This window comes from Protobothrops mucrosquamatus, unplaced genomic scaffold (genome assembly GCF_001527695.2).
Source record: "Protobothrops mucrosquamatus isolate PMUCROS unplaced genomic scaffold, P.Mucros_1.0 scaffold1828, whole genome shotgun sequence".
Classification (NCBI taxonomy): Eukaryota; Metazoa; Chordata; class Lepidosauria; order Squamata; family Viperidae; genus Protobothrops; species Protobothrops mucrosquamatus.
This window is the reverse complement of record NW_015387961.1, coordinates 36429-161411: the sequence shown is the minus strand read 5'-3', so window position 1 is coordinate 161411 and position 124983 is coordinate 36429. Positions and strand designations below refer to the sequence as shown.

The window sequence follows — 124983 nt, the reverse complement described above, 5'->3', positions numbered from 1 at the left end:
TGTATGTATGTATGTATGTATGTATGTATGTATGTATGTATGTATGTATTTCCATTTATAAATGTCCAGTCACCTCAAATTCATGATTGGATAACAACAATTGATAACTATATGAAAATATATGAAAACCATACATGTACATGGAAGTCTCTTTCTCTCTCTCCCTCCCCCTCCCTCCATCTCACAAAAACCTTCACACCTATGGTGGTATGTGTCTTCCTCAATCTTGGGTCCTCTACTGGACAGTTTGAAGATTCTGCCCTTTATCTTAGCTATTCCTAGCATTCCAGTCTTCTGGACAAAGAGCTCTGAAGTTTCTGGGATCTGCTAGAGTCACTTTCCCAAGGAGCCACTGTCCTGACTGCTCTTACCTCCACTGGGATCACTTTGGTCTTTACTTTCCGCATCCTCTCTAGTTCTTCCTTCAGGCCCTGGTAGCTTTTCAGCTTCCTGTACTCCTTCCTGATGTTGCTGTCGCTTGGCACCATTGCATGTATCACTGGTCCTTGTCTTCTATCACAATGGTTGATTGGCCAGCCTGCCTGTCTATCTGAATCTGAAGTCCCATAAGATCAAAGCCCTGTTATTCTCCATGACCTTCTGTGGAATCTCCCATCTGGACTTGGGAAAGTCTAGCTCATGCATTATTTGGATGTTAGCTAAAGATTTCCTGTGCACAATGCGTGCTACTTGGCTGTACCGTTCCATGTATGCTGTTCCTGCCTGCATCTTACACCCTGCCACTAGGTGTTGGATTGTCTTTGAGAGCTCTCTGCACAATTTGCACTCAGGTCCTCTCTAATGTGGTAGACCCCTGCTTCTATGGATCTGACGCTCGGTGCCTGTTCTTGTGCTGCTATGATCAGTGCCTCAGTGCTGTCTTCTAGTCCAGCTCTTTCCAGCAATTGGTAGAATTTCCCAGTGTCAGCCACCTCAGCTCTCTGTCAATGGCACATCCCATGCAGGCATTGTCTTGCCATGGAACTTCCCTTGCTTGATCTTACTTTCATGTCTGCTGCTGCCTCAGGCATTTCCTCAGCAGCTTATCTTTGGGTGCCATCTTATTGAGGTACTCCTGGATGCTCTGAGTTTCATCCAGACAGTGGCTTTGACACAAATATACAACAATCATATACATACAGACTTATACCTACCTACCAACCTCAGGTTAATAGGAATTAATGAGGATGTCCAACCTAGAAATGTTTTACAGTTTGAGGGAAAAGGTCTCAGGTGACCTGCTCATACATTTCTGTGGAACATATTGCACAAAATATTAAATAAGTAATATAATGGAGCATAAAATAAGAATTGATGCTGAAGCCATTTTAGCTACCCAAAGTGAGAAAGTCAGGTACTTCTAATTTACTAGTGTATCAGTCAAATAAACGTAATCAATTAAATTTAAAGGTTTTGGTGCAGAAAACGTGAGTGACTATTCAAGTTTCTTTTTTTTTCTATATTAGACTGTTTTAACCTATAGTAGCTGTTTATTTAGTAAGAAGAATGAAAAATACATTTAGTCCTGGATAAAGATTTGAAGACTCCAAAATGTCTCATGGGAAGCCTGGCAGCACACTTCATAGGTGATAAATGCTCCTGGTTAACTGTCTTAGCTAAAGATTTCTGAATATACAACAATCACAAAAGGGTAGACACTAGCCTATAATCTATAATTGCCTACAATTGAGAGATCCAATAAAGATATCTTTAGACAAGGAGACATTTGTGTCGTCTCCCCAAGAGAGATTAATTATGATAATTGAGGTATCTATAATAATCTCCTAGCCAGAGGTTACAAGTAAGATAAAAACCCATGCATCTATATATACTGTATGTATGTATGTATGTAAGTGTCTGTGTATGATACTTCCAGCAAGTTGTCCACACCTGGGTGTCATAAATTGAAATTCATCCAATCTAACCGTACAAGCCTCTTGAGAGATCTATAATACTTGGAAAGTTGGAAAGAAAGCAGACAACCAACAGCAAGTTGAATGGATGCAAGTATAACAATGATAAATGCCTGATTGGAAGACCTGAAGAACCAGGTTGGGAACAGATCATCTTGAGAAGAATTATCTATGTAGCTTCTAAGAGTAGATACCAACCTAATGACAGGTGATCATCAGTATCAATCAACTATACAAGCAAAGTCATTAGACACATAACTGACTATGCATTGATCGCGTCTCCCAGAGTGCCCAAATGATCTATTTTATCCACAAAACCTACTTAAAGCAAGCAGGCCTCTAAGAATTGTCTAATAAAAGAAAAGAGGGAGAACCAGCTCCAGCTGGAAATTTTCAAGAAGAGACTGGACAATCACCTGTCTGAAATGGTATGGGTTCTCCTGCTTGAGCAGAGGGATGGACTAGAAGGCCTCCAAGGTCTTCTATTCTATTCTATTCTATTCTATTCTATATTCCAACCCCAAAAAGCCAGGGTGACAATGACTTTATACATGTAATACATGCAGGAAAGAAACTGGCTTTTGGGGTCATTTTGAGGGTGAGGAAGTTCCAGATATTGTCACACCCTACAGTATTTGGCCTTGAAACATTCTTTTTACCAGGCATGTCAAACCTGTGACATCACGTGACATCATGTGACATATCGTGACTTTTTCTCCATTGCCGGCAATGGGGTGGGCGCGGTTTCGGTGTGACACATCCGGCCTGTGGGCCGACAGTTTGACATGCCTGCTTTACACTATATCTAGCAAGTCTTTCTCTACCTCTACTCTAGCCAACAAATGTGTTGTTACCATGGAGCTAAATGATGATGAGGAATATTTGATCCCTGGAATATAATTGCTGGCAGCTGATGTGAAGACAATGATTTATTACTTATAGACATAATGCGATCAAAAAAGTGCAAATGGCAATCCTAATTAACAAATGAGCATAAAGTAGATATATTGCTATACCATGTCTTATGGAATCTGAACAAATTGATCTGTTGATTGACGATATCAGGCAAAAGATCAGTTGCCTTCCTTCAAACACCTGGATTCTCAGTATGAAGACCGCTCAAGAGAAAAAAAATAATCCACTTGTTTCTTTTTTCTCTACCTTTCCCTCCTATGAAGCCCCTTGTCAAAATCTGGATAATTATCATTCCATGATTCATATTTGATTTGTGTATTGTCTTAATCTCTCACACACACTTCAACAATTCCCTGTTCCAGATTGAAGAAGTTAATAGATAGTAATCTGATCAGTGATTGGGCCACTTGAATAAGCAATTAGTGCTTCAGCTCTTCTTGCCATTCAATTTGCTATGTCCTATTAGAAGCTTGCAAATCTCTGGCACCCTGGTATTTTGCACTGTTATACAAAACCTTGCTGCATTCATTACTGATGACCTAAAAAAATCAAGAACACTCTTCCAACTACATTTAACAATGCATTGTTTAAACACTGTCCTTGGGAAGAGCAGAGGAAACAATACCAGTTAGGTTTATGCAAGGAAGCAGCACACATAATCATTCAATTTCAAACTCTATCCAAACCTCTTAAAACCTCATTTTTGTTCCTTTATATTGTGACTCATTTTTGTTTCTTTGGCTATATGAAATCTTTTCTCTAGAAATATGTGCTTTAGCATTGACCCACTTTAGCACTGACTCACCAAGAAATAAATGTTGGAGATGTGGAAAAGGCATGTTTTCCAAATATATGGAGGATATGGATTTTAAATTTTCAAGTTTGATCTAATGATAAGATAAAACAGAAGCAGCAACTGTGTTTTTGGTAGCTGGTAATTATCTTTTTTATCTTTATCTTTTTTTAAAAAAAAAACATGAAATCCAAAACTCATTGTTTTAACTGTTATTTGGGCATGGTTGTGTAAACAGAAGCATAGAATCAAAATCACATGAAGTATTAATACCACTTTATAAAACCTTAGTAAGACCACACCTGGAATACTGCAGCCAGTTTTGGTTACCACTTTACAAAAAAGAGAAGAGAGAGAAGAGAGAAGAGAGAAGAGAGAAGAAGAGAGAAGAGCAACTAAGATGATTAAGGGCCTAGACTAGAGACTAAAACATATGAAAAACCGTTGCAGGATTTGGGTATGGCTAATTTAGAGAAAAGAAGTGACATGATAGCAGGGTAACATGATAGCAGTATTCCAGTATTTGAGGGGCTGCCAAAAAGAAGAGGGGGGTTAACTTAATTTTCAAACCACCAGAAAGCAAGACAAGAAACAATGGACAGAAACTAATCAAGGAGAGAAGCAACCTGGAACTAAGGAGAAATTTCCCAACAATTAAGAGAACAATTAACCAGTGGAACTGCTTGCCTTCAGAAGTTGCAGGTGCTCCATCACTGGAGGCTTTTAAGAAGAGACTGGATAGCCACTTGTCTGAAATGATATACGTAGAGTCTCTTGCTTGAGCTGGGTGCGGGGTGGTGGTGTTGGACTAGAAAACCTCCAAGGTCTCTTCCAGTTCTATTTGAATTGAATTGGTTAAAGGACTTCAGTGAGATCTAACATCTTCACTGAAAATTACCATGTTGGAATCTAGAAAAATCTTGTTGTATCTTCTGTGAAGCACAATCAGAAACTTCACTGTTGGGTGGAGGCAGCTGTCTTAAATATTTCACTTTATTATTAAGGTTGTTTTTCTTAGAGCTCCACCCAAAAGAATTAGTCAGTAAATCTCATTTACATTTTTAACATCTCAAAATTCTTCAGTTTCTGCATTCAAGTTGAATGTGTAAAGAAGACTCATGAGCAGGCTATAAAAATAAATTAGTCCTGCAGCATGAGCACTATTTAGCATAATCTTTATTTTATTTTATTTTTTGTGGTGAAGGGACAAAGAATTCTTTGTATGGATAATAAGCTGCATTTCTGAATAGAAGTGACACGGCTTCTTGAAAAGGCTAGTGAAAAGGAAACTTCCAACTTCTTCCACAACTGAGCATCACACAGAGAAATTATTGGATTACCAGATTATTAAAACAAAATCCTAAAGAAGGAAATGAGGTGTATCATTGGCTGAATTAATCAAAGTATTTGTCCTTGTGAAGACTTGCCTTTCCAGAAATTGAGCCTGGTATTGCATTTTGTATGCAATCAACTACTTATCTGATATTCCTGTTCTTTTCCATGAAACCTGTCATAGAATAAATGAAGCTTTTTGAATTATTATGTATATATAAACAAAGACTACCCTATACACTAGAGACTATGAAGAGAAGTATATGAAGTGTATGAAGAGAAGGACGACAGGTGACATGATAGCAGTGTTCCAATATCTCAGGGGCTGCCACAAAGAAGAGGGAGTCAAGCTATTCTCCAAAGCACCTGAAGGCAGGACAAGAAGCAATGGATGGAAACTAACCAAGGAGAGAAGCAACCTAGAACTAAGGAGAAACTTCCTTAGACAGAACAATTAATCAGTGGAACAACCTGCCTCCAGAAGCGGTGAATGCTCCAACACTGGAAGTTTTTAAGAAGAGACTGGACAGCCATTTGTCTGAAATGGTACAGGGTTTCCTGCCTGAGCAGGGGATTGGACTAGATGACCTCCAAAGTCTCTTCCAACATTATTATTATTACTATTACTATTACTATTACTATTACTGTTGTTGTTGTTGTTACTACTACTTTAAAAATGGACTTTTGCTAGAAGTACAGGGACAGGGCTATTTGCAACAATGAGTCAGCAAAAACAGTAGCTTGCATAATTAACATAAGGGAAAATTCCTTCTCAATCTGTCCTATTCATAAATTTAGAACAACCACGTTCAATGGATCTTATTCTCTGGAATCTCTCTCACTCTCCATCTCCCTCCTTCTCTTCCCCCCATCTCATCTTAATTGCTTCTAAAATTTATTCTTAAACTGAAAAGAGTTCATGGATTAAGCAGAATCTAGAATCATGCTGTCTGAGAACTCATAGATATTCTTATCATGAATGGGGATTTTGCATCATTGCTTCTGCAGTCAGAATCAGAGTGTTGTTGACACAAGGGCAGGAACGCTAGCAGTACAAGCAACCCTAGTCATCTAGAAACAAATGATTTTTATTATTACATTATGAATGACTAGAATCAAAGATGTGCAGATGATGCCTCTCAGTGATATCTGTTGTCTTCTCCTCTTCCTCTCCCAATGAATAAGGAGCATCGGTTTATTTATAGTAACTTGTAAAACAATGTCCTAAATGTTTCAGTATTAAATAAATAATAAAAGAGGGTTTAGAGAGAATAATCCAAGATATAAAATATATAGGAGGATTGTATGAATAGTTAATCAACTAAATTGACTTAATTTTAGGAATCAAGGTACCTCAAATGGGCTTCTTACAGAAAGTGTCCAAAGTCCAGTGCCCATAACTCCCAAGGGAATGAAATTTGGGGAATTGTAGTTGCTTCAGTGCTACTGACTCTGTTGTGCTGCTGCTGCTCCTTCATATGATCTTCATTTTCAACTGTCTGTGACAGTTTCTCAGTCAGTCCCACGATCCCTTGCTCCTCCCTCACCCAGCAACAAGGAATTTACTCAACATGTGACTCTTAAAGAAGCAACAACTTTAAGTGTTCAAAGAAAAGTCTTGCTATTTCTATTGCCCTTCTCTGGAACATAAACATGCACACATACCTGTATTCCATCTTTGTTCAGGAATTCAAGACGTACACATACTAGCCCATCTTCCAATATTTCTTCATAATCCTGGGAGCTACGCTGAGCTGAAAGTCACCAAGTGAGCTGCTGTGGCTATAGATGAAATTGGATCTCTTTGATGTCAGTCAAATACAATAGCCACTGTAATTTAGTCCTTGCCCAGCCTATTTCATTTTTCACATGAGGGAGCAACTTGGATGACCGCTGGTGAAATAGGATTGGCTACAATAGGGGTCCTCAACCTTGGCAACTTTAAAACTTGTGGACTTCAACTCCCAGAATTCCTCAGCCAGTTTTGCTGGCTGAGGAATTCTGGGAGTTAAAGTCCACAAGTCTTAAAGTTGCCAAGGTTGAGGACCCCTGGGCTAGAAGATGCCAGCAGTCAACATATGAGTTCTCTTTCTCCCTGGAGAGAGAGGGTACCTTTGGGAACATGGCAGAATGGGGAATGGAGGTGTACTTTTTCTTGTGGTCCATGGTTCTCTTGTTTCCCTTCCCATAACAAAGTGGCAGACAGTTCCGCAGGCCAGCCAAGGAGGAGGAGGAGGAAGAAGTAATGGTGGAAGCTTATAATATGTGGAAAGAGGAAGAATGAGGGAGCATCTGGGATGCCTGGTGACAAAATAGGGCTGGCTGGGGGTGCCAGCAGTGCACAGATGATAAACATTTGTGTATTCGGAGATTTGTTTGTTTACAGGTTTGAGAAAAGGGCCCCAAATTCAGGCACTTAAGGACAAATTAAGTAAGGGAAATGGAAATACAAATTAAGGAAATATCGAAAGCAGCAAACATCTGATAATAACTAAGATTAAACAAATCGCTTGCTTGGAAACTATAATGCATAAAACTTTAAAGCTTTTCCCATTGTTTTTAATTAAACAGTTCCCATTTCAATGTAATTGTGTATGCCATTTTAGAAAGACGGGGCAAAATTGTCAGAATCAATGGCATCATTGTAAATTAATGAGAGAGAATGTTGCCAAACATCATTGTCCTTCCACCAGAGGGCATCTTTAGTAAAATCTTTCTGTCACAGAAAAAAAAATACCAACGTTTTGTATTTTCAAACTGATAGGCCTAATCCCAATGTTATAATATCACTGTTATAAGAAAACATTAGAGAAATCCATTGTTGCATGAATAAGAAATAAGCTTGAGCCTTCGGGAGTATAACCGTCACTGTGAGTAGATTTTTATTCTACCCATATTTGAATTCAACAAATGAAGAGGAATGTCAACTTATATTTGAATAAAAGAAAACAAATTTGAAGATAAGAGTGGAAGATGCTTTATATAAACCTGCATGCTATTCAAGCTGATCAGCTATGTGATAAAAGAAACAGGTGTCACATTTCATAATTTTTAGATTGTATTCCATGTGTTTGCCAGCCAAACTGCATTAATAAAATGTAAGTTTTTATTTTCTATTTGACACACCACCATTCTCTTCAAAGCTTCCCCAGATTATATTCCTCTCCTAGCCCTCTGAAATAGATCTGGCACAGCTTTGGACTCTGTATCTCCAGCAATAAGTAGATACCATTTAACATCTTTTTGTATAATATAATGTCTATATTGTGACATTTTCCAGTTATACAAAGAAATTATATGCAGCCCCATTTGTGAGACTTTAGTTGATTTGGTGATTTGTTTGCCTAGATGTCCAGCTTCATAACTTAAAAGGGCATATTCTCTTGGCCAGAAGTGTTCTGTCAGTTTTGTTTTACTGCAGCAAAAACTATGGGAATGCTAGGTGGTGTTTGCACTGCGCAACTGGGTCAGTCTATGCGTCAAAAAAATGGAGTCAGACATGGAAATCCTAAAATTAATTGCCAGCAAACCCCTATTTTCTTTACAAAGTGTGTTGCTCTTGGAAAACCTGGAGAGGGCGAATCTTGACTGCCTCCTTTTGGTTTCCATGGCACCCACTCTTCATTGACTTCACTGTAATGAGTCCGCCCAATTCCCCTAGAACGTTGATGGTGGAGGAAAGCTTCCGATTGCGCTCTCCGTGGTGCTGAAAACAATCTAGAGGACACTGTATTGACACGGCGCTGTTGATGGTACTGAAACCTCTGGGGGCAGGGGGGAAACATTGAAGAGGAGGTGCAGTGGAGAAGAGTCACCCATTTGTGCTATGTGCGATCCTCCCACATTTACTTTAATTTACTCTTTCCAGCCCTGGATGAAGTAGCTGATGTATTGGCACACAAATAATGAAATGCTAGTGCTGCCTCTTTGCCAGAGTACGTAGCACAGTTATCAGGGATTCACCCAAACTGGTGTGAGCACTGGTAAGGATTCTATGCATATGGGATTTATTGTCTTTGACGACTCTCTACCTCTATATACACAACCACAGCAAAATAATCCACACCAGATAAGGATTATATTTACATTAGACTTTCAATCAAGTCTCCTTCGAAGTACCAATGGTTTTGCTCGTCATTTTGCTAATGGATTCTTCATCTCTAAGAGGACCTTTTAGTTCAGTCTCACAACTTCTGTTCTTTTAAGAAACCCATGGGCTTCAGGTAGACACTCAATCATCTCTCTTTTTTTCTGGCTCTGTTTCTTTCCGCCTCACCCACAGATATACATCTACAGTGTCTCTCTTCTCTCTCACAGACACACTTTCTCTTACACACATTCACACACACACACAAACACACACACCAAGATTTTGACTCGTCCTTTTATCTGGATGAACAACATTATTTTATGGAAAAAAGTTTGAAATGGAACCAATATGATCCACCTTCAAGGCTTGTAAGGGCATCCTTGTTAACCTGGTGAAAGACACTTGAAATCTTTACAGGAATGGAGTCGGTAAAACAAAGGATTCTAAATCCTGGGAAGGAGAAACTGAAAAATCTTGCTGGGAAATCACTCGGTCAGATCTATAGGTAAGGAAAGAAATTATTTTTATGTTTTCTTAATCAATGAGAATGACATGATGCTTCCATAGTGAGTTCTTATTTCCACTTCATATTATAGAGGATAATTATTGTATTCATGATCTATAGCTAAAGCTATGTGTTTACTTTCATTGTGCTGCTTGGATATTGTTAACAAGGACTCTAAATTCAGAAGAAGGAAGGAAGGAAGGAAGGAAGGAAGGAAGGAAGGAAGGAAGGAAGGGAGGGAGGGAGGGAGGAAGGGAGGGAGGATGTTTTGTATATTAGATTTAAATATGTAACACCTTCTAAACAAACTTGTTTGTAAGAGGACAAATTTGGTTTCAGTAAGAGATGTGTCCTTAGAACCCCAATTTTAAAAATCAGGTAATTCAATTCTGAGATGTCAGAATGTTATTCAGACAAACGTATATGGGGGAAGGGTAATTTATGCTTTGAAACGGAAAATGCCTTCGTATGAAAAAGAGCACAACTCAGCACTAACAGGAAATCCTTTCCCCCATTTTTTCTTTTACATTTCCCCCCAAAAGGATGAATAAATAAGAGTTTTGATCTGCACTGCTGAGTCCCCCATGAATGATCTTTTTTATATGAGAAAAAACATGGAGATTATAAATAATTGATAAATGAATGCCTTTTCTCTAGTTAATTTAAACACCCTCCAAAGAGAGACTAGGGAAAAAAATCACATCAAACATCTGTGTATCCTTTTTTGAGAAATCATATATATATATATACATATATATATATATATATGGAAAATAATGATGCATATATGTAAATCTATCTGCAGAAGAGGCCAGTCTTTTGTAGCACAATTAATGATATCTATGATTATTAAACAAATGAATGTAATTTCAACAGAATTTCCTATAGCTATGAAATATAGTTATGTGTGTGAATATACCTTATTATGATCTTAAATCTTTACAGAGAAAAATATCTTTTTAAAAAAAACTTCTCTATGGTCAAAATGGCGGGGTAGACCTGCAGAGAAAGGTCAGCTGTAGCATTTAATCAACAAAGCTTCCATTGCGGCAATTCTAACCCTGGTTACAACACTGAAAATGTTCCTATTGTCTATCCAGAGTTTCAATTGTATAAATATCTAGGAGGCATGTTACAATTTCTGTGTGGGAGTTGAATCTACTATTGGTCCAGGAAGGAAGGAAGGAAGGACTACACCACCCATTTATCACATCTGTCACAAATCATTTAAGTTGCTTTAAATAACAAACGAAGAATAAGTTTTATTAATATTAATTATTATTATTCAATTTTAATATTCTGCTGTCATGTTTAACATATATGAACTGTATATTTACACATTTTTTAAATGGCACACCCACACAAACGTGACGGTTTTTTTGAAATTTATATACTACCTTTCTGATTACCCAGCAGTCAATCGTATGAAACTATCCTGGGATATTTAATTTCATATTTGGAATAGAAACTATTCGTCCTTGGAAAAGGAGGTTCTTTCTTTCCTTAATTCTAATAAGGCTATCTGGGTTTTTTTTAAAACAGATTTTTCTTTGCTTTCTCCCACCAAACTCAACTGGGAAAGGTTTTATTTGCCATGGGGAGAGCAGGGGAAGACAATTCAAATACTGAATATTGTCCAATGCTTGTGCTTACCAGGATAAATTAGAATGGTTTATTTGCTTGTTGCGTTCTGCTACTGTAATCCAGAGCAGAACACTTTGTGAAATTCGATTTTTATCATAGATTCAGGATGGGGAGAGTTTTGTGCTAACTATCGGACAGTGAATCTTAGCTGATAGAAAAGCTGTAAAGAAAAACTCACAACTTCTGCTCTGTCCACGGTAACTCCACCTTCAGTATCCTAATTCTCCCAGGAATTGTTGTTACTCTCTTATTCTGAATTATTAAAATACACTGATGTCAGCCATAGGAGGTCAGTTGCACAAAACAAAAGAAGGGTCTGGAGAAATACTTTCATCTGATATCCATGGTTTTTCTCTTCTTGAAAAGGTATTGTTTGCCTCTGATGGGAAAATAACAAAAATTTAAAAGGCAGGGGTGACTCAAAAGGATGTCAACTGTATGTTTGGGTCACTGCCATGTACACAGTGTAATAAACTGTGCATGTCAAAGCCAGATAAATTTAAAAGCATCAATTTATTTTTATTTTAGCTGTAATATGGAGGGAAGACCAAATCAAACCGGCTTAAAGCTGCAATCCTCTAAATACACCCTCACCTGGAGGAAGTCTCATTCAACTCAAATGGGCTTAGTGCCTAGTAGACTCATCACGGGATGAAGCTTTTCTTATTAATAGACAGGATAGCTTTCTTATTCTAATGGCAGACAGACTTATTTGCAGGAAATGCCTGGATGCAAGGTTTTCTCCAATGGAAAAGTGGCAGACAGCCATTTTGAGCTCTGAAAGACTACCACACACCTGCCAATTGTGTAGATTAGCTCCCTCACAAGTAAGATTCCCCACTGGGAATACCTAGACTTGCATGCTTCCCCTTCATGTTTGCCATGCTATTTATAGAATGATTAAAGCTAGAAGACCAAGTCTCCATGGGGCTTGCTAACAAAGAGCACCTCTGTAGCTGTGGAAGAAGTTGCGTCTTAGCACCTCCCCTAAAATTTGGCAGGTGTGAAGTAGTAAATTAAAATTAAATTAATTTTTTAAAAGGCTATTTGGCTGGTTTTCTTTGATGTATATACAGTTGGGTATGATTTTGGACTTCTTAATCTGATGGGAAAACTATCCAGTTAGCCTATCTTCTGAGGAGGGGGAAAGTGACTGTCCTGCTTTTCTAAGACTCTTAATTTCTCCCTTGGAAATACTACCAATTATTTGGGAAATCTTAGCCAGAATTAATATTTTCATCTCATCCACTTCCATGCCCTTCAAGAAGTAGGACAAAAAATCGGACTTATTTTAATCCCACCTCATACATTTCTGGGATGTAGGGACTGATCGTTTATACATCAAGTAGGAAAATACTCTTTGTACATATTTGGGAGCCCCCCCTTTTTTTTTAACCTAGAGTTACCAATAGTTATCAGGAATATTTTGTTTTGCATCAAGCTCTAAGTCCACATCACATCGCATCACTCTTTTCAGGGCAACATATCCACACTCACGATTCAAACAGAGTATTATTACAAGCCCTCCCTCCCCCCATCGCCCTTCCCAAGTAAGCAAGTAGATCCCTTGACTGAGCTCTCTTCTTTGATTTGACAGAACCCTAGAGAGAAAGCAGAGGCCCGAGGACAATATCGAGTTGACGGAAGATGGCAAACCCTTGGAAGTGCCCGGGAAGAAAGCACCTTTGTGCGACTGCACCTGCTTCGGGTTGCCTCGGCGATACATCATCGCCATCATGAGCGGACTGGGTTTCTGCATTTCCTTTGGAATCCGCTGTAACCTTGGAGTAGCCATCGTGGACATGGTCAACAACAGCACCATCCACCGAGGGGGAAAAATCATCAAAGAGGTGAGCGAGTTCCAGGAAGATTTCTCCTCCTCTGCGCACAGATAGCCGGGGAATGAGTCCCAAATGCCTTTCCCGACACCCATGTTGGGAAGCCAAGGCTCTACATATCACCCTTTAGGTTGTGGTTTGAATTATTCCCATGTTGGAGGAAAAGAGGCGGGTCTTTAGAACAAGGTGCAAAGCATCACAAAGTAGAGGTCAAACAAGGGTGCTTTCGGAGTTCCCTCTTCACCTTTCTTGCTTTTTGCTCCCACCCCCCCCTTTTTTTCCCCCTCTGCCTTTTCCCATAGCAGCGAGTGAGTTTTCCTCACGTTGGTTGTCTTCTGTTGTTGTTCCTGTTAATGACAGCCTGGTCCCTGGTCCGAATTAAATAAACACACCCCACCTTTCATCACCTCACCCTTCTTTCTCCTCTCAAGAAGCTCCCTATGTAGGAGTCCTCCCCTATTTCCCTATTCTTTTCACAAAGCCTCCCAGGAGACTGTTTGGACTTCAGCCCAGATCACCCCCAGCTGCTAAGACACCCGTCTTCGCTCACTGCCACTCAACTGAACCTCCAAATTCTACTGCAGAAGACCAAAATAAAATGTTTTTTTTAAAAAAAGCGAAAACACCTTCGAACTCAGCTCGGCTTCTGTTGACCTCGTGGCAAGAGTGCAAAGAGGTTTCACCCCTTCCCTTCTTCAAGGCTAGCGATCCATTTTCCCAACCTTGGACGGTATTGAAAAAAGGCTACCTGGAATAGCACGTGGCTAGCGAGAGGAGGGGGAAAGATCAGGAAATCCCAGGACTATAGGCTAGATTACAAAAGGCAACCCAACCCACCTGGAAGAAGGAAATAACAAATCGCGACTCTGCTGTTGCCATCCAGTCTGCATGGCCGGGTCCGTGAAGCCGTCAGGAGTCGAACGCGATCCAAAGGAGACCTCAGTCTGCCCCTAAAAGGAGACTTCAACTTCTTCCCCCATTCGCGGGTGTTGATTGAAGTTCCAGGGATTAAAATGGTACTTCTACCCGGGTTTATTGTCATTCGCAGGACTGCAGCGCCAGTGGATTGAAAGATAGACCGTACCCTTGTAAACGGGGCGGCCCAGCTAGCAAACCCCTCGCCCCGCGCTTACTTGAATTAGAGGCGTCCCAGGTGCTAAACCTGACACGGGAATGTCTTAGGGATAACTCCCCCCCCCCCTTTCAAAATCGACGTGGGACAAGGATGTAGCTATTATCTCGGCCCATCTACTCTTTTAGATCGATAATAAATAACGATTACGAAAACTCATTCACCTAAAAAAAACGAAACATCGAAAAAGCCTAGGAAAATGTTGGGAAGCCTTGGAGTTCTCGAGATACATACATACACACACACACACACACACACACACACACACACACACACACACACACACACACACACAGAGGAAAAGCGAATTGGGGAGAAAGGGACCTTGATTAAGATATGGGGAAATCCAGATAACCTACTACAGCAAGACGTCCCTAAACTCGGATCTTTGGGGTGATGGAAGAAGCCCAAGGGTTGGCGCGCACAATATCAAGGTAAAACCTTGATGCAAGCGAACATTTTCTCCAGGGAGAAAATGCAGGCATAACCATGTTGAGTAATAGCCGAGATTCACAAATTAGATCTCCCCATCCATCACGAATAGATCCGAGTCAATAAACGACGAAGACGAGTCTCCTCCCGTCATTTGGGTTTGACTCAGACCAAGCGATTTGGCTCAGACGAAGCAATTGCGCAGCTGGTGGAATCGCGCGCGATCTTCCTTTCAGCGGAGGATCACAGCCACTTTGGTATTGTTGTCTGTTTATCGGTCAGCCTAGTCAGGACGTGTGGATGTGTCATAAAGACCCCTCTATTCCCCGCCCAAGGCAGGTGACCAAATAAATAAATAAACAGACAAGAATCAATTATAATTACAATTGCAATCACTGGGCTCTTAATATCCTATCCTAATGACTCTACTTCTGGTACAAGCCGACCATTAATAAAAAGAGGCAAAACGACTTGGGATATTTGTTGAATGTAGCTAAATAAGCTTCCATGTGGTTACGACAGACATATCACGGTTACTGTAATCCCGTGGATTCCCCCCCCCCCCGCCTCAACCTCTCTTTAGAAATGCTTTGATTTAGCCCGGATTTTTATTTTTATTTTTAACCACCAACCCTCTCTCTCTCTCTTTCTCTCTTCCTTCTCTCTCTTTTATCGCTTTGGAAGAAAGCGAAGTTCAACTGGGACCCAGAAACGGTCGGCATGATCCATGGCTCCTTTTTCTGGGGGTATATAATCACGCAGATCCCCGGGGGCTACATTTCATCCAGGCTGGCAGCTAACAGGTAAGCGCAGCAGCCAACGTCTATCTCTTCTCCAGGTGCGGTATGGAAGTCAAGGTAGTCTTGCTCGCTCTACACTGTGTGGGTTTTTTTTGGTGGGGAGGGGGGGGGCTGGTGGGCAACCCCACGGGGCGCACATTTGGGCTTCTTCGCCGGTTCTGCTTTGCGAACGGGGGGCGGGGCAAAATGCCTGCCTTAGATGACAGCACTCCTTGCGAGAAGAGAGAAGCAGACAACCTGGGTCCCCCATTTCTTCTGAAGGCCCTTCGCTTCTCCCTTGCTGTTTGCTGCCAAGACAAGTCGGGAAGCCGGTACAAAACGAGGACAGGACTTCTGTCCTCTGAATAGTAATAATAATAATAATAATAATAATAATAATAATAATAATAATAATAATAATAATAATAATAATAATAATAATAATAATAATAATAATAATAAAAAATAATCGTATTTAAACTGCTCAGGCCAGTCGGCCGCTGTTTGAAATTCCCTCTTCTATTGAAACAATTCAAAGTGCAGGAGTCCCGATCTCTGGTCTCTAACGTCGGGTGACTTAAAGTACCATTTTATTTCAATGGGATTGCTCCCACGTAAGCCAAATACTGTACGTTTGCACTCCTGAGCCCGTTAGTTTGGACATTGGCCCTGCTTCAAGTCACCGGGGCTGCCTTTCGTTTTATTCTCGAAAGGTCATCATTACGGGGTTCTCACACTTTAATCCTGTGGGTTCTGTGTGCCACGTTCTCTAACCTAATCCACTCCACAGCAATGATGTATATTGTTGGGATTATTTTTGAGAGAGAGAGAGAGAGAGAGAGAGAGAGAGAGAGAAGGTGGGGCTTAAAATACCGCGGTATCGACCGTCTCTGGAGGCCAGCCCAGAATGCGTTGGCTTGCTTTTAGTTAACAAAGCCTTATTTTCAAACGATTATGATTGCTGCCTTCTTATAATGTTGCAACTATTACTATTATTCGACTACAGGTCTATAATCCCAATATAAAAATCTATTTCTATTTTTTTTCCTCCCGTTTGCTTCTAAAAGGCATATTATCGCTGCTTTTGCAGCTCTTATCGAATAGGGTTTATGTTTAACACGTCTTTGCTTGTCGGACCACTTCACCTGTCGCCTCTCTTCCTGGATTTTTCTCTCGATCATAGTTGCTCAGAGAGGGGGGGGGGAATTCTACTTTTTATTATTATTATTATCATCACAGGTTGCCCTAGTAGATCTTTATCGCTGATACTGGCTGAGTATTTTATTCTTCATTATCTCTGCTTTCAAAACAACAAGAACAAAAGAGACTCTCTCTCTCCCCCATTTAAAAAAAAAAAGCAGCTACCCTATTATTGATGGCCAAGCGAATAGAGTGCTTCTGTACGAGCCGGGAGGAAAAGAGAAAGTGACTTCCGAGGGCTTTTTGCAGAAAGAAAGGAAAGCGTGCAGATGGCGCGGGGTCTCAAGGCTTCGTTTCTATGGTGTCTGGCAAGAGGTTTCAGGCACCCAGGGAGCGAATCTACCTGTTAATTAGATCCTGCGAGGATTCCGGGAGCAAAACGTGCTTGGCCGCTGCTCATTAAAGAGGGAAACCAGAGGTCCTAGCGCCGCCCTTTTCCCAGCCTCAGTGGCTCTTGAGGAGGACAAGAGGGAGGCTCTAAAAGGCCCTGCCAGGCGCCTTAGGGCACCGGGCTTTTCCTAAAGAAAAAGAAAAAAAGTCTGCTCCCTTAAGGCTGCAGGCAGGCGGCCCTCTTGAGACCCCAGACAGTGTTTCTCAACTTTGACAATTTTAAGGCATGTGGACTTCAACTCCCAGAATTCCACAGCCAGCAAAGCTGGCTGTGGAATTCTGGGAGTTGAAGTCCACATGCCTTAAAATTATCAAGGTTGAGAAACACTGCGAGGGAGCTTCATCAACAAGGAAAGCACACCCACGGCAAAGCGAAACCCGCAATTGTCACCCGCAATTTCCCTGACACACCCACGCCTGCTTGTATATTACCACTTTCGTCTGTACGCGGACTAAGGCAACACACTCGGATGGAGGTTTCATCCGCGGTTGTTATCACGACCCGCTGAATCACGAACTTAAAACTCGTGATGAATTCACCGTTCGGTATCTTGCGCTAGCTAGCCATAGAAAATTGGGTAGGTGAGAAAACCGCAACCAAGCAAGCTATAGGCAAGCGTGTTGGGGAGAACACAGCGCACATTTTTAATTGGAAAAAAGGAAAACGCGACGTATTGATCTGGCATGGCGAAGGGTGCGGTGTAACAAGGCAGAAATGGATGCATTGCGACGTGCAGTAATAACCCAAAGGTATTTTTTTTTCTCCCCCCAAAAGACAATTTGGACTTTCTTGGTGTTTTCTTTGTAAACGTTTCACTTCTCACCCAAGAAGCTTCTCCAGTTCTTGGATGAGAAGCGAAACGTTTTCAAAGAAATCGTCAAGGAAGTCCAGTTGCCTTTTGGGGACAACCGTGATCTGGATGACTGAGAATCTCCACAGCCATGCAGTGATAACGTTTCCAGAACAAACCATCTGTAGTTTGTATCCGAAGTCGGATGTAAGTGTGAATCTCCAAGTAACGACCAGGGAATAAATTTTCAGATTTGCAGTGCTGACTTCCGAGGTTACATTTGTTCTTGCGACCTATTCAGAAATTACAGTGTAACTTATTTTGCTACGTGACCCAATGGTCTAACACAGACGAACTTAAACCTTGTAATTTCTTATGGTGGAGAGGCGTATTATCGAAAACTCATTGAACTCTTCCTAAGCGCGGGAGTGGCGGTGCTTCTATCTCCAACCCCTTGTTTTGGGAAGAAAACAGCGTGGTGGCCGGCCCAGCTTCTACACGGGATATCTTGATCTGAGGATAGAAGAATTGCCTCTTAATTTCCCCCTACGACACCCACCACTCAACAGTCGGTGCCTTCCATATTCTATATTCAAAAGACAGGCCTATGTCTGGTTAAATATCGATGGAGCTTCTCAGTCATCCAGCTCATGGTTGACCCAAAGGTGCGTTTTCCAAGAGGCAACTGGGCTTTCTGGTTTTTCTTTGAAGACGTTTCGCTTCTCATCCAAGAAGCTTCTTCAGCTCTGACTGGTTAACTTGCCTATAGTTTCATTAGGTGCACAGATCTGAGCTATGTTTCCCATAGCCTACTGTGCACAGATTGGGTTTACTGGGTATTCGCAGTTCAGGTACAATAGCATCGCCTGGCGCCGGAGGCTAAAAGCGTTCTCGGTTTAATCGTTGTGCGCCGCAGTCGAAATGAGCCCCCTCTCCCCACCCCGGCGTCTGTTTGCTTAGGACAGGGGCAGGCAACCTCGGCTCTTTTAGGACTCATGGACTTCAACTCCCAGAATTCCCGAGTCAGCTGTGCTGACTCGGGAATTCTGGGAGTTGAAGTCCATGAGTCATAAAAGAGCCGAGGTTGCCTAACCCTGGCTTGGGAGAAGCTTCATTTGCCGTCCTCACTCGGAGGCAAGTTGGGCGGGGGAAAAACGCTTTCCTTATTGGTGCTTCCTCCCGTTGGACGGCTGCCTTTGCTCTTAGGAGGAGGGACTGAAAACTTAAGAGGCGGAGGAGCCCTGGGTGGGTGCAAGCGATGAGTGATGGAGCGCTTGCTGGCTGCCGTTTGGTGGCGCAGTACGGACGTGGCGAGGGAAGGGAAGGGAAGGGGCTGCCGGCAGTCCTACTAAGACCGCCAGGGTTGCTGAGAGAACTGTACCCTATCGACCTTCCCCCTCCTCCTCGTCGCAGCAGTATAGGTGTTAGTTGCTAGGGAGGGCTTTTAATCGACCCGCCTTCTTGCCTGGTTCAGGAAACTTAAAGCGCTGGCGGGGGGGTGGGGTGTTCCCGGGGGCCTGGCTTTCCATGTGCGTTTCTCCTCTTTCGCCTAAATCAGGGGTAGGCAACCTTGGCTCTTTTATGACTCGTGGACTTCAATTCCCAGAATTCCTGAGCCAGCACAGCTGGCTCAGGAATTCTGGGAGTTGAAGTCCACGAGTCATAAAAGAGCCAAGGTTGCCTACCCCTGGCCTAAATCTTCAACGGGGGACAGAATAGCAGCAGTAATAACCGCGTATGCCGTCTGGGGAGGCAGCTGTAAAGCAGAGGTCGGTTGCGCTCTTAAGGTGGGAATCCTGCTTTTGCTTCTCTCTGCCGTTGGAGTGAATGGCTGTTTTCCCCGTAAAGGGAAAGAGCTGATGGTTGTAGAGAGGACCGCCCTTTTAAATAAGGGGAATTTTGTAGTCCTCGACTTACAACAGTCCACTCAAAGTTACAACGGCACTGAAGAAAAAAATGACTTAGGACCACTTTTCACACTTAACGACTGTTGCGGCATCCCCTTGGTCACCTGATCAGATTTCGGATGCTTGGCAACTGGTTCCTACTTGCGACGGTCGCAGCGTCCCGCAGTCATGTGATCCCCCTTTTGCGACCGTCTGACCAGCAAAGTCAGTGGGGGAAACCAGATTCCACTTCACAACAGCGTTACTAACTTAACAACCATAATGATTCACTGAGCAACTGTAACAAGAAAGGTTGTAAAATGGGGCACAACTCATCTAACAAGTGTCTCGCTTAACAAATGTTTCATTTAGCAACATATATTTTTGGGGGGGTCAGTTGTGGTCATAAGTTGAGGACTACTATACAGCAAAAATAGGGGAGTCACTGGGGCATAAAACGTCTGGTGTTGTTTTTTTCTGAGGACCACTTTAGGTAGATGTACAATAAACAAAGAACTGTAGCGACACCTTTGCTGCCTGTGTGCAATGTAAAATACCAGAGGCCTGCACTAGGCAAGGCAGATGAGGCTGAAGTAGAGAAATGGTATACTTGGGAGAGAGAGCAGCTTGGTGGCAGCTCCGTTACAGACAAAGCCAGACCGTGATGGGCTATTTTCTTCCTATGGCTGATTTCGAAAGAGCATTGCTAGAAAAACGCATCGAGAGGGTTTTTAATTCGACTCTAATTGCAGCCTTTTTGGATAATGCCATGTTATTTACCCAACACAATAGGGTAAAGTACATTCCGGAACCTGTCTGAGGACTTCTCTCTTACTAGCCCATTCAGTCTCGGGTTAATAGGAAAATAATGATAATTATGTGTTTGAGGCAACACAATCCTAGCAGAATCGGTAAAGGCACCTACAGCCTGACATTGTTGGCCAACGCTGCTCTTTCATTGGCTTGGGGAGAATCAAGAGCAGTTTTGTATCTTATATATGCTTTTTAATCCCCGCATCCAAGTGAAAAGTATTCATCATTTGGATTTTTTCCCCCTCACTGAACAGGAAAAAAAGACAACCCTTTTATTGGTAAGGAATGCAAAATATTTAAATCCAGTGTCACTGAAGATCTCAGCCTTAGCACCGTAATTCATAGATTTCACAACTTACCTTTTTTAAACAATGTAGTTGATAGAAATTCAGTAAAATGGATGCTACCCCCCAAAAAAGGTAATAGCAGCTAGATTTAAAAAGAAAATACTATGTAACAGGTGTGACGGAATGAAAAACAAAATAGAAATCTATTATAGAAAGCTGAAAGTTATATAAGCAGGTTTCTCTTACAATAATAAATGCTTTGGCACAATGGGCATCTTCAATTAAAACTTGATTAGAAATGCAAACATTTAATCTACGATGCATAAATACATCAGTGATTTCATTTGAAATCACTTATGCCATTAATGAGCTGTTGTCATGCACACACGGTGGTGCCCCTGTNGGGGGGGGGGGGCAGAATAGCAGCAGTAATAACCGTGCATGCCGTCTGGGGAGGCAGCTGTAAAGCAGAGGTCGGTTGCGCTCTTAAGGTGGGAATCCTGCTTTTGCTTCTCTCTGCCGTTGGAGTGAATGGCTGTTTTCCCCGTAAAGGGAAAGAGCTGATGGTTGTAGAGAGGGCCGCCCTTTTAAATAAGGGGAATTTTGTAGTCCTCGACTTACAACAGTCCACTCAAAGTTACAACGGCACTGAAGAAAAAAATGACTTAGGACCACTTTTCACACTTAACGACTGTTGCGGCATCCCCTTGGTCACCTGATCAGATTTCGGATGCTTGGCAACTGGTTCCTACTTGCGACGGTCGCAGCGTCCCGCGGTCATGTGATCCCCCTTTTGCGACCGTCTGACCAGCAAAGTCAGTGGGGGAAACCAGATTCCACTTCACAACAGCGTTACTAACTTAACAACCATAATGATTCACTGAGCAACTGTAACAAGAAAGGTTGTAAAATGGGGCACAACTCATCTAACAAGTGTCTCGCTTAACAAATGTTTCATTTAGCAACATATTTTTGGGGGAGGGGGTCAGTTGTGGTCATAAGTTGAGGACTACTATACAGTAAAAATAGGGGAGTCACTGGGGCATAAAACATCTGGTGTTGTTTTTTTTCTGAGGACCACTTTAGGTAGATGTACAATGAACAAAGAACTGTAGCGACACCTCTGCTGCCTGTGTGCAATGTAAAATACCAGAGGCCTACACTAGGCAAGGCAGATGAGGCTGAAGTAGAGAAACGGTATACTTGGGAGAGAGAGCAGCTTGGTGGCAGCTCCGTTACAGACAAAGGCAGACCGTGATGGGCTATTTTCTTCCTATGGCTGATTTCGAAAGAGGTCGTTTGCATTGCTAGAAAAACGCATCGAGAGGGTTTTTAATTCGACTCTAATTGCAGCCTTTTTGGATAATGCCATGTTATTTACCCAACACAATAGGGTAAAGTACATTCCGGAACCTGTCTGAGGACTTCTCTCTTACTAGCCCATTCAGTCTGGGGTTAATAGGAAAATAATGATAATTATGTGTTTGAGGCAACAAAATCCTAGCAGAATCGGTAAAGGCACCTACAGCCTGACATTGTTGGCCAACGCTGCTCTTTCATTGGCTTGGGGAGAATCAAGAGCAGTTTTGTATCTTATGTATGTTTTTTAATCCCCGCATCCAAGTGAAAAGTATTCAGCATTTGGATTTTTTTCCCCCTCACTGAACAGGAAAAAAAGACAACCCTTTTATTGGTAAGGAATGCAAAATATTTAAATCCAGTGTCACTGAAGATCTCAGCCTTAGCACCGTAATTCATAGATTTCACAACTTACCTTTTTTAAACAATGTAGTTGATAGAAATTCAGTAAAATGGATGCTACCCCCCAAAAAAGGTAATAGCAGCTAGATTTAAAAAGAAAATACTATGTAACAGGTGTGACGGAATGAAAAACAAAATAGAAACTATTATAGAAAGCTGAAAGTTATATAAGCAGGTTTCTCTTACAATAATAAATGCTTTGGCACAATGGGCATCTTCAATTAAAACTTGATTAGAAATGCAAACATTTAATCTACGATGCATAAATACATCAGTGATTTCATTTGAAATCACTTATGCCATTAATGAGCTGTTGTCATGCACACACGGTGGTGCCCCTGTGACTCAGTGTTAGTGAAAAGGGTTATATGGTGATTGTGATGGGAATTAAATGTTATTCATATATGAGTTATACATAGATTAATATTTATGCTAGAACTACAATTACAGAATATGTATTATGGTAAATGTAAATGCTCAGTTTAATTACTGACACTTATAGTAAACTTTAAATTTTATTAATAAATCCATTCTTATCCTCCCTAAAATACATTACTAGAAGCAAGTCATGACAATATAAACATCTTGTATTTTTATATTAATTTTGTGCAAGCAAAGACATGTTGGTATGCTCAAATACATTTCTGTGGATTTCTGTTCAGACGGCTGATGAGTAAATAAAGATATGAAAGCTACAGAACAAATCACTGCATAGTAATATAACCCTTAGTTATGATTACACGTAGATTTTAAATTTGTTCATCTAAGAATAAGGTTGACAGAAACTGCAGAGCTTCAAACTGGATGTATAGTCTTCCATGTTTTGCATTCAGATGCAGAGGAAATGCAATACTTACTTAAATATAATTACCAAAACAGCTTGTGACCCTAATGTGGGGCACTCACATCTGCAAATTCATCTTTGCTAGCTTAGTTTCATTGCAGCCAGCATGCTCGACCCCTGATCTAACAAGTGTTCATTGTTTCTTGTTTTTGTTTTTAAAAAGGGATAATAAAAACAAAATTCTTACAAAGGAAGACAGTAAACAATACGACCCCCTCACCCCCACCCCCCTCAATTCAGGATCAGCATCTGGACTGGGCTTTTATGCTTCTTCACAATAATATATACTTACGGATTGTCAGTGCAGTAAATATATTATCCAAAGACTCCATGATATTTAGTGACATTAACAATATAATAGCTACTTCCAAATTAAGGCAATGATTATCGAATAGAAAATGCAGTTCAATGTAAGTAATTGAAAAGTGAAGCATTCTCAAGTATTAAAAAAACTACAGCAAATATAAATTCATGTATCATATATGGGGTATGAACCAAGAGTCACCGATCAGGGAAAGGATCTTGCATCAACAGAAGTGATGAAGCTGGTAGGTCAGTTGGCCCAACCAGTAAACCCTATGAGGGTTAGATTTATCTCCAAATATCTCCAAGACAGATAATTAGATAGCAAAGTACTCAAGCTGAAATTTGCAGCAAAGATAATGTTCCATCTCTCCTCATATATGAATAAGGCAGGGCTTTTTTTCTCATAGAACGCCCAGAACAGAGTTCCGGCACCTGTTTTGGATGGAATCTTGTAGGGTAGGCAAGGCGGGTTGTATGACGTGTGTGAGTTCCGGCACCTTTTTTTTTTTTTTTTTTTTAAGAAAAAAAGCACTGGAGTAAGGTAAACATGAATGTGTGTGGGTGATGCTGCTTTCCACACCACAATGGACATTTTAAATTTGTTTTTCTTGTTCCATGGTCAAGGATGGGAAGTGCAAAACCAGCCTGTATTTCATGGGTGGGCTGTCTGAAAGAATGAATAAGTGATGATTGACCTGGGCATCCTAATGTGGATAGCTTTAAAAGAGACAAATCAATGAAGAATAAGGCTGCTAGAAAATATATATTACACCCAGCATTTGAAGCAAGATGCCTCTCAAGTCAGTTATTGGAACATATAAGCAGGAGAACAGAATGTCGTGCCCTGCTTGTAGACTTGCAAAGAGGAATTTGGTGAGAATAGAATAGTGGACTTGATAAGGCATTGATCCAATGCAACAGGATGGTTTTAAACCTGAAATTTCTTTAAGCTTCCTTAATTTAACACTGATTCTGAGCATATGGAATAGCTTCCATGTGGGAAATAGCAATATTTTTGAATATGTGGGTTTATTCTAAAAAGGTATTCAGCTCTTCCTATTTTGCTGATTCTAGTGCATATTTCTCAGTGATACATCTCTAGTAATATTGTGTCTGGCTAATATTTGCAACTGAATATGAAAATCGTATCAGATGTTTTGTAGTTCCTGTATGATAGTATTATGGGGAGTTTGTGCATCCAGACACACAGCTCATACACATCGTATTACTTTTCTATTCTATCATGGCTGAATTATAGTTTGTGGTAAACAGATGAAAAACCTTGGTTTGCTTGGTAGGTCCGATGCATAGCACTGCTGTTTTTGTGTTCTTTAAGCAACAGTTCCAAGGATGATACAATTTTCAAGGCATATTACATGCTTATTTGGAAGCATCATTCAGGCATTGACATAACTCATCCCTGTGATTGCACTGTACTCTCCCAGAGAGCTCACCATAGGCTTATAGCTGCCACATGTAAAATCAGACCATTGGCCAGACCACATTCTTGCTTGCTAGACTTTCCAACCATACTGATTCTTAATTCTAGTGAACATATTGGGAATCAATTTGCATGCCAAACATGCAGTCTGTTATTGAACTACAGGAAGGGGTTGATCCATGATGTACTAGGGATTGGGGAATCAATGAAAAGCAAGTAGCAGCTGCTCCACAAATATCCAGAAAATGAGAGGGAATACAGGGAACAATAAGTAATGTAGCTGATATCTAGAGTGGGAATTCACATGATTAAAGTTGGTCATTGCAACATTGCAACATGGATTTTAAATGATATATTTACATATTTAATACACATTTTCTTTGCTTTATTTTATAATCACATTGTTCTTTTGTACAGAAAATTATAATTCCCAGATTTTATACACACACACACACACACACACACCAGATTTAAAACCAGATATGAGACTGTATATAAAGGAATTACTATAGAACATCACTCTTCTTTATATAAAGATTTCCCTGGGGGTGTGTTCTATGGCCTTTCAGAAATAGGTCCTGCTTCTGTATTAATGGAGCTTGCTTTCAAATGTATGTGCTGCAAAATGGAGTAACACTAAATATGATACCTAAATATCAAAGCTCTTTCAATGCCCAATGGAGTCTGAAAGTAACAACCATTTCATGTACTAATATGACACAGTGTTGCCAGACTTAAATATCTTTCCTGGAAAGTAGATGTATTGATAATCATGACACATACTTTTAAGGACAAATTTAGGGTATAATATTCTCTTCTTAGAGAGCTTAGGATGCATAATCTATGGCAATCAATGTTTCAACTTCCAAGAGTGTTATTCTTAAAAGTTCACAGTTTTTCTCTTGTCCTGGACATTTTCATATTTTATCATTATGCTCCAAACCCTATATCCAGAAATGAAATGACCACAACATGCTCTTTGTGAGAGAAATTTTAATTGAGATAAGGGTCTTCTCACATGGCATCTAAAAAAGGCTTTCCTTTGTCTCCATACTCATCTAGAGACATTTATTACAAGGTGCAAAAATGCATATAATTGGAGGAGCATATTTATGACTTCTGTATAAATGCGTTAAAGGCAGATGAGAGATTTTTCATTGTGCAGTTGCAAGAATATAATTCAGTTCATTGCTGCTTTCTGAGCAAGTAAATTGTTGAAAAATGACAAGCTGGAGATCAACCTTCCACTGATGAAATACTCACCAACCCTGATATTTCATTTTTGTAGTTTTTCTTGGCAGTTATTTGACTCCTAAAAACCATAAGTTCTTTGCCTTCAAACATATATTTTCTGGGAATATTGTAAAGTTTCTTCCTTTTTCAGTCATTTCCTATATAAATTAAATTTTGATGGACTTTCTAGCTCTTCTGTATCATATAAGAAGACAAAATAGGAAGTATTTTAGTATGTAAGCTATATTTGTCCATGTGATGTGGATAAACGGAGTAGCAACAAGGCAATGGTGGAAGTCCACCAAATTTTCCTGGCAAAATCCCCAAGCATCCACATTTTAATATACATTTTAGATTACAGCATAAAATACTTTAAAAGAAAATAAGTATTTTTTTGCTCCTTGCTATTACAATCCCATATGAATGAATTTACCAGAATTTACAGTTTATGGAAAGAAAGGCTGCATTCCAGGTGAAAATTCTAATAATAAAAAGTCTTTTGTATTATATGTTATCTTAAGAGCCTTGCCAGGTCATACCTGGAAGTCTCTCTCCTAACATATATGTTATTTGGCACTGTGGACATTGCATGTATCCAATACTATGATTAGTTCCAGCCTCACCATTGTGTTGGACTAAATCAGCCTTATTCAGTTTCCAGTTATATGGCAAAATTCGTAACACAGATTACACAATTAGGGGAATTTTGAAAGTTGAGATCTGGATGGTGCCCAAACAACTGGGCTAGATGATTTTCAAGGCCATTCCAGTTCTATTATTTTGAATTATCTTGCAGTAATGCACTTACACTATGGAATGTAGGCACAATTGCACTGATTCCTATAATTATTCCCATGAACAGACAAATCTCAGATCCAACATGGAGAAATTAATGTCTGCTATTGCTGAAATAATGTATCTATATTTTTACCCTGTGGTAAGATGGGCAGCCAATAAATTTAATAAACAAACAAACAAACAAACAGCAAAATACTGCACACTGCCCAGAGTGTTTCCCTCTTTCTGAGGGAAATGGGCAGTTAAGAAATAGGAATAGATAGATAGATATAATTTTTTCTTATGTCAAGGGCAGTTGGTTAAGTTGGAAAAGGCTACTATAAGGGTTCTGAAACTAGATTGTGACTCCTGTATTCACAAGCAAGTTTGAGGGGCAATAGGGTTTGCATGTGGAAACCAGGATCCCTGCCAGAACACACTCCCATTCCATCTAGATAAGTGTTTGTCCAGGCAGAGCAATAACATAATCTGATAGGGTAATCTTTGATCCATTTATCCCCCCCCATCTCCAATACTAATTGCATCCTCATTTGTCTCAATGCCTCTTTTGAACCCTTTCCTCCACGCATCATGGATGTAGGACTAGAGGGAGAAACGTCTGTAACCATGTACAATTTTGCCATTTGCTTGAAGTGTTTGGTTGCACATGGTATATGATAGTATAGTATGGAAGGAGTCAATAAGGAACCTGTCTCAGTGAAAAAGGACCCGTTGTATCTTGGAAACTTTCTATGGTATCTGCTAAGGGAGAAAGGCAGGTTGTTCCTTCAAAGGGAAAATTGGACATAGCTCTTTGGACAAATAGTAAAGATGAAATTTCCCAGAAGAGGTGAAGTTTGGATGCCATGGCAAACATTATTGCCACTCTCCTAGTGCTTTTATTGGGGACAGGTTAAAGTAGAGGTTGAGGCCAACATCCTTTTGGGTCATCAGAATGGATGGATTAAAAAATCTGGACTCTTTTTTTTTTTTTTTTTGCTTCTTTCAGAGTTTAAGAGGCTTTAAGGTACAAAATTGATGCTTTAAACCTTGCAGAAATGACAGTGTTCATTTCATATCTTAGAATTCCCGAATCCCCTTTTCAAAACATTTTGCTCTACTTGGCTTCTGCATAATAACTACTGTATATATACTCATCAACATTCCCTGACTGTACAGATTGGAATGCCAACCCACCCAGTCAATATTTATTGCAAGTAATAAATAAAATCAAGATGGGAGGAATATTCAAAGGGTTGCAGACTTAATGACTTTATAAAGCAATCATAAACCTCCACTGCACCATTTAAAATGAAATTAGGGCCAGATTATTGTTGGTAGATGAAATTAAAAAGTGAATTTTGAGTGGCTGAATTTTCTTCTTGCAGATATGTTTCCAACTATTAGTAGCCAGATTGCTACTTTTCATTTGTCATCATTTACACTCAGTTTGTGAGTTCTTATCAAAATTCTTGTTTTGACCTTTTTATATCTAGCACTCTAATTATTTTTTCTTCCCTTCCCTTCCCATTTCATTGTATTGTATGCTATGTCCCTTTGTTATGAACTGTGCTACAATAATACATTCATTTAGTTGATTAGGATATTGGTTTGGGGGTTCCAAGATAATGTTTTCCAGAATATGTTCAGTTTCTACTGAAGCACATGGTTGAGATTTCAATGATAGCTTGCTCATCTAACACACAATCCAAATGGTTTGCATATCCAAAGCTTCATTGCTATCAGAACTTACTTCCAACACCTAGCTTGTCCAAATAAGGCAGAAAACCACAAACAGGTTTTGATAGCGATCCTGGTTTGTATGCCAAAACCATTAGACTTGGAAAACTCTGTCAGAACAAACTCCTACTCTGCTTGGATAAGCAAATAGGAGAATCTGGAGCATGGATTTATAGGGTAATAACTGTATTTACCCACATTAGGTAAAGGTTTCTAGGGGCTGGTGTTCATCTCCTTTTCTTGCCAAGGGGGTCAGCATTTCCATAGTCATGTGGCCAGCATGACTATATGCCAAGGTGCATGGAAGAGTATACCCACACTACAAGCATAAACATTCAAGCCAGGTGCTAGATGTGAAAATTCTGATCCAAGATGAATGTTGAACAAAAAGTGAGAATAGTAAAACTCGAATTTCAGAAATTGTGTAAAATTATACCTCTTTTAAAGTTCATTGTTTATTTCCAATGAAACATTGCAAGGTTCTCTTATTTTAAGCTGATACAGTATATAGTTTAAATTTAATAAAAACATACAAAGTAAGGACTGAAACAACCACTATATTGCACAAACAAGCAAAAGGCTAGCAGAGCGCATCTATGAACACCAACTAGCAGTCACAGGACACTGATGAAAACTCTCAATTTCACAATACATGGACAGACTTAGCTGTAGTTTCAGCTGGAAAACTGTGAGCAACCTATACTAAGCAAAGTCCAAAAGCACTAAAGGATTTCTGGAAGTCTGCCATGTAGACAAATTGGCCATCAGCAGGTACATAGAGGTAAACAACATCTGCATATCATTCAAAAGAGACAGTCAAAAAGCCAAAAAGGAAATAAAAAGACCAAAACATCTCCTCAGCAGCAATTAATACCCAGATTATCAGAAATTAACACAAAGATTAACACTAGACCAACAAGGTAAACAATACCTCAGTATAGGAACTACTAACTCAGACAAATAAGCTAAACAGCTTAATCAAGGAACCACCAAGAACACTCGTACCAACACTGACACGGTTGCATGGATGGTGTCATCTAGCTTAGTAATGAAAGTTCTGCAAGAAAATAACCAAATCAGAGAGCACCAAATACTCCACAGTTCAACCCTGAGATACAAATATTTTCTTCTATCAGTAATGATTTCTCCCTTTTGTAGCCTTCAGTCCCCAATATAATTGTATCTACTCTGCTGAAGTATCTCCAAAGAGATATTTACAGAAGGAAAGGGGTCTTTCTTTGTCTCAGGCTATTTTTCTTGCCTCATTAGTGACAGAGAGTCTCCATAGCATAATCCAGCTGATACTGAGGTGAAGTAAACCCTGTTTTCAATACAATTGAAGACTGTATTGAAAATATATTTTGGTATGATAATAATAAGATGATTCTAGGAAATAACATAAATTGCTAGTGGGCAAATGACATCAAGCTAATGCCTGCAACACAAAATATAAGCCATGATGGGCAGGATATAAATAATTTTGAGTGGAGCTCTTTACAATCACTATTCTTCAGGGGTTTAAGCGGGAGGAAAAGAAACAAAAACATATTCTATTTCTTCTTTCCCCTCCCTGTAACTCCCTGTTGTTTCTGTGAGTTAGGGAATTTTCTAGAACATGAAAGAGGGTCTGGTTGACTGGAGGAAGAAGAAACTGGTGAAAATCATCTCCCTCTTTTTCCTATGAGAGCTTAGTCACTTACATCCATCATTTTCTGTTATTTGTGAAAAGGCTATTCCAGCTCCTTAAAGCATTGCGAACTGGTCAATATTCTGCCATTTAAAAATCAAGCTGTACCATTCTTCTAATTCCTTTTCTTGTTAATTCTAGAAAAGTCTAATTCTATAACAGATTCTGTATTATTTTGTGTATTTTATAGCAAGGTATAGATTGAGTTTTCACTTCGACACATACTACCAATTGCTGGGATACCCTCATGATAGAACATTCTTTTTATCTTCCTGCTGTATGAGAATCACTCTCTATCTTATCACCCCATTGTTCTTTTTAATTTTCACAACAGCGGATGTATAGTCAGCTGATACTGGCAATCACCAGTGAATTGTTGCAACATACAGTATATGTGTAGATTGCATTAACTTCTTCAAAGTGCATCTATCCAATTCTGTTTAGTAGTGACAAATAGTCCTCACCATGGTATTTCTCTCTGGGGCTTTTGACAAAGCAGGAGCCTTGACAATATCCGCCTCCTTGCCAGGTAACTAAAGAACTCCCTTGCTGTAATGAAAACCCCAGATTGAAAAAGCTTTGCCTCATGAAAATTGTAGTCTTGAAGAGAACTATTGTGAGAGTTGTTTATAATTATATTTTGAGGCTACCATTTCTAGAAATGTATACATTTTAGAGACCTCATATTGTCTGATATCAAGTACTATTGTTACATTAACATCTCATTAAAATAGGGATGGCTTGTTAGAACATATTCACATCTATGCAAAGGTAAGAACTCCTTTTTCTTCACCAAGGATTGCATTTGTCTGCAAGAAATGAAAGCTTTTCCCCTGAAACTAAGCATTGTTTAAAATAGATTTTTAAAAAAATATTAGTATACTTTAGTGAAGTATATACTTCGTCTAGTACAGTGATGGCGAACCTTTTAGAGACCGAGTGCCCAAACTGCAACCCAAAACCCACTTATGCATTGTTGGATGCTGGGTGGGTGTGGCCCATTGGGTGGGTGTGGCTGCGGTGGTAACAGCAGACTGGGTGGGACTAAAATGTTCAATCAGTCAATTCCAACTTTGCAAGATCTTTTTTTTTCCTGTGAGAAGTTGAAATTGACTGATAGATTGAACCTTTTTTTTTGTACACAGCGGCGGAGGCCTAAAGCGAAAAGGTTTTATAAAACCCAGCTGAAGGTCTAGGACTGGGGCGACGGCACAGTGCCGCTCTGAGTGCCGCCTCTGGCACCCGTGCCATAGGTTTGCCACCACTGGTCTAGTAGATAACCTCAGCAAGGTCACTGTTCATCAAGGCTTTACTTACTGTATTCCATATCTTGGAGAGCATTTAGTTTGACTTTATTTTTCCCATGTCAATGACTGACAAGCAGCTTTTGGAAATTAAGTATCAGTGCTTTTAACTTTTCACAAGACTGTATTTTCTAGTCATATTCTAAGTGACATAAAAATCATCACTGATGTTGTTGATTTACAGTTTCCATGCATAGAAATCCTAGCATGGAATATCTGTATATTTGGAAGCCTGTTTGTAGAAGGTGATTTTTCTCTGATTCATCCATTCTCTGACAATGTCCCATATCGTAAAATTATTTCTTTAAGAAAAGGACCTTCTGAGAAATATGCTTCGGGGATGAAAAATATTTTTTGCTATTTATTTTTTAATCCTTTCAGGTGTTACCATTATACTGCAAATCCCTGATATCCTTTGAGGGCTTAAAATAAAACCGATTCAAAAGTTAAACCTGAGGTATCAAAAATAACATAAAACAGCAATAGAAATAATTTTTTAAAAGGTAGAAGGCCATTTAAAAATGTGTCATAGAATCATCGTGTTGGACAGTATTGTGGAGGTCTTCTAGCTCAACCCAATGCACTGTACGGAAATCCTCAGACTATCCCGGACAAATGGCTGCCCAACATTTGTTGGAAAAGTTCCAGTGACTGATCATCCATGAATCCTGGAGACAGGCTCTTCCACTGCTTAATAGCTGTCACAGTCTCGAAATTCCCCATTTCAAGTTTGAATTTACTCCTGTAAAGGTTAAAAAAAGAAGAAGTGTGGTTTTAGCAACCTTAGAAACTTAATAAAGGGATTACGCTTCCCAACTCAACTAGGAAAGGATTTCAAAAGAATGGAAAGTAGACACAACCTTTCCTTCTCAGATTATCTCAGTGAGCAGGATGGAGAGCAGGCTCTAAAAATAAGAAGGCATTTTTATTTTACCTGGAAAGATGTCAGCGATACAACCAGCTGCGATGTTAAGTTCTTTATTAAATACATTTCCAAATTTGGCACAAGGTCAGTTCCATATACAGGCTCTTTGTAGTGGTTTCCAATGAATGCATTATGGTTTTAAGACTGGTTTCTTCCAAGAAGGGGTAATGACCAATCAATCAAAGCTGTGAAAGCTGAAGATTTGGATATGTACCTGCTCCTTCATGACCATGATCTCATCCACAACTAACAGATGTATCTGTGTGTGACCTTCACAATAAGCAACTCAATTTTATCTGAACTTAGTTTCAATGTATCATTCCTTAATAAGATATTATTATCGTTTGCCAGCTGCAAGTCTATTTCCAGGGAAGGTATATGATTATCTGAAGATGTTATAGACTCATGGTTTGGATATCATACGATAATACTGTTCAGCTCTTCTGATGATCTTTCCCAGAAGTTTCATGCAGATAGTGAAAAGCTCTGAAGACAGAGTGGAGCCATATGCTAGCTCCCATTTTGAAATGTTATTTATTGCATTGCTTTGCATTACTGTGGGAGTCTTCAATAGGTTATCATTCCTACAGTATTAGGAAAAGGAACTAAATATGCATTCCTAATTCTTGCTCATAGCAGTTTGTGAGTGATGCCATTTCAGGTTTGCATTTTGGAGATACTATTGCAGTGGTGGCGAACCTATGGCACGCGTGCCAGAGGCGGCACTCAGAGCCCTCTCTCTGGGCATGAACGCTGTTGCCCCTGCCCCACCTCTCCCCATGGCCCCATCCTCACCAGCAGCCCCCCTGGAGGAGAGCCGCTCCCGGGTACGCCCCACGTGGAACAGCACAGCCAAGGACATGGCAGCCAGGCAGCGGGGACAAAGCTCCGCCCTTGTGCCCCATCACGTGCAGATGATGCAGTGGGGCACGGGCAGAGGGTGTGGCCACCATGGTGCTTCTGGGCCACCTGGGCGATCTGTGGCAGGCTGTGGAGGCGGTGGGTGGCCCGCAGGGCAAGGACGGTGTGGGGGGCGCTACAAAACTTAAAAATAATGTTTCTGAGAAGGGAATACAGTATCAGAAGTCCCTGCTTAGAGCTGGAAAAACTTAAACCAGATATAAAAGTCTATTGTAAAACTTCTTATATCCTATTAGTTTGGAATCAAAATTTTGTCTTTTATTTAGTTTGGGTGTTATTTGAGAACTTTAGATTTTTTTAGCTTTTGATGTGTTTGAAATCTAAATTGTATTGTAAGACATTGGATGTCAGTTGCAACACATCATTTACATATGCAGTCAAACATTAAATGCCATTCCATGTCAAAAATGACATACTATGAAATGAGAAATATGTCTGATAATTATTCAATCCCAGTTTTTGAAAGCATTTTAAAATTAGTAAGTACAGATATGGAATAGTTAGCAAAGATTTAAATATTTGCAGATTGTCTAGGGAATATTCACTATCAAAATTTAAAGATATGGATAATTTGGCTCTAGTATGATGGCAAATAATAGTACAATTTACAGGTTCAGTTACATATACAGTAGGTAAAGGATAAGGGGAGAGATGCCATAAAATGAACAGCTCATATATGTTTAAAAAAATAGGATTTTAAGATGATCTGCCTCCTAAAAAAGATTACATATTTATATTACCTAAGCATCCTTTGAGTTTAAATGTAAAGTATTTGAAGGGGAAAAAATTCTTATGCCAGGTAAAATATTTATCCTTTTGTATTATCAGCACAGCTACAGAATATGTAATTGTGTTTTATGAACAACACTATGAATGATTGGCCATGAATCATTCATATTGTTGCAATGGAATGGAAAATTTAATATTGGTCCCTAATAACATTGCTTGCACATAAAGCATATCTTTAAAAACATCTCAAATCTTTGTGCTGTGGTTATATATGATTCTAATTTCTCTATAATTTAGTTTTACAAATTAAGTTTTTTCTCGTGTGGATCTCAGAGGTAGGATTTTGGATGTAAATGAGGTATTGCTGAAGCTAGCTTGAAGGAAAAGGCTTCTCAAACTGAATTTGATTGCTGGTATAGGTGGACACATCCATGTAGTTTTTATGAAAATGATGTGGATGTCTTGTTTCCTTCTTGTGGGATAACTACAGCTTATAGTCCCTAGTAGTTTCTTAACTGAGTATCAACCAGGTGATCTGTTTAACTTTTTTGAGATCAACTAAGGTTAGCTAAGGACTTTCTCCTGCAGTGACTTACTGTCAACATTCAAGGTAAGTCAGGTCAGGAATCAGACATAATGAGAACTATTAGACGAATGAAGGCAAATATATGTGTCCCAGGATAATATTGCAAGATCCAATTTGGGTCGGTCACCAGGACCAGAGATTTAGTTTCCCAACCTTTCAGACTCATGCTGGAGCCCATCCTCAGGGAACTTCTCTCTACCAGAATCACAGTAAAATAATACTATTAGAACTATTAGAACTCTATTGTCATAAAAGAACCTTGAAAGTCTGAGGGTATTTTTCCTTCAATCCTTCAGATACCAAAGAGAGTTAAGTAGGGCAACTTTAATCCTCCCCCACACACACTGCCTTTTCCCCCCAGGCTGAGCTCATCTTTTGCTGAGGTTCTCTGCATAATTTCTCCAAGGTAATTTACCAACTTGATTTTCAGTTATTTTAATATTACAATTCTGAAATAAACCTCTGTTTGGTTATCAATGACAGAAACTCGCAGATACAGAACTTTTATTATACACATTAGAAAACTACAAAATTATATTATTTTTTGACATAATCGCCATTCAAATTAAAGCACTTGTCATAATGTCTTACAAGGTTTGAAATTCCTTAGTAGTAGTCACTCAGTGCCAAATCTGGGCTATGGGGGGTGTGTGTGATCAAAAACATCACAACGGAACTGCTTCAGAAGTTCTTGGGTGCATCTAGTGGTGTTCGGGTGAGCATTATCATGAACCAACACCACACCGGAAGTGGTGCCATAGAAAATCCTCCAAATGTGAAGATGCCAAAGGAGTACCGCTAGTGAAGTTCATGGAGCGTGGTTCAACCATCAATTCAGAAGTCTACTATGAAACATTATGAAAACTCAGACGAGCCATCCATAACAAGTGTTGGGGCATGCTGACTTACGGTGTGGTGTTGGCTCACAATAATGTTCACCCACACACTGCTAGATGCACCCAAAAACGTTTGAAGCACTCCCGTTGGGATGTTTTTGATCACCCCCCATAATCCAGATTTGGCGCTGAGTGACTACTACTAAGGATTTTCAAACCTTATAAGACATTATGACGTGCCTCAGTTTGAATGGTGATTATGTCGAAAAGTAATGTAATGTTGTAGTTTTCTAATGTGTATAATAAAAGTTCTGTATCTGCGAGTGTCTCTTATTGATTACCAAATGGAGGTTTATTTCCGAATTGCCCTCATATATTAAGCTGCATGGAACAAGACAAGCTGGGATTTGACGTGTCAGTGATGGGCCAGTTTACATGAACTGCGTGTGTACATACATGTAGTCAATAAGGCAAGAAAGAAATGACATACAGATTAGGACTTCTCTTAGAATTCTTGCAAATTTCCTTTATGCCTCCAGACATTGATATTCTCAAGAAACTCCACGGCTACAATTGCAATAACAAAGCCTTCTACATAGGTGAGTTTTTCCTCATTAGGGGTGGAAGATCATTATGCAAAACAAAAAGCTTGCATCTTTTCCAACTGTTAGTCACCTCCCAACAAAAGAAGTAGAGATGCTGAATAGACAATGCTGAGAGATCCACACAAGTTCTTTCCTTGTTCTTTGAATCAGCAATAACTCTCTAACATCTGTTTTATTCCCAGAAAAATTTCCATAGTTGAAGGTATAGTCTGGAGAAAGGACCTTGTTAGCTCATAAACCTGAAATGTAGTTAGTCACATGGGTGATTGTCTGATTCACTGCTTAACTCATTGTCATTGCTAGTTAAAAATCATGACCTCTTTTAAAATAAAGAGTAATACACTTGTAACTGAACTAATGGAAAATCCAGAAAAACTCAACAGTAACTCTGTATAGATGAGTATTGTGTTTGACCACATTCTCTCTTCAATGGGTGACTCTCCAAATAGACTGGTAATGAAAGAATGCAGACTCTAGAAAGAAAAAGATAACCAGAAACATCCTTTTTACTTTCTCAGAGATTCCTAATGAGCACCCAGCTGCATGAACTATTTGTTGCAGCCATGTTTCTCATGACTTTTCATAGGCAACCAAGTAGCCATTCAAAGTCATAATGAAAAGATGATTCTCATCTTCCAGGCACATGCAGATCACAGCTGAGATCTACAGAATCAGCTGTGCCCCATTACTTTGTTCCCAGTAGGCGCCATATTGTTAATAAAAAAGTTAGTAAAGAAGTATTCCATCACTTGATAGTTGTGAAACTTTTAAAGGCATAAGGGTATATTAAAAAAAGATAAATGATTATATTTTTCTGTGATGTTGAGTATTCTGTAACAGTAGCTGTTTAATAAATCCTGGTATCTCCTTTAAACTGTGCCTTTTTTCTTATAAGGGTTAGCATATAAAAAAATATGATTTTTTTTACTGCCATAGCTTTTTCCATGATTGAGTGCACACACAATAACTGTTAGTAGGGCTAAGAGTTTGCATTTAATCAAATAATAGGGAGAAAAGAACAAGTCCCGCAATATTACCATATTAGTTCAGACATGTGTTCTGTAGTCAATTACTCTGATATCAATTCACCAAGAGTTTTTTTCAAGCTCTCTTGGTGAATTTACTCATTCAGCATTCATATAATATTTTCTCCCAAAATATAGAATTTATTGATTTGCGTAAAGCATATAAGAATAATCCTTCCTTCCTTCCTTCCTTCCTTCCTTCCTTCCTTCCTTCCTTCCTTCCTTCCTTCCTCCCTCCTGTATTTAAAGCATTTATTTTGGAAAAATTAATCAAATTCTAATCTGGAATTACTTTAGTTTTTATAAGAATAAACATAGCATACAGTACTAATGAGAAGAATAGGGCACAGCAGCAAATCCATACCAATAGAAGAAATGGAGACTCATATGTTTAAATCAGGGTTCCCCCAAATAGTCAATATCCATTCCCAAGAATCAGTAGGACTGACCAAGGCTTCATAGTTTTGTAGTATTACTAGTTAAAGTAATATTTGTTGAATTATGTTCATTTGATAAATTGTTGGGGGTTGATGAATAATCTGAAACTTTATGAATGTGTTGATGAACAAAAGAGCTTGGGTTTAAATAAGGATTGATTTGGACTTGGAAAATCAGATAATGATTGCCCAGGCAAGTCTTGGACCATCAAGAGTTGGCTGGTTGTAGGCATTATATGCTATTGCTAGATTGTTAGGACAGGATTGTGTAGGTGGTCAGACTCCACCTATTCTAATAAAGGACAAATGAGAAAGCACAAATATGCCCACGCAGACATACATTAAGAGGATGAAAGTGTGAGCATTTCCATTATATAGAAAGAAGGGGTCCCCAAATAATAATGGAGGTTCAGATTCAAGCCTGTATCCTAGATAATTCTTTTTAGTGAATAGTTATGCATGACCTTGAATCAGAAAGGGAAACATGGCTGAGCATCAATATAGTTTCAACAAATGCATTTTAGTGGTATTTAAAATGACGATACATCACAAAAGAAACACTCTTTGCGTATTTTCCTTTGTGAGGAAAGATGTAATTCTTTGAAGAAATTGTGCAATTTGAAGATGTGTATTTCCAATCTCTCCAGTCATGTTGCTTATACCGGGCTGTTACTCAAGCACTGCACTGGGCCTGTCAAGGAAAGTGATGTAGACAAACAGATAAAGAATGAATGTACCGGAAAAAAATCTCTCACTGGGAGAGCAGAAATTACATTATATGGATAAGGGGATGTGGCTCTATATGAATCAAAGGAAGTTAATTGAGAGATTTGGCTTTCCTTCTGAACAAGTGTCAGTGGCTCTCTCATCTGTCTGGCAGAGTTCAAGAAAAGAATGATACGGTTGGTACAAATGTGGATCAATTTACAACTTGCATTAAACTGTCAGCTTGGGCTGGTAGCATGAATTAGCGTAAGCAAGAATGTGGGCAAGCACTGATAAAGCTTCAGGTGCCTGTTTATTCTGTTTTTGTTTCTTAAAGCAGCAATGTCTTCAGCTATTGTTTCTAGACGATTTTTGGAAGAAACTGAGAGAGATGGCTTATAAAATAGGGGTGTTACCCTTTCCCAGTAAGAATACACAAAAGCCAAAACCATTGTTAGACATTTTATGAATGGATTTAAGGAATATAGATAAACAAACTTTGGCTTGGAAATGTCAGTTAAAAGTAATTAAGGAAGAGGTTGTTCTACTTTGGGTTGGTTTTTTTTTAAGTTTGACATTTGTGATTTACAGTAGCTTGGATATTTCATCTTCTGTTGGATTAATCTTTCACTGTATTATTATTTGTTATTGATATCCAAATTGTCCTTGTGATGTGTTTGCCAACACTTAAGTACACTGATTACTCCTTCCTTTACTCTGGGATCAATGTAGGTTTCTGATTAAGAATATAACTATGGTCCTTGCAATCAGGAGGTACCCAATACATGATGCAAAGGGGACTATAGTTCAACATCTAGGTCAGTGACCCATGTTATGCCTCCGGGAGCAGTTTAACAGTATTCCTGAAAACTCAGATGTCATTAGATTTACAAAAGCTGGTTTTGGCAAGGAATGCCAGTGTGCAAGCTGACCCTTGCAGTAGGTTATACGTACTAATATTTATCCACATATTTGCTTACATTGTACCTTGATTATTGCAATGTGATGCATGTGGGACTATTGTTAAAAAGCCCTAAATGGCCTAGAGTCTGCAGGATTGCCTTTCCAGCTGTGAATCTTTCTGGTTACTCAGGAGAACAAGGGAGGACCATCTGAGAACCTATGTGCTACAAGAATTTAAGCTCTCTGATATGTGAGAAACATCCTTCTCCTAGTTGGCTCCCAGGCTGTGGGAGACTCTCCCCAGGGAACTGCACTTGTGTGAAGGAATGTGCATCTACAAGAGCAATGGGAGAGACTTTGGCCACACAGATTTTTCCCAGAAAGAGGCCCAAATTAAGAGACTGCACAGCCCTGAGCTGGATGGAGTGGGGGGAGGGAGGGGCAGAAGAAGTTTAGGGTAACCATACCCTAGAATCTCTCAGGTAGGTTAGAAAGTTATACCTCAGGTTTAGCAAGGTTCTGTCTATTAGGTGTAAGCTAATAAAGCATTGAACTCAATTGGATCTCACTGTCTCATCCAGGGCTTTTTTTGTCATAGAACACCCAGAACGGAGTTCCGGCACCTTTTTTGGATGGAACCTTGTAGGGTAGGCAAGGCGGGTTGTATGACGTGTGTGAGTTCCGGCACCTTTTTTTTTTTTTTTTACAAAAAAGCACTGCATTCATCACTGAGCTTGGCCTGACCCCTTGTTTCCTATTCTTCCAATAGCAAGTTAGTAAAAACATTCTTCCACAAAGCTTTGAACTGTTAATGATTGTAGTGCTTGGTTTTGTATTGAGAATGTAATTCTATTGATGCTGACTTAGTATAAAGGAAGGAGGGAACAGCTTTGAAGGAAAGGCCTGTGAAGAGGTAAGTATGAAGGTGATGGTCAGATTAAAGGAGCTGAGCTCAGACCAGGAAAGTATTGTAAATATTTCAGTAAAGCCCCTCCCTATTTCACATGTCCGGGGTGGGGGTTAGGGAAGGACATATTCAGTCTTGCAAGATTCGGTTACTATAGCTTTACAGTGAAAATAGTTCTGACCCACATAACATTGGTTTCCTAGTCTGATCCACTTTGAAAGGCTGACATTAATTTATATCTTATAAACAAACCAATTTATGCACAGAAATTTGCAATGTTCAGCTAGGAAGCAGTTCTGAATTGTCCTATTGTCAATGGGAGGCTGGAAGGAAGCAAAGGCGCTTGTCATCACCTAATTTGGACTCCAGTTGTTTTCATGTTGTTTCTGGAGCAGGACCCCTGGCATTTTCTGGGTCATTCCCCCCCCCCCTAAAGCAATGATACTATATTTAGGAATTCAAAGATGATGGCGTTGGCTTTGTGGAGTCACAATGGGAATTGTAGCCATATCCCCAGGCAACAATATGTAATAGCTTTAATATGCTAACTCCAAGTCACAAAGAGTGAGAACATTTCTAAATTAAAGAACTCTTGATCCAACACATTTTTTTTCTTTCCCAAATGTTCTATTACTTTCTTCTATATAAATGTTGCCTAAGAAAAATCTATTTTTTCCCATATTTTAGCTTTCTCCACATAAAGTCCTATTCTAATTTGCTTCAGTATTGACACCATTGCTTTTCTATGTTGTTTTGTATTCTTTTTTATGGGTGACTACTGTTACTAATGATGATGATGATGATTTGATTGTTACTAGTATTGTAAATTGCCATGTGCCAAATTGTTGGGGCCATTTAGTGTAGAAACAAATTAAGTAAACAATACACAAAGATTGTGTTATTCAAGTCACAGCTGTAGTTAGCCTCTGCGCTGGCTTGCCACCCTTTGCATTATGAACACGTATACACGTTTGGACTCTTTGTTATTATCTGGCTGTAAATAGGGTGATGCGTGCCTTGTTCTGAATGACATTATATGTTCTTCTTGCTGTCCCTGTGTATTGACTGGTGCTTCCTTTGTGTGGGTAATGGCAAGGTTTCATGAAAGGGCAAGGACAGACTGATGGTTGGAGATGCGTTGCTGAAGCTGGGATTGCAAAATTAACCTTTATATCTGCCACAGTTTCTATGACATTGATTCTGTGCTGCTGTGCTAGCATAACAATCCAGCAATATTAGCCTCTAGCTGAGGTAGCTCCTACCAGAACATTGGACCGCATAAAGCTTTGAAGGTTAAACTTTGGGTTACATAGAAAATTTGTCAAAAATAAATAGAATTAAAATTCTTAGATTCAATTCTGTTTCAGAATTACCTGGAGGGTTTTGAAATTAGGCTAGAGCAGGGGTAGTCAACCTTGGCTCTTTTATGACTTGTGGACTTCAACTCCCAGAATTCCTGAGCCAGCTAAGCTGGCTCAGGAATTCTGGGAATTGAAGTCCACGAGTCATAAAAGAGCCAAGGTTGACTACCCCTGGGCTAGAGAGATTAGGCTGAGACACACATTTCTTTCTTCTGCCCTATACAGAAATCACTCATGCCCTCTTTCTCTGGCATTCGATCCATGGAGACAGAAACATCAATGCTATTTGGTGTGGCTGTAATTGTAAATTAGAACAGACCCAATGGCAAAGTGATTAGAAAAACCTGTCCAAAGCTGCCTTGGATCCAATAGATCAGTTTACATTTGAGATGCCCATATCATATGATAGGGTGTTAGTGGTACCATGGGAATGGAAATTAGCTCGTGAAGGCCCTGCTTGGCAGGTGTTGGCAGACTTGGCAGGTGACTTCAAGATATGCTCCTTGTTTTCCACAGCCCTTGGCTAGTGCTGTAGAAGTGAGGCCCAAAGGATGTCCCAGTGTCCAGCAGTGCCTCAGCTTCCTGGCAGAGGGGGCTGAACTCTCACTTGCCATATGGCTTGGGGAGCGGGAGGGAGGCTTCAATTTTCTGTCATGGGTGATGAAGTCATTTTCACAGCTTAATGATGCACTAAGGGATTAGGGGGGAGGGAGATTTGTTTGACAAAAGCAGGCCTCAGATGTGTTGCAAAAATTAATAATGTATTCAAGCCTTTATTAGATTAAAAGCAGGAGCCAGGGAATCAGTTTATCCGTATTAATCCTTTGAAAAATGGTTTAAAAGAAGCTTTAATCAGAGGAACGGGCACCCAGATGCCTCCACCCCTCCCTGGTGGCATGTAGAAAGTGGTTTTCTTCTTCATAAAAAATGTGTAATGCAGGGGGGGGGAAGGGGGGGAGCGAGATCTTCTTTATTCATCTGCAAGGATTTAGCTCTGAGTTTTTGCCATAGCCCAATATATAGATATAGATATATAGATATATAGATATAGATATAGACATAGACATAGACATAGACATAGACATAGACATAGACATAGACAGCTAGATAGCTAGATAGCTAGATATAGATAGATAGATAGATAGATAGATAGATAGATAGATAGATAGATAGATAGATAGATAGATAGATAGATGGTAGATTAGATAGAAAGACAGACAGACAGACAGACAATAGATTTTACACATATAAAACTGGGTGGGGAAAATCTATGTATATATGAAACATCCATTTCTAAAACCTTTTGGCTGCTATTTCCCTTTAATGCATTTAGAAAAATGATGGGTAGTTGTAAGCAGGTTCTAAAATTATTAAGTCAGCATAGGAATCTCAGTTACCAAGTCAAATACTGTAAGAATTTTATTATACTGTAGTGGGTTGTATCCTATAGTAAATATTACTGTTCTAAGAGAAGGGGATATATGTACCTCAGGATTGAACTATGGAGTCCTTGCTGATCTATGAGCTTGATTTTCTGACTGCACATTTTTCATAACCCAACTAGATGTAACATCATCAGTGTGAATGAGTATGACGTTTGCTCCCTGGTTATAAATAATAGCTTGCCTTGCCAATTTTGGTTTGTGTTGGGTGGTTTTCCTCATTGGTAGTTTCTTAATCACACTCATGGCACTGATGATGTCACCTAGTCGGCTAATGAAACATCTGCAAGCAAATATCCAAGCTCAGAAAGCAGCAAGGATGTCACAAATAATGTTGATATAATGTTGATATACCCTCTCATGGCAGTGTCTATTCAGTCTTAGAATCATGGCTGCTTCTTTCCTAGTTTCTGTGACCCCAATACAGTAGCTGTTCTTTACTGTTACAGTAACATCTGAAACTTTATTATGAACTTGTAGTCCATCCAAATCAAGGCATATGAATTCTGGCATAAATGGGAGATCTGATCTCAGTGAAGGAAGGGTGTACAGCTTTAAGGAATATAAATAGAGCAGTAATAATGAGAAGGTCCAATAAATAAATATTTCTAAAATTTCCATCTGTCAATTACAAATGGTCATACTGCTTAGATGCTTATCCTCTGCTAATAGATTATGATATCCTAGGTTCTTGGGAAGAGTACAGTGCTTATAAAGGCCAACATCAGCTAAAGAATTGACCGTGATTCCACATTTTTGTGAATAATAATGCAGAAGCCATTATTCTATAATATAAAAATAGCAATTTTAGTCTTTTTTGTTGTTTATTCTCCTAACATTCTTGCCAGATCGATTACAATTGTTTCCAGTTTGATGGAACTTTGAATAAAAAAAAATGGAACTTGCTGATCACACATGAAGATAAGACTTTGGCACTAAGTACGCCTTTTGGGATTTTGCTCTGTTAATCTCAGAGGCTTTATCTTTAAGTAAATGTACAGGATATAACACATGATTTTTCAAAACTCCATTCCATGATGGTTCTCTGGACAAGGGAGATCTGGCATGCCGAATAAGGAAACAAAATGGAATTAAGAATGCAAGCCTCTTTTCAGTTCATAAAACCTTTCAAAGCTATTGTCATGGTTCCAACAGATGAAACTTTACCTTAATTCTTTATTTATTTTTATTTTATTTTTACAAAATTTATATGCCGCCCTTCTCCCCATGGGACTCAGGGCGGCTCACAGCATGTTAAAACAATATACAAAATTACCCCTTCTAAAAACCAATTAAAATCCAAATATTAGTGGCTGTGACTATTTAAAATCATTAAAAATTATCCCTATTTAAAATTCACCCTAGGTCAGGCCCGCTTGTTGAAAAAGNCACACATTTCTTTCTTCTGCCCTATACAGAAATCACTCATGCCCTCTTTCTCTGGCATTCGATCCATGGAGACAGAAACATCAATGCTATTTGGTGTGGCTGTAATTGTAAATTAGAACAGACCCAATGGCAAAGTGATTAGAAAAACCTGTCCAAAGCTGCCTTGGATCCAATAGATCAGTTTACATTTGAGATGCCCGTATCATATGATAGGGTGTTAGTGGTACCATGGGAATGGAAATTAGCTCGTGAAGGCCCTGCTTGGCAGGTGTTGGCAGACTTGGCTTGGCAGGTGACTTCAAGATATGCTCCTTGTTTTCCACAGCCCTTGGCTAGTGCTGTAGAAGTGAGGCCCAAAGGATGTCCCAGTGTCCAGCAGTGCCTCAGCTTCCTGGCAGAGGGGGCTGAACTCTCACTTGCCATATGGCTTGGGGGAGGGAGGGAGGCTTCAATTTTCTGTCATGGGTGATGAAGTCATTTTCACAGCTTAATGATGCACTAAGGGATTAGGGGGGAGTGGGATTTGTTTGACAAAAGCAGGCCTCAGATGTGTTGCAAAAATTAATAATGTATTCAAGCCTTTATTAGATTAAAAGCAGGAGCCAGGGAATCAGTTTATCCGTATTAATCCTTTGAAAAATGGTTTAAAAGAAGCTTTAATCAGAGGAACGGGCACCCAGATGCCTCCACCCCTCCCTGGTGGCATGTAGAAAGTGGTTTTCTTCTTCATAAAAAATGTGTAATGCGGGGGGGGGGGGAAGGGAGGGAGCGAGATCTTCTTTATTCATCTGCAAGGATTTAGCTCTGAGTTTTTGCCATAGCCCAATATATAGATATAGATATAGATATAGATATAGACATAGACATAGACATAGACATAGACATAGACATAGACATAGACATAGATAGCTAGATAGCTAGATATAGATAGATAGATAGATAGATAGATAGATAGATAGATAGATAGATAGATAGATAGATAGATAGATAGATAGATAGATAGATGGTAGATTAGATAGAAAGACAGACAGACAGACAGACAATAGATTTTACACATATAAAATTGGGTGGGGAAAATCTATGTATATATGAAACATCCATTTCTAAAACCTTTTGGCTGCTATTTCCCTTTAATGCATTTAGAAAAATGATGGGTAGTTGTAAGCAGGTTCTAAAATTATTAAGTCAGCATAGGAATCTCAGTTACCAAGTCAAATACTGTAAGAATTTTATTATAGTGGGTTGTATCCTATAGTAAATATTACTGTTCTAAGAGAAGGGGATATATGTACTTCAGGACTGAACTATGGAGTCCTTGCCGATCTCTGAGTTTGATTTTCTGACTGCACATTTTTCATAACCCAACTAGATGTAACATCATCAGTGTGAATGAGTATGAAGTTTGCTCCCTGGTTATAAATAATAGCTTGCCTTGCCTATTTTGGTTTGTGTTGGGTGTTTTCCTCATTGGTAGTTTCTTAATCACACTCATGGCACTGATGATGTCACCTAGTCGGGTAATGAAACATCTGCAAGCAAATATCCAAGCTCAGAAAGCAGCAAGGATGTCACAAATAATGTTGATATAATGTTGATATACCCTCTCATGGCAGTGTCTATTCAGTCTTAGAATCATGGCTGCTTCTTTCCTAGTTTCTGTGACCCCAATACAGTAATTTAATTTAATACTTTAATTTAATACATTGACTTATATGCCGCCCTTCTCCCCACGGGACTCAGGGCGGCTCACAGCATATTAAAACAACATAGCACATTTCCCCAATAAAAGCCAATTAAAACCAAATATTTGTAGCTGTGTCTCTTATTAAAAATCATTAAAAATTATCCCTATTTAAAATTCACCCTAGGTCAGTCCCGCTTGCTGAAANCCTTAAAGAATCTTTATTTTGAGTAGCATAACATTGGCAGTGCATAATCGAAGCCAAAAACTGAATTCTCCTCCCATGAGCACATAGTATCAAAGCACAATTCCCTCCTCCAATTAACAGTCATAAATTGGGCTTCCTCTACAGTTCTCCAGCCTGCCAAGTCCTTATCAGCTCTGGTTACAATAACCTTGTTTCTCACTCTAGGCTTGGTGTTGTTATGTCTAGCTGGAGTCTCGTTCACATCCTCCCTCCCAGCATCATCTAACTCTAAAAGCAAAAAGTAAAAGATGGCTACATTTCCATCTGTTGTCAATGCAAAAACATCCGATGTTAGCAGCGTTGACAGCTATTGCTCCCAAGTAAGTTTTCTCTTCAAAAAGACTTAGTAAGTCTGGCACCTGAAGAAGGATGAGTTGACATAACAGAGAGATAAGGACACTATAAGTATGGTTTAGACTTTATCTAATTTCTGCATTTTGTTAGCACTTTTGAGTTTTAAGAGTCAGTTTGGTGTAGTGGTAAGGCAGCAGGCTAGAAACCAGGAGACAATGAGTTCTAATCCCGCCTTAGGCACAAAGCCAGTTTGGATCAGTCATCCCTCTCAGCCCTAGCATGGAGGCAATGGCAAATCACTTCTGAATTCATGGCAATAACACGGCAGGGATGTCTCCAGGCAGCCACCAAGAATCAACAGTGACTCAAAGGTTGCCCCTCCCCCCATGAGGTTTCAGTTTCTCTCTCTACAGGTAATCCTCATCTTACAACAGTCCACTTAGTGAGCGTTCGAAGTTACAATTGCACCGAAAAACTTTTCATACTTATGACCAATGTGGCATCCCCATGGTCATGTGATCAAAATTCAGACATTTCGCAACTGACTCATATTAATGGTGGTGGCAGTGTCCTGGGGTCATGTGATCACCTTTTACGACCTTCTGACAAGCAAAGTCAGTGGGGAAGCCAGATTCACTTGACAACTGTGTTACTAACTTAACAACTGCAGTAATTCACTTAACAACTGTGGCAAGAAAGGTCATTAAATGGGGTGAAAGTCACTTAACAAATGTCTGACTTAGCAACAGAAAATGTTTGTAGTTGTAAATCGTGAGCGTGATTCGAACAGCTCGATACAACAGTCAGATATGGGAGGTTCCATTCTATACCGTATGATGGACATATCTGCATTTGCAGAGCGGTAGAGGACTTGGCTCAAATACTATTTGATTGTTGTTTGTATAAGAGAGTGAGAGACAGGTACCTTGGTTCACATATTAAACGAATGACCCATTGAGAATCGCATATTAAAACAACATACATGTAGCCAGAATTTGAAAACAACACTTAACACGGCACAATACTTGAATAAAATGGTTTGGATAAGATCGGTATATTGGGACACATTGGGGTAGATTGTAAGGGTGATACTGAAATATAATTTTATCTTATTTTACTTGCCTATATATTAAATTATTGTATTTTACTCCAATTTCATTTTAAATTGTTTTTATAGGATTTTATTAATATTACATGTTGGAACTCTGTATTTTGATATGGCCTATGGCCTAATCAATAAACTAAACTAACTAACCTGTGGTTGTAAATTGAGGACAGTCGCTTGACTGAAATGGTATCGGGTCTCCTGTTTGAGGAGGGGGTTGGACTAGAAGACCTTGAAGATCCCTTCCAGCTCTATTCTGATTGATTGTTTGAGTACTGTATTCAATGTATTCAATGAATATTATTACCATTATATTATTCTAATTATTCTTTCATAATAGGCGAAATACATTTGCTATTGGAAATTGGAAATTCCACTTAATAGTTAAATTAAAAATATTTCTTGCTTAGGATAAGTAAATCCTTTAGTTAGCTAGGATAAGTAAATATTCCTAAAGAAGAATTTAGTTAAACAATTGCTCCATCTGCTGACCAATAATTTATGCAAGGCTCTTTAAATGTTCCTAAGATGTTGAATTTTTCTGATGCTTTCTAAATAGCTATAGATGTTATTTTTTGTATTCTCTTGGTTCATTTTTGGGAACAATAAAAATGGTTGCAGAGAGACTTGTAAGTGGCTAGAGTGCAAAGGTTATAATTTAGAGTGAATTTCCCCCTCTCTCTGTGAAAATATTTGTAGCAAGAAAATTCTTTGTATTTGTTGAAGAACACAAAACATAAAAGCCTAAGAAAGTCAATGAAAATAGAGAAAATCAAATGCAAATTTAAAACAATTATTAAAATATTTTTAAAACTTTTTTTCCCCCTTCTTGGAGTTGATCTAAATTTCATGTTGCCCATTTTCAGCACAGTAGAGTGGAGCTTTGCTTTATGGCATGATGTTTTATAGGGTTTGTATCTCCATTTTTTGGAGTTAATTAAACATTTCTTGGAGAGAAATTTAAGGCACTGTTTTTTTTACCATTTTATGGCTTTATTTTTTAATTTTATAGTTTTATAGCTCTGGGGTTTTACTGCTGTTGTAAGCTGCTCAAGGAGGGGCATATAAATCTTTTAAATAATTAAATCAATATATATATATGTAGGTCTTTGGTTATTCGGGTTTTCTCCCACGTAAAATTGGAAGTGTCTTGGCGACGTTTCAACGAAGTCCCATTCGTCATCTTCAGGCTGGTGTTTTCAGCTTCGTGCTTCTAGGAGCAGTGTGTGATAGCAGCTGTTTCTTCCTTTTAACTGCCATTTAACTGCTATCACACACTGCTCCTAGAAGCACGAAGCTGAAAACACCAGCCTGAAGATGACGAATGGGACTTCGTCGAAACGTCGCCAAGACACTTCCAATTTTCCAAAATCAGTTTGATCAATCTGTTTCTTAGTAAATCCCTGACTTGGAATCTGAACTAAAGCTTGTGGTTTGGGCTTAGGTGAAAAAAACTGTGAAATGGAAAAGTGAAAGAAAATGAAATGAAATATGTTATTTAAAAAAAAAACAACAACAACCAAAAGAATGAATCAGGCCAGCAAAAGCAAGCAACAAGCAAGCATGAAGCAAATGTGAATGTCTTTCTTTTTTTGTCAAGTAACTGGAGCAGGCAAAATAAAAATGGATATTTTAAGTATCCTTGACTATATTTTGATGTCTCTTTATGGTTATACAATTGTTTATTAAAATAAGTGGTGTTTTTGCATTTCTGCACACCTGTGTAAGTAACATTCAACCTTATTGTGATGTTGATAGTTTTATATGCAAAGACAGTTTCTTAGACTCTTAAGAATATGGAATGAATGTATTAAAAATAGAATACTTGGAAACCAGCCCCTCATATATTTTGGGTAGAGTTCATTGTCCAGGAAATATGACCTACATATTAAAGTAAACATTGTATTCAGGCCAGGCTAGGGGAAAAAAAATTGCAGGAAACAAGGAGGAATTGCTAAGCATAGGTATATGCAGTCTGTCACACACTCTTTTGTGTGCTTTTTCCCTTTCCTTTTTTCTTTCTTTAAAGACAGAAAGAGAGAGAGACTGTTTATATAGAAAGAGGCTTGCTGGGATGTATTAATAATAGAGTAAAATGGAGTTCCATTTGAGTGGGGCATTCTCCATGGACCAAGTGACCTTTTCCCGGTACAGCTGCCTTGAATTATTTGTCTGTCTTTTTCAAACAATATCAATTCTGTTTTCAGACCACACCAGACATCACGCTTAGTGATGTGTGTTCTTATTTCCTGCCTTAATCTTAATCATTTAAAACATGCCCCCATTTTAGTCTGAAAGTAGCAGTTTCTGTTTTGGTGGCCAGCATCCTCTGATTAGTGTTTCAAGTGAAAGTAAAACATCTTCCTTATTTTATTCGTTTATTACAGCATCTGAGCAAAATAGGTGAATCTTTCAAGGTTATACAGGAACATTTTTAGTTTCTCCACTAGAAAACTGATTTGAGATAAATGGCTTCCTCTTTCCAAATCAACATGTTCACGGGGTCCCTTTAAGGCACATTTTTGAGGCTATTTTCCCCCCCCTAATCACAGCTTGAAAGGTATTTTCACATTCAGATTTTCACTGGCCTAATAATATCAGGTGATGACGTCCACATATGAAGCCAGCATTGGAGATCAAGCTCCAATAGACAAAACATTTCCATCAGATGACATAAATACAATATATCACATTTTGATATGTTCAGCTATAAAATCTCAAGTGAACAATGATATGATGAATGATTAAATGCAAGCTCCCCAAATATTATTATGAATTATCCTCCTTTGTATAACAGATGGCTTTAAAATACTTCAGGATGTTTGATCAAGGTAATGATTAGGAGATATTTTTCTCTATAGACAGTCTAATCTATCTGCAGAGGTTGATGTCTGAAAGGAATGCTTTGAAGGTCTTTTAGTCTCTCTGAAGATATATTTGGTGTGTATAATTTTTGGAAAGAATTATAAATTAGAGGAAAAGAAAACTTCTTGGTTCATAGAGTGTGATTTGTTTGTAGGGGTCCAGAAGGTTTAGCTTTGGACTGGACAGAAAATCCAACTTAATATAATGGAGCTTTTGTAGTAGTCGTGTATATGAATATAATGTAAATCTATAACATATTATAAAGGTATTGCAAGTAATCTATATATCCTCACTAAAAGGAAACTAAACTTGAACATTGAGCGCTATCTAAGAAAATGAAATTCAATGGTAAAAAAAGTAAGGTTCTACATTTAGGCAAGAAAAACCAAATGTACAGGTATAGTATAGGGGGTACCTTGCTCCAATGGTAGCAACTGAGAGAGGGACCTCGGAGCCCTAGTGGACAATCACTTAAATATGAGCCAGCAGTGTGCTGCAGGTGCCAAAAAAGCCTACACAGTGCTAAGCTGCATTAACAGAGGGATAGAATCAAGATCAAGTGAATACCACTTTTATAATACCTTGGTAAGGCCACACTTGGAATACTGCATCCAGTTTTGGTCACCATGATATAAAAAAGATGTTGAGACTCTAGAAAGAGTACAGAGAAGAGAAACAAATATGATTAGGGGACTGGAGGCTAAAACATATAAGGAACAGTTGCTGGAATTGGGCATGTCTAGTTTAATGAAGAGAAGGACGAGGGATGACATGATAGCAGTGTTCCAATATCTCAGGGGCTGCCACAAAGAAGAGGGAGTCAAGCTATTCTCCAAAGCACCTGAAGGCAGGACAAGAAACAATGGATGGAAACTAACCAAAGAGAGAAGCAACCTAGAACTAAGGAGAAATTTTCTGACTGTTAGAACAATTAATCAGTGGAACAACCTGCTTCCAGAACTGTGAATGCTCCAAAACTGGACGTTTTTAAGAAGAGACTGGACAGCCATTTGTCTGAAATGGTATAGGGTTTCCTGCCTGAAAGGGGGTTGGATTAGATGACCTCCAAGTTCCCTTCCAACTTTATTATTATTATTATTATTATTATTATTATTATTATTATTATTATTATTATTATTATTATTATTATTATTATTATTACTACTACTACTACTACTACTACTACTACTACTACTACTACTACTACTACTACTACTATTTCAACATTAGTACTATGGTTGATCTTACCACTCAAAATGTTATTGCAACTGGGTTTTTTAAATAATGAAGATACTTTTTTCATGTAAAGAAGGATTTGGGGTGATCAGAAAATATTAAATATTTAATACCAAATTATTCTCTATTTAAGAAATAATTATTTGGACATTTAATTTTTTTTCTTCAATTTATATTCTAGCTTTTCTCTTGGAGTGCAAGAGAACACATTTCCCATTTTATTCACAAATAAGTTGTGAAGTAAATTGGGCTAAGGATCTCACCCAGTTTCCAGATATAAGTGTGGAATTGAACCTGGATCAGTCCCAGCATCTATGTCTTATAGAGAATACAGATATAGATCCATTATTAGCTCTACACACAATGTAAACATGATTATTAGCATTCAGGCATAGTTCTCAATAATTCCATTAATTTCTTTCAGGGTCTTTGGTGCAGCGATACTACTGACATCTACCCTCAACATGCTAATACCATCTGCTGCTCGGGTGCATTTTGGATTTGTCATCTTTGTCAGAATCTTGCAAGGCCTGGTTGAGGTACGGAACTGAAGTGCAAACTCTTCTACGGACAGCTTGAATCAGCAGTCAGTTTTCCTTTATTATGACCCTCAATGTGACACTTTGTTCCAACATCTTGCCTACTAAAGGAAGAGTGGGGCAGGTTATCAATGGCATTAAAAGAATGAATGAAGCCAATTCCTATAACCACTTCAGAGGAAAAGGAAGCCCAGTTGCCTTGGGCAACCAGTGCTGGACTGCCTCCAATTCACCATTCTCTTTATCTCTTGTCTTCTCTCTGCCTTTCCTAATCAGCTTAGCATCTTCAAGTATCTTGAAGGGGCCGTTTCAAATTAAGAGTCAACATTTTGCCTTTCTTAGTCAGCTTGGCATTTTCAAGTATCCTGAAGGGGCCATTTCAAATTAAATGTCCAAAATAGTGGCAATTTGGAGAGTCCAATGCTTCTCTATGCATGTGGCTTTTGTGAGATGTGGTGAGCTACCTGAACAAGCACAAGCCAACTTATTTTGGCCACAGTCCCACTTGCTTTAGGCTGTAGCCTCACTCGTACTGGAAAGTAACCCCAAATGTGCTTTTCCAAAGTAAAAATATCCCATAAGCTATAGAAAGGCATAAACAGTCAGGCATTTGATGCATAAATGGGATGATGCAAATACAGAATCTCTTTTAAGACTTTTTGTTTGTTCAAAAACTGGAGGCAGGAGAAACTGGAAAAGTAAGTGATTACAAGAAAACACAGCAAAAAGCAACAAAAAGGTATCCATAAACTGGGAAACGGCAGTTAAGATGCCAATGGACTTTTAAGGTCCATTCCTACTCTATAATTCTGTGATCATATCGGACAGGGGCCCCAAATTATGGACTGTGGCCCACTGCCAGACTGTGGCCTACTGGCCACCAGGCCGTGGGGCAGGCTGGCCAGTGTGTGCACTCACCCCCACTCAGGCTAGAGCCCGCAGACCTATTTGCACATGTGCATGGGGCTAGCAGTGGAGGCTACCACCTGCGCAAATGGGATAGCTAGCACCATGTGGGTTGTACAGTCCGCTTGCACATGTGTGAGGTGCTAGCAGAGGTGGTGGCTAGTGCCTGTGCACCTGCACAAATGGGGCTGCTAGCACCATGCGGGTTGCACGGCCCGTTCACGCCTTTGTGTGGGGCTAGTGGTGGCGGTGGCAGCTAACACCTGTGCACATGCGCAAATGGGGGTTGCTAGTGTTGTGCAGGTGCACACAGCTGTTCGCTCATGGCCTGTTCATGCATAGGCATGCGCACAAATTTCACAACTGCTCCCTTTGCCTTTGGGCCACCAGCATGAAAAGGTTGGTGATCTTTGATATAGGATGAGGCAGCCATATCTGGACTGCAAAATATGTATGACCACTTGATAGCAGCAAAAAGTTATTTTTTTTCTGTAATACTTTGCTACCATGTCTAGTGGACATCTGGATTTTGTCACCAAAATATGGTAGCCAAGGCATGGGACCTCAAGAAGAGCTATAGCAGAAGAGCAGAACAGCAGCAAGGTGAACTCTTGTTTCTGATCACTTGTCCTCTCTGCAAAAAAGATGCAGAAGTCCTTTGCACTGATAGAGGCATCAGAGACTCTGTTGATTCTCCCAGCTACCGTTGCTGATTGCTCTCTTCTTGTTTTTGCTGTCCTCTTCCTTCTTGCCAGTGAAGAAACGAAAAAAGAAGAGATGTATCTTGCACATCACCATGTGCTCATAATCTAATTTTGTACATTGTTTTTGATTTAATGTCCTTATCCACGTGAAGATAAAAACAGTGATCAAAGTTAAAAATGTTATTATAACAGTTGCCAAGGAAATGCATAAAATTAATGAATCAGAAGAGAAAAAACCCCCAAAAGAACATTGACTCAAGTTCCAGAAAATCACTGAAAAAGGATTAATACATTTCAAGGGTATCATATGTTACACATAATCAACATTTCCCACTTTTCCCTCTTTTTCAGTGTATGCTTTTTCATATGTGCTTTGAGCTGTTTTGTGAGTTGTGTTTATGTGGTGCCTTCCTATTGGCTGATTGGTGTGTTGATGGCTGGCAATTGGCTGTCATTTTCTTGGGCTGTGAAACCCTCAGCTCCTAAAAATTTGATAGGTTGGTGGTAATTTAGCACTGACAGGAGGCTGAATTAACAAGAGTGCTGAATTACTACCAGCCTATCAAATACTTAGGAGCTGAGGGCTTTGCAGCTGAGGAAACGACAGCTAATTGCCAGCTATCAACACACAAATCTGCCAATAGGAAGGCATCACATAAACATGACTCACAGAACAGCCCAAAGCATGTATTCCAGTACAGAAATTCCCTGAAGATGGGCTCCAGCATCTTGGAAGATGCTTGGAAGCGTAAATCTCTGGTCCCAGTGACTAGCCCAAATGCTCTCCGATTTTATGCCTTATGATTTCTGCACCCACCCTTTGGGCCTTGCAACAGGGCTTGAAGACCTAATCCAATCTGCCAACTAGCCTAGGACCCCAGTGGGGGTGGGGGGTGGTATTTGGGGTGGTGGTTAACAGATTAGACATCTTGGTCAATTGAATATTAATGAATGTTAAATTTATGATCTTTATTATGTTAATGTTTTATATGGTATTTTTACTGAATAATTGTAAGCCACTTAGAGTCAGCTTGGCAAGATGGGTGGCATAAGAAGTTAAATAAATAAATAAATACTTTTGCCCCTTTTGTTTAACCTTTTATTTGTATAGTCAGTTGTAGCATCTGTAAATCAAGTAACCTTCTTCACAGGGTGTAACTTATCCAGCTTGCCATGGAATATGGAGCAAGTGGGCTCCTCCTTTAGAGAGAAGTAGACTAGCAACTACATCTTTCTGTGGTAAGCGACATCTCCATTATTTCACTTGTTTTATATTCTCCTTTTTCTAGCATACACTGAAATAAACTTTCTGCAGCTCATCATCAATATTCACACATACTGATTGGAGTGAGTTTTGCGAAATCAAATTTGGGTCGATCACCAGGACCAGAGATTTATGTTTCCAAGCTTTCGGATTCATGCTGGAGCCCATCTTCAGGGAATTTCTCTCTTGGAATATGTGCTTTGGGCTGTTTTGTGAGTTGTGTTTATGTGGTGCCTTCCTATTGGCTGATTGGTGTGTTGATGGCTGGCAATTGGCTGTCATTTCCTTGGGCTATGAAACCCTCAGCTCCTAAAAATTTGATAGGTTGGTGGTAATTTAGCACTGATAGGAGGCTGAATTAACAAGAGTGCTGAATTACTACCAGCCTATCAAATACTTAGGAGCTGAGGGCTTTGCAGCTGAAGGAAACGACAGCTAATTGCCAGCTATCAACACACAAATCTGCCAGTAGGAAGGCATCACATAAACACGACTCACAGAACAGCCCAAAGCATGTATTCCAGTACAGAAATTCCCTGAAGATGGGCTCCAGCATCTTGGAAGATGCTTGGAAGCGTAAATCTCTGGTCCCAGTGACTAGCCCAAATTCGATTTCACATCATTAACCTGGGACACGTATATTTGCCTTCATTCAGGAGTGAGTTTTGTTTCCACAGAGAACAATTCAGACTCATGAATAGACTCATTTTGTTTGCGTGAACAAAAGTTAAAAACTTGAGAACTGATTCTTGAATGTTAGACATCTTATTCTGGCGAGGATATTTGGATTTATCAGTCTGAATCAATAATTGTGGAAGAATAATGTGTTTCCCCAGTTTTTTGTGTGTTAATTTACAGGTCTGGAAACGACATAGTTAAGCCATTGTAGCTGTGAGATAAAATTAAAGGATCTAAGCATAGCATATAGATCACAATATTAATACATTGAAGATGGTGTGGTATGTAGTTAAGATGCAGAAAGATGCAGGTTATATTCTTTCTTTAGTCACAGAAACAACTGAGTGCTTTGAGGCCCTAACTCTAAGCCCTAGATTGGGAAATGGAAAACATATTTATCTATCAATTTACACTGGGCAACCATGTTAGTTTATAGTCTATAAGCTTCAATGAAGAGACCTTCACTCAGCAATGGATTGATTTAGGTTGATAACAACAACAATAATAATTAATATACTACGTCAGCTTTCCAGCTTTCCAGCTTGACAAATAAAGACAAGTGCATCCAAAAGAATTTCTTAAGTATTCATGGCTACAGTTTATTGGGTACATTTTTTCCTGGATATAATAATAATAATAATAATAATAATAATAATAATAATAATGATGATGATGATGATGATGATGATGATGATGATGATGATGATGATGATGATGATGATGATGATGATGATAAAGTTGGAAGGGACCTTGGAGGTCATCTAGTCGATTATAGGATGGTTATATGAACTAATCATCTGATAACATTAACCAATAAGATTGTAGGATTATTTGTAGAGGTTATTTCATTTATTTTCAACTTCTTGTACACCTGAAAGGAAACAGATTAGGAAAGAAAGACCTAAATAATTCATATGATCGTTTTAACCAGAAGATATTAGTGAACAGTTTTCTTAGAAACTAGAAAGATGTCTTTCAAAGGCACCCAATAGGAGTCACAATGAGGTTCCCATCACATAATTGACATAATGATATCATGAGATATGAAATGCTGCTGCCACCTGCAGATACCCAAGATGCCAATGGGAATTGAATTTCAGATTTGATGCCATTTCAATAGATGTTTATAATTTACTTGTGTGTGTTTTTTAATTATCATTCTCTAGGATCCTATGCAGGTGCAGTCATTGCAATGCCATTGGCTGGGATTTTAGTGCAATATACAGGATGGTCTTCTGTGTTCTATGTGTATGGTATGATCTTCTCTTCTCATCTTGCTTTAGAAAAGAAATGAGGGAAAGTTAGTAACCATAAATATAATCCAACAGTCTGAGAGGAAGGATGAAGCAGTCATTTAGGACCATGTCCAACAATGTCACTCTATCCATTAATGTTCTGAAATTCAGGAAAACAAGGAATGGTGATTTTTGGCAACCCCTCGCTTATGAGTCCATCATCCCCAATGCTGTTCTGATTTTTTTCTGGAACAAATTGACAGCTCAAACCCAGTTTTGGGATCCCAGATTATGAGTCAGAATATGGCTGTGTTCTAATGCTATATATAAATACATTAGAAACAAGAGGAGAAAAACTCTGGGGGAATTTAGACAGAAAGAACATTCAAAAAGGACAAATTAGATTGCCTCGAAATACAATTCCCCAAACAGTGGAATTGTTCAGACTGTCAAATTTGGCCTAAATGAGGACAGTGACTCAGTCATGTTACACTTAATTCAGTGTAAAACAGGGCAGGTTGAATTTCCATCCACGAATCTGATCTTTGATTAGAATAATTTTTATGGAAATGAAGTTAATTATTGTAAAAGGCATAGAGGATTCTCAGTAAGAAACTGTAGAGGAGCAGAAAGGACCTTTCTGTAAAGTGGGTTTTTAACTGAAAAATTAACTGATAGCAATTGTATTTAAGGAGGCAAAAATCAATAGATGGAACATTTCTTGTATGTACAGTAACTACCGGTATTTATAAATTTGAGATAAATCCAGATGAAGAATCATCTTTAGAAGGCATAAAATGTTAAACAATAATTTGAACATTCCATCCCAAATGTCTCAAATTTCATCCATGCATTGTTTCCTAAGTTCTCTTGAGAGTCCAGTAATTTACCAAGTGTTTTCGGAGATGTTAGGATTTTCCAAAGTTTTGACCATTTTTAAGACAACATTGTTTATAGGAGAATAGGGGCAATTATATTAAACATGTGAATTTGAAGAATGAAACTAGAGATGAAATAATTCTCCACCGTACAACTAATTCCATCCATATGTGGATGATATGCCGAGAATCAGATTTATTTTACCTGCTCTTTTCCTTTTCTCCCATGGTTTAGCCGTAGTTCTCATTCTTCCCCTTCTCCACTGTAAGATTCAAGAGGGAGTCCAAACTAGATAAGGCCTGAAAGGCAGTGTTCACTCCACTGTCCTTTATTTTATGCATTCTCTTTCATTTTGTGCAAGAAATCTATCGAATTGGATAGGAATTTTATTCAGCTTTTTTAAGGTGGTATTTTTCAGCTGGACTGCTATGGCTATAGCCTGTACCTGTTCTATTTCATGGAATCTTCTGAAAAGGCCTAAAACTATTCAACTTATGTTGGGAAGTCATGGTGAATAAATGAATATATGACCCATTTGCTTAACTTAACAGAAGAGGATTCCTGTGATCAGGAAGAAGTTACATCCCTGCTTTTATAAGGTTACATCAGATTTTCCAACTGTACCCCGTAATTATTCTAGCAGAGTAGTAGAATCACCAGGGATTGCATACTTTCTTAATCCCTTGGGGATTAAATAATCTGAAATAGAATTAAAATATGTTCATAAACTTAGAGATATTATTTGGAGAGTGTCTGTTTAGATAAAAAACAAAGTAACATTTCAAACAGGTGATTTTCTAAAACCAATGTTTACTTCTTGAGTAGGAGGTTTCCATTTCAATTCCATTTCAACTTGTCCTCCTATTATGTCCAACAGGAAGTTTTGGCATTGTTTGGTATATGTTTTGGCTTTTGGTGTCATATGAGAGTCCTGCAAAGCACCCTACAATTACAGATGAGGAGCGCAGATACATAGAAGAAAGCATTGGAGAGAGTGCTAATCTTCTAGGAGCAATGGAAGTAAGGATTTTACTGCTGTGTGTGTTTCTGTACAGACCTCAAGAAAAACAATAAGCTGCCAGCTAAGTCAGAGACAGTATTAAAAATGAAGATGGTTTCATCTGAGCTATGTAGCACTTAATCTTGTTAACTGTTTTTTTTTAATTCAATTGCTATATTAAATCTCATCTTTTGAATTCTCACTCTAGTCTTCACCTCAGGGTAAAGATCATGTAACACCAAGAATAATGTTAAAAGTTAAATAATAACATAGACAAGTTAAGGATTCTGCTGTTATGTATGTGATGACACATATCAAATCAAAGGCCAGCAAAATAAGTCAACAGAATATGTATTCTATTTCTCTCCTTGTTTTTCTTTTTTTTCTTTTTTTTAACTTTGTGTTTCCCTTTACATATTTAATAAATAAATATATTATATTATCAATAACATGAAAAGTCATATGTGGTGTATACATTCATATGTGATTCTGCTGATGAAAAATGACAAAAAATAGAGTAAAACCACGAAATCTAGTTTTAAAAAGTGTGGGAGGTAATTGGAACATAGTTTTTAAAAGATGTATCATATTGTTTGTAGTTTATAGTGCTGTAATCCCTGGTCTCTCGAAATTTACAGTTTCTGTTTGTTTTTCACACATGCAAATGAGAAAGCACAAATACGGAAGCGTGCACACTAAGAGCAGCTTTAAACTCTTTAATATGTCTAAGAAATAACCAGCTGCTTTCTTCCTTTACAGAAATACAAGACTCCATGGAGAAAATTTTTTACTTCTATGCCAGTCTATGCAATCATTGTTGCAAATTTCTGTAGAAGTTGGACTTTTTATCTGCTCCTTATTAGTCAACCTGCTTACTTTGAAGAGGTGTTTGGATTTGAAATAAGTAAGGTAATTTCTTATTACTTGAAACTTGAACTGGCATATTGTAAAGGTTCTTGGATCTCAACATAAAATATATGGACCTTCCTTAATATTCACTAGGCTTCCTATCCCACCATTTTAAAAAAGATTAAACAAGCAAGATAAATAAGCAAGAAGCTAGCTTTCATGAAGCAAAGCATTATCCTTAAGCATAATCTGTATTTTCAACAGTGTTTCTGATTCTCATGGAAGCCAGATAAAATCTTAAAAAATAAAAAGTGGGTAACTATAGTGTAGTGTTCTGTGTGTATGTGTGTTTTGCCTCCCTCCTCTCAACAGAATGGCAGCACCCTGAAAATGATTTGAGTCCCTAGGAGTTATCCAGAAAAGCCAGTTCCTTTCTTGCCATAGTTGTTAAATGAATCACTGCAGTTGTTAAGTTAATAACACGGTTGTTAAATGAATCTGGCTTCCTCTTTGACGTTCCTTGTTAGAAGGTTGCAAAAGTTGATCTTATGACCCTGGCACATTGCAACCATCATAAATATGAGTCAGTTGCCAAGTGTCTGAATTTTGATCACATGACCATGGGGATGCTGCAATGGTCATACGTGTGAAAAAACAATCATAAGTCATATTTTTCAGGGCCTTCAGGTCATTAATGGAACCGTTGTGCATTTGTTTATCTGCTAAATTTCCCCCCATCAATCCATTTATTCTATTAGAACTTCTTTATTAAAATTTCTGATTTTAGGTGGGAATGCTGTCTGCACTGCCACATTTAGTGATGACCATTATTGTGCCTATTGGGGGACAAATTGCAGACTTTCTAAGAAGCAAGCAAATTCTTTCAACCACTACAGTCAGGAAGATAATGAACTGTGGAGGTAAGTTTACTTGTTATTAAAAGGCTTGTTGGAACAACCTACAAGTATTGCACTGCATAAAATATCAAATTCACAATAGGTTCACATAAACTGATAGTAGTTTATGAGTACAAAATTGCTTTGCTTGTAACTGTTATAAAATAGAAGTACCAGCATAACCAAAATAACCATACACTGAACATAAATTTGGGTAAACTCTGGGAGAAAGTGAAGGATGGGGAGGGGGGTCCATGGTGTTGCAAAGCGTTTGACATGAATTAGCGACTCAACAACAACAGCAGTTTCAAAAAACCTTGATTAATACTTGGACCATGATAGTCAGTCACCACTGATTAATATCCTAGAGAAAGAGTTAGGGTTAGAGTAAGGTAAATAAAGTTCCAGTTAAGTTCCACCTGTATTGAATTCATGGATACAGAACCATAGAATTAGAAGATATGATAAAGGTAATTTAATCCAACTCAGCTCAGTGAAGTACGCAGTAAGGTATCTGCCAGATGGCTGTTCACCAATTGAACAGAAGAGAATATATGTAGCTCAGGGCTGAACTATGGGAATCTTTGGTGTTCTCTGAGCATGGCTAATTGCTTGCAGACATTTCATTACCTAGCTAGATAACAGAATCAGTGTGAATAAGTGTGAGGTTTACTGCCTGTTTATATATGATAGCTTGCCCTGGCAGTTTTGATGAGGATGTAGGACTTTTATAATTTGTTGGCTGCTATGCATTTTATTTTCTCTGTTCTAAGTTCATTTTAGTGGTTGTATATATTGTATATATACTTTTCCTGGCAACAATATGGAAGCAGCTTATCACTGTCTTCTTCCAACACCTTTTGACTTTCCAATCTATTCTACAACTCTATTGTTTACCGAAGTCTCTCGTCTATCTGCTAACCAAATTTACTCTGCTTAGCTTTCCGAAACAAGCTAAGACTGGCTAGTTGTTCTACCTAGCTGTACTAAATGCTCTGAAAGAACAATAAGCATTATCAAGTTTTTTTTATTATTATTATTTTCCCCAAGGGTTTGGAATGGAAGCAACCCTTCTCTTGGTAGTTGGATATTCTCATAGTAGAGGTGTGGCCATTTCTTTCCTTGTTCTTGCTGTGGGGTTCAGTGGATTTGCTATATCTGGTAAGTTAATTTCTTTATCAGTGTAATATATTCCATTATAATAAACAAGATAATATGAGAAATATATTCAGAGCTTAGCTTCTGGAATTCTTTTACTAGCAATGGGCATAGGAAATATCTGTATTTTCTTCTGCATGTTGTAACTGGATGTGGGTATGCATCACTATGTCTCTTATGGCCTATGTCTACCAGAAATCATGTGCTGGGCTGCACATACTTCATTCTGGTGCATGTGGTTGACAGGGAGGATAAAGTGGGCTTTAAATAGGGCAGTCACCAAATTCTCATGCCACAGTCTCTCTCTGCAGTCTCTGGACTATCTGTCAGACAAATCTTTCTCTGGCCAACTTCTTCCATCATATGAATCTTTGACCAACGTCTTCCATCCTATGAAACCATTAGTTCAACTGCAGAGGGTAATTGTGCTGACACATTCTGAATCCCTTTACATATTACTTTCCAGAATTCTGTTGGGTTTGAAAAAAGAAAGAAAGAGCAAATTAGGGAAAACTCATGGAACACTCTGGATACTAACCATAGAAGTAATCTGTATTTCTCTATTTCATTTCTTTATGGATAATATATTGTGTTGTGTATATTTCTGTTTTACCCTCATGTTGCATCTGGATATATTTTGTATCAGGAAGTGTAGAATGAGCTGTATATATACAACCCTGGATCTTATGGAGGAATGGCTTTAGAATGCAGCAGTCACCATTTCTAACCACTATCTGACTACTTCTCCCATTCACATGTATTTGAGATGTTTTCTGCAGTGCCTCCAGATCCATCCCTATCTTTCTTTGGCGAGCTTCTCCCACTAGGCGAGCTTTGGTCCTGTTCTTCCCATTTTTGCAAAGTTATCTTAATGATAGATAGACAGATCCTGAGCTCATGCATATAATTTATTTTCAACATTTCACTGAGTTGGAAAGAATATAAATGGATCGAAATGAATTTAATATCATCTTAAGGTTTACTATGAATGTTGTTCTAAACATAATAGGTAAAACAAACATTTAGTGATATATTCTTTTTTCTATGGCTCTGTTAACAAGCATTATTTTATATTACAGGATTCAATGTCAATCATTTAGATATTGCTCCGAGGTATGCCAGTATCTTAATGGGGATTTCAAATGGAGTTGGAACATTGTCTGGGATGGTGTGCCCGATAATTGTTGGAGCAATGACAAAAAACAAAGTAAGTTTTGCTACATTACAGTTTCCAAAAGTAGTTTTGGTTATTATTAGCCTTGAAAAAAATGGTATTCATGTTCCAATCTGATCAAATTCATTATCGCATGTCACAAGTATAAGTGGTGTAAGTTCACATGTTATATTCCACAATAAAAGTGAATTCTGACTAGCTTCTTCACCTTATGATGTTAATGAAAGTCCATGGTGAATAAGATGAGAAATAAGGATAACATTCCTTGGGTATTTTTTTAAAAGAATATTGTCCTTATTTTCTCTTAAGATTTTTTCAAGTTTTTCAGGCTAGTTCTCCCTGTTACCCCTTACTCCTTAAAGTGCACTTTCTTCTTCCTTTGTACAATAGTTAGATACAGTTCCATAAAAACTAGTATAAGCCAAAAGAATCCCCAAAACCTATTTTGGTAGTGTGACCTGAGCCTCCCATGTTATTCTGATGGCCCCATCTTTTTTGTCATAGACACGTGAAGAATGGCAGTACGTCTTTCTTATTGCTGCTTTGGTCCATTATGGGGGAGTCATATTCTACGGAATATTTGCTTCAGGAGAAAAGCAACCATGGGCAGACCCTGAACAGACGAGTGAAGAAAAATGTGGCTTCATTCACGAAGACGAACTTGATGAAGAAACAGGGGACATTACTCAGAATTATGTAAATTATGGTACCACTAAATCTTACGGTGCTACAACCCAGGTTAATGGTGGCTGGCCAGATGGCTGGGAGAAGAGAGAAGAATTTGTACAAGAAGAAGCACAAGACTCATATAGTTACAAGGAAGGAGAGGATTATTCATAACAGGCCTATGTTGGGTATATTTTGTAGTGTTTGTGATTTATTCATTGTGACTGTTTACGCACGCGTGCACCACACAGACACGGACACCAATGTGACATAAACATGTAAACACATATCAGACAAGAAGGTCTTACTATAAAAACCAAGAAATACTACCATTCAAGTGCAATCTGTATGAGTTTGTGACATTTCATCACTTCCATTTGGGTGTCTCCATGCTATAGAGTTTTAAGGGTTATCTGGTCAAAATTACACAGGAAACTAGGTCTTTGCAGTATAAATGAGTGAAAAACTCAAAACTAAGGAAAAGCACAACTACCATGCAAATTGGGACATCAAATGTTCAGTTTAGAAAGCCGAAACTTCTTGATCATTTAAAAATGCACTTACATATCGTATTGAAAGAGAACAAAACATTGTTTGTGTGTAGGTTTACTTGGTACAATGTAAGAAATGTATGGTTGGTCAAAATCAAGTATTTCTTCTCAAGTAAGACTTCCATTTTAGCCCCAGCTCAAGTCCTTTAAAGAGAATTAAATTGAGACTTTACAGAGCAGTCTAAAATATAATGTTTATTGTGATTATATATCGTCAGGCTATTTTATTTTTGTTAATTGGTTGCTTTCATTGAACATTTAGGCACAAACTTTTCATTTCTGTTATTTGCAGGCCAATACAGCAGTTGTTTGTGTCAGGTTCTTCCTGATAGCTATCAACCAGTAAATATATATAATTAGATATATATTTAGTCTGACCTTCCACGCAGAATAAATAAGCAGGATGAAAGAGTATTTCTTATAGTTATTGTTTGTATAAATTACTAGCCATAATAAATCTTATGTTCACCCAGACAAATCCAAAGAAAAATATACTGCAGACACATAGCCCTAGAAGAAACAAGTATTTCTTTGAAAGCCTTTTTAAAGTAAATGCAAGAAAAGGAAAAAGAAAATAATTATTTGTTTAATCCTGGATAGTTTTTCATGTTTTCAGAGGTTGTGCCACAATTCTATAAATAAAGTCATAGTTTATTGCAGATGCTGTATAATGATAGAAAATAGTGCTATTTTAAAGATTTCTGAATTTTAAAATAAATTCTATTTGTCTTGCAAACCAATAGAACTATAATGGACCCACAGAGTAGGAACAGCCATTTCCATAGTGAGCCCAAAGTGGCAAACCACAGGGGATGGGCTGCAGAAGAGGGTAATTTTTACAGTGCTCAAGTGCAATTCTAATTTCTCCAAATCCAATGGGAGGTTGGGCCCTGGCTTCATTGGGGTATGGATTGCAGTTTTGTGTCTTGTCCAGAAACCCGAGACCATGGAAGATCTCTAGGAGGCCCACCAAGCTTTTGCATGTGCAGGCTTGCATTTGCTACAGTTGAGGAGCAAGTCAGAATATGTGCATCTGTTATGTGCGTGTGGACCTGCCATTCCCATTGAAGTGACTAGGGAAGCCCAAGAAAATGAGCTCTGTGAATGTGGAGCTCGGGATCAAGGCCTTGTATTTCTTAGAACGTTCTTCAATAAGAATTGTAATGTTAGTGTACCAAGCAATAAGTGCCATGCACTATTAAGTGCATGATCTTTTAATCTTTGTTACTACCACTACTGAGCTTGTAGTAGATCCTTGAGACAGTTTGGGTTAATACATTTTACAAAAGCAAAACAGACAGGACTAATCAACAATAAAACGTTCATTCTGCTACTAGACCACTTAATGCTCTAAAAAAAAAAAGTATCCATTTCCCAGCTCAATGAAATGATTAGTGTTGTATGTTAAAAAGCCATTTCAGGTTTTTTGATCTGCTCCTTGTATTGTGCTAGTATTTTAAGGCCCTGCTACTGCAATATACAACTCAAGGATCTTCTCCACCTCCTCCTTTCTCCTTCCTCCCATCCCTCCCCTCCTTCTCTTCTTGTACTAAACTTATCCCTACTTTTATCTGGAGAGAGAGAAAAAAGTCAATTATATATTTTGCTTTGTGCCTCAAAGTGATGTAAAATGTGGCCATAGCTTTTGCTGTGAAAAGATGTGGACTGTGTCACTTTTGTTGCTGCTAAAAAAAGTGTTAATAAATGCTCTATTTATCCTTTTATATATAAAGAAAAAATATTTGGGTGTTTTCTTTCAACATGTTTTCTATGACTTGGTTCTTAACTATTTTGCAAAACTGAATTGCCACACATAACTACCCAGGACTATAACACCCTAGGGCCATTTCTTTCCAGTTCTATTTTTAGGAAGGAAAACAGACACTTGTGTCTCTCAAGTGGTTATGTGCAGTAACAAACTATTCATTGTATGCTGAGTTCTGGTGGAATATCTAGGCCAGTGGTGGCGAACCTATGGCACACGTGCCAGAGGCGGCACTCAGAGCCCTTTCTGTTGGCACGCGTGCCACCGCCAGCAGCAGGTCCATCAGGCCGCCACCGCTGCCCGGAGCAGGAGCCCCGCCCAGCACAAAGGAGGCGAAGCAGCCAACTAACAAGCTTGAGTAGAGGTGGTAGAGCAGAGGTCACCATTGTCGATTGGCGGACTGGAAGAAAAGGGAGGGGGAAGTATTCTACATGTGCGCGTGCACGTACGGGGCCGTGAGTATGCATGCGCTGCAAATGAGGCGGGGCTAGTGCCTGCGTGATACTCACTAGCCCTGCCCCATTCTTGCTTGGTGCAGCGCCTTGTATCTGCACCCCGCAGCGCGGGCCATTTTTGCGCCCCTGGTTTTTGCGTGCCTCCCGAGGGCACCACAATGCTGATGGGCCCCTGGTACTTTGCGATAAATAAGTGGGTTTTGGGTTGCGGTTTGGGCACTCGGTCTCTAAAAGGTTCTCCATCACTGATCTAGGCATTCAACTCTGCCAAATGAAACATCCCAACATGTCTCCCATCATTGGTTCTTAAGTCAGTTCATCACATTGTAACCTACCAGTGCTTCCTTAACAATTCCAAACTAGTTGACGGCAGAATCAGATATATCGCCCTTGTTTGCTGATTAGCCACCCTAATCCAAAATTGATTTTTCCTGTTATTCACTTATGTAGAAAAGCTCTAAAATCAGTGTTTCTCAAACTTGGCAATCTTTAAGATGTGTGGCTGAGGAATTCTGGGAGTTGAAATCCACAAGTCATAAAAGGGCCAAGTTTGAAGATTCCTGCTCTAAATGATGCATAACCCAGAGTGAGTGAGATTATGCCCCAGGTGAGTCTAAAGTTATCTAGGAATGAACTAATTTTTCCTGGTAAGCTAACTCCTTTGCTCTTGCTTCATGTTGTGTGAACTACATACTGGAAAGTTGGTGGCTTCTGATTTGGCAGAGACAATCTCATTGTAGTCTCCTTGGTAAGGCTTACTATTTACCCCATGGTGACCCAGGAGAAGGAAAAGAAGCAGAAGGCTGTGTGGTGCATAGATCGGCCAGGCTGATCAAGTCTACCTATGGAGGTGCTGAAGTTGATTGTGCTATCATGGATTTCTGTTATTATTTTCACCTCTAGAGTTAAAATCTTTTAAAAGGCCAAATACAGGGAAACAAAAGCTTCCCACTTTATTTTGTGATGGCTGGGAGAATTAAAAATGCCTGTAACAGGATAGATCCAGCCATCTCGGGTTATGAGCTTATGGACTTCAAAACTAGTCTGTTGACAATAGAAGTGGAAGGATGGAATATACCACACCAGTTTCTTTTTTGGATATATAGGCCTGTATTATTCTTATTTTTTTCAAATTAGATCAAAAGGTAGGTCTTAAATAATTGGCTAAGTTTCAAGTATTTTATATACTCTCTCTCTCTCTCTCTCTCTCTCTCTCTCTCTCTCTCTCTCTCTCTCTCTCTCTCTCTCTCTCTCTCTCTCTCTCTCTCTCTCTCTCTCTCTCTGTGTGTGTGTGTGTGTGTGTTACCAGAATTCAGAGTTCTGCCTATTTGTTCATAGTTTTGAAATATTAGTGCTACCTAAAAAGAATTACATTCAATGAATTATCTGGCAATATTTTTTCACATGGCGCTGTTCATCTTCAGTGCAAATTCATTGTAACCTCTATTACAAATCTACCTTCAGCATGGATTTTGCCATTTCAAAAATAAATAAATAAATATCCACCCTTCTGGCTCATGAATTGTAAAAATACAATAAATGTCAATGGGTAAACTAAAAAAAAAAAGAACCTCTATTCAGCTGAATAACACTGACAGAAGAGTATCTATACATCAAAATGAAATTCTCTTTGGGATCTAAAGAGTGAAAACAAATACTGGAAGCAGAAGAAATGCCACAGAGAAAAGCTTCTATATTTGAAAGATCAACTCTTTATTTCAAGCCCTGTCAGAGAGAGATAAAAAAGTGTTTCTTTTTTTCTTTTTAGGGAGAGTGAGGGGATGTTAGCTCTAAAGCAATGTGAAAATCAAGCACACATTCCAATCCAAGTACCAAATTAACACCTTAATAGCAGCTTCATTGCATTTTATATCAAGATATAACAAAATGTTAAAAGTCCATAACAAAATTGCATCATTGTATGTTTCATTAGAAGCTAAGTAGCTTCATTAGAAGCTAATCCACTCCAAAATATTTCAGACTAAAAATATAATCGGATTAGAATGGAATTTTTATGTCATTTGTAGATAGATACTTGGAGTTTCATTTTCCCTCTCAGCCAGAACTATTGATCTGATGATTAAAAAAAAACAACACGCTGGTATAAACATTTCCTAGGTAATCTTGCATTATTAGTATGGAAGGAATTTTCAGCTTAATCACAGTATCTTCGTTTCTCCTTGTTCCATTGTCAGCTAATTAGAATTGTCTATTTATGCCTATGTATTCTGTGTGGTTATTTAAGTAAGTCTGCAGGGATCAAATGTCTTAAGCTTCTGGAAGCAGAACACCAAGGTTCATGGCGTCATCACCAGAGGCTGTTTTCATTGTACTAAAGCCTCATGCAGACTGTTATGCTGTTATTCCACAAAAATGTGTGGAAGTTAAAAACTTAGTTCCACCCTTTATCATTTTATAAATAATTATTAATTAATAAAATATTGAAAATATTAAAGCTATTTTCAGGGGAAATATTATTTAAAGCAAAGTAAAGGTAAAAGAAGGGGTAAAGGAGTCCCTGTGGATTTTTATTCTGCTTGTTGTTGCCGACTATAGGGGGCATCATGAAGTGTGGTTACGTTCCTGCCAAAGTAGTAACTATTTATCTACTCACATTTATGTGCTTTTGAACTGTAAATCTAGGTTGGAAGAGCTGGTGCAAGAACAGGAGCTTACCCGGTCATGTGGTGCTCAGGTCTGGAACCTGGGCTGCCAAGTTCCAGCCAACAAGCCTAGCGACTTAACCACTGAGCCATTCCTATTATTAAAGTAAATCACTCTGATATCAGCAGGTAAGAGTGATGAAACATTTGAGGCCTTCTGTTCGCTCCTCTTTTTTTTCCCCTTTTCATACAAGTTCATCTGGTAGACTATAGTGAAGTGATGGCAAAGACTGGAAACTGTTGGATTCAGTTTAATCTGTCAGATCTCAGATTTAACTTGAATTAACTCTGTATAGAAAGCCAAGATTAGGCAAGAAGATTCTGTAAATTCTGGCTTAACTCAGAATGACAATTTGAATTGTCATGATTTGTATAAATACATATTCATTTAATGCACATTGTCAGGTCCAAAAGCAAGAATGATACGTGGCAGTTCTTCCAAATGGAGTTCTTTATTATTTAATACCTATAGATAAAATGTTGAGAGACTGAAGACTCTACTACAGTATCTGCATCAACAATATAGTAGTAGTAGTAGTTGTAATAATAATAGTAATAATAGTAGTAATAATAATAATAACAACAACAACAACAACAACAACAATAATAATAATAATAATAATAATAATAATAATAATAATAATAATAATAATAATAATAATAATAATAATAAAAAAGTTGGAAGGGACCTTAGAGGTCATCTAGTCCAACCCCTGCTCAGTCTGTGAATGGTCTTCACCCTCTTTCTGTCACGCATAATATCTGGGATAAGTTGCTTTCAAGTACTCCTCCAGAATGTACGGCCCTCCCGGGAATCCACAGTCTTGCTACATTCATCACATATATTTAAGATTTCATTATTGAAAGAAAAGTAGTAAAATATTAATTACATCTTGGATATCTTGCTGTTATGTTTGCTTTTAATTTTATTTGGCTTCTTTTGATTTCTTTCCTTCTTTTTCTTGTGTGTTTTTTTTCCTCCTACACCCCTGCCTCCTTCTTTTTTAGAGGGGTGTTAGCTTCAGTTAACTTTTTTCTTTTTATAATCAGGAGAATTTGAATCATATTGAAATTTCAAAAGTTGAATTCAATGGTGGGATGGTCATTTTCCAATAACCCTGCAGGATTATATGTTCCAAACCATAATTATTATATTATTTAAATCTAACTATAGATAGCCACAACTGAATTAAAATTCACATTATTCACAGTAACCAGGCTAATATATGGCACAGGCAACTGACTGATAGTACTCTGGCTATTGGGGTACAGTTTTTATTTTTACTTTGCCTCTCTTTCCAAGGGACAACAAAGATAGCCTTAAAATAAAGCTATTTTTTTAAAAATTGGAGATTCTTCCTGTTTCTAGCTTCAAACAATACTAATAAGCTGTGAATCTAACCTTGTATTAAATCAATAACTTTAGGTGTCAAACTCAGCAATTAATTTCAGAGATTGATTATACCCCACAGAGTTAAAATTTAAAATGTATAAAGAACTGTTTCTTTTCAATCAATTCGTGTAACAATATAACCTTTTCCTCCCTTTCACTAATACCTTTTTCAAATATCTTTTCTGGTTGTTTTTTTTAAAAGATGAAGCCAAAGAAATGGGTTAAAAACCTGTAAATTTAAGCACTGAATTCATCCACATAAATTTTTAAAATAGCTTTCTTCTCCTAGTTAGATTTATGCGTCTTCCACTTCATTTCATTATGCTGGTTTTTGAACCTTGCATGAATAGCTGTTTCTTCAAATAATGTTGAAGGGAAAGTAAGCAAAACTGTTGTATAAGTCAGCTGTTTAAAAAGAAACCAAGGGCAGAACTGAATAAAAAAGGGAATATGCTTAATATTGTAGATGCTGAAACACAGCCCCCCCAAAAGATCAGGAATCTGATGTTTTCAAACAAGTAAATGTTATTAAAAGGCATAAGGTTTCCTGTATGTACTACAATGGACCAATGCAATAAACCCCTTATACTTATTCTATACAGGTAGTCCTCGATTTACAACCACAATGGAGCCTAAAATTTTCATTGCTAAACAAGACAACTGTTAGATGAGTTGTGCCTCATTTTATGACCCTTTTTGCCACAGTTGTTAACTGAATCACTGCAATTAAGTGACTCATGCGGTTGTTAAGCAAATCTGGCTTCCCCCAATGGTTTTGCTTGTTGGAGCCAGGTGGGAAGGTTAGAAATGGTGTTCACAAGACCCTGGGACAGTGCAACTGTTATAAATGTAGGCCAGTTGTCAAGCACCTGGGTTTTAATAATGTGACCATTATGCAACAGTCATAAGTGTGAAAATTGGTCATAAGTAACTTCAAACAGTCACTAAAGGAATGGTTGTTAAGTCAAGGACTATCTGTACTAAAAATAGGTAGCAATTTTTCATGTTGAGAGGATGCCACAAGAGGGACAATCTGGCACAGTTGTGTTGTCAACAAAATATATAGGGCCACCAATTTCAGATCCAACCCCACCCCCCAACTCTTCATTGTTGGGATGGATGGTTGCAGAACACAGTTGGCCCAGGATAACATAGACGGAGTATTGGCTGTTGCCACTTTCTAGCTCTACTCTAGAATGCTGGTAAAATGGAGAACCTAAATCTTGATTTTAGCTGAAATCCTATTAGGTAGGTGAAGGATCTGTAGATAAGGCTGGAAATGATGCCTGCCTGATGCCCAGGACATCTTCTGTGCGTCAGTGTGGATGATATTGAGCTGATGGCACGGTATAGTTGAAGGAAGCTTCTTACTTGGAAGATTTTAAAATTCCATTCTTTTGGCTGCCTCTGCTGAATATTAGTTTGCAATGCTTTTCTGCCACCAGCAGCCCGGGGACCATATGTCATTTGTAGAGCAATGTAGCCAATCTCCCGGGAGAGATGTGGTGAAGTCATTCTGTCATATGCAACCATTAATTTAGCAGGGATTGCCTGCAAAGTGCGAGAAGATGCAGATGGATGAATTATTGATTTACACTTGGGACACTGATTGGAATACATTCGCAGCTCATCTTTAAAACAACAACCACAACCCTGTGTCTTTTTCCCCCTTAAAAAAAAAAAAAAGCAACAGCCACTCCCAGGCAATAACATTAGCACGAACACAGCCCAAGAATCTGTTGTTTCCTCTGCCCCCCCCCCCCCAGGCTACACAGTCTACAGGGCAGGATTTGTGATGATCATTTCACGGAAAATATTTCATTAAAAGCAATCTCATTCATATTTTCTTTAATCTGGCAAGTCTTGGGGCTTTGTAAAAAGCAGCTTAGCTTACATAACAATGCATTTGTAAATGAGTTTACAAGATATCTAATTTGTCTCTGCCACCATTTCCTGATGCTGAAACCATAAACCAGCCAGTGAGAAAGAAAAAGGAGAGGAAGAAATGGAAATAATCTTTCCAGAAAAAGCCATCATATGCAGCAGAAGTTGAAACTCTATCTGCATTCTTGTAATAATGGAGATGAGACATCTTGTGGTAATGCATAGCATAAAGCTTACAACTCTTTTAATTCAATAGGCTGACTGTAATTAGAGTAAATCCACTCACACTTACATGTGCGCACGTGTGCGCGTGCGCGTGCATACACACACCCACACCCTAGAGCTGTTGATGTGACGGTCCCTGGAGTAGAGAAATATAGCTGCAATACTCAGCAAGATGCTGAAATCTCTGTTATTGTTAGTTACTCCTAAAGGAACCTGGACTGCACCTTTTTGCTCATCTTGTTGCTTGAGAAACAATTAGTTTCAAAGAGCAACCTTTAAAATTTATTCAACAAGACAGCTCACCACCAATGCCTCCACTCCAAATATTCTCTCATTATACTCTATCATTTTATCACATTCTATCAGTATTAGCATTTAAATAAATCAATATGCAGTCAATATACGATCTCTCTCTATAATTGTGTAATACTTATAATTTTTTAAAAATGCTATGCATTTTTAAGCTTTCCTGAGAATAGAAATGCTAAGAGATGTCAGGGAAAAAAAGAACATGATAAAAAAAATCAAAGATAATATGTACGTCATTTTTTTTTCTCCAAGAGGTTGAACCATTTGATTGACTTACTGTTCTCCCACAATTGTTCGTAGAAAGGACAGGTAATGTACACCTGCTCTGAAGAGAAGTAATAATTCCTGTTTAAAAAAATACTTGGGGAAGGAAAAATAACAGTAAACTATTTCCCTTATCTCACATTTCCAACCTGAAGTAGAAGCTCAACAGGATTTAGAGATCTTGGAGGACCAGGATGGTGAAAAAAATAAAATAGGCATTCTCTGGTTAATATAATTTAATTATAATCTTATAATGTAAATCTTTGGTTTACGTGTAGTACTGAAGCCTTCAGAGACTAGCCTAATCTCTCGATAATAATCACTGTTATAATGCATCCAAAAAAACAATTAGTCATGAACACAAATAGGCACACACCCAGTGGTGGGATTCAGCCGGTTCGCACCACTTCGGCAGAACCGGTAGCTAATTTGTTGTTGCCCAGGCCCAGAATGGATTTCCAGAAGTGGCATCCACACAGAGAACTGGTTGTTCACATATTTGAATCCCAACACTGCACACACCCCACCATTTTAGGAAGAGGGAGAAAATGTGGAATATTATGAGCCTGATAAGACATGTTCACGTTAAGTGCTTCACTCTTACACACTGAGAAGATAGACTTTGATCAGACAAAAGCCTGAACTTGTTCTGTGAAGATCTGATAAACTCACAAAACAATTTCATATTCACAATCTTAATTGGTATGCATAGGCATATAGGCAATGAATGTATATGCACCCTCTGCTGGAAAACATGAGAAAAACTTTTCTCCTGCAAAATAGATACATTTTTAAGGATATTTGTTTTAGGCAACAGTTGATATATTAGACTATTTCACAAGGATTATTACTTCGCAGGTTCTCCTCTTTCTATTGTACCCTGTTCATCTACACTTTACTGGTTCTCTATTAATTTCTTTTTCCTCTTCTCAGATGGTTCCATGGCAACACATAGATGTGATCAACATATAGCCCTTCCAACACAATTACTATTATACACTATACAGCAAAGGACAAATAAGTACACACAATTCTTTATTCTCAGTTCAGGTCTTAACTCAATATTTGAAATGTTCATATATTTAACTATTTTGAATGTACCAAATATGCATATGTTTGCATATTTGTTTCCATTTCCAGTTCATTGAATTGTACCAGGCAAGAAAGAGTACTGTTACAGAATAAATTTTTATATAATACCTAATGCATAGTTGGGGCAAACCCTTATTGATAGAATTAGTCCATGACTGATGTTCCAATAATTTGATATTGTCACTAATCAGAGAAGTGTGGAATCCAGTGAAGGAGAATTTGTGACTTCAGAGGGTTAAAAAAAAAAGGTAAAGGAGTCTGCAGATTTTATTCTGCTAATCGTTGCTGATTATAGAGGATAGTGCTCCTCTCCGTTTCAAGGTCATTTAGCTAGCACTGTCTGAAGACATTTCTGCAGTCATATGGTCAGCATGACATCACAGAGAACTGTTACCTTCCCACTGAAGTGATACCTAATTTTCTACTTGCATTTGCATGCTTTCAAACTGCTAGGTTGGCAGGAGCTGGAGCAAGGACTGGAGCTCAGCCCATCGCATCATGCTTGGGTCTCGAACCTGGGCTGCCAGCTTTCCAGCCAACAAGCCCAGTATCTTACTCACTGAGCCACCGCATCATCCCATTTCAGATGGCCACCTGTTTTATTAGATGACAACTCATACCAACAAGAAATTACTCCTTATACTTAGACTGAATTTCCTGCCTTATGGTTTTAAACAATCCATTCTGATCCAGACTACTGGATCAATACAGAATACGTTTACTCACTCTTATAAACCAGAGGTCCCCAACCTTTTGGGCACCAGGGATCAGTTGTGTGGAGAGAGGTTTTTCTGCGGACTGGAGGGTGTGTGCTTTTGTGTGCTGCCTGCATCCTACGAATAGGACTTTGCTTGTTTGTGCGGCCCGGTTGCTGGCATGCCACAGCCTGCTGCTGGTCCATGGACCAGGGGTTGGGGACCCCTGTTCTATACAACACCTGCCCTTCAAATATTTGAAGACTATTTTTATATAGTCTTATTAGTATATTTCTACCAGACTGTATCTATGAAAATGAAACAGCCTTATGGCTTTGTCTTAATATGGGTCTTCATTGTCAGAATTCTTACTTAGTCTGATTCAGGTAGGTTTATTATCTACTTATTATCCACCATTCTGCCCATCTGACCATCCACTCACCCATCCACCCATCCACACACACACACACACACACACACACACACACACACACACACACACACATACATACATATCTTGGATTATGAGGGCAGGATCATTTTTCTTGAGCCATAGCTGGAAAGCTTCTAAAGCCAGGTCATTCCAGCTCCTTGTTAGCAGCAGGTTGCAGACTAAACCTTGGTCTGTTACCCAAGAAACATAGTCAGCCTTCATCTCTTCATTCATTCTGCTTATGCCCTGCTAAACCTTAAAGGCTCCATCAGCTGTACAATATTTTGAACAATTAATCTCTCTTTCTATACTGAATGTACATTGTAGGTGTTTATGTATAAAATTGGCTTAATTATAAATGTGTGCACCCACATGTGTAAGCAGTAGTATTAATAGTAGTATTTTACTTGTTTTGTAATACAAAGAAACAATCAAGTTCACGGTATGATATAAATTAATACTAACAATATAACAATGGAATAATCAATTTAAATCATATTCTTATCCCAATGTTACCATAATTTGAATTGGTACTGAATACTGCCACTGAAAAGAAAACTTCATAAAAGTCCTGCAAAAAAGAGGCATTTTGTGGGGGCTTTTTTAAACATCAGGAAATCAGACTCCAGATGTAATTCGAGGAAGAGTCCATTCTAAAGATTAAGAGAGAGATAAAATATTTATCTTCCTGTCTGAAATATAAATAATTAACTATATTTTTCACAATTATGTGACAGTTTCAGCCTTGGTGAGTCCTAGCATGATCAGGTCAGCCTAGTCATTAAGGAACTCATTTGGCCTAGGGCTAAAGTAAAATTATTGCTTTTTCCTCAAGGCGCCATCTCAACTATTCAAAAAGGCAGACACCAGCACGTCTCCCTTTGCAATAATATCTAATGCCTAGAAGGATGCTATTTCATGTTGAATTGAATTTTCTCTCTCAAAGTTCTCCTTTTCAGTTTGTGAAGATGAATTACTTCAGAACTCTTCATCAAATATTGTTGACTGGGGACTGTTACCTGGTTGCATTCTTGAATTCAATATTGGGCAATTTCATATGGACAATACTTAGCAGTGGGCATTCAGTGTTATTTTGCAGCGTAGCTAGCAGACTAACGAGCATTTTCTATCTGATTTGAGAAAGAAAACATTATGCAATGAATTTTTACTCTGGTGCACACACCTAATTATAACATGCATGTAAGCAATGCTAATTATGAAGAGCAAATGTATTCGTGATTTCTTATGGCCCCTTAAGACACATGAAAACAATAATTGGAAAAATTTGGATTATAAAGATTAAGCAGCAATCTTTTGTTCTTTCGCTTTGCTTTTTTTGGTCTTTTTGCACTGTTTTTAACAATTTGTAAGCCAGAAGTTTAGGTGATATAGTATATTTATTCATCACATTTATATAGCCACCATCTAGTAACTCTGGATGGTGTACATAACAAAATGACCCAAATCCACTAAAACCGCTAAAAAATACAACCAGAATAAATTAAAAAACAAACAAACAATATGATGAGAAAAAGATACAAAGAGCGCATTCCAATTACAGATGGTCCTTGACTTATGACAGCTCATTTTGTGACTGTATTTATTTGTTATTTCACCATCTCTGCTAATTCAGTCAATTTCAGAATCCATTCTTCAACAGTCGGCATCTCTTTCTTTCCAGTGTTTGGCAAGTGACCATTTGTATTTATGATCCAAAGTTCCAGCTGTCTCCCCTCCCCTCCAGTTATGTGACCACATTTTGAGCATTCACATCTATGGCACACATATTGGGCACTCACATTTATGGTCCACATTTATGGCCATTTGCAAAGTCCCACTGTCACATCACTTGTGATTTATGATACTTTTGCTAAAAACCAGCGTTTACCTCCAGTTTTCATAGCATACTTTCCAGTTCCCAACCCCATAGCAAATGATGGGTTTACTTAACAACAGCAGCATTTGCTTAATAACCACCCCAAAAAGGGCAGCAAAATTAAGTCAAGCATTTGATGTCCATCAAATTTATGACAATCATGACTTATGACCATAACGGGCAGTTCATTATGGTTGTAAGCAGTGGTGGGATTCAAATATGTGAACAACTGATTTTCTGTGTGGATGCCGCTTCCAGAAGTCCATTCTGGGCCTGGGCAATAAAAAAATAGCTACTGGTTCTGCCAAACTGGTGCAAACTGGCTGAATCCCACCACTCACTTTAAGTTGAGGACTATCTATAATCATGATATAAGCATATAGCAGGCTCCACTCTATAGTAGGATCCCCAGATCAGCTGGCAAAACCATGTTTTAAGGGACTGCAAGGAATGTATGTAAATAATTTAATTGGAATACGATTTTTTTAATGTAATATCCAATTTTTTTGATAAACTAGGAAAGGTCATTTGAAGAGAGTGGCAATCAAACTCTTTACTTGGAATTCATTACTCAATGTGTTAGGATCATCCAACTGTGGAATATTTTTACCTTGTAACAGAACTAATGGCATTTGGATACCTTCTGAGAATTCATTAGCTTTATGTACATTTTCTATGCATTAAAAGCAACACAATGATTTTTCATTTCTCCCTCAACTGTTAACTGCTGTGGTGATCACATTTTGCATATCCAACACCAACCATAATTCAAGAAACAGCAAAATATTATAGCAAGCTATGCCTGTGTTCTCAATGTAATATGTTTCCTATGCAAGACTGTATCAATCTGAGTGATAAAATTATTTTTTAAAAGGAGGTTCACCACCTTTAACGTTCTCCATTATATTGAATTATTTAAGAATAGGGCAAGGGGCCCTTCAAATGCTATTGAACTTTAAATTATCTAAGCTATAACTAGTAGATCAGTGATGAATAAAACCAACGAACCATAGTGACCAGATAGTTTGGTTAGAGATGTGATTAAGGTTCAAATCTCCACTTAGTTATAAACCTCAGAGGATGACTTTGAATAGTTCCTATCTTTCAATCCAGCCAACCTCACAGTATAGTATGAAGATAATATTAAGGGTCAGGCCTCTATGCCAGGACTTTTCAACCTTTTCACAGGTTGTACCACTTTTAGGATATGGCAATACTCGAGCTTGTCTTTATCTGAAATGTGGCTTGCTGGCAGTATTCTATTAAAGTAATAGTCTGTCATATAGATACAATCCAAATATTGCACAATGTGGTACTTATTACATGTAACAACAACAACAACAAAGCTAAAGGAAAGGTTCAGAGATACAAATGACTGGGATCAATTTAATACCATTGTTAAAAATGTGTGAGATACCCTACAGAATTAGTCCAAAGGATATGTTCCCATGGTTTTGTTTTACTCTTTCATATAATTTATGCAGAACATTTTTTGTAGTCCATATCTCATGTATTTACATGGATTGTCATGTGATTACTATTTGCAGTCCTCAGTCAAGGGCAGTGGGTTTACCTCCAGCTACAGCAGCCATGAAGGCCTCGGAAAAGGCAGTCAAATCAGGTGATGTATCTCCTATGAAGATGAGATTAATGCAAGCCATGGTATTCCCTGTGACACTCTATGGAAGTGAAAGTTGGACTTAAAAAAAAAATAGGATAGGAAGAGGATTGACTCCTTTGAACTTTGGTGTTGGAGGAGACTCCTAACATTGCCCTAGAGACAGCCAGGAAAACAATCTCATAAATTATTAAACAAATCAACAGATCTCACTCAAGGCACAAATGGCCATGGCGAAATTATTCCAACTTCAGATACATTATGTGAAGACCCAGCTCTCTGAAAAACATTCTAATGCTGGGAAAGGTGGATAGAAAGAGAAGAGAATGTCCTCTTTTCACCCAGACACTGCCAGCATCTTAGCCCTCCAGCTTGTTTTCAGTTTTTCATATAATTCGTGCTTTCTCTGCTCTCTGCCAAGTCTCCCTAGACTTGAGTCTGTCCAGAATTGAATTGCCTGCCAGTTTTTACACCAGCAGATGGGCTTTAAATAATTTATACCTTAATTACAGTTCATCAATCGTATTTTATTTTTAAAAGAAGGTGGGGTTGGGGGTATTGGCAATCTCAATTCCATTTAGGTACCTACACAAGGAAATAATGGGATTTACATGCAGCAATGCTTTATCAGGGTGTTTCTGTCTAAGTGTATGTTAAAGCAAATAATAAAATGCACTGATAGATGTGGGATGTATTCAACTGTATTTGTCAGCCTGCAGAAAAGACATCATTAGGCAATGTATTTTTTTTTCCTTAAAGAGATATTAGCTAAGAATATCAGATATCCTCTTGAGCCTAAATGTAAGGAAGAAGGAAAGGAAAAGGCTCCTAATCCTGCTGGATGAGACAGCTGGATGAATAAATATCACAAAACATTTCAAAGATATGTTATTCTTTTCTTTGATGAAGGACATATCTCTCTTATAAAAATATTATAACAATTCAATTAGTTACCATGTGTAGGGTCTACAAAGCTTTTATTGCAAGCAAATAAATTAAAGTTATTTGAACACAAAACATTTTGTTTTGCTGAGAGTGCTCCTATTGATTAATTTGTTCAATAATCTTGCTCAGTTTATAGTTTATATTCCTTCCTTGTAGACTTCATGACTGAGCTTAATTGTTGTGTTCAATCAATCTTTACCAACTTAGCTTCAAACTGTCAGAGATAGACAATATCAAACAGCTTTGTCTTAAGTCCATGGCTCCAAATTAAATCTATTATAGTACTACTGCTTTGTTCTTGTTTTTCAAGCCTTCTTCACATCCAGGCACTTCCATTTCCTAATTTTCAGATTTAAGGTATGAAAAGTGATTACTGTATGCTTTTCACAGGCTCCACATGGAGCTAAGAATGAAATCCATTGTTCTAGCTCAAGTTACTGTAAATTTGGTGGAAGGATGGAACAGGAAAGAAGGAAGGAAGGAAAATAGTAATTAAAAATATTTGGGTTTTGAACCAGCATCATTTGACTTTTGAGACAAAACTCAAAAGTCAAATAGGTAAAGGAAGTCTAAAAGATAATTAACTGAAGAGCCAGTTTGGTGTAGTGGTTAAGGTGCTAGCTTAGATTCTAGTCCCACCTTAGGCATGAAAGCCAGTGGATGACTTTGGGCCAGTCAGTCTTTCTCAGCCCAACTCACTTCACAGATTTGTTGTTTGGGGGAAAATAGGAAAAAGTAGGAGTATTGTGTATGCATGTATTATTTATAAAGTAATAAAGGTGGGATAAAACACAAAGAATTGTAAGCACTGTCCAATCTGGGTCAGTCACCAGGACTAGAGGTTTAGTCTTCTAAGCTTTTGGACTCCATACTCCATCCTCAGGGAACTTCTCTCTAGCAGAGCGTGTCAACATTATCCTGGGACACTTACTGTATATTCTCCTTCAGTTGTAAGCACTGGCTTAATTGAAGGAGTGACTCTTCCTCTAGAAAATAAACTATTGAGATTAGCTTCTAACCAACTAAGCTGTTCTAGCCCTGGCATGGCCAGCCCATGGCCAATAGGCCACATGTAGCCCTGAACAGATATTATTGCAGTCCCATGAGATTTTATAAAAAAATATTAAAAAATAAAGGAAGTTTGTTATTTCTACATTAACTATATTATATATTTTATATGTGACCCAAGACAAATCCTCTTCATTCAATGTAGTCCAGGCTAACTAAAAAATTGGACATACAGCCATCTAGCCCATATAGACAGTGACATTCATGACAAAAAAAGTATAGTGTAAGAGAAAGTGTACTATGGAAGCTAAGTAGAAAACATGTCCCAAAGTCACTTTGATTAGCAGAGAGTGACATTATCCATTTCTGTGCTTCAGAAACAGTGACCTGTCTGTTCTCTGACAGTGCAATTGAGCCGTAAAAATAAACCTTAAGTGAAGGTGGTTGAAGTTCCTTATTATTACAACAAACTCTCCTTTTCATCTCTCTCTCTAGAAAGGAAGATAACTGATGGAAATATGCAGGAACTATTATCTAGGCAAAAAGGGATGAAATAATCTTAGATTTCCTGAGGAGTAGATTTCCTGATTTGGTCAACCTGCTCCAACTGACATTCCCTGATTTTTTTTTTCATCATTCTCAAGATCAAAATAGCACAATGCATGTAAGATTAACAATTGCTAGATCTGTGGTCAGATGCTGCCTTCAGCCATTATGATTCTATGCAAGAATCTGGTGCTCCATCTTTTTATATCCTGCTTGATGTAAAAAAATAACAATTTCCCTAGTGTGACCTTGCCTGTTCTTTCTATAAAGTCTGCATCCAGAAATGACTATATCCCAATTTATCTCTGTTGTGCCAGCATTCTGATTTCCTATTCATCTTTTGTTTTGTTCACCACTAAACCACTTCCAATATGTGCCCTTAAAATATTCTGAAATATGTGTGCCATTCTGAACCAGACACTGTCCTCTCAAGTCAAAACTTTGACACCTTTTTGATGTTAGACATCAGCACCCTGGTTCCATTTCAATTCCATTTGCTCTCTGCTATGACATGTCTTGGTTCATTTATTTCAACCATTCAGAATATTTACCATTCCCTTGCCTTACCCCAGTGCACCATATGTATGATTTATGATATTTTATTTTAATGATCCATAGACCATATTTCAGTTAATGACAGGTTGACAAAGCAGCTTTCAATGTTATTTAAAATAGGGATCTCAAAAAAAATAAAAACCATTAAAGTAAAAAAGCAAACAATAATATGGCATCATATGTTACATCTGAAAATAATAAGAGCTGGATATCCCCCAAAGTCCAGGTAAAACAAAATATTTTAGCCAATGCTTTAAAAAGTAGCATCTTAGCTTGATGAATAACCATGGGATAATATTTCACATTTTCAGCAGCACCATAGAAAAGACCCTGCCTGTGGTAGCCATCCATCTTACCAACAAAGGTATAGGTTATCTACACTGATACACTTGTTGTTTTGAGCAGAACTGTAGATCAACTGCTTTCATGGTAAGATAAGTTGCATTTGATAAATTGTTTGTGTCTTCATTCTATGATTCAATTTGCATTCAGTTTGCATTCCATCACTTTCTTGGGTGCATTATGATATGACCAAGAAATTTGATCTACTACAAACAATGCATAATTTTAGAAGGGAAAGGGGTCAGGCTATTTAATCATGAACATATTATCTGTCTGTCTGTCCGTCTGTCCACCCACCCATCCGTCCATCCACCCAGTGTCCTTCCTTCCTTCCTTCCTTCCTTCCTTCCTTCCTTCCTTCCTTCCTTCCTTCCTTCCTTCCTTCCTTCCTTCCTTCCTTCCTTCCTTCTATCCAAAAGAGTTATAATGTTATAGGCCTATAATTATTATTTCTATCTCACATTTGAAGATGTAAATGTTACCAAGGGAGCATTTGTAAAATAGTTACAAGACTCAGAACACAACCTATATTGGGCAACAATTGGCTGTTTGGGATTGTATGATAGCAATATTCATACTGTAGTTTCTTAACTTTTGATATTGAATATGAACAAACTAATAACTGGTAGCATTAATCTGATTAGATGGCAAACAGAAAAATCATGTTGATGGCCAGTATTTATTGGTTTCCTTGGCTATATTGAATGTATCTAATCTCAATAATATTGAGTTCTTAATCTCAATAATTCTATTACAATAAAATGATTTCTAGAAGAGCAGAATAACTCTTGGATGGCACTTTCATTTCTGTTATGCCCTGCTAGGTAACATGGGCAATAAAGTAATAAAAGAACTACTTTTGCTAGGTGTAATAGGAGCTAGCTAATGCTTCATTTCCTATGTAAAATGGTTGAGCGACTGTGAATGATGGACACTAGATAAAATGCCAAACCAAGTGAAAATGGACTTTCTGTCAGACCATGAAGCATTCCTAGGTGACTGCTCCCTGGGAAATGTATTTCTTACTAAAGGTGTTGTGTTATATAGTTCACAAAAAGGTAGATATTTAGGCATTCTCATGGAAAATTGTTTGAATTCTAGAGAAGGCAGAACAAGTGTGTGTGTGTGTGTGTGTGTGTGTGTGTGTGTATATGTGTGAGTATGTATATAGGCCCATTCCGGATTGCACAGGTCATTAACTTACACTGTTCTGCTTATCTTCCAGGAGGATGTCTGGTAGAGGGAGCCGCATGTCGAACCCTGTGAGGCCAACCCGTCCAGGCCGACGAGCAGTGGGCCGCGGGTCCATTGCCGTTTTGCAGCCATCCCTCTCACGTTATGGCTCCGTCGCCACCCAGACACCTTCCCTGAGTCCTGACCTGCCTCCAGGCCCGTCGCCGCTGCCGTAATGCTCGCCTCTGGGGGGGCAACACTCACCAGCGGGGAGGAGGCCATCAGCTGTTGTCCTCCATTGCTGGAAGCCGACTGTGGAGTCGCACAACCAATAAGTGCAGTGCCTAGATGGACGTTCTGGGCTCAGCTGCTTCATATGAAGAATGAAGCAACCCTGCAAGGCAACAGATAGCAACCGGACGGGACTCAGGGATGCTAACGGCCCAGCTGACTCTCTTTTGTTTATTGATGCACCGGATGGTAGCTTCACGGGTGGGGTGGTTTAACGAGGGTGGGGCAGGTTTCCTGAGGGTGGGACAGGCGCGCGTAGCCTATGTAAGGCACTGGGAGCAATCCATTCCCAGTGTTGTCTTTTTTTGGTACGGAGTGAATTAAAACTACCATCAGTCTTTGGTTCCTGCTTGTTGGCTTGTTATTCGGAGCACCAAAAAGGACGACTTTGACAGTTATATAGTTCACAAAAGGTAGATACTTAGGCATTCTCATGGAAAATTGTTTGAATTCTAGAGAAGGCAGAACAAGTGTGTGTGTGTGTATGTGTATATGTATGAGTATGTGTGTGTATATATATATGTGTGTGTATGTGTGTGAATGCTGGTTCCATGTTAGTGTGTATATTTATATACATGCATACATAAAACAAAGCTTTATTGACAACTCTTTTATCCCTGGCCCCCATTCCCCTTAGGCCATGCTTTTTGCATTAACCATGTTAATGCAAAACGTTATTACAGTGAAAAATGGTAATGACTACTTGGAGACTTTCTTCCAAGCAAAATAGTAAAGCCTACAAATGAGCAGCTGTATAAATGTTTAAAAAAAAAGCAGAGCCCCCTTGCTAGGCTAGCACCAATAGGAATTACAGCAAATGAAATAAAATCTGTATATGAAATGGCTGGGTTAAATAGCTAAAGGGCTCCTTTGTTTCAGAACAGAATATTGGTGTATAGGATAGGACTGCCTTTTTTGCTCTGATATTTTTACCTTTTTATATATTTATATTTAGAGCTGGCAAATTCAGCAAGCGAGACCTTACTTATTTTAAATTCAAAGCACTGCCTGCGTTTCCCTTGTGACTAATTCCACATTTGATCAGGTTCCTCCTTCTCGCCCTCTTCTGAGTTCTCATGAATTCTTAATTTCATTGTAGCCCTGTGATGCCAAAGTCAGTTTTCATTAGAACATCCACCCATAAATCCTGAGAGATTCCCCATTGCAAAATATCAAGCTATGCTTCCAAAATCAATTGAAAGCAGTTGAAGAAGGTAGAATTCTGTAGCATTAAATGCTAAGCTCTTGAGCTTTGTAAATCACCAAGAAGAAACAGATTAAAAAATGATTTTCCAATTTTAAGCTGGTTTTTAACACAACAATAAGTTTTCCGTTATTCCAGTTATTTTATTTTCTAGATTTATAGTCTACCTCCTCTGAAGTTCCACAGAGACATTTAAGTTCTGCTGTTCCTTTTTTCTTATGCCCTGTCGATCTAAAATGCAGTATTAAGTATTTGAGACTGAACATAATTTTGAATTGGATTGGATTAAGATGGGTGAGTGTAGAAATTGAATAAACAAGCAATTTCTGTATTTCATCAACTTACAGAAAGCAATATAACATATTGTAGATTTCTTCAGTGTAGCATCCAATAAACCACTTTCTTCCACTGCCCTCAATTGTCCTTGGAAGCATAGCGTGATATTTTACAATCATTTGTTGATTATGGCACAAACGTCTGTTCCAATTTTTGGAGAACTAGATTATTCTATAGAAGGCATACTTGCCTAATCACCAGCATATTGCATTTTTTGTACAGGAATAAAGAGCTTGAGTCCCAACTGAGCTCTATAAGAACCATGGTGGAACCGGTGGTTATAATGCAGTATGACAGGCTAACTCTGCCAACAGCCAGGAGTTCAATCCTGACCAGTTCAAGGTTGACTTAGCCTTCCATTCTCCCAAGGTCAGTAAATCAGGACCCAGATTGTTGGAGGCAATATGCTGACATTTGTAAACCTCTTAGAGAGTGCTGTACAGCACTATGGAGCATTATATAAATCTAAGTGCTATTGCTATAGGAATTTTTTTCCTACTCATTGCTTTCTGTTCATCCAACAGTTATTAAAATGGATGCAAGCTAGCCTTAGGCTTGTATGCTATCTGACAGGAATAGAAATACTCAACCTGGCCTTCCCAAACATAACAAACCATCTTGAAGTACTGTATATAGGATTATTGGCAGACAGTAAGGCCTTTCTGTTCTCTCTCTATAAAAAAATGTTTGATTGACTCAGACCAATCATCTCGCTAATTTACACCGCAACAATTTGAAGATTGTTGGAAATTTAACATTTTACCATAGAGTGTGAGTAGTCCCTTCAGTTCAATGTGCCTATTTAGAGTTCCTTTCTACTCATGTTCTCCCATAGAGGTAGTTCTCAAGTTACAACCACAATTGAGCCCAAAATTTATGCTGCTAAATGAAACATTTGTTAAGGGAGTTTTGCCCCATTTTATGACCTTTCTTGCCACAGTTGGTAAGTGAATCACATAGTCGGTAAGTTAATAACACAGTTGTTAAGTGAATCCAGCTTCCCCATTGACTTTGCTTGTCTGAAGGTCGCAAAATGGGAATCACATGCCCCCAGGAATTGCAGCCATCATAAATGTGAGTCAGTTTGCCAAGCATCTGAATTTTGATCATGTGATCAGGCAGATGGTACACTGGACATAAGTGTGAAAAACGGTCCTAAGTCACTCTTTTCGGTTACATTGTAACTTTGATCGGTCACTAAATGAGCTGTTGTAAATTGAGGACTACCTGTATTCTATTCCAATTCCACTTCAGATCTACTACATTTCGAATTAAATAGAAAAGCAGAGAAGAAGGGGATATTGCAAAGCAGTTTTCCCCAACATAGACACCCTCCAGATTTCTGGATTTTAAATTCTCCCTATTCTATCACTAACACAGTCATGGGGGAGAATGCTGGGAACTGAAATCCAGGCATCTGAAAGATTTTCAGGTTAGGGACAGTTGCTGTACAGGCCTATGACAATTCACAGAAAACTTTTTTGACAGTTAACAAAATAATGTGAGGTGTGATTGTGACAAATATGTTGGTAATTTTTTTATCACACACAAAAAAAAACATAATAAGAGAGCCCCAATTAATTACAGCAGTTATTTATAGAAAAGCTGGATTTAAAGTATGATATAAATCCAAGCATATAATGACTGTCAGATTCTGCAGTGATCGTTTTTGGACAAAAGCAATAATCTGGGTCCAATTAAAAATATTGATTTTAATTGAATTATAGCTATGAGATCTATTTATTAGATTTATTTCCCATCATCGCAGAATTCTACATTGTCAGATGGCAGCATCTATTTCTATTTGTACTTTTTTGCTCAAATTCTTGTGCTTATTCATTCCACCCACTCCTCTTGGATTAATAAGCAAAATATGTCTCTCATACATTCTAATAAGTTGATTAAAGGTTCCTGTTGGGGCTAGGCCAGCAGTCACTTTGAAATTTTATTACAGCTGCTGAATGTAAGCTGCTTATTGGATCTGTAGGGCAGCCAATCTTGAACTGCATTGTCTGGCCAGATGGGTGCCAGGATATTTGCCATACATAAATAATTCAGGATAAATGAGGCTTCTCTTCCCCTTGGAAAGTGAGTGACAGATCCAGTGCTTAGAGCATTACAATGGCAGGTAGTCAAATAGCTGGAGATTGATAGGCCTCATCCATGTGATCCACGTGTGCAAAAAACACATGCTCATTTCTTAATCAGCCTTGATTCGGCTTTCATACACCAGCCCTGGGTCAGGAAGGGTGAGTGATTCCAATCAATATCCAGTTGTTAGAGTAACAGCCATGTCCGTTCTGGATGGCTGAGTGGGTGAAAACATGTTTGTTCTACTTAATGTGACACAGTCCTGTCAAATTAACAACTAGGATGGCAGGAGCCAGCTTGCTTAATAGCTTGAAGTCAATTCCACCAAGAATTTATTATCAGCACTCAACCAATAGATCTAAAGAAAAATACCCTTTACTAAGGTTTATTTGTCGATAATAACAGGCAGAGCATTTTCGACTAGACTGGGGTTTCTCCATTTTAAACTTTACCTCCATACACTCTAACATCTGAATAAACTTTGGACAGAGAAGGGCAGCTTTTTAATTAACTTCCCGTTGTGCTGAGTGACTGCAAGCTCTCTTCTACACAGTAGTGAGAAAGCAGAAAGAACATGAATGCACACACGCACAGACATGCACACCCCGAAAACAAAAACAAAAAATCCCCTCTCACACCTTATCTTTTGGTTCATATATTCCACCAATACATTTCAATGAAGGAATACTTTTTCTTCTATGGAATCTTGCCAGAGTTCTTAGCTTTGTAACAGCAGAGCTACCACTTGAATAATGACCTTGTTGTCACTTAAATAGACCATCTGTGCTCTCTGACCAAGTTCAAAGTGAGTGTTTATTCAAATATCCAACAGCAAGTATGAGAAGAGAATTGCAGAAAACATAAAAAAGATAGCTGAAAACATACTTCCTGAAGAATAGCACATTCTCTTAGTTCAATAAATCCCAGCTAATCAAAAAAGATCAAAAAGGGAAACATCTGCATATTACTCTAAGATCATTAGACAGGCCTCAACTGTATAAGACATACAGTGCATTCGGAAAGTATTCAGACCCCTCCCCCTTCATTCTGTCAGTTTTATTGTGCTACAGCTTGATTCTACAGCTGTTGAAAAATCATTTTTTTCTCATTAATCTACACTCGGTACCCCATAATGACAAAGTGAAAACAGAAGTTTAGAAATGTCTGTAAATTTATTAAAAAGAAAAAACTGAAATATCACATTGGCATAAGTATTCAGACCCCGAATACTTGAAATTTAGCTAGCCGCCTCCCAGACTGTAATTTGAATAAGATGGCTATGTCCTCATCTCCCAGAGCTTTAAACCTGCCAGAGACTGCTGTCTCACAGTCTCCTCACAAGGAGCAACTGTCCGGAGCACTTGTGGGCAATCTCAAGTCCTTTCCTTCTCCAAAGAAGAAATATGAAGTCTATCTGCCATTACTTCATTCTGTCCTGGTTGTTAACTCCACTTTTACCTCAACCATCTTCAGTTTGCCATTTTTTTCCTTGGAAGTCTAATAAAGTATTTACACTTTGAATTTACACTTTAGTCTTGGTACTAATAACCTGGAATGATATCCTCTACAACAGTGGCTTCCAATCTTTTGGGTGCCAGGGACTGATTCTATGGAAGGGGTTTTTTTTCACAGATGGGGGAGGGATAGTTTTGCACACTGCCTGGATCCCACATGTGTGTGGATGGGGATTTGCTTGCTTGCGCAGCCCAGTTCCTGGTGCACCACAGACTGGTGCTGGTCCATGGACCGGGGATTGGGTATCCCAGCTCTACAATGATTACGAATTCCTTTTGAAATTATTTGATTCCTAAAGCAGCATTCCAATTACCTTATCAAATCTGCAGTTTAATTGATCATTCCTCTAGCTTACAGCAACCCTTCTGGAGCTCTTAAAAACATTGTTGGCTTTTTTTATGTCTGAATATCCACAAACCTAGCCATCTCATTTCTTACCTCCAATACCCAATAAATTATGAATGAATTAAAAAGCACTATTCCTAATACATATTCTTGAAAAACTCCACTTATTATTTCCTCCTATTGAGAGATATATCCTTTTATTCCTACTGTTTGCTTTCTTATTTTAATCAGTTAGCAATTCACAAAGGGACAGAGCTTCTTATTTCATAAATTTACTCAGATGAATTCTACAGATGAATTTTATCAACAATTCCCTGAAAATATAAATAGACAGTGTCAACAGCCTCTTTCATCTACATGCCTTTTGACACTCTCAAACTATTTGTGAGTTGGGATTTACCTTTGTGTAATCCATGTCAATAGTATTTCAATAATGTTCTATATTTCTAATTATTATGTTTCTATTATTATGTTTCTATCTATTTGCCTAAAAAGACATTAAGCTGAGTGGCCTATATTTTCTTTTTATTTTAGATCCCATTTTAAAGATTGGTTGTCCTTTGCTGTAGCTATATTCCAGTCCTTTCTTACAGAGTGAAATGAGGGACAAGTTTCATATTTTTTTTCCTCAGGAGATTATGGGCAACATACAGATACAAATACAAAACAATAAAACAGTTAAAACATACAACTCCACAAGCAGCGTGGGCTAAAATAATCAAATCATAATAAATCAAACCAAGTTGAAAAGAATGTAGTCAAAAACAAAATCTAGTGAATTTTCTTTTTTAAAAACTTCTTTCTTTATGGTTAAGTAAAACATACATTGACACACAGAGAGACACACATACAAAACACAGAACTAAAAGACATATTTAAAGGATCTTTAAAAAGTAAAAAAAAAACAAATATTTTTTTTAAAAAATCAAAGGGCATTTTGATAGCTTCTCTCTCTCTATTTTTCTCCCCACATTCCTCCACCTGTCACTAATTGCTATTTGAAAGTGTTTATATTTCATATTCAATGTTATTACTCCTTTCAGTTTGAAATATTTTAATTTTTGTTATTATTATTAAGGCAGATTATTTTTTCTACAAAAACTTGCTTTGCTGTGTGATATGTTGTATACAAGCAAATTTGTTTGACTTCTATTTGTGAATGCATACAAGCAGTATTTCCATTGATGTGGATCCTTTAATTTTAGTCCCCCAATACTGTTTGACAGCAAGATTGCTCTTTTTCCAGTGTTGTGCCAGATTGATTCTTGCCACTGTCACAATATGTCTTACTAAATTATGATGCCTTTAATTTGTGTTTTCTAGGATCAGACCTTATAAAAAGATTTGTGGTTTCAATTCAGATCACACACAAAAACTTCATTTGTTTTCCTACAAAATCTGTTTTATTATATAAAATTAAACTCATATTCCTTACTTCTAATCTTACTGCTAATTATATGCTTGTTGCTATTTCATCAATCAGAAACTGTGAGTCCAGGAAGATCCCCAAACTGGGGGCATATTTTTATACAAATCTTTTATTAGACACATTTAATCTACCAATTATTATTTTGCTACATTTGCCACATACACATACACACTATTTTTAGCTGAATTATATTGTTTTATAAGATTCATGCAAGTTCCATTCTGCAGTAATTCTATAAAGTGCTAAGATGTTCTGATCAGAGAGGAAAATTTACTGCTGGAATAACTACTCCTTATACACAAGTCCACTTTGACAATGAATAAATAAAAGGGACCGAATAGAATTTACACTGTTATCTAAAAAGACCCAAATTTCTTAAGCATCCTGCAAATAATATTCTTCCAATGTTTAAAGGGCTGCCACAGGGAAGACAGAGTTGATTTATTCTCCATAGAACTTGAAAGTAGGACAGGAAGCAACATGTGGAAACTCATGAGAGGGAGGCCCAATCTGGAAATAAGGAGGAATTTCCTGACAATAAGAACTATTAGCAGTGGAACAACTTGCCTCCCAGCAATATCTCACAGTAGAGTCAGTCATCTATATAATATGTCTATGGAAATTCTCAGTCATCCAGGTCCTGGATGAGAAGCGAAACATTTTCAAGGAAAACACAGCCCAGTTGTCCTTTGAAAAAGCACATTTGGGACATCTATACAATATTAAAACTCTGTGACTTTTAACTGGGTGAAACAGTGCATCATAGGTTTAGAATTAGGGCAACAATTTTTGAACCAAGGTATCTCAAATGGGCTAAATTACAGAATCTGGGTCCAAAATCTGGGACCCACGACTCTTGTGGGATTGAAATTGGTCAAATTTGTGTCACTTCAGTGCTACTATGCCACTGTCCAGAGACTGAGTAGACCAGTCACAGTCTAGCCCTCTGGAAGCCAAATAGACCAATCCACTAGCAGATGTCAGAAGGTGGTCAGCCGTTGTCAAGCTGGCAGGAAGTTGGAGGTTTTTCTGTTTCTTTCTTTAGGTAAGAAAATAAATCTGAAACTATGACCCAATGGTCATGGGTTGTCTAATATATTATAAAATTAGCAAATATTCCTTCTCAGATATGCATTACTTGCTTCATAGCAGAAATTCAATTATGGTTTATATCTAACAATCATGCTGGCTGGAAGGAATGGGAGTTGTCCATCTAACTGAGAAATCACCAAGCTGGGGAAACTCTTATGTTCATACACTTGAGTTTTTGTCACATGTGGGGGGGGGGGGAAGACACAGTATGATTGTAGCAAGTGGAGGTGCTAAGGTGTGGTCCAAGTGTGGCAGGCTTGGAGTGGTTGCTGACAGGTGGAAATGGGTACATGAGGATACATGAATGGATGAGTAAAATCAGTGAGTCTTGTGGATATTGTTCAATGTGGATGACTGGGACTAGCACATAAGTGCTAGGAAGTGTGTGCGTGATTTGCGGTCTTCCCTGCTACGTTCCCCATTGACTTTGCATTTGGGAGCCTGCAAGAAAAATTGCAAATCATGATCATGTGACCATGGGACACTGCAACCATTGTAAGTGTGAGCCGGTTGCCAAGTGCCCAGATTGCTATCACATGATGCAGAGGTGCTGGGAGACTCAGAACTTGGAGGACTGATTGTAACCACCACTTGTTCAGTGACATTGTAACGTTAAATGGTCACTGAACAAATGGTTGATCACTGAAGTGTATGGCTATATTGTATACAGATAAGCACTGTTATATGAAAACATTCTGAACTTCTTTTCCTTTCTCCTCTCTGCTCATTATGAATGAAAAGAAAAGTACTGTAGAGACCATAATTGATGACCTTGATTGAAAGATGCAAGAACTGTTACCTAGGCAAAGGAGACTTACACGTCCCTGATTCAGGAAGGTTGGGTGAGAGATATAGTACAATTATATTTGCAAGATTCTGTTCTTACAGCTAATCTAAAAAAAAGTAGTTCTAATCTTCCTATGGAGATGATTTCCTGGTCTGGTTTACTTACTGGGTCTAACAATTACACCTCTGACCAAATGACTGGTGTTTTTAAAGGAATGGTATTAAAGAATCATTGCAAATTGTAAAAGTTTCCATCAGATTCTATCAGCCTGATTCCATCAGCCTGCTTTTCTTCCAAAATAATTTGCTGTTTTCTCATTAGTGGTGCTAAAAATTGCTCTTCCCTTGAACAGTCAGATAACTCAAGGTGTCTTATAAAAGATGGTATTTGCAATCCAAGAAGATCCTTCAATGATTTAATTTTCAAAAGAACATCTATAAATTGTTAAGCAGAGGTGATAACAAGAGCTTTCTGGAACATCATGAGTTTATTTTTAAAAATATGGAAGAGTTTGAGGGTTTTTTGGGAACTTTTGACTTCTTTTAGATAAAGGCAACACTGGTCCATTGGGAGTGATTGGAGAGGAGAATACAATTAATATCTAGCTCCAGCTTTATGTCACCAAAGCTGTCATATATGTTCTTGTTAGAATTTAGTTCTACTGAGGCTACAGCCAGCTCACAAATTATCTCACATTGCTTTGGCAAGTATGACTCCAACAAAATATCTTTTCACTGTCAGCAATAACAGAAAATCATGACTAAGAATTCTATTTTTGCCATAGAGATACTATACATTTTATTGGTGATATTGCTTGCACTGAGTTCCTACAATTCCATTTTTATTTAGTCTAATGTTACCTTTCTTCCAACCTGCAGTAATTAATGAATTTTCTTTCTAATGCATCAGGCTGGTTATTGGTAAAATTGAACAGATGTATATTATAATGTAATTATATTTGACAAATGAAGGTCTTAGAGACAAAATTGTGAGTAGAGGATGGAGACAGCACCATGGACAGTTCTCAGGGGAACTCAATTTGAAATTCATGCGCTGGCTCTTAAAAAACATTGCATTTCAACTGATTGTTACCTCCAGTTTTAGTGAAAGAAGTTTCTTCAAATAAAAGGGTCATGGTGCTTCAGTAGTATTGATGCTGATAGATTGGTATTTAGTTTGGCAGGATTTTGGAATGGAAGCTTGTGAGTCACAGGATAGCAACATAATGTCCCCAAACTACAGAAAACCAGCAGATTGACCTCTTTTTTGTGCTTCTGAAATTATGGGAAAAACTGTGGATAGTTATGAAGGTAATATTCTTATGCCTATAATTCTTTCCTACACATTGATGGCTGTATTTAGTATTGCTGTAGAGAAGCAGTACAGCTCTGAGATTCTTTTTCAGAGCTGGAATAGTGATACCATCTCCTTCTGAGGTGGTTTTTAAAAACTTGAAGACACTTTCTTTGACTTTTATGGGCCACAAGAGATGTGGTAATCCACAATTTTGACATCTATTTTGAAGAGTTGGGATGTAATAGGTATCTAATGTCTCAGACAAGTTAAATGGGATAATAACAAAGTTTCAAGTTGTATTCCAAGTTGTACAAGTTGTTTGCAGCATAGTAGCACAGAAGAAGTCAGAGAATAAAGGAGTAATGTAGACTGGATATTTCTTTTTCTCACTAAAGAAAGTCATTATTGAAAGTGTTTGGGAGGAATACAGTGAAAAGGGGCCCAGGAAACACTATTATGAAATCCAATTTTATAAACTGTATGCCATACTTAGAAAGCAGAATTAATAGTTAACCAATATTGGTTTTATAAAATGTGGTTTGCAACTTAGAGCTAAAATTATTGATTGCAAGATATTCTTATTTGAAGGTTGTGACTAATGAAGAGCAAAACTTCCAGAGTTTAGATCAGATTGGTACAGATGAAGTTGAACCATTTCTTAGAAATGAAGGAAAATTTTCAAATCATCAGCTCACACAAGGAATTTGTCTCTAATTCTGCTGATGGCCTCCTTGATACAATATTTACTGTAATATTGACAAGCCTTCTCTCTCTCTCTCTCTCTCTCTCTCTCTCTCTCACACACACACACACACACACACACACACACACACACACACTTCTATGGAAAGCAGCCCAGGGAATTCATCTTGATAGAAGAATTTGGCATGAAAAGAGTTGAAGGGGAAGACTATTTCTCAGCAGTTTCCCATTTTCCATATCCCGTTCAAAGAAGATATTTTGCCAGCTTGCAAGACCAATGAATCACACAGTCAACCTCATCAACACTTATGACTTGTGCTCAGTCAATAGATGGACTCAAAATTCTCCTGCAATTTGATTATCAAAGAGGATTTGTTTAAAAAAAATTCAGAATGTGACTGAAATCCTATGTGACTGAAATCCCTACAGGATTAATTAGCTGCCTGAGAGCTGAAAGAAGATCTAATTTTTTTCCCTTGCCAGATCAGACACTGTGTGTACCAACACCATTGCAACTGAAGAGATTATTCAGCTTGTTAGCATTTTTCTGCCTTACTCATGGAATATTATTTTTAAGGTGTGAAGATGACTAACCCTCATCTTTTCAGACAGAGAAACAGATGGTCTAGCATTGCCATCAGATGTCTGCATAAGCACAGTAAACAAGATGGCAAGACTCAGAGGAGCAGATCTGTCATGACTGAAAAACAAATCTTCACTTCTGTTTGTGCATAGTAAAATCAAATTGAAAAAAATCCCCATCTTTCCCCCCACTTTTCTTACTATGTAAAATTATTAACTGTATCTTTTTGCAAATTGCTTTCTTATGAAATCCACAATTAAAAAGAAAAAAAGAAAAGTGAAGACTCCATCATAACAGACTATTTACTTATCTCAGTATTTGTTATGATTATTTTTACCTAGCCTTTCTGCATAACAATTCTCGTAAAATAGTCTACAAACACTAGAAATAATTGTCAATATAAATGCAATATGTATGGGTTTTTTTAAAAAAAGATCTCCAGCAACCCTCCCATAGAGCATTTGGCTGCAATCAACACAGGACTTCAGTTAAGCTGTCTTCTGTAATGGTTGCCACTTTCCTTCTTCCTTTTCTTGGGGACTCCCTCTCACAGAGCACTTAGTAGTAAGACTTTATGGAAAGGAATAAGAGAAGGCTTCAATGATTATTTAAATTCATTTTCCTCTTTCTTCATACATTTAAAGAGATGGCCAACCAGATGTTGAAAATTTGCCCTAGCAGTTTCCATAGCTTGGAATGGCCATACATATCAACAGAGTAGGTAGAAAATGATGGTTTATCTATAGGTTTAGGATTAACCCTTAACTCTTGACATTCTGCTGTTTTCTCTGAATAATTTATTCTTCTTGCCTAGACTGTTGAAACGTGAACATTGTCTTTATCTATATTGTATGTCCTCATACAAACATCAGTAACTTCAGTAAAAGACTCTTAGTTAGTTATATATATACTGTATAAAATAAGGTCTCTTCTTGCTGGTATTCCAGGTGTGGAATGTTCTCTTTAGATAATATTATAGTTTATGACTGTGTGCTTTGAAAAAAAATAACATCTCCCTCTGTTTGTTATGACTTCCTGTGATTTTATGAGTTCCTGTGATTTTTGAGGCTAATCTGTAGTTCAGGAGGCAAGTGATTACCCAGTCCCTGTAAATGGTAAGCCAAATCCAGGAGGATGGCTATTAATTCAAATAGCAAGGAATCAAAGCCTGACCTTGGAAGAGTGCCAAACTTTGGATCACACCACCAGCATTAGAAGGCTGAGCAACAGAGACCTGCAGGACCCCCTGAGAGTAGAGGGCTAGCTTCTCTCATTAGGGAAAGCCAGAAACTCTGGGTCTAAGAATGTACTCCAAACTCCCACCCTTGCTGAAACAACTCTTGTTCATGAACAACTGGTGTTCATGAGATGCTTTGTCCTTGTTCTTGAAGAAGCAGAGTAGGTTAATATCTCCAGAGATGGTCTGCTCCAGTGGTTCAAATTCTAGCACTGTATGGTGGGTTGAGCTCCCATCACTCACTTCAGCTTCTGCCCACCTAGCAGTTCAAAATGTGAGTAGATAAATCGTTACCACTTTGGTGGGGAGATGAGCTACCACTTCATGTAGCGGTTAGAATCCTGTCAGCACTGAAACTTCCCCATTTTGATGCCCATTTGCATGGCAGCTTTGGTGGATGGAAAGGATCTTGGATGACACTGCAAGAAGAGCTGCTAATTTTCTTCCTTCCTTCCTTCCTTCCTTCCTTCCTTCCTTCCTTCCTTCCTTCCTTCCTTCCTTCCTTCCTTCCTTCCTTCCTTCCTTTCTACTTACCTTTTTGTGGTGCACCATGGGAAGTGCTCCGATAAACAGAGCTGGTAAACAGGGAGCCCAAATTACTACTTTGTATTAGCTTTGTAGTCTCCTGGATAATGTAACAATGCCATGGACTAAATAAATTGAAATAAAATCCCTTGTTCTGTGAATGAAACTTTGACTTAATTTTGAGGCTGGATTTTGTAGGTTTCTTTGGTTCTAAATTCACTGCCTATTGTTGGATGGCCCAGTGTCCTGCCTGCATTGTCTTCAAACAGCCTTGTATCACTGACGTATATCATATAGCAAGAAACCTGACTTTTGTACTTTTAGGCCTTTGTTGTTCTTTATCAAATAGCCTGGCCTCATTTTTGCCACAAAAGGCTTATAACAGGCCAGTTAAAACTCACAGTCGTGTAAAATCCTTGCTTTCTTTATCTCAGAAATAGAGTTTATAAAGGACACTATTAAGGTTAGAAAAGGTAATTGTTTCAACCTTCCATGACGGGATTAAAAGAGCTACTGAATGGCAACCATCACTCTGAAAAACTCAGAAATAGGTGTACTAGTTTTCATGTACTTAGAGCATGAAAAGTTTTCATAAGAGTTACAAAATGAATTCATACCTTACTAGCTGCCAACCTAATTCATTATGTACTGCAGTAAATCACTTCAGAAATATTTTTGTTCAATGTAAGGATATTCAAAATAGCTCTCACTATTAATGGTTGCCTTCTCTCTGGGAATTTAATTCTGATGCATCTTTTTCTTTTTGAATTGCTTTAAACAAAATTGTCAAATATTTATAAAATTTCTTTCTGGAATAGCTCCACCCAATAAACAGGTAGGAGCCTTGTATTATTAGCCAACGGGTAGTTGCAATTATGTTACCTGTTTAACAAATATCAGAGCAACATGCTCTTGATATTTATGAGTTGTTTGCTTTTTTAATATATTCTTCTTATACCAATCCCTCTTTGAGCTGAAGTTCAAATCATTTTAAGAGGTATTTTGAATTTGGAACGATCAAACCTGCAACAAAATGTAATTTTATTATGCAGTCCTAAAACAGAGGGGGTCGCCTTAATACATAAATAAAGGAAACCCGATTGTCAAGAAATTTTTCCTCATGAAGTTTGATAAAGAGGCTTAAATCATAATAATATTTGTTATTAACTAATCATGTTATATTTACTACTGTTTACTATACTTAAAAACTGAAATTCAGCCTGTAGGTATGCTTCCCAGAGAACAGACTAATGTCAACTTTCCTAATCTAGAATTCCAAATCTTTAAAGAAATATCCTAGATTACAGCACTGACATACAGTAGTTATTAAATGTCTTCTTTTAAATGTTTATATGGCATTTAAGTGACATTTATCTCAGATCTCAATTGTTCCTCAGACAGCTTCTTTGTAGTCTTTTGTGACCTCCGTCTTAGAGAGTACTTATTGTTTCCAAGTCTCCTGGCATTTGAGACTCCTGCTATAGGGGTTCTTACAGTGGAGGAGGTAGTGATTCTCCCTGTATAATTAAATCCATACTCAAGGTCAGAGTTCTCTTATTAAGCATTAAAAGAAAAAAGAAAAAAAGAAAAATTGCTGGCTGTCTATGGCCCCAGGCACTACATTGCATTTTTCAAAATGAAATTATTTGAAAGGGAAAAGAACACTACATGATAATTGCTTCATTTCTTCTTCATTCTCCATATGTTGTTGTGTTTGTTGTGTGCCAATTATTATTTTATTTAAACATTCAAACTTTTGAAGTATGGTACAAATGGTAATAAATTTACGAGATAAATTAACAGATGTCTCTTTGACTATTGTTTGAGAAGCTAGATACCTGAGTGTACAATAGTGCATTAGCTGGCTTTAGGTAAGCAATATAAATTATAGTATAATTGTACATAGTATATAATGAAATAGCCTTAAATATTAATGCCGGAAGAATTTAAAATGGTTATGAAGAACCAGCTTATGACTATTTTTATCTTTGGAAAAACTACTCTGCGCTTTTATTTCTCTATCAACAAAATGGCGGCACTTCAGCTCCTCAAACAGCACGGGTAGTCCTCAAAATACAATCATTTCTTTAGCAACTGTTCAAAATTACAAGGGCCACTGAAAAAGTGATTTACAGCTGGTTATCGCACTTAAAACTGTTGCAGTATCCTTACTGTCACACGATCAAAATTGAGGCAGTTGGCAACTGGCATTATTTACAATGGTTGCAGTGTCCCGGAATCACATGATTGTCATTTGCAATCTTCTCAGCCAAAATTCAGTCTTCTCAGCCAAAATGCAGTCAATGGGGAAAGCTGGATTAGCGTGACAACTGTATGATTTACTTAACAACTGCAGTTTAAAAAAAATGGCAGAAAGGTTGTAAAATAGGGATGAAATTCACTTATCAACCATCTTGCTTAACCACATAAATGTTGGTCCCAATTGTGGCTGTAAGGATTATTTGTATAGGAATATGGAGAAGCACAAATTTGAGATAATTTTTCAGGCAGAATCTGACAGGGAAGTTACATTTCTACTACTGGAAAAATTAAGGCACTACGATTTAGTCTCTTATTTTTTGCTATTGTGGAAAAAGACTAGTTGTCCAGATTTGTTACTCCTAGTTTAAAGCAGAGATGGACAATTAATCTAATTTAATGTGACTTTCAGCCCAATTACAAAAAAGTATTTACAACCAGATGAGTCTCTCCTGTGGCAAAAAGAAGAGGGAAGGAATATTAAGTATTAGAAAGAAAGGGAAAGGGAAAGAAAGCCAGAAAGGGGGGGAAAGCAGAATAGCCACCCAGATTCACTGGGAGCACAGCAACATATGAATGTAATAAATTATGGTTGGTTGCACAGTCAGTCAGATGTTTAGACTGGATTTGCCATTTTTAATCAACCTATTGTGTCCTTCCCAAAGACCTGGGATAGGCAGATGTTATTTGCTGGTGTTACAGGTATCATTGCAAGATGTAGGCTGTTCCAAATAAAGCTGCCTTTTGAAATGGATTGATGGTAATTTTGACAATGCCGATGGTGTCCAAGTGGTGTTTTGGGAAGGCACCTATTACTATTGGCACTATCTTTACTTTCTTTTGCCACAGTTGTTCTGCTTCTATTTGCAGGTCTTTGCATTTCTTTGTATCTTCTCCAGTTCTTTCTCTTTTATTCCACATCAACTATCCAGACCTTTTTGCTTATTATTGTTTTGTAAAAGAGACAATGGTTTAACATGCTATTGGCTCTGCCTCTGCCTATCAATTGCTTAAGATCTGTTCACTAATAACCAGTGAAATGACCATCTCTGGTTTAAATTACAGTATGGCATGTGTGAAGAAGCCATTGTTCAATCCATGGGTTTTAATTTTTGTTTATAAAGAAGCCAAGGTCAAAACATGGGTCTTGATTTTGTTTTGCTTGGATAAACTTTAAACATAGTTAAGACTAACTAGAGTCCAGAACAGAAGAAAATAGAAGCACAACATGCAATTAGTTGAAACTGAAATGAATGCTTCCTTTCTTCTTCCTGAAGCTACAATAATGGGAGAAGATAAAAAAAATGGAGTGCAGGAGTTCAAGGTTTGGTCATGTAGCACTGAACTACAATTAATTATTGTGGCTAATAACAGTTTTAATTGGGCTGTATTGTGAGAGATGAACTGGTCACGAAGCATAGAATAATTTATGTTTTGCTAAAGTTTCAAGACTCTGCAATGTGATCAAGAGTCTGGTGGATTCACAGAATTGCTGGGGAACATGGTAACATTTCTTTTTTCCCCCTCTTTCTCCCCTTTTTTGGTACCTTCAAATCAATCTTGGCTCTTGGTGACTACCTGGAAAAGTCCCTACAGTTTTCTTGCAAAGATTTCAGAAGTAGTTTGCCACTGCCTCTTTCTCCCTAGGATTGAGACAGAGGGGGAACAGAAGCCCAAAGTCCAAGGTCACCCAGCTGGTTTTGTGCCTAAGGCAGGATTAGAACTCCTAATCTCCTGTTTCTGGCCCCGTGCCTTAAGCTCTAGATCAAACTGGTTCTCAGGTAACACACTGCATCTCACAGTTTTTAATGCGTTGAATCATTTTTAGTTCTAACTAAGATGAGTAATCTCAAAATATAAAGAGAGGACCTGGGAGAGCAATGCTGTATCTCATCATCATGTTCCTTATTTATTTATATATATATATATTTGCATAGAAGGTAGGAAATATAGACCTTTTCTATCCACCATTGCTATCCTATCCTTGGATTAAAATTCTTAGGACTGAATGCTGTAAATGTATTGGCGGTGTTTATTTATTTATTTTATGTATTTATTTATATCCCACCTTTAACTTATGCTCTCTGCTGCATCCACTCACTCTTATTCATGGAATATGAAGACAAAAAAGGAGAAGGAAAAGAACTAAAGACCTATTTTCCATTCCCCATCTGTAGCAGTTATACTCTGAATAACAGAAGAGATCTTGAATTAAATAGTTTGACCTGAGACTTAATTCAATTTGATAAGGGTACAACAAAATCCTTATGCTAGGTTGCAGCGCACAGAACCTTATACCTGTAGTTCATGAATTTCTTTTTAAAAAATACAGATACCTTCCAACAGAAGAATATGTTTGATTTTGTCTGAAAGTCTTAACAATCTGAAAGTGCTTGCAATTTTTCGAAGAGCACTTGTGTTCACTTTCCAATTGCGTTATACAAATTACCTGAAAGAGCAAGCAACTCAAGAGAGTGTTCAGAAAATCACCAGTATAAAAACCTGCATTTGGCATTGACAAAAGCTAAGATGGACATTCTGCTCAGCATAGATGCTATGCTGGAGTCAGTATGGACACTCAATTGTCCTTAGTGCCATGTTGATGTTGCTGATGATGATGATTTTAAATTTCAAGGGTTTTTTTGTTGCAATCACAAGTGAAGAAAGAATTGAGTGTTGCAGTCCTGATGAAAACTGCCCCTCTTGATACCTTAAGGTTTTTTTAAAAAAAAACAGCTGTTATGTTTTGAATTAAAGGTAGAATTAAACACATGTGTAGTTAACAGGCTAGCAGTTAGATCCTTATTTGCTGGCAGAAAATTCTCAGCTAATGATAAGACTGGTAGTTCTTATTAAGACTGGCACATTATTTCCTTGCAGAGACCATCTTATTTCATGGCTTCACTGATATTGTTGGGCTCTGCCAATGATCTCATTCGTATTTCATATAACAAGACACACCCTTGACTTGATCTTTTGCTCAGAAAAGATAACGAGCTGCCTATGGAGGATCAAGATAAAGATTTAGATTGTAGGAATTCCTAGTTCTGCAATGGAAGGGCACTTTTTAGAAAGCACTGCACAAACCAGAATGAAATCTGAAGGTTTTTCTAACTGCTTTGAGGAAATTTCCTGTCACTTCTGTGAAGAGTTGTGTCAAAGTGATATTCTACAATAAATACAACACTGTTTTTAAAACAAAAGGAAAAAAAATCAGGGCTGATCAAAGTTCAGCTGACTTCCTCTGAGAGGACAATTCAGAGCACCACCCATAATTTTTCAAATGTAACGTAGGAAAAGTATTAGTCTGTGATGGTGTCAACTAATTTTTAACAATTCTATGTCTGCATAGCATAGCATTTAGGGTGCATGATGGGATGAGAGACACTAAAGTGTGATCTATAAGTTAAAAGTCTTTAAAAACAAATTTATTAAAGTGTCAGTAAGTTGTTACAAAATGTAATTTATTTATTTGAGATTTTTAAATCTCACCTTTATTAATGTTATAAATAAGCCAACATGGCAAGCATACCTAATATTCCTTCTTTGTCCTATTTTCTCCTAACAAGCAGCTGTGAAGTGAGTTGGGCTGAAAGAGAGTGATTGGTCCAAAGTCACTCAGCCAGCTTTTATACCTAAGGTAAGACTAGAATCCATACTCTGGTTCCTTAACTATCAGACCAAACTGACTCTTTGGCAGTGACAATAGCTTCTGTTATGAGAAATAGTTACAGCAAACTTCAGACAGATAAGGAAGAAAGGATAATAAAGAATAATTATATCCCTTCCCAAATGCAAAAGAGTTGGCTGAATGCAGTTGAAGGCTGGCAGAAAAGATTAACTCATAGAACTTCTCTATAAAAGAAAGCAGCTAAGCTAAGATTGTTCATGAAACATTGTTGTGCGAATGCCAAAATGAAAAATTAGGAAACAAGTATGTGATTACAGTGGCCAATGGTGGTTTGGTCACAAACCTTACCTGGATTTGAGAAGGACCAGCCAATTCTTAAATCTAATACTTTCACCATTTACAGCAGGCATGTCAAACTGCCAGCCCGTGGGCCAGATGCATTACGCCGAAACCACGCCTGATACGTCACGGGACACCACGTGATGTCACGAGTTTGACATGCCTGATCTACAGAATTTGTGCATAGAGACTAAAACTTATTTTCCTCCTTTTTTTGGTGCAGTGGCTGTAGTGCTAAATACAGCAAATCAACAATTTGAAGTTGGAGCTTCATGGAGATTCTTGAAATGGGAGACAGCAGATAGCAATAGCACTTAGACTTATATACTGCTTCATAGTGCTTTACAGCCCTCTCTAAGCAGTTTAAAGAGTCAGGAAGGATGGAAGGCTGAGTCAACCTTGAGCCCGTGAGAATCGAAGTGCCGAACTGCTGGCAGCCGGCAGTCAGCAGAAGTAGCTTGCAGTACTGCATTCTAATCACTGCACCACCAGGGCTCTGAGATTGAGATTGAACTGTCTATATGCATTGGATGAATACAAATCCCACCCAAAGTGCAGTGAGATTGTTTACAAGCACAGTCCTAACAGAACACCAAAAGTTTCACAGCATTCCAACCCCAACCCAAGAGAATCTATTTTTCACCCCACGTAATAGGACCCAGGTTACTTTGCATTATCTGTCTGTTCTTCTAAAGCAGCTCATATCTGTTTTTGTGCAGTTCATCTCCTCAACAGCATCAAGTTAGAGCTCATATCCTCAACAGCGTTGAGTTGCTCAACTTCTAGATGCTTGCAAATTACATGTTCTTTTTTAAAGGCCATTATAATGATGGAATATTTATAATGAGTAGAGAAATGACCCACCTGGCCTTGTATTTTTCTAAATTGTGAGCATTTTTCTCCTTGGAGTTGCTTTTACAGTTTTTTTAATTATTTATTAAAGTTGCTTTTGAATATGCTGAAGAGCTATTACCAATTAGGGCTCTGAATGTACAAACTAATCCAATTGCAATATTTTTAAGTGATTATTATTATTTTTTTAAGAACCAGCTTGTTGCAATGATTAAGGCATTGGTCTAGGCCTGGGAAAGGCCATCCTCAGCCTTGGGAACTCACTGGGAGACTTGGGCTAGTCACTTTCTCTCACCCCAAACTACCTCATAAAATTGCTGTTGTGGGGGAGAAAATGAAGATTTACATATATGGAGTTCTTGGAAGAAATCTAGACTATATACCTAACAAATAAGTATTTATTTTTGTTTTACGAAAGAAAGATTTTGCCACATATGAAATTCTCTCTCATATGTATTCTCACACAGCACATTTTTACAATCCCTAGGTAGAACATACTGGAGAAATGGCTTCAACATAAGTCAGATTCAATCTATTCCTGCTCACCTAAGGTTTTTTTTTTTAAAAAAAACCAATAACAACAACAACCTATGACTGTATTTAAAATAATAAAGAAATGGTGTAAGCCTAACCTCAAGCTGAATAGCCTTGTCATATTTCATCCCTTCATTTAAATTCCATTCTAACCAAAGCACAGAACTGTTTACCTTTGTCTGATGGTTAATTCCCTAAATTTATGTGGAATCATGTACAGATGCTCTGGAAACTGGCCTGGAAAAGCATGGCATTTTAATTGATCCCAGAGCTTCTTCCTTCATGGGCCCCTCTGTACAGTCTGCCATTGGTTCCAAACTCTTTCAGCTTGGTTGCTTAGCCGCTGGCAAACAGCCAATCAAGGTGCAAAAATGCTGGGAAGGGAAGTAACCTATCATGTTAAAAAAAAAAAGGTTTTGCAAACACCAGCAAATCAGAGCACAGTATGAAATCTTGTTAAAGGAGGGTATGATAGATCGCTTGAATGTTCACATGCGATTTAAGCTGCGTGCCATGGTTTTGAGTGGGAAATTATAAACTACTTGGCATAAATGCAAGGAAACAATTTACAGGCTTCACCGGATTTTGAAAATAACATTTATCTCATTTGTAATGAAGCAATGACTTATCAGTTATTAACATTTCCCACATCAAAATATTAGTCTGGAGAACTGGAGATTTTGCTTGTCTCCCAATATGGGAAATAAGAGTCCATTAGGTACAGATTCTGCTTCTTATGTTTCACTAATAAATTCTCAGCAATGTGACATATTCTGTAAACTTAATTTTCCCATTCATTACTGCGAGTCTGTATAGAATGTGCTTGTGTAAAAGCCAAAGAAGCCCTTAGCTGTTATTTATGTTGTGGGAGAATGTCCACGTTAGTAAGGAAGCCAAGCAGTTGGAGATAGTTGAAACAATAATCACTGGGCTCCTCACAAAAGAAATACAGAAATGCCTTGAACCAAGTCAAGTTATAGAATAACATACATGCATACATACTGTACGTATGTATATATGCATGTATGTATGTATGTATGTATGCATGTAAGTCAGTCTCTCTCTCTCTCTCTCTGTGTGTATGGGGGGGTATAACCCATATTCCACTTTCACAATATAAAAATGAGTTGTGTTCCTCTATAGGCATCACATAAAGTGGGCAAATGATGCAATTTGTATCAGATACAGCACAGCACACACAACACCATTTCCATGATTTACATAATGCCTATAGTGCATGAATCCAATCAGTTATCTCCTCCCCTCCCATGCTTACCCATGCCCCAATTTTAATGCACGTAAGAAAACACTGATATTCCAAAATGCATACACATTTGTAAGTGGGTAAGCCATTTTATTTTTTTTTATAAAACACCAGCATTTGACATTGAACAGTTAAAGTTATTTAGGTAATCTTTGACTGATAACCCTAACTTGGACCAGAACTTCTGTTACTAAGTGAGGTTGGTAATTGTTAAGTGAATTGCACCCAATTCTTTGACCTTTTTGCTGTAGTGATTAAGTGAATCACCATGGCTGCTGAGTAAATCACCATAGCTGTTGAGAAGTGAATCTGGCTTCCCCCATCCATTGACTTTGCTTGTCAAAAGCCATCTAGGAAAGTTGAAAAACATCACATGTCCCCAGGACACTATAACCATCATAAATACATTTATGAAGCATCCAAGTTTTGATCATGTGTCTATGGGAATGCTGAGCGGTTGTAAGCTTGAGGACCAATTATAAGTTCCTTTTTTAAGTGCCACTGTAACTATGAACAGTCACTAAATGAATGGTTGTAAGTTGAGGACTACAGTAGTGGCCAGAATTGTGGAAATCTTTTGGGAAAAGTGTACAGTAGAAATGCCACCTTTGGTTAAGTTTCCACCATTTTTTCTTCTAATTACTTTATAACTGTAGCCTTGTTCACTTAATAATACTATTTTACATCGCATCGCTTTCTGGGCAACCAGTCAACTCCTTGCACCAGTACTTTAATTTTATTATGTTTACAAGCTCACTAAATGAAAGAACACAAAAAAGCCCAACGAACTTGATAGCGATCACATAACACACTGACAAATGGCCTCCTTAAGCTTCAATACATGACATCAATAACTGAATCCTACTGTGATCTGAGTGGCTCATTGCCAAAACAAGATGACACCTGATTGGCTCTCTCATTTCATTTTCATTTTTCATTCATTTTATTAAATTTATACCCCGCCCTTCTCCCGTAGGACTCAGGGCGGCTTACAGCCAGTTAAAAACAGTTAATACAATACAATAGAGGTTTTAAAAATCATTAAAAATAAATATATAATCGGCCGCTTCTACTAAAATTTGGCTAAAAACAATTTAAAATGCCCCTAGGCCAGTCATGCCCGCTGAAACAACCAGGTCTTAAGGGCNCCTGGGGGTCGCCAGCCGACACTGTCTGGCCGACGGCACCCTGATGAGGGCCTCTCTGTGGGAGCGTATCGGCCGGTGGGAAGCAATCTGTGGCAGAAGGCGGTCTCGGATATAACCAGGTCCAATGCCATGGCGCGCTTTAAAGATGATAATCAACACCTTGAAGCGCACTCGGAAGGCCACAGGCAGCCAGTGCAGCCCGCGCAATAGCGGCGTTACGTGGGAGCAACGAGTCGCTCCCATCACTCTCTAAACACTCATGCTCATTGGTTACAATCAGATGAAGGAAAGTTACCTGATATCAACCTAAGCAAGTTGTGCTTCCTTTTTCTGGTTATTTGGCATAACGTTTCATAGAATACAGTACAGATAATTGAACAAACTTTGTTGCATTACATTCTTGATTAAATTATCTTTCCATTGATATATAAATGTATGGTACTACTCCAAAAAAAGTGGTGTTATTAGCCATCAAATCTCAAAATCCCGCCCTTCTCCCGCCCTGAGTCCTACGGGAGAAGGGCGGGATATAAATCCAAATATAAATAAATAAATAAATAAATAAAAATACACTTTTCCCAAAAGGTTTCCACAATTTTAGCCACTACTGTACCTGTATTATGATCCCACCCACATTTCCAATTCACTGGTTTCATGCCATAAAGGAGAAAGCTCGGGGATGAAATATCTTTCTTTTCTTTCTTTCTTTCTTTCTTTCTTTCTTTCTTTCTTTCTTTCTTTCTTTCTTTCTTTCTTTCTTTCTTTCTTTCTTTCCTTTACAAGTTTTAACAAATGGAAACAGTTGCTTTTGGGTTTTGTCAGTCTATTTCAAAATCACTTGTTTTGATCTGACGGGTGCTGGGACCTAAAAGTACACATCCCATATGCATCAACTCTGAATATCCCTACGAATTTTAGGAATTGGCACATGTTCCAATGACTCTCTGCCTTTGGATAGGCAGCAAACATCTTAAGCCAACAAGATTATAGAATAACAGTGTTGGAAGGAAACTTGGAGGTCATCTAGTCCAACCTGCTGGTCAAGCAGGAGACTTTATTCCATCCCAGACAAATGACTGTTCAGTCTCTTCTTGAAGACCTCCAATGATGGAGCACCCACAACCTCTGAATGAGTGATTGTAGTTTCATCAAGTTTAAGGCTCTGGTAACATGGATGGTCATAGTGATGCTGTGACCCATGGACATTGCCAGAAATGCAAGGAGCCTAACAGCCATCACCATCAGGATGATAGTTCTTTCTGAAGAACACACCTCTAGAAGAAGCTACAAGAGTAAGGATCATTTTTAGTCTTTGCTGCATCTGGAAAAGGGACAATTCACCCACGATTGATTCACACTGGCCTTCAAAGGACTTTCAATGAGAATCACTGATCTTCAAAAACCTTCGGGGAGAACTACCAGCCTTCAAAGAACCTCTTTGCTACTCTACTATCCTCATCTTTGGCAATAAAATGCATTCTTTGGACTTCTCATCTACTGATGTTGGAACACAAGAAAGAGTCTGGTGAGAGGTCCTGCATGAATGCCATGCTCCATTTGCCATGACTCAACTTCCAAACAATTTTACCTGGATGACTGAGAATCTTCTTTGACATATCACCTCTGAATGCGTTTTTAAATGATACAGACCGATTAGTAAGATAGACAGTCCAGTAGAAGTGGTTTCTCTCCTATCAGCATTTAAATCAGTTCTAAAGTGCATAGGATCCATGTCAGGATCAAGTCTGTGGGTGAAAAATAAAAGATCTGTAGGCTCCTATTAGCTGAGTTGCTTTCTTGAGAACAAGGTGTGGAAAGGATAAAGAAATGACTCCAAACTGGGTTACCATCTCTTAAATCTAAAGCTTTCAATAAACTGAGCTACAATTTTTAAATTATTTAAATTGCAAAGTAACATATCTTTACTTGGCACCAGGGCTTTTTTTTGTCATAGAATGCCCAGAATGGAGTTCTGGCACCTTTTTGGGATGGAACCTTGTAGGGTAGGCAAGGCAGGTTGTATAATGTGTGTGAGTTCCAGCACCTTTTTTTTTTTTTTTTTTTTTACAAAAAAAGCACTGCTTGTCACCAACTATCACTGAGGTTACACTCTCGATTTAAGATTTCTACTGTAAATCTTCATTTGAAAAACACGCATCACTTTGCAAAACACAAAGCACTGCTTTTCATCCAAGGCTACTGAACCTGACTCCTTAGAAGGAATTCTCCTGCATGAAGAAACATATTTTATTCGTCTTGCTTTTAATCATGGTTTTATCTTAAACAGTTCCTAAATGATCAGGTTAATTCTGAATTTAAAACAACAACTCCTAAAAAGGGTTCCAATCAAACAAACAATGGAAGGCCTGCAATGATGGATCATCAAATTTGTTGTGTTTAATATATGGACTTTATTAGATCTGAACTAGTATAATTGAAGCCCCCTATTTAGAGAGTATGAATGGAGGGAGGGACGGAGAGAGGGAGAGAGAGAAAGAGAGAGGCAGAGAGAAGAGCAAACTCACAGAAACTGCATTTTTAAAAAACCTGTGGGGCTTTGTTTCTCATATTCTCATTTCCATTTGCATTAGAAAATTGTATCAGTTTTCTCATATTCTCCTGTTTTATGCCAGTAACCCAGGAGGGTTATCCACTTATTGCATTTCTTTTTTCTTTGTCTCCCTTAAGCAATTTTTTTCTCCTCTATGTCACTGTGATATTGCAGAGAAGCGAAATAATTGGAATAACCTGATCTTTTTCTTTGTGATGTGTGCATGTGTTAAGGGGGGTGGAATAGATGTAGAAGGAGGGTGCTTTTGCACACTGACAAAACACCCCACACATTGATGTTTCACCAGCCATTTGCTTTATAAAATCCTCCAAAGAGCTGGACCATATGTTCATTTTATATTCATGCTGCCTGTTTAATTTAACCCATCAGAGTCCCATAATTGCTTTGAGAAAGTAATTCATACATATTCTTGGCTGGCACACTAAATTCTATGAAACAATTAAGACATTCTTAGGTCTGAGAGACAGAAATGTTAGCTTATTGTTACATGTTTAAAGTCCACATTGTTCAAGATCCTGAAACACCACCATACCTCCCTCCCTCCCCCAATTGCTCTGATTTGATTTCAGAATTACCAAAGCCAGGAATAGGCAAACAGATGCTTTCTACTACTGGCTAGGGCTGATGGGAACTGTAGCCAAAAAACATCTGAAGTGCCACAATCTTCTTTCCACAGTCCATTTGTTTCTCTAGGAGTTTAGATTCTCCTAAAAGAGTAAATTTTCTTCATTCAGTAGATTAATTTGAAGCCGGTCCCTATTAGTAAATCTCAACTTCTGTTTGGTTCTGGAAAGTGAGTTAATAAGATTGCAAAGTAAGCCTATGGACAGAACATATTTCTCTGCCCCCCCCATAAAAAAAGCAACATTCAATCCCAGAAAATGGAGGTAGACTTGAACAGATGGCCCATTTCAAGAAAGACTATGTTTACATAAATGTGTTCCCATCCAAGGATAGCACCACTGGGTATCTATAAAGATCAGATCAGAAGTTCTGCAGAAATTCTAATGCTGAGTTCCAGGATCACTTGGTCAATCTCCCACCCTACTGTCATTGATTATTTGCCTGTCTCTCCAATCATGGGCAAAGACAGGAGCAAAAGGAGAGAGAATAGGGAGACTGTTCTAAATGTGGAATTCAAACCGAAGCAGATGTAAATGTTTTTTATTGGCAAAATGTTCAACAAATCAGTCACAGTATGCTGCAAAGGTTTCTTCCATATTTGGGATTCAGATGTTGTTACTTCTTTCATCAGTTAGAGCACTTGTTCTGCTTAAGCCATGCCAATGCAATGACAGCAAAGTGTAGGCTATGAAATTAGCTGTAAGCAATTTGGGTTTAGTCAAATACATCCCATGTCTCTCTCCACCAATCTTCTTACTATTTCCCCAGGAACTACATTCAGCTTGGAAGCTTGGATTTTGGCCAACTGGAGAATGTTTAGAAATATCTAAGCCAACTGCCCAAGTTATTTTTCCATTTGCAAAAATCAACCAAGGTTTGACAAGACAGCCCAAAAGGTATAGAAAAACTCCCTGGAGTTGTTTCAGTGGAGTTATTTCAAATACCCTTCAACTACCAGATCTCCATCTGCTAAAGCAAATGTAATCCAGAGTATATCCTGACATGTGAGTGAGGTCATGTATCAACTAACACATGGGACCTGGAAAGCATGAAAATCTGAGCCTTAACTAGCAGAGGTGAGACCTAAAGCCTGAGTATTGAATCTCCCAGGCCAATCAAACTGAGAGATACCATCAGCACCCTTAGGGCTACTTTTGCTAAATCAGGCTGGGACTGCATTATACAATTGGCTGGACAGTACAGGAACAGAATTCTAATTTGTTTCTAATTGCTCCCAAAAGAATATAGTAACCATTTAGAACAATGTGCAGGGTAATTTGATAGGTGGTGGAATTATATTAAACCATGGCAGTCCCCAATTTTGCTTGTAGCTGCCCATAACTACCTGTAGATGGAGAAAAGCAAGATTATGACGCTCCTCCCCTCCCCTCCCAACAATAATTTCTCAAGAGCTGCCTTCAGGCTTTAAGTTTTGATATAAACAACTGTGAACAGCCCTACTCCAAAAGCCACACTGTGACCATAGCTAAAAGGAGACGAGCCCTTTGGAGTATTCTCCTCTCAGAGGTTATATCCACCCCCACACTCTGGGCCTTCTAGAACACCCTTAAAGCTTGGGTGTGCCACTTGGCCTTGGGCCTACTACACTGGGGTTGACAAATGTGGTAGAGAAGATTCTCACCCTTAGACTGCCCAACATCTTTTAACCCAAATTCAATTTTTCTAATTTTATTTGTTTTTGCACTTTTAATTTTTTATTATATGGTAAACCCCCAGAGATAGGCAGCGTAGAAATTTGATAGATAGATAGATAGATAGATAGATAGATAGATAGATAGATAGATAGATAGATAGATAGATAGATAGATAGATAGATGATAGAAATATAGAGAGATAGAGAAATATAGGTAGGTAGGGAGGGAGGGAGAGAGAGAAGGAGGGATAGATAGATAGATAGATAGATAGATAGATAGATAGATAGATAGATAGATAGATAGATAGATAGATAGATAGATAGAAAGATAGAGACTTAGAGAGATAGAGAGATATAGGTAGGTAGGTAGGTAGGTAGGTAGGGAAAGAGGCAGAGAGAGAGAGAGGGAGGGATGGATAGATGGATAGATAGAGAGATATAGGTAGGTAGGTAGGTAGGTAGAGAGAGAGAGAGAGGGAGGGATGGATGGATAGATAGATATATAGATAGATAGATAGGTAGGTAGGTAGGTAGGTAGATAGGGAGGGAGGGAGAGAGAGAGAGAGAGAGAGGGAGGGAGGAATGGATAGATAGATAGATAGATAGATAGATAGATAGATAGATAGATAGATAGATAGATAGATAGATAGATAGATAGATGACAAACACCTGTATGTATAGTGTAACTGCTTATATTGCCTTCATGTATACAGCTACATAGCCGAATACCTTGGAATGTAACAATGACTCTTCTGTTCACTACAGCTTGCATGAATCATAATGACTTAAGGTGACCTTTTATGACAACTGTCCCTACAGGATTGAGCCTTTCTTCTCATTGTTCTGTAATTCAGGCAGAGCAGCTTAAAAACTGGATAGCTGGTACCTTGACCATCAGGAATATTTCAACTGTATGATGAACTTGAAATAAAAAGTGAATGCAGATGCTCGTTCTTCAGCCAGTTCCTTTTGTATCATCATATCTTGGCCTATGATGGCTTTTAATCTTCCCTTATTCCCTACTATGAAACCACAACACATCAAATATGGAGCCTATATTAATGAATTAATCTGACAGAGACTCATATTTTATATGCATTTTTCCTCTATGGACCGCTTATGTTCTTTTCTTTTGACCTGGCTGAGCCAAATAGTATCACAGTGTTATGGATTGTAGCCATCCAAGTATTGGACAAACACCTTATTTCTGCAGCCAGAAGCAGGGGTGAAGGTCTGGGAGTAGAGGAGAGGAGAGAAGGCAAAAACAAATGTATCAAAATCCAGACAGGCTACCACCCACACAGCTAGTGAATTCATGGCTAGTGAATCATAAATTTCCCATATGACAAATCAAGTGAATGGTGACAAAGCAAATATATATATGTTAATTATTGGTCCTTTAGGTTGCATAAATAATGTTACAGATGGAAACCGCACATTCTCCTGTTTTAAGAACAAGCAATCGACCTAATATATTCCTTCTCCTTTTTTCAAGGATGTATTTTTTCCTTCTGGATTAAGGGTCCAATTTGGCTTTTAAGTCACAACTAAATAATAATAATAATAATAATAATAATAATAATAATAATAATAATAATAATAATAATAATAATAATAATAATATAGTAGTAATAGTAATAGTAATGATAATAGTAACAACAACAACAACAATAATAATAATAATAATAATAATAATAATAATAATAATAATAATAATAATAATAATAATAATAATAATAATAATAATAATGTTGGAAGGGACCTTGAAGGTCATCTACTCCAACCCCCTATTCAGGCAGGAAACCCTATACCATTTCAGACAAATGGCTGTCCAGTCTCTTCTTAAAAACTTCCAGTTTTGGAGCATTCACCGCTTCTGGAGGCAGGTTGTTCCATTGGTTAATTGTTCTAACTGTCAGGAAGTTTCTCCTTAGTTCTAGGTTGCTTCTCTCCTTGATTAGTTTCCATCCGTTGCTTCTTGTCCTGCCTTCAGGCACTTTGGAGAATAGCTTGACTGCCTCTTCTTTGTGGCAGCCCCTGAGATATTGGAACACTGCTATCATGTCCCCCCTCATCCTTCTCTTCATTAAACTAGACATACCCAATTCCAGCAACCGTTCCTTATATGTTTTAGCCTCCAGTCCCCTAATCATCTTTGTTGCTTTTCTCTGTACTCTCAATATCTTTTTTACATCGTGGTGACCAAAACTGGATGCAGTATTCCAAGTGTGGCCTTACCAAGGCATTGTAAAGTGATATTAATACTTCACGTGATCTTGATTCTATCCCTCTGTTAATGCAGCCTAACACTGTGTTGGCTTTTTTGACAGCGGCAGCACACTGCTGGCTCATATCTAAGTGATTGTCCACTAGGACTCCGAGATCCCTCTCACAGTTGCTACTATTGAGAGAGGTACCACCTATACTATACCTGTACATTTGGTTTTTGTTGCCTAAATTAGAACCTTACTTTTTTCACCATTGAATTTCATTTTGTTAGATAGCGCCCAGTGTTCAAGTCTGTCCAGATCCTTCTGTATCTTAAGCCTGTCTTCTGGAGTGTTGGCTATTTATGCCAGCTTGGTGTCGTCTGCAAATTTAATGAGTTCCTCATCTATCCCCTCATCCAAATCGTTGATGAAGATGTTGAAGAGCAATGAATAGTAATGGATAAGCTTAACAACTAAATTTAATTTCTCTTCCATTTGATTGAAGTGAAACTTAATACAGTTAATATGGTTACTCTTCAGTTAATCTTTAATATGGTTTACTTTATGTAACAATGGATATTGAATAAAGAAAAAAAAACCTAAATTCCTAATGATAACAGCTGCCCAACAAGTTAACATACTATATTGGAAAGTGGAAGAATTTCCTTTACAGGAAGTGTTTAAAGACAAGTTGGATGCTCATCTATTGGGAATGTTGTAGCAGTGAATGTCTGTAGTAAGCAGCTGACTCAACTAGATGACATCAAAGTTTCCATCCAACTCTAACAAACTAAGATTCTACATCAAAAACTTCAATTTGGAATATTTTTTGGAGGCTGCTATGGGTGGAGAGATAGATTCAGGCCTCTAATTTTGCACCTCTATTTCGACACATAACTAACATTGATCATCTGCTTTGTATAAAAAGACAAATAAATTTGACCCGGAACTCTCTAAAGGAGCCTGGTGGCACAGTGGTTAGAATGCAGTAAAAAAAAACCACCTTTTTACAAACTTGTAATCCATTAATTCAAGGTAGAGTCCGGGTGACTGAATGGAGCTGAGCATTTATTGCATGCAAACTCTGCCCATAACCTGCAGTTCGATCCTGTTGGGGTTCAAGTTGACTCATCCTTCCATCCTTCCAAGGTTGGTAAAATGAAGTCCCAGATTGTTGGAGGCAATATGCTAACATTGTAAACTACCTAGTGAGTGCTGTAAAGCAGGGGTCCCCAACCCCTGTCCAATTAACTACAATTTAATAAAATATATTATCTCGCTTTATCCAATATCTTTGCTGTTGTGCAATCAGCACAATAGGAGCTTGGATTTATACTTTTAATAGAGTTTTGAGAACTGACATATTTGCTACAAAACTATTTCGTCTATTCACATCAAGATCAACTTCTAGCAACATTAGCATGGTGTGATGTCTAATCATAGGCTTTTTCCCCATGGAAAAGGACTCTGAAGTAATAATTACTTGGCAATCACACACACTTTATCACTTCCAAATTAGATTTTGGTAATCCAGTGCTTTATTTTCAGAGTAATCTCATTACCACAATGGAGTTTCCTTCACTGTCTTTCTCCTTGCATTTGATATTTATTGTCACAGATGTGAAACATTAAGGCACAGCCAAGAGAAATATTGGATTTGGGCAGAGGACTTGGATAATAGTAATTACAGTATTAAAAAAAACATTTCCCCCCTCTCAATTAAATTCCCTTAATTCTGTATACATATTAAAGTAAAAAAAGTAATTGTATATACATACAAAAATAAAAAAAAATATTTCATTAAGAATCATATGTAATACATCTATTATTTCCTCCCAAATTTATTCCAGTTTATCTTTTACTTGCAGTCTTTGGGATTCACATTATGTTTGAGCTAAGAATTTAGCACAAGACTTGCTAAAGTGCTGAAACAACTTTTATGGCCAAAATTGATATGCCACAACCAGGAAAACAGGAATTGTGTTGGTTTCACAGTGCTTGTCTGAACCTGAATTGACTGGATGCATATGTTATATGAGTATGGGGATAGAGAATTATCTTGGATAACTAATTGCTGTAACTGGTGTTGATGGCTATTCTCATCCTAGATCAGCTACATGTTAAGGATGATGAATCTGTTCTCCTCAAAATGCTGAATTTTAATTTCTATGATCACTCACCATTGGCCTGCTAGAAGTAGCATCTGGAAGCTAAATTCTAGAAAAAGTGGAAGTTTCCATAACCTTTCTTTGTGATTATGTTCTTTTTGACTGTAGCTGAATCAAATTCAATGATCACTCTGACATGAAATTAATTATTATGCAAATTCATTTAAAATATATTTTCCCTACTACTGTAATCCAACTGATATATTGACTGCAGAACCCTATTCATCTTTACTCAGAAGCAACTTCACTTTATTAGATTTATTACAAGATGAGTGTGTGTATAATTGTAGCTTTATATATTTATTGGAATTTTATTCTTTGCCCTATGTTGTCTCAAAAAGTACAGCACTGCAGTGCCAGGTATACTTGGAATGGCTTCTGTATTGTTTAAATATAAAGACTGTGTGTTGTTTACATTGGGTTGTGGAGGTGCATTGCCTTCAAAAATGGATTAATTTTCAATTTGATTGATGTCTTCTCTCCCTCAAAATGGCACTGTAAATTATTCTCATTTCTTTCTCTGTGTTTCCATATTTATGTCTATGTTGGTATCTCTGTATTTCTCTATGTTTATATATCTCTTGGTCCTGGCAACACTTTTGCCTCTCTTGATCAATGCTTATTTGATGGGAACTTCCCAATTTGATTTGCTTTTGTCTGGCTACCCTTGTACTCACACACAACACAGAAGCATAGTTAACTGGAGTCGAGGGGAAATAAGAAATGGAACCCCTTTTTATTTGGGATTTGACACCACAGTAACTAAGCTTGATTACAGTAATAAACAAACAAACTGTTAATGGAGAAGAATAAGGAAAGTGTACACTGTTGGGGAAAAAACTATGTTTTGATGCCTTTTGAAAACAGGTGGGGTAAAAGAAAAAAAAAACATTGAATTATAACTGAGCCAAAATCTTTTTTTTTTTCAAATGTGCCACAAATTTTCAGCATCCCAAAGGTCAAATTCACTGTTTCACCATGTAGGAATTATGTGTGCAAGAAGGCTTTCAGTTTAAGTTTCCTGCTTCCAATGTCCAAGAAAAAGCGCTTCTGAAAATAAAACAATGGGACATAAAAATTCCAAAGGAAGTGTATCATAGTATGTGTAGACTACTCTCTCTCAGTCTATGAATGGAATCTTACTTTTCATATGTTGTCAGACTCTTATTATGAGCAGAAAGACATAAACAACCAGCCAATATCTCCAATCAACTATCAAATGCGAACTGAAACAGTAAAGCAAGAGAGCACTTAATAGTGTGGCGCCCCCTTGTGGTAGACCTGAAGATCTCTTTTAAAATTATACTAAACTCAGAGTTTTTGTTATGTGATAAAACGAGTTTTGTGTTTGGAAAGGTTTTCTGAAATACTAACTCAAAATTTAAGGCATCTGTGCTTGTTAAAAATAACCTAAAATCCATAATGAAATTGTACATAGATGTGTACAGTATGGTATTCAGTGAAATAGCTTCAGAATTAAGTTGAAATCTAGATTTTGTTTTGATCTGATTGTTCCAGGGCTCTTTCAGTTGAAATGTTTTGGTTAGATTGGTAGTTTGTTGCATAGAATTCCTATAAAAAGGTGAGTTGAATCTTCTTTGTAATAACTTGCAATTTTAAAATTTATGTTATTCACACTTAATAGCGTCTACCATTCACTGAGATTTAACTTTCTGTTCAAATGCAATTTTTATTGAGCAATGCAGCAGTTTTGAGCATATAAGGAGAAACTCAGATAATTTGTTAATGTGCCTCTATATATGTAGTTACATACACCCACACATCACCACTAAAGTAGCTACATCTTAAAAGGAAAAGGAAGAAAAGATAAATGTGTGGAGTGACAGAGCTATTCTTAAGGTTTTCTAAACATCCAGAGATTTTAAAAAGACAAAACCTGGAAAAAGATATAGAGGAAGCCAACAAAGCCATTTGCTATAAATTCCACTGCATCTATTTGGAGAGCAACAAAGAGCTGGCTGTAAAAACAATTCTGGAAGGAAAAGGCACTGGCAAATTTGTACTAAAATAAAGTAGGTAATTTTACATTGTTACTTCTAAAATAAATAGCATCCTGAATAGGAAGGTCAAGCTGATTGTTTAGCTCAGGAAATCTTTCAGTATGGAGATAGGGTATTCTTTGTTAAAGCTAGCAAAATAAGAACTCCATCAATATAATTCATATAATGAAAATAAATAGGTCATGATAAACGTGTGTGCGTGTTTAAAATAGATTCTTTATTTTAAGGTTCTATCACATTCACTCTATCCAGAAATGCTGCATAAAAGAGCTTACAATAATTACAATAGTCTATGTATGGGTTTTTCAGTTTTTTCAGATGTTACATGACAAAGACGACCTATAGCAAGGTCCTGCAAGGTAACAGGAGCAAAGAAGGATGGAAGAGGTAAAAGACAATACAGTACGATAAAGTGCACATATTTTTGACTTGCTGTTGAAGTGTGGCCAATGAGGTAAGCAATTATATCTGGAAGCAATGTCTGTAATCAATATATATATATATATATATATATATGCATGCTCCCCCAGATGATCACAACTAGATTCTGCTCCATGTAGAAAATACACACCTTCTAACATAACTGGTAAAGATCTTTTAACCAACATCTTGAATCGACACTGGATTTAAGAGCAATTGGAGGTGATATTGTATATAGGTATCATGTGATCAAACAACCATTCTTCCTGTCAGATTATTTTATTTATTAAATGTTCTGCTTCATCTAAGTGGGTTGGAGCTTGGGCTGTGTAACCGTGCCAGCTTTCTCCAAGAAACAGTTTTAATTCACATTTAACTGAAGTTGACTATGATGGCTTTGAAATGCAGCTGCCATATTCTCATTCTGTTGTTTTTTTCGGAAGTAGGGTATCCCCGTTCAGAACAAGACAGAGATTTCTTCCCAGGCCAGTCTTCTTTTTCCCTACAATAGTATAGCCACATTAATGTCTGAGGTATTTTAAAGCCAATTACAGTAACTTCAAATATTGATGCAAGATGTCCATTGGAATTAGAGAGGAAGAAGTAAAGTTGTGTATATAGTATCTACTGATGATTTCATCTCCCCATATCTCAGATAACTTTGATCAAAGCATAAAACATGCAAAATCAATACGATAACAATGTAAATCTCATTGCATATCCAGTTCCACATATTTGAAAATACACGACAATTGTGAAAGTGTAGGGCCATTGTAGAGAAAAAGGTAAAGCTGGGATAGCAGGAAAATATTGATTTCATGTTGTACAAGGTCTATTAAGTGGTAGAAAAATGGAAAGGGCGGGAATAGAGAGAATGACTTAAAATTACTTTATAAAAAGTACTCAGGGAATGAAATAGAAAACTATTGCATTCCAAAGCAACTCATAAAAACAAATATGTTTTAAATATACTGATGGATTAAAATGCATCTAATGGAACTAAATGCAAACTTTTATTAGGTTCTAACTACTTCAAGAACATTTCATATTCAAGAGCCTTTGGGAAAGGGCAGCAAACAAATAAAGTGAGTAAAAGAATAAACAAACATGAGTAGCAAATAAAATACTTAACTTTTGATTCATGAAAGAAGACTTAAAATTGGGAAGTGAAAGTGGCTTAACTATCTTCCTGCATCACAGGCAGAGCACAACAGAATCTGATAGTGATTTCAGGATATTTTTTTCGCCCACAGATTTGTACTAATTTCATTCAATGGTCACTAAAATAAAACACCAGGAGAACTGAGCAATAAAGTTAAGCTGCCTTAGGAGCAGCTTATCTCAGAAGCTAAGAATTTGCCTTTTATATTGTTCATGCTCTTTAAAAAGAAATAATGAATAAAACATGCATTAAAGATTTTCCCCTTCTCTCTTGCCCTCCCTCTCTCTATGTGTCTCGCACACACATCCCACATGCACACTTGATATTGTGAATCTCCTCTCCCGATAATGTATTTTTGTTTTAAGGTTGTAAAAAAAACCCTAAGTTCTCTAGACTGAATTACTGTGAGCACATAACAGATGGTATTTTATTCTTAGCTATAAGCAATGTGCCAAGTAACACAACTAAATAGGGGACAAAATCTCTCATGTGTTGCATTGTTGTGCCTAGCAAGCCCCCATACTGAAAGACAAGAGTTTTTTTACTAACCCCTTTGTCAAAGCTGAAGCCAGCCTGGCACATAGAACCTAGGGGACAAGCCACCAGGGAAAATCCATATTGGTTAACTTCCCTAGAAGCAAAATGTGCAGGAAAAAAATGTGTCACATCATTCAATTAACAAGTGAGAAAAAAAAATAATATGGCCAGTTGTACTCCTAGCTTGACTCTGGATCATTAACATTTCCGTACCGCATCATCAGAGAATAGGGTTGTATTGCTAAACATCTAAAACAAATATATAAAAAGCCAACTCTTGTTTTAATGGCATTTGAAAGAAATATAGATACATCCTAAAGCAATGCTTGTAATTATGAGCATTTTGCTGCTGTGGATTCTCAGAAGCATCACTGAGTCCTGCCACACCTGTCTTTATTATTATTATAGTAATAATAATACTTCCAAAATTTGTTGGCATGGTACAAATCAATGTACAGGTATTAGCATTTGGGTGGTGGCACCTCAGAACTTTTGGAACGTGCCTATCAGTTCAGGGAATGGACAGATCTGAACACAGACCATCCTACAAAAAGAGGGTGGGAGCAACTATTGGAAAGTCATTGAACTGGTTATGTCTCTTAAGGGGGACATTATGTACATTGTTATAGCCCTCCCTCCAGATATATCCCAGAAGAGGAGGAGGAGGAGGAGGAGGATGAAGAGGAGGAAACGTTTGATGATAAAGAAGAGATCTGATAATTCTTTAGAACTCTCTAAAGCTATCTAAGAGATTTCATAGCTAATTCAAATGTGCTGTCTAGATTTACTTACTCTGGGGAGGATTCATAAACACAAATTATATAGTAACATAGGAGATTCTTACTTATTTTTATACTCTCTCTCCCCCATCTCAGCTATTTAAAATAATTTCTAAAAAATGCTATATCAGAAAATAAGGAGGTCAGCCCCACTCCCCAAACAGATGTATAGTTGTACACAAACACATAATATGAGCACAGCAAGAGAAACTGGTTTGGCAGATACTCTATCAGATTTAAATCCTAGAAAGAATAGAACAGTAGGAGAGAATAAAGCTGGCCATCCAGATCTTACACAAGATGACTTCAGTCCATCAACTCCTGTCACAGCAGCCAATCCTTGTCACAGTGTTTGTGTTACATATGTGTAAACTGAGAGACAAATAAGTACACGAAAGCTGCCTAATTTTGCATAAGATGAAAGGAATAAAATAAAAATGTAAATTTTAGCCCTTAGCGCAGCAATTTTTAGCTGATTTAGAATAGGCCAGGGGTGTCAAACTGCTGGCCGGTTGCATCATACAGAGGCTGTGCCCACCCAAGTCCAGCAATGCAAAAAAAAAAATGCAAAACATTGCGACACGTCACGTGATGTGGCGAGTTTGACATCCATGGAATAGGCGGTTTTGCTGAATAGAGGGCACCTTGGAAAAGGTGATATTCATCTCGCCCCTCTTTAGTTCTTCGTATGACAAGTGGTGCCAAGGGAGCATAACTACAAGAGTTATTAAAACAGCTCCAAAATGACATTTTCCTACCTTTAGGCTGGAATTAGAGTAGCAAAAATCCACTATGTATGTGGGCAAGGAGGGAGAGAGAGAGAGAGAGCTAAATACAGCTGCAAAGAAGCAAAGCACCTAGATTTCAACAGGGGAAATGACATCATGAATTTTGCTTAAGTTAAGAATTAGAAATAGCCACTACACTGACTTCATTCATTTCTCTGAAAGAAAAAGAGGAAATGATATTTGAGTACTTTTAAGAAAAAAAGGGGGAGAATGGTTTTGAGTGAGACATAAAATTCAAAAAGTGCTTGTTAGTTGATCCTTGATAATACTCTGGAAATTAGTCCTTGTTGCCTAGAATTCTGAACTGAACTGATGTGACTTGCAAAGAATCAACTGCTAAGGAAATGTGAAGACAAAGGCTTTCTTTTACTTCAACCATTTCATTTTCAGCTTTCAATCCACACCATTTGTGCTGCAGTAGCATTGCTTCATGTGTGTGTGTGTGTGTGTGTGTTCCCCTTTAAGGACACATGAAGCTGGGAAGCGGCCTTGATACAAAATGCTAATTCCCTCCCTTAACTGTTTTCTGTCATATATTGATCTGCAGACCATGTTCCTTTTAAAGCAGTGGGAAAAGAAATCGGTTTTGTTTTCTGACATGTCTTTAGCAGCATCAGAGTGGGGAGGGGTCCAGCGATAAAGTTCATTTCAAATCATCTTGAGAGCTTCAGAAAATAACCAACTTTGACTCAGATTGAATTGATTTCATATCATAAGCGCCACTGACTAACAGGGCGAACACCATAACATTTCTGCAACTTTTTTTTTTTTTTTACTTTTTAACAGAATAGGATGATATTTGCAGGCTTAGTAATTTTACAGAGAAATAATTACAAATTCAATTGGAGCTGGAGTTTAAAAGTTTGGAACATTTTAAAAGAAATAAAAGTGCCTGTGACATTTTGAAACACAATTATATGACATTAGCCAAGAAAATGGCCTTATTGGTGCTGACAATTGCTGGGAAATTTCAGTTTGTGCAAAGGAAATCCTTGTAAATCTGGATTGGTAAAAAAAAAATATCCATTAATTCTCCTGCTTTTTGTTTGGCAGCAATATATGTTTAATATATATAAATGTGTATAGAGAAAGCTTTGGCGCTGATACATTCTGACTGTTGAAAAACAGGAAGCTGCTTTTGGTATTTCTCATTGCTCAGAATTAGATGACATTGTCTAAAGAATTACTTTGATTTGGGAATGTCCCTATAAACAATTAAAGATCAGTCTACTATATTGCAAGTGATCTTTAATTGCAAGTGATCTTTAAAATCTTCCAGTATAGTTACATGACTCTATTTTTTTCCCCCTTCAGTCTGCTGTGTTGCAGATAAATGAATCCTGCATATGGTGCTGTTTGCAGGCACACTGCCTGCATTTTTACTGCACTTGGAAGTGCTAAATCCTTGTGACAGTTCCAGTTCCATTTAAATCATTTCACAGAGTCCTGTTTCCCTTCATGAAACCACAGAACCAGCCCAAGATTAGTTAGGATTGGTAAAAAGCCAGATATGCCTGCTTCACAGACAATAGCTGCTCTAGAGAATTTATGCCATTTCAAGATTTCGAAGTGGATCTTGTATTCAAAGACTAATATTTTATATTCACGCCACATTATTAAGAATCTAGTTCCTATCTTTCTCCATTGCATATTTCATTGGATTAATCTATTCCCCCAGCTCTCCCAATTTTTCCCACTCTTCTCAATGTTTTCTTTCCTCAAAAATTTCATTTCAATGTTTTCTTTCCTCAAAAATTTCATTAAGCAGGAAAGAAAAAGACTACACAATGTGTTTTTTTGGGTAGTGCTTTCGAAAAAGCAACTTTGGTGTGGAACAGTAAACTCTAGTATTGGTTCTCACTACATATGACTTTATTTTAATACTGTATATTTTTTAAATGTAACACCCTGTAAATAAATTTCATCTGCATCTTGTATCATTGGTATATTTTGTTCTTCTGTTCTTCAATTCAGTTCATTCTGTGGTTGTTTGAAAATAAGTCTGTGCTTCACATTTAAGGGGAAAAAAAGCTTAAGTGGTTGAAGCATAAGCATATTTGAAAGCTTGCCCTCCTCTCAAGCCACATTCACTAAAGGCTTTTGCAGCTTCCATTAAATAAAGCAATATATTGCAAAGCATTCTCCAGATTTCAAATTCACAATTGAGGTTTCTGGGCATTGCTAAGTATTGGTAGGCTTTTAGTAACCTTTTCAGTTCGTCAGTCTCTCCTTTCATCCATGACAAAGAGAGTCTATATGAAAAAAAAAAAGCTAATGTCTCAGAAGTCTTATTGTGATCCAGGAACAAAAGTGTATACCGTATTTATCGGCGTATAACACGCACTTTTTTCCCCTGAAAATAGGGGGCAAATGATGTGTGCGTGTTATACGCCGATATACGGCCAGCCCGGGTAAATTCGGCCATATTCTTCAATACGGGCCGGCCCCAGCAGTTCTGGCTGGTTGCCGGCAGTTGGCTGTTCCTCCCTGGCCGCCTCGGCTCCCCCCGGTTTGTCGGTGAGCGCCCGGCAGAGCGCAGCGTTGCCAGGCCTCCCCCCTTCGCGTGAGGTGTCTGGCGTTCCCCCTCGCGCTTGGCTGCGGCGGCCCGGGGTATTCCGTCCCGGCCTCGACACGCAGCGCCGCAGGGAACGGAAGGGGGAGGGCCGTACCTGGAGCATCACATGAAGAATTGGCTGAAGAATATGGCCGAATTTACCCGGGCTGGCCGAGAAAGGTGCACCTCAAGCCTTCCCCGCAACGGGGAGAAGCCCCCTCCCTTTTGCAAGGTCGCCCCCTCCCCGCTTTTGGGGTGGGGG

General features: G+C 38.0%; 1 protein-coding gene across 1 annotated transcript; it reads left to right on the top strand.

Moving 5' to 3' along the window:
• Positions 1-9462: 9462 nt before the first annotated feature.
• On the top strand, positions 9463-64154 carry SLC17A6 (solute carrier family 17 member 6). Its single transcript, XM_015823300.1, has 12 exons — positions 9463-9548; positions 12790-13042; positions 15279-15397; positions 52457-52571; positions 55333-55420; positions 57290-57376; positions 59115-59257; positions 59997-60146; positions 60874-61006; positions 62033-62143; positions 63220-63347; positions 63819-64154. The coding sequence occupies exons 1-12, from the start codon at positions 9463-9465 to the stop codon at positions 64152-64154; spliced, it is 1749 nt and encodes a 582-aa protein (XP_015678786.1).
• Positions 64155-124983: the final 60829 nt, after the last annotated feature.

Bases quoted from the DNA above. Each gene is read 5' to 3' on its own strand.
- SLC17A6 (XM_015823300.1), top strand. From the start codon at position 9,463: ATGGAGTCGGTAAAACAAAGGATTCTAAATCCTGGGAAGGAGAAACTG. The intron at 13,043-15,278 runs GTGAGCGAGTTC...TCGCTTTGGAAG, and splicing joins GGGGAAAAATCATCAAAGAG to AAAGCGAAGTTCAACTGGGA. The intron at 52,572-55,332 runs GTACGGAACTGA...CCTTCTTCACAG, and splicing joins TCTTGCAAGGCCTGGTTGAG to GGTGTAACTTATCCAGCTTG.